The sequence below is a fragment of the Teleopsis dalmanni genome, chromosome X (assembly GCF_002237135.1).
Source record: "Teleopsis dalmanni isolate 2A chromosome X, ASM223713v2, whole genome shotgun sequence".
In the NCBI taxonomy this organism is placed as follows: domain Eukaryota; kingdom Metazoa; phylum Arthropoda; class Insecta; order Diptera; family Diopsidae; genus Teleopsis; species Teleopsis dalmanni.
The window spans coordinates 36,556,724-36,668,573 of NC_051848.1; the positions used below are offsets into that span (position 1 = coordinate 36,556,724).

The window sequence follows — 111,850 nt, forward strand, 5'->3', positions numbered from 1 at the left end:
TAATCCTTTTGTTTCCACAACTAGTCAAGGCTACACAAACTTTCAGTGCTCTAGTTCCAGGTTTTTTGTCACTTTTCTTATTTAATTAGTGACATTAACCAAAATTAATTTGTGGGAAAAACCCGTGTAGGTAAAATAAATACATAAAAATTTCAATATATAAAATTTGTTATAATAATTTTATAATAATAATAATAATATTATTATTATTTATAATAATAATTTATTATAATAATAATTTTATTAAAGTATATTCGAAAAACTAATAAAAAATAAATTAAATATATTAAATTTATTATAATAATTTTGCTATAGTAATAATTTTATTAAAATATATACAAAAATCTGATTATTATTAGTTACATACTTACATTAAATTAAATTCTTTTTAACACTTTTTTAACTTATCTCCCACACAATTTGTTTGGGAGAAATTTTGTGCAAAATTGGGAAAAAAACTCCCATTCCTATTCCATTCCTTAATTCAGAATAAGGAAATTGAGAATAGGGAAAACAACTCCTATTATCATTTGATTCAGGGAAGCTGAACTGGAAACAGTAAGGGAAAAGGAAAAGGACGGTTTAGAAAAACACTGTACGCAGACGAAATGTCTACTGCACATTTGTGTGAAATGATGATTTTAAGCGCACAATATATTATGATGTATATCACAACTACGCGAATGACATCCGTTTGCTAACACATAATTTTACCCATCTGCAAGTAACGCTAAACAATATCGCAATATTCAATATTTTTTTCAATTTAATCCAAGCGTTTTGTATGTTCTATTTACTAAATTATTTAATTATAATATAAATTACAATACTTTTTCCAATCTTCTACTTGACTTTATTCTCACTACTCAGTTGCTGACAACACCTGTGGGACTCGTTTTCCGGTTAACAAATTCAACTAATTTCCTCTGTCACCACCATTTCCGCAGCTCATTTATTTTGTGACCATTTTAAATATGTCCAACGTTCCGTTAGAGGAACACAAAATAAAAATTATTCCATTTAAAGAAATGTATCCAACCCTTTTCACAAACCGTTAAGCATTTATTCTTGTAATTATTGGACAACCCAACGACGCATATCCTTTAAGAGTTCTAAAAGAATGACATTGAGTCACTGCAACTTCTGTATTTCAGTGAAAATTTTTTTGAGAGAAAAGTTTTCCTTATTATGTCGTAATGCTTTTGTTTTTATTTTAACTACTTTTCTATGTAAATTTTTTTAGAATTAAACAAAATTTACTTATTTCATTAACATTGGCGACAGCTTGGTTGGAGGGCTTAGTGGGCGCGAACATATTTTTCTGTTATTTAATAGCAAAATTGCAAACATTTGGAAGGTAAAATCATAGACAGAAAGGGCAAGAAAGATAATATATTATTGCCCTTAAAAACGTTGTTAAATTTCTAAATGTACGGATATATAAAATCTGGAGAGGAACAGACAGAACAGCTTGTGTGAGACAACCAGCACCTATTTGTGCACAATTCCAAAACTAACTCTAAAATAGTGTCAGTATTTTTTGGCCTCAATAACAGTTTCTTATTAAATATTACAATCTAGTTGTTAAATCTAGTGCTAAAAGTTGAAGAATTGATGTAAAACCTATTTTTATGTTGGAAGGGTAAGATTCGGGAAGAGTAAATAAATGGATTTGGTGTTCTGATATTTGTAAGGAAGCAAGGACGAATTATATTGTTCGATGTTATATCAATATGAGCGAAATACTCTTATGCTTAAGTATTTATAGGTTGTGGGTAGTAATTGCTTATGGAATTTTAACTACAGGTATTGGTATCTGAGGTATTGGTGTAATAAATAAGCGAAAAAGAATCACAGAGATATTTTTCTTCTTCCAGTCTTTTGCTGTTGAAAGAGCATGACATCATTTTGTTCGTTTTTAAATTATCGCTTTACTTATCGGTTTTCCTATAAGTTTTAGGTTTCCATCTTCTTTCTTCCTATATTTTTATAGATAAGGTTTAAGCATTAGCTATTGCAAACACCAATATATTTTTTTATCAAACGACTTAAGATTTACTTATTTACGTTTACGTTTAATTTTTTATAAACTTCTATTTATGATTATTATGACGAAATCTGAGTAGTTGATTTTGACAACTACTATATATAGTAGTCTTCAATCGTTGTTATATCTTGTCAATTGTTGCTACGATTTTCATTTTGAAATTTTTGATTTGGTTAACATTGAGTAAAGAGCAGTACAATCTCTTTCATTTAAAAATACCAATTTCAAAATTAAGTTCTCATTTACTAAAGTATTTAAATTTAATAAATTGTTCTATTAAATTGATTTCATATGATAACTATCTAATGAATAACGAAACATTGCTCAGTTTAGTTGATGTAAATATGTAAAAATAGCAGCTAATAGCATCAAAAAAGGAAAAAATATAAAATGAGAAACACCAACTAATAAGCTATCCCAGATATACTTTAACGATGAATAAATTGTGATATGATCGCTGGAACTATTCATGACTATGTAATGGCAAATAATCTTGAATGAAAAATTTTTTGGTAGAATAAATACAGCTCTGAATACCAACAGTTGAAATTTTAGCGATAATAGAGGCATGTCGACTAAGTGCAAGTCTCGTCAAGGACATATGTTGTGTTGCCATTTTCATTGACACCCAAACGGCAATTTAATCCTTTCAAACCTACATTATAAAATAAAAGTTTGGTAAAGAATGTAAAGCGGAAATCATCAACTGAGTCTTTGGATATAGAAACATTTAACCGATTTAAAAAGCAAATGGCTTGTTCCATTTTAGTGCTTCGCTAGATGTATTCCTAGGGTTACGGATTTATGTTCCACTGAAAATCATTAAAACAAATACTTACTTCTATTATTTTCAGTATGCACATGACATAAAATTTTGTCACGTGTAACTTACCGATTAACTTGACCCTCAAATAACAAGAGTAGATCTTGGGAACTTGTTAAAAGGGACGCGCTGGTATATTCGTATAATTTTATTTTCAAACGTAGTGTTTCTACAACAGTTCCTCCATTCATTTCTATTAAATCAATGCTACTTAAACTGTCACAGTTTTAAGTGCACTAAAGTAAATTCCATAGCATATTATTCTATTGTGAATGTAAGAATGTGAGAAAAGTTATAACAATTTTATAACACAAGAGTTGGATTGTCAAATATATTTAAATAAAAACTATATTTTCCCAACAAAAATTCTACTTTCACTTATAGTATTGTTAATAAATGTTTATTATTAAGAATTATTAACTGTAACATAACTTATTATTTTTATAAAATGATAAAAAAAATATGCTAAAAACTTCAAAATGTAGCACAACATTTTTAAAAACGTTTTGTGGACGAATATCCACATCAAATAATAATTATCTTTTATTATATGTCTTAAGTTATCTATACTATCAAATAAAACCTCAAATCTGCATAATAAATTGTAGATGTATAAATGTTTGCGCCACTTTCATTTTTAAGTAAATCACTTATAAGCAACAAATAAAATAAATTATAATTCTCTAGGCATTTATATATTTTTCATTACAAAATCCTACATTTGACTATTCATAGTTGTTCTAAAAGATTTCGTTTAATGTATTTTAATGTCGTTTAATATTGTAATAATTGAAAATGAATAAATATTTTCTTCATATAAATACGGGATGACGGGATTGATCCCATCTATATACATATATTTGAAAATACTATCAAACTGTAGATTTCAACAACATCCAAAAGAGTAGAATGAGAAGAGAGTTTAATGTCTTAATTAAATTCAATTCCAAACATTATTTTTTTAATTTTATTTCGGCGTGTATTAAGAATAAAAACAACAACCTGAAGCCCAGTTAAAATTATTTTATAAAATAAAAAGATCAACATTTATAGTCATTATAGTCGTTATAGTCATTGTACTAATTGATGGGGGAGGGGAGGCATGGAGTCAATTTTCATTCCTTTACAGGAATAGTGTCAGTGTCAAAGAAAATTCTAAATTATTATTATTATGCTTAGCTTATTCGAATTTTATATTAAATTTACAATTTTTATTTTATTTACACTAGTTAAAACAAAAAAAAAACAAAAAATAAGCTACTAATGACTATAGCCTATTTGGTCGTCTCCCTAAAGTTTGGAAATGTATAAAATAATTAAAAATATAAAATCATTTGAACTGGACGTTCTTCAATCAATCTTTCTGGACGTTAGTGCAGAACGCTGATCATTTTTGTTGTCATCCTCATCATTAAGAAAATTTATGATTGTTTTTCGCTAGGATCTGCTGTCTCAAAAATAAAGCATTTTCTGCTTTCTTCGGGACATCTAACCAAGTAATGTCCTAAGTTTTCGATATTTCCCATATAACACAATGATCATAAGCATGTTTGATGTTGACCTTAATTATTACCATTTATTCAAATGAGATCCAGTTAAATTGAAATATTAATAGTGTAAAATTAATTATTTTTGTTTAATTTCTTCTTAAAATAATAAAAAAAACACAAAGTTAAAAATTTTTTTTGTTTGTTTAGTTGTTTTATTTATTTTTATGTATTTTTAAATTTTTTTACATTTTGTTTATGCTATTGAAAATTTGAAATAATTAAAAATATATTATTAATGCTGCTTAAAATATTTAAAGAACTAAAAGGAAATATATTGAAATTGAATTAAAAATCCATATACATAAACTTTAAAATATAATTAAAATATTTGCAAAAATTGAATAAAATAATTTTTTATATTTAATAAATTTAATTTTTTATCAACGAAAGAAATCATTACAATTTCCTTTAAAATTATTTATAAATAACTGCTCATACCTATTAATGTAATAGAAAATAAATTAAATGTTTTTTATTTAATAATTTTTAAAATTGTATAATTATTCATCGTTAAGTAAATAATTGCTTTAAATTTCAGTACTTAATTTTTAACTGTTAATGCATTTAAGTAATGTGTCAAATTTATTAAAATATAGTACATATTTCATAAAAAAATATAAATATTTAATTATAAAAAAAATTTTACGTTGGGCAGTTAATTCTTGGCCATAGCTTCTTTAATGCTTTGTCGCCATAATTATTGTTACCTTTTAGAATTCTCTTCTTTATGTAATTGTAAATAATTAATTTACAATTTTTCTAATTATAATTTATTTTAATAAAGTTTTTCGTTTTTTTTATATAAACATACATTTTATTCAGGCACTTTTTTATTCGTAACTTTCCGTGCAAATAATTTATTTTACTTTTGTATAAAAATAGTTCGTTTTATTTTAATTAAAAAATATTTTTTCAAAATTAATAATATATATCTATTTATATATACTTTATGTAGTTTTTATTTAGATAAATTAACTTATTTACTTCGTCAAAATTTCTTCATAACTTATATAAAGCCCTACGATAAATATTATTTCATTGTTCAGTTAGGAAGCCGTCTAATAAAAAAGCTAGGTTCCTCTTGGTGTTGTAACTAACAACAATATTGGTGGCTTATAATTTTTAAAGTTGTATAGTTTTAATTCGTTTTTGGGATATTCCTCAAACAATTATAAAAACTATAGTACTTAACTCTTTGCCATATTTTTATTTTAATTTTGTATTTGTAACATTTTTGTTTCTTTTTTATCATTAGGGTATACGCAATCTCGAAATCTCGACCAATATGTTTTCCGAGTATTGCAGTAACCATTAAATAGCATCTTACAATGTTATTCGGTTGCCTAACTAGTTATTTGATATGGTAAATACCATTATTGAAGTTTTTATATTAATAGCTCTTCCATTCAGTAAGATTTAAAGGGATTCTTCCACTTTCAAAAAATTTTAATAATCGTATATAGTAAGGACAAAGTAATCATCCACTTTAAAATGTTATAAATTAAATCATTAATAATTTTTGATATCGAAACGGTAGACTAACAAGACAGTATGTTTAGTTATACGTAATGCTTTCAAAATCCATTATTTCATTCTGATATGTTATAGTTTATTTCTCATATATCTTCACTTCAGCTGAAGTTCCTTTAATGTGTATCAACACTAATCATACTTCAAAATAAATTTTTTTTCCCGTACTACACCTCATTAAAATATCTATTAAGATAAATTAACTTCTTAAGTAATTTACTTTATTCAATTCTTTTATAATAACTGAAAAATAACTAATTTTATCTTTTATTTTATCATTATGATTTTCAAATTAATCTGAAAATATACATTTTTTTCATCATCAAAAGGGTACTCACAATGTAATTGTTAATTTGCCATTTGGTATGTTCACAATATTGAAATTTGTTACTAGTAAGATGATGTACTACTACATCCTCGGCCTTATTAGAGTTTCGGAACAGTTTTTAAATAAAACCAGTGAAAGTTCATTGTTAGGCGTCAATATCACAATGATATCATGTTATTTAAGTGAGTTGGTTAATTATGCCCCCTGCTCCAAGAACTTAACCTGACCGAATCTATATTCCCATATTTTTAAAAGACATACTTAACTGAATTTATTAACGCAAATGCTGTTCTCATAACTCAAATGTGAACAACAATAAAAACTTATGCCCTGTGGTAAGTTATAATAAAATCACTCCATCCTATGATTATTAAATCCAATAGGACACAATTGTGAATACCCCTGATAACCCATAAGTTCTTTCACTTCTATCTTTATTTTTGGCCACTAATTGACAATTTCTGCCCTATAAGTGACCAGTTTATATGCAAGTGATCTTTCACTAATTGCAACAAAAAATTTTTTTTATTCAGCATTTGTTAGTTTCTTTCAAATTGATATTCAATTTTCTTAAATTTCTTATTCCTTTTCAATAACTCTTTTCTTAATTTATGCGATTTTCTTATTTATATTCATTAATTTTATTAATTTTTTAATAATTAAAAAATAATTTTATAGCTCAAGGTTGAGAGAAATCTTAAAATATATAGCGCAAAAATTAGCAAAAAAAAATTCAAAATTAGTTCAATTCACTAAAAGTATAGAATAAGTATAATAAAAATAAAAATAAAATAAGTAAATCTCACTTAACCTCACTTTTTAATACTAAACTCAAATTACAAAACAAATATCGGCATTTCCGCACTGCCATTGAACTCTAGCAGTTAGCTGGTCTGTTTCGATCGAGTTGACCGAATTGATGTGACGTAAAACGCTTCAGCAGCGCCAACCGAGCTGTGAATTTTCATAATTCGCTTTCATGATGAATGCGTGGGGCTCCAATTGTATTGTCCCCTTGCTGTATTACTGCTAAGTTAACAATAAACCTTAACATATAAACTTAATTTGTTATTTATTTATGTTAACTTAAAACATTTATTCCCTGGCTGTTTTTAACTCTGCTTAATAAGACAATATTTCCCTACTTAAAATACAGCTATACAGGCTTACTGCCGCTCATATTGGCGGTGGACCACGTATGTACCGCAACTGTGGTGCAAAACTCATAGAAAAGTTATTGAGGTTGTCACAACAGTTTGGCTGCATAAGACAAGCGGCGCAGAAAACGGTGAATAATGCCAATTGTACTGGTACCGCTGCTCTAGCTATACGACGTGCCCAACTATTTTTGGGCGTTTTGTTGTGTTCATCATCGGAAGAGTCCATATCAAATTCCAATGCTGGATCGTCATCTGATGGATCACCGCTATCAGGTGCGCCCGTTAAAGCTAAAGCTTTAGTTTTATGCTCTGTTGCTTTCTTGTTCGAAGTACCGCCTTTGTTCGCTGCGTTTTGTTCACCATTTGGAGGTCGTTGCTTGCGTTTGTTTTTGCGTTTGGAAGCTGCATTTTGTTGTTGTGCATTTTGTTTACCATTCGGTACATGACCATTACATTTGTGCTGTTGTGTGTTTATTTGTTGCTCCAGCTGCTGTTGCTGTTGCTCCACTGTGCTTTCATTGTTCGGTTTTGTAATTTTTTGTTGTTGAGCTTCCAATTGTTGTTGTTTCATATTTTGATGCGATGTTGCGGTGCGTACGATTAAGTCACGACAAGTGTTTTGTAAATTTTTCAAATCTGCTTCAGCTGATTCCATGCGTGCTGCAATTGATTTGACAGCATTACTACCTGGTGCTAATGATGATTCCAGTTTCTTTGCTAAGCGTCGTAATGCGCTCAAACGTCGTTCACGTTCTGATAACCCACCATCAGAAGTAGCACCACCATCGGATATACCTGAATCTGATAGCGAACCATTGGATGCTGTAAATTTTGCTATGTGCAGCATATGGTTTGGATCCAAATGTTCATGTACAGCGGTGAGCTAAAAATAAAAATATATTAAGCATTATAAAAGGAGAGCCAGAGACAGAGAGTAATCAGTAGCAACTAACCTGTTCAGGACTAACATGCACATTCTCTGACAATAATTTTGCCACCAATCTTACATTTTGTGCCAATTCAACAGGTGTGGTTTGACCTTTATCCAAAGCACCTTCCAAACCTTTCAATGTGCCACGATCCTGACCGAGAACAGCATGGAATTCCATAAGCCCGGTTTCCAACAAACGCCAAGCTATTATAGATTCTTCCAGCTCGCTAATCATGCCGTTTACTCTAAGATTAAAAATATAAGAAAAAATATATTTTGGATTCGAATATACCTAAACTGTTTAAACTCTATAATGCTTTAACACTTGAAGAAGACCATTAAATGTTCGCAAACGATCGAACATCTGCAAACGATCGAACATCTGCAAACGTTGTTCAAACTACTTTATTCACTGTGCTCAAGTAAAATGTTCGAGCACAAACATATTTGAACATGACAAAGCTTTATAAAGTTCTAATAATATAATATATATAACATATACATATATACATATACACATTTACGTCATAACTTATATCTCTATTTTAGCACAAAACGTACCTTTCACTGGCTTCATCCCAAGCGCGATACATATCAGCAACTTCATCCTTCAAATGTTTGTAGAACTCATTCTCTGAATTCATTAGTGAAGGTAGATCCCATTGCTTATCCAAGTTAGTAGTTGTAGTTGCTATTGCAACTGTAGATGTAGCTACTGTGCTGGCATTTGAAGTAGTTGATAGTGTTTCCAATTGATTACCATTACTATCCGTGACTGTGATTCTCATTGTAGTTGAGTCTGGTGATGCAAGCGGTGTTGCTTCATCTTGTTCCATTTCCTGCCTTAATGCTACTTCCATTTGTTCGGACTCTGCTTCTTCTTTTTCTTCTACTAAAATTTTATTCTCTGCAGCTACTTTAACTGAAGCCTCTTTCAACTCTTGGTCAATCAAAGCTGCCTGTAATTTCCGTTCCTGTCTTGTTAACCAACTGTGCACGGATGCATTCAAACGTAGCATGCTGATGCGATAGTTTTGCAATTGCGATTTTTCATTCTAAAAAAAATAAATTTTTTTAATTATTTTTAATTGTTTTTAAAATTTTTAATTGATTAAATATTAATTGCAGAGAGTATGTTTAAAACAAAAATAATTATTTATAGTTTACTTTAACAATAAAGAGAAAGTTTTTTTAAATATATGTTATTAAAAAGAAAATATAAACATAAAGCATATAACTTTACAGTAAACGGTTTAAGGAAATGTCAAGGAAATGTTTGCAAAATAACTTATTTATTATTAAAACTATTTTATTAACAAAAATAAGTGATTTTATGAAGTCATAGTTTTGACCATTAAAAAAGTAAAGTTTAAAAATGTATAATAAGTAGTATATTAATTTAATTTTTATTTATTAAAAAATTGAATCTGTAACCTCACATGAATTGGTTCAGTCATATAATTTTATGGAAGAAGTTTTTGATCTATAATCAGAAACATTATCAGTTGTCATAAACTTCATAGTAAGATTATCTGTCAAGACTATATGTGCAGTTTTGATTTTCACGATGTATCTAAAGCATAGTAAAGGTAATCGTACTATTTAAAAGCTGATTTGTCCTTATGACTAGAAAGAGACATCCTGCACAAGTAGGATAGATCTAAGCTTCCAGATATAAAATACAATTGTGGTAATATTTAATAAAAAAAAAACCTTCATTATAAGTGTTTTATTCATTTAGAATATTTATTGAGTGAACTTTGTACATTCTTTTTTATTAATTTCCTTCAGATATTTACGAAGGGTTTCTGGTTTTGATTCTAAGAGTGTGAAGCTCTTAAGAATATTTTAAAATTGAACTGTTTATAAGAAAGTGAAAAGCATTTTTGTAAATACAGAAATATTTAGGAAATATGGAAATATTTATAATTTTTCCAATTACTACTACATAACAAATGTCTATTTCTGTTTTTTATACGTTTATAAGATCACTTTTATTTTAGCATTTGCTTATTATTTTCGTTTTGAAAATTGGTTTTTAAAAGTTCGTGGTTCGTGAAAAAATGATGATCAGTAACATCGTTGTTGCCGTTATAGTCTTCAAAGTACTATCAAACAATAGCCTTCCATTATTGTCAATTTTTGAATATTGGTTCCAATGGGTAGTATTAACGTTAAATAAGTGGAAGTGGTACCATTCTTCGTTCGTATGATATTTATTTTAGGTATTTTTAAATGTAAAAAAATCACACTTTCAGTATTTTGTTGATAAAGTAAGTTAGTAAAGTACCAACCTTTGAATTAATTTGAATTGAGTGTTATGGGTTTCGCACTTTTTACTGGGCCAAGTATACTATCTTCTTTTATAAAAAACTACTACTCGGTATTTTAATTATTAAAATTTTAATAATTAATTATTAAATTAATCAATGTTTGAATAAAGTATTAGTGTTGCTGTTAAGCTAGACTTACTTTGTATAGTGACAAAGAAGCTTTATTAAATTTTTAGAAGGGTTTTCGAATAACAAAGAAAGAAATAAAGGACAAACACAAAAATTTATTTTTAACTTTATTGAAATTTGGCTGACCATACAACGCTGTTTCGAGTATTGCCAAGTACTCTTCATCAGTGGTCTTTGGGAATAATCGAATTTTTTATTTAATTAGTTTATAGTCCGTATATAATTTGTTTGGACTGCAAGTGCCAGGCTTAGAACTCGTGCCTGTCAAATTAGAAGCGATGACTAATCGTGTTTATCCACAAGAAGCCAAGGCTGCACAAACTTTCAATGCTCAAGTTCCAGGTTTTATTGTCACTTACTTTTATTTAATTAGTGACAACAACCAAAGCACTTACCATGCTTTAAATTAGAACGAGCTTATAAACTACAGCTTTATTTTTGGAAACACAAGTTCAACGAATTGAAAGTTTAACTTTTTGGGTTTTGTTTATTCTTTATTTCTTTTCAAAGCTACTCTTTTTGTAGAGACATTTTATAATGCATATTTTTTACTTACTATATGTAAAGCGACCATTCTGGTGCTTTTTACAAAGAAGCTATGCTATGTTATTCTACAAATCCGCTTATTGCGGTTAGGAAAAGCTGAACAATATTATATTTTAACATATTGTTCTTTACTTTTCACAAGTCTGATATTTGAATAAAGTATTAGTGTTGCTATAAAGCTACACTTCCTTTGTATAGGGACAAAGAAGCTTTATTAAAATTTAGAGAGGTTTCGAATAACAAAGAAAGAAATAAAGGACAAACACAAAAATTTATTTTAATTTTATTGAAGTTTGGCTGACCATACAACGCTGTTTCGAGTATTGCCAAGTACTCTTCATCAGTGGTCTTTCGAAATAATCGATTTTGTTTAATTAGTTTATAGTCCGTATATAATTTGTTTTGACTGCAAGTGCCAGGCTTAGAACTCATGCCTGTCAAATTAAAAGCGATGACTAATCGTGTTTATCCACAAGAAGCCAAGGCTGCACAAACTTTCAATGCTCAAGTTCCAGGTTTTATTGTCACTTATTTTTATTTAATTAGTGACACCAACCAAAGCACTTGCCAAAGTGCTTTACAGCAACACGAATACTTTATTCAAATATTAGACTTGTGAAAAGTAAAGAACAATATGTTAAAATATAATATTGTTCAGCTTTTCCTAACCGCGAAAGCGGATTTGTAGAATAACATAGCATAGCTTCTTTGTAAAAGCACCAGAATGGTCGCTTTACATATAGTAAGTAAAACAATATGCATTACAAAATGTCTCTACAAAAAGAGTAGCTTTGAAAAAAATAAAGAATAGGCGAACTCAAAAGTTAACTTTTAATTCGTTGAACTTGTGTTTCCAAAATAAAGCTGTAGTTTATAAGCTCGTTCTATTTTAAAGCACGGCAAGTGCTTTGGTTAGTGTCACTAATTAAATAAAAATAAGTGACAATAAAAAACCTGGAATTTGAGCATTGAAAGTTTGTGCAGCCTTGGCTTGTTGTGGATAAACACGATTAGTCATCGCTTCTAATTTGACAGGCACGAGTTCTAAGCCTGGCACTTGCAGTCCAAACAAATTATATACGGACTATAAACTAATTAAATAAAATTCGATTATTTCGAAAGACCACTGATGAAGAGTACTTGGCAATACTCGAAGCAGCGTTGTATGGTCAGCCAAACTTCAATAAAATTAAAATAAATTTTTGTGTTTGTCCTTTATTTCTTTCTTTGTTATTCGAAAACTCTCTAAATTTTAATAAAGCTTCTTTGTCACCATACAAAGAAAGCGTAGCTTTATAGCAACACTAATACTTTATTCAAATATTAGGCTTGTGAAAAGTAAAGAACAATATGTTAAAATATAATATTGTTCAACTTTTCCTAACCGCGAAAGCGGATTTGTAGAATAACATAGCATAGCTTCTTTGTAAAAAGCACCAGAATGGTCGCTTTACATATAGTAAGTAAAACAATATGCATTACAAAATGTCTCTACAAAAAGAGTAGCTTTGAAAAGAAATAAAGAAATAGGCAAAACCCAAAAGTTAAACTTTCAATTCGTTGAACTTGTGTTTCCAAAAATAAAGCTGTAGTTTATAAGCTCGTTCTAATTTAAAAAGCACGGCAAGTGCGTTGGTTGTTGTCACTAATTAAATAAAAATAAGTGACAATAAAACCTGGAACTTGAGCATTGAAAGTTTGTGCAGCCTTGGCTTCTTGTGGATAAACACGATTAGTCATCGCTTCTAATTTGACAGGCACGAGTTCTAAGCCTGGCACTTGCAGTCCAAACAAATTGTATACGGACTATAAACTAATTAAATAATATTCGATTATTCCCAAAGACCACTGATGAAGAGTACTTGGCAATACTCGAAACAGCGTTGTGTGGTCAGCCAAACTTCAATAAAATTAAAAATAAATTTTTGTGTTTGTCCTTTATTTCTTTCTTTGTTATTCGAAAACTCTCTAAATTTTAATAAAGCTTCTTTGTCACCATACAAAGAAAGCGTAGCTTTATAGCAACACTAATACTTTATTCAAATATTAGGCTTGTGAAAAGTAAAGAACAATATGTTAAAATATAATATTGTTCAACTTTTCCTAACCGCGAAAGCGGATTTGTAGAATAACATAGCATAGCTTCTTTGTAAAAAGCACCAAAATGGTCGCTTTACATATAGTAAGTAAAACAATATGCATTACAAAATGTCTCTACAAAAAGAGTAGCTTTGAAAAGAAATAAAGAAATAGGCAAAACCCAAAAGTTAAACTTTCAATTCGCTGAACTTGTGTTTCTAAAAATAAAGCTGAAGTTTATAAGCTCGTTCTTATTTAAAAAGCACGGCAAGTGCGTTGGTTGTTGTCACTAATTAAATAAAAATAAGTGACAATAAAACCTGGAACTTGAGCATTGAAAGTTTGTGCAGCCTTGGCTTCTTGTGGATAAACACGATTAGTCATCGCTTCTAATTTGACAGGCACGAGTTCTAAGCCTGGCACTTGCAGTCCAAACAAATTGTATACGGACTATAAACTAATTAAATAAAATTCGATTATTCCCAAAGACCACTGATGAAGAGTACTTGGCAATACTCGAAACAGCGTTGTATGGTCAGCCAAATTTCAATAAAATTAAAAAAAAAAAATAAATTTTTGTGTTTGTCCTTTATTTCTTTCTTTGTTATTCGAAAACCCTTCTAAAAATTATATTTAATAATATAATGTTAATAATGAAAAGATGCTACTTTTTATTGGATATTATATTAAATTAAATTATAAAATTTTTAATTTCTTTATCGACTTGTTTTTTAATAATAGTTTTTATATATTATTTTTATCTGGCTATAGGTTATTTTTTTATTAAACAATGCAACATTTGTTTAATATTATTTAACATATTCTATATTTCGACTCCTTGAAATATTTTATTTTTTGATATGATATATCATTATATAATTTAAACATTATATTTAAAAATATAATGTTAATAACGAAGAGATGCTACTTTTAATTAGATATTATATTAATATTATATTAATATATATTAGATATTATATTATTTATCGACCTGTTTTTTAATAATAGTTTATATATATTATTTTTATCTGGCTATAGGTCATTTTTTTATTAAACAATGCAACGTTTGTTTAATATTTTTTAATATATTCTATATTTCGACTCTCCTTGAGAGTCATGCTCTTTATTCTATTGTCTATATTGCAGTGCAGTTTATAATTAGGTCTACATTGCACTGCAATATAGACGATAGAATAAAGAGGATGACATAGATATAGTTTTATTAATATTAATTTAAGTTAGATCGTGATCCTTATGATGACTCTCAAGGAGAGACGAAATATAGAATATACTAAAATATATTAAATATGTTGAATTATTTAATAAAAAGTAATCTATAGCCGAAAAAAAAATATATAAAAAGCATTATTAAATTAAATTGTAAATTTAAGCATTTTTAGTAACATTATATACTAGTTTTTATGTATGTAACAATTTTTTTAATGCAGTGTTAAGAACGAAAGCAAATAAGCACCTTACAACAGTTACAATAAATTAACAGGCATAATTCTAATTATTTACAGTAACATAATTCAAACGCTGTTAATGACTCTGTTAATTTTAATTAGTGTTTCGATAGTGTAATACATCAGAAGGTAATCTATAGTTAAAACATTTACAGGTTTGTAGTTATGTTTTAAGTGCTTGTCTTAATTTAATGTTTTACTAATTGAATGATTAAAATTTAGTCAATTATAAATTTAAATATTGTCGATCAACGGAATGAGTTAAATTCAAACTCATTACATATTCAATACAATTATATATTATTTAATATATTATAACAATTTATTATATTTTGCATATGTAACGCCCACCTAATAATATGAAATATTATTAATTTTGATTTTTTAACCAATTTTGCCATATTATATTCACAAAATCATTATTGATTGTATCTGCTAGCTGGTTTTTAAGCATAATAGCCATTTCTGCGTTTCGAAAAATTAACAAAATTAAAACAAAAATTGTTAACAAATGTTTTAAACACTTTAATTTTTTTAATAAATATATTCTTAATTTTATAAACTATAATTAAGTTGTTTACCGGTGAGCATCATTTGAAATGTTAGCTAATTTGTTGTTTGATGTTTTTTTTAAAATGTAAATAACATTTTTTTTTTTCAATTACAAAATACTGTAAAATATTAGAAAATATATATTTTTCTTGGAATATTTTTAAAATTAACACATATTTCTTATTAATATTTAAACATTTTCTGTGTTTTGTTTAAAAGTTTTGAATGAAATTACATTTTCAAGTAGTAACAAAATATTATCATTAATTTGCTATTTTTAAAAGTAGCAAATTGCAATATCTCAAGTCATTGCAATATAGAAATGGAATTGCAATAATACGTGTGAATTGTGTAAATTTATTTCATAATGAAGTTTCGTGTTCTTTTTGTTATTGGTTTTTTTTTAATTGAAATTTTAACAATTAAATTTTTACGGTTTCGTTTTTCACATATTTTACTACATATTTTACTACTTAACTACTTGAGCAAATTGCTAATTAAATATGTACAATTGTAAGTAAAAATGAATACCTAATTAACTATTGTTTAAACAAACTTATGACATTGCCTCAGATTAACAAATACATTTAACATTTTTATTTACATTCTGTAATTGCTCTGTAATGTTTACTGTACCATTTTCAGTTTTAACACACTCAAGCTTTGCTTAATTTTTCACACCTATAAAATTTTAGTTGCTCTCAAGTAGCAAGACTTCAAAATATCCACACACATACATATATAGTGATGATGAATAGTTAGTTCCATTTTACTAAATGTACACATAAAATAAAACTATATATGTATACATATATATTATAACAAGATATCTATCTTTAAATATTTTAAGACAAAGTGTTGACAGGAAATTTTTAAATCGAAATGTATGATTTTTACTGTAGTGAATACTTGTGCTGACCATATATCTGTTTTATATACCGCCAGATATTTAAGATCAGTGTTCTTTAGTAATATTTATTGGTTTAATTGTTCCTATAAAATTGTAAGACTGTTAGTGTCAGGAATTAAGAAATCTGTTATTTGGAATGCCTCAAAATATAATAAAAAATTTCTAGCATAATATTAAATTTGAATAGTCATGTTGATTTAAAGTCTCTCCAATCTTAAATCATCAAATTTAAGTTGTTAATTCGAAACTATAAAAAGTATCTTAGTTGGCTTATATGAATAAAGTACAATTGTATAATTAGGTAACAGCTAATAACTCGTTTGAATACCTATACAGCTTAAACTCTTTATAGGTCTTTCTGCGACATTTCCACTTAGCAGACTATCAAAGGCCAATATCAATAGCCAAGAGAAATCCAGAAAAGATTTCTGAGATGAGCATAAAATATTGCAAACACTTTCTCTGTCTAGATCACCATCACCATTAAGTTAACTTACAAGTTTTTTAAATGACCCCATTCCTGTTACCTATCGGTTTTTGGTAAATGTACAGTCTAATCCATCTTTTCTGCTTTTTAGACTGTATTAGTACTTATATACAACGAATATAAATACTTTGCTGAGAGAAAAGCCAATACCAATATCCTTATGTATTCTCATTTCAGTAAACAATCAATATATTGTCATGTTTTTTTGTTTAAATATATCAGAGAACACAGTTTAATCACTATTTATCTTATCTGTTTGTATTCAATTATTATCAGAAAATGTTTCTAACTGCTTTTCAAATAAACAAAACAGGTCAAGATATTACCTATACCTAATCCATTCTAACTCCTGTATCATCTTCTTCTAATCTCACACTATCACCACCTATTCATATTCTAGCCTAGATATACGTCTTTGTAATTCATTTAATGTTATCTATTTTATAGATATCTGAGGACTACAATGACCACACACAAATGTAGGTGCAGATATTTTAATGAAGAGATATTAAATGTTGTAGTTTATCACTAACTTACATTTCTTAGATTCTAAGTTACTAGATTCTTAAACCAATATTGTTGCGTAAAACTTCCACAACATCGATGGGTAGATATGTTGGTAATTTAGCGCTTTCAGAAGCCGTTCATGGCATGTTGGCTAAGCCGGTATGCTCGCCGATTTTGGGGTAGGGTTCTTGGCAATTGTGGAATCGCTGAATTAAGTTGAAGTGCATGAAATCAGTCTACACTAATTTTACGATTAATTGGCTTTTAAAAAAGTGCTTTTTTCACCTAGCAATTGAAAATTTATTTAGAAAAAATATAAAAATTTTTTAAACAAATATTAAATGTTAAAATAAGAAATATTTTCTAATTATATATGTTTTATTGAGTACATGTTAAAAGTATATTTACATGGACAAAAAATGTTTTAATTTGCCAAATTAAAGTACAAAATCAGATAAGATAACTAAATGTCTTGTGAAATGTCTGTATACTTCGTCTATAAACGCATTTGTACCTAACTGCTTGACTTGAATTGCTTGACTTGTTAACAGTTTCAGACAGTTTTAACTTCCTGAACGAATCTCCGGCAGTTGCAGTTGTGCTATTGGAGCGTTGTCTTGAAACGGCATCGAACTGTACTTCAAAGCCTCGAGGCCGCAAAGCTGCGCACTAGTGTGTCACAGTTTATAATTAATTTCATTAACGTGATGTATGCTATATTAACTTGTTCGGCCTTAAGTATTTTTAATTGCAGCCTTAATTGTTTAATAATTCCGTGCTAAAAACCTTTTATCAAACAAAGTATCAATACCTACTTTGCTAGCATGTTGAAACTTTTTATAGTGTGTTTGTTGCCAATATTTTTATTTTTATTTTCATTTTACTTAAATTAAATTTCATTAATTTATTTATTATTATTATTATTATTACTATTATTTGTGTGCATTGTATATTTTGATCAGTTTTTTCGTTTGCTTATTGTTTGCATTTTTGCGCTTTTTTTCTTTATCTTGCAGATACAAACAGCATGAGTCGTGAAAGCGATGACAACTTGAGTTCAATAAATTCAACGTACACAGGTAAAATTTAATAATTTTTCTTTTATGTATTTATTTATTTATTTATATTTTAACGTTTTTTTTTTTTTTTGCTATTTTAAGTCTCTCTTTTCTTATATACACATATTTATACGATTTTTCTAATTTTTATTATCACTTAAATTTTATTTTGTACTTTACTTTAACATGCTTAAATATGATTTAATTCTGTTTTTATTGTTAACACATTTTAGCGTAGAATTTTAAACAATTTATTGCTAAATAACAATTTAATTTTAACTTAATTGTACTTATAGTACTTATAGTACATTGTCATCGCCGCAACAGCCGTCGTGATTTTGTATCTTTCCTAACGGCAAATTTCATTTAACACCAAATCATACAATTTAATTATGTTACTTTCAAAGCAAATTATCTTCTTGAAAATAAAATCTGTTTTTTTCTCCTAAAACTTTAGTATTGTGTAACAATTTTAGGTGGGAAAATTCGGTTTTTTTGCCACTTATTCCACTTTGCACGTAATTTTTGGCTAATTTTCACTTAAAAACATTTAACTAATCACCTTAAAAATCCTATTATTTCTACGCAACAACAATATTTCATTTTCATTAGAAAGATTAAAAAATATCAACGAAAATAATTTAAAATAATTATAAAGTTAGTTAAAAATGTTTAATTTTTTTTTTTTTGAGTGCGTATCTATTTTTTTAATAATGGAAATAAATCACAGATAACAAGTTTAGTAATTGGAATAATCACTTTGTGAAATTTCAGCAAATAAAAGTTAATACAAATATAAACATTTTAGCATATGTTTTATGCAAATTCTTTACAAAAAAAAATGTATCTTTAAATTTCACTTAAAAGTTTTTCTGACAATTTTGTAAATTTTTGTGAAAGCATTAAGTAAAGAATTTGACATAAGCGTTTATTTGTTTCACCAACTCATCTCTTTTATTAAGTTGTACTATTAAAAAGGCTATACGTTAAAAGCTTAACGTATCGGTTTTTAGTCGAACTTCTACACCGGCTTCTAGACCGGTAAAATACTTTATTATAGAGTAGTTCTACTCTTTATTAAAATGATACACTCACTAAAATAGATTGCAACACTTCCTGTTGCTGTATTAGGCTATTATTTGCTGGACAATATGTCTCAAGAGCTTCAGGTATCGGTTTATAGTCGAACTTCTACATAAAGAAGTTTGCGAGATCAGTAAAACACTTTATCATAGAGAAGTTCTTTCTATATTAAAATGATACACTCACTAAAATAGATTGCAACACTTCCTGTGGTTGTGTTATAGAAAAGTTCTACTGTATATTAAAATGTTACACTTAATGAAATTTAGTAGAACACTTCCTATTGTTGTGTAGGGGTATTAATATTAATAATAATATTAATAATAATAATATCAATAATAATATTAATAATAATAATAATATTAATAAAAATAATAATAATATTAATACTAATAATATTAATAATAATAATATTAATAATAATATTAATAATAATTATATTAATAAAAATAATATTAATAATAATAGTATTAATAATAATAGTATTAATAATAATAATATAAATAATAATAGTGTTAATAATAATAATATTAATAATAATAGTATTAATAATAATAATATTAATAATAATAATATTAATTATAATATTAATAATAATATTAATAATAATATTCAGAATAATATTCATAATAATATTCATAATAATAATAATAATAATAATAATAATAATAATAATTATAATAATAATAATTATTATAATAATAATAATAATATTTTCCACTTTATATATTGATAAAATATAATAAAGTTAATTAACGTAAAATTATACCCCGTTTATACGATACTTTAACACGCATTAATGCGAAGTGTTTTAGTTGCACATGCATTTATAAATGCGTACTTAAACCGTCTCATATATTTTAAAAGTGCTAATTAAGCCCTGCAAAATTCTGTTAAGTGTGCTTATAAACATCAACTTTATTCAATTTTTTATTAAAAAAAATTTTAAAAATATTTTAAATCACTTTTTTTTTGTTTTAATGACTAAATAGTTTTAATAATAATTTTGTTTTTTAAAGGGCTAATTAGTTAGTAATTAAATAATAAATTTTTTGTTTTTAAAAGATTTTATTTTAACCGATATTTCGATTATAAACTATAATCATCATCAGGGTACTTAATAATATTAATAAAATGATACAATATTTTAGTATATAACACAAAGAAACAATTATAGAATACATTAACATTTAAATATGAATTATATATATATATAGAAAATAATTATACAATACTATAATAATATATATAAAAAATATATAATGTGTATATATAATGCATATATAGAGGAATGATATATTTATCCTCTTCCGGATTTGTTGAAGGTTTTTTTCATACACCTGAGTGTATGTCAGTTTTGTAATTGAGTCTAATGTCACTAGGAGTTTGTAGAACAAGCTGTGTTTATTTCCGGCTATACGAGTCTTTAACTTGTTTTTTGTTATACCAACATATACTTGGTTGCTTATGTTGGATCCATCACCTTTGCATTTGATTTGATAAACCATATTATGTTTATCTAAAGTGTCTATTTTCGATTAAGTGTTAGAGAATAGCGTTTTCATTGTGTTTTGTCTCTTGTATGTATATGTATATATGTATCATTAGTGTTGTTAAAGGTTTTTCCGAAATATTGGCAATGTTTGTATACATAATATCTATATCAAAAAATATATATCTCTTGTAATTTTGGCTTTATCTATGTTTAACAACGCTCATGCAGGTATTGATGTAATGTAGTATATTATTCTATTATATTTACTCACTATATATTTTGTTCACCAAATACAACTATTATATTTATTTAAATATTGATTGTTTCATAAAACAATTTCATGACTAACTTAAATGCTTTCCTATATTTAAAGAATAGACACAAGAGCAAACTGAATTCATCCACATCATATTGATATACCATATTATTATGTTGAGGCTAGTTGAGTCAGTGCACTTGAGCACTTTTACTCTCTATTAATAGCGAGGTTGCTTCATAATCCCTCTCTTCGCCTTAACTGGATTATTGTTTATCACTTCATCAGACTAAATAATAACTGACCTCAAATCTGTATACCTCCGTGATGAGCCTGTAACCATTCTAAGATTCGATAACGCGGTGTTGGTAAGCCTGTTAGTTTTCGGAAATAATTTCAGAGCTCTTTCCTTTATGTATTTTTTAATTGGAGCAATTTTGAGCTCCTTGAGGATGTCATTTGTCCTTATGTACCATGATACCTTGAAAAGTCTTCTTTGATCTTGGTTTTGTGCAATTTCTAGCTGGCGAATAGTAGTGTTTGAGTTTTTGCTTAACGCTACACATCCATATAGAAGTGACGGTTGAATTATTTGGTTATATACCAGTTTCCTGTTCTTAGCATTGAGATTTTCATTTTTGAATACCGGTGGGAGATACCGGTTTAAGCGAATATAGTCTACTTTTTCATTGTAAGTTGTGATCGGATATCCATTTTCTTTATTTTTTTACTTGTTTTTTGGTTACTTAATAATGTGAATCAATACCCATTCACATTTATGTTTAAATAACTACACATCATAGTATATTGACATTTACATTAGAAAATTATTAATGCGTAACTGAAAGTAGTTAAAATTCGATCTTTCTTAGCTTTTCAAATCTTGAACCAACCGATCAATATAAACCGCTCTCGTTTTACTGCCTTCACGCAAGCGCACGTATGAGCTAAGAAATTAACGCTTCATGTAATAAACAAATTTCAAAATAGTGTCAAATTACACTTACTTGAGGTCAAGAAATATTAGTATGAATTGCAAAAAAAAAAATATATAAATAAATAATATGACTTTTACATCAAATAAGCCGCTAAATAAATTATTTACATTAAACGCATAGAAAATTAATGTAAAAGTCAAAACGAACGTTGGTCTTGCTTTTTTTGCAACAAGGTGTGGCCCTATATACTAGTTATACTATATAGAAGCGTAAAAAGAAATGTGAAAGTAGCTAACTTAGTTTGTTTATTTATCTGCTAAGTAATATAAATATGCTGAAAATACAGAGTGACTAAGGAAATTTAAGTTTTAACACTAAATGTAAGACTAAATGTGAGATGTGAGGTCATAACTGCAAGTTTTTACTAACTCGTCAACTGCAACATCTTGTATGTAATATTAATCAAGGCCTTTATGCATTATCTCAGATATAAGCTTATCTATATCGGAGAACCAGTTAAGTGAGTTTGCTAATCAGTTTAAAATTTCAGTAAAATTACCTCAGCTCTCTATTTAACAATACGATGCGGACTATTGACACAAATTTGTATTCTAGCGACTAAAATCAAGTTCTTCTAGATCTTCCTATTATCGTTGTATTATCGTTGCTACTCACGCTTTTAACAATTTATTATATTCATAATGATTATGTTAGTTAAATATTATATGCCAACGTAAATGACATCAGTAGTGTATTAATCAGTAAAGTTCACAAATAAATGCGAGTATCTATTTTAATATATTCTCTTCTCCTATTGCCTAATTTTGCTTGCCTATTTAATTTACGAATTACTAAAAAAAGAAAACGAATTAATTAGTTTTATAAATGATCATTGATTATGAGTTAAATGATGTTTAATTTAAATAGTTTAAATAATTTTACACAATTCTATTTCTTCAGTTCTTTCAGTTTACTTATAGTAGAAGTTTTGAAAGATTTATACAAATTCATAAAAATTTATAAAAGAAATAATAAGTTATATCAAGCAGATTACGATGTTTTCACAAAATTTATAAATAAAAATAATTATGTCAAGATTTCTCAATCCCTAAGCCACACCATTAAAAGCACTAACGATCCGAAAAATATTGTAGTTTCATCTTTAATGATATTATTTATTTAAGAAAGAAGATATTGATTCGCGATACTGGCAAAAAAACATTGAGCATTTTTAGATAAATATAAATTTGGCATAAATATTTAAAAAAAAAAAGATTCTTTTTTTTACCGATTACCACCGAACTATTGTTTGAGTAAAGTGGACTTTAGTGTATTAGATCCGCCACTTCCACCTAAACTAACCTAGAATAATCGTGTCTCTTATTTTGAATTTTCTTACATTAGAGAAAAAATTGCTTAAAGTTTTGGATCTTAATTTGTATATATAATTAAAATTAAAACACAATAAAAAATTAATTATATATAAGATTTCATACTCAATTTGGAATTGACATTACTCTCACAATAGAAGACGACGTTTAGGAATTTGACACAGTCTTGTAAGCGCAATAGCTACTTTGCTCCGTTTAGCCTAGTTTTTTTTTTAACATCAGAATTTTTATAGATTTTAAATTTGTAACGTTCCATTTATACGATCTCATTTATAATTCTTTTTACTACAGATATTGTTTATTAAGTATGATAACGTTGAAAATGTTGACTTTTTGCAATTTATGGAATTGTCTGGCAACTCTGTAACTCTGGAAAAAAGCTTTTGCATTTAATTTATTGATTTATTTAGATACTGATCCTAATTGCTTTCACCACATTCTTTAAAAATATAGTACTGATAGATATGTACTTGATCAGTTTTTATCAAAAATTAATTTATAGTAGTTTTATATACTTCTACAGATTTATAATAAATACAAGCTCTTGTATTATTTTATATGAAAAAATTTTCAGTTGGCATCCTTTGAGGATTATTGTGCATTGCCCACTTTATTTCCATAGACAAGTAGCAGGTTCAGAGCGCCATTATGTCCTTTGAAGTGATGTTGCCCGATTCCGTTATAAGTAGATAGGCAGTGAATAAGTACCGAAAACTGAGTCTGGCGAGATTAACACAGTGACACAAAATGTGTTCTGCTGTAACCTCTTATTCGCAACGAAGCCTGTAGCTATCATCTCTAGTAATATCTAGGTTCGATAGATGCTTTTTAACTCCGCAATACCCAGTGAGAAAACCCGTGATAAGTCGGATGCAACTTCTGTTCAGCATAAGTAGTCCCTAGTTTTTGAATTCTTTAGCTTGTCTGCAGGCAATTGTATTATCCCAATTAATTTGAGCTGCTCTTTCCAGCCAGTTATTAATTTTAAATTTGACAAAGCTCCATTAGTGACCGCAGAATGATTGTAGCCCAATATAATATGAGGACGCCCCTTATCTGGTTAGTTCATTTGCTTTTTCGTTTCCCTCAAATCCGCTGTGCCCTGTGAACCCTGTTCCTTTCAGCAAGGTCTTTGAGAAGTAGAAGGCATTTCCACACTAGTTTTGAGGTCACTCAAGGTGTGCCCAGTGCTAGAAGTACTAATTTACTGTCAGCGAAAATTTATATGTTTTTCCCCGTGACGAGTTTCCCTTTATATACCCTTAGACATAGTTCAATTGCGTGTACTTCGGCCTGAAAAACTGATTTTTCTTGACTTATACATGCAAATATTTCCTCTTTTGGTTTAACTCCATATACTTCCGCCACTTCGTTTTGGAGCCATCCGTGTACCACAGATAGTAGTCCGCAACAAATAGAGTAATGCTCCGTTCCCAGTTATTTCTGTCTGGTGATTGTATATATAATATTATTTTTTAAAAACTGTTTTTATTATACAAGGTATTTTTGGTAATTAATATGAATTAGTTTTTTGATCTCTTTCGTCCCTCGTTCTGACAATTTCATTTCCATCCTTTGAAAATTGAAGTTCATATGTAGTTGCCTTATTACATATTAATATCTTGTTTTTAAACTCTATTTATTTTATTTTAGTAAATTACAAAGTTAATATTAAATGCTGAGCACAGCTGCTTTGAGGGGTTCATTTTGTCATATTGTCATATTGTCACGTCGTCTTTATTAATCCGCAAATAATCATAATTAAGCAGATTTGTAGTGCTTAAACATCGATCACGTTTACAAATGGCTTTTTTGTTTTTTTCGGATTAAAGCTGTTTTGTTATTGATCCGATCAGTGAATTAATTCCTACCAATTCGGTAGCGCCGTTGTTGATTTTTTGCTCTTGAATTTGTTGACCGTAGTTGTGCAAAATTAAACTGAAATTCATTCATTTAATAATTAATATGTCTAAAATAAGTTTTCTCAAACCAATTATTTGCTATGCCAAACACGTTCACTGCATATAAAAATGTAATTTTTTTCTTTTTGTATTTTATATTTTCATTTTTAATTTTTAAATTAAAATTTTTTATACCATATATAAGTTTTTTATTTATTACAATTTATTTTTTGCGCTCTTAGTAATCTTGTAATAATTTTGAAATTGATTGATGGTTTAATTACAGCTGGAAGTAAACATATATCTTTATCTGAAATTGAATTTTATTTAAGTATTTTATTATAGTAATTTTGTTCTTTGCGCTTTGTTATTTAAAAACCAGAAATCACTTAAATTTAATGTTTTTGGTAATATTTTTAAATAGCATCTAGTTGAGCATTTCACACCTTTTTGTCTTTAAGTTTTTAACAAAATATTTCTCTTTAACACTTGATAATATATAATTTTATTCCCCAATTATAAAACATTTTTGGCACTCCTTAAGTTTATTTTAACATTTTTTTATTTGGTTTTTTGGCGAATAAATATTGAACTACCTTACCTACCCCCCTGCTTGCTATCAATGTCGATAATAATAAATTCTGCAATTATTTTCCTGAGTATTTAATTATTTAAATTTCGTGTAACTTATCTGTCCTTTGCTCAATTGTTAGTTTGTCTTTAAATTTTTTAATAATTATTATTGTAATCATATATAAAATTTTAAAAGTATTCAAAAGTAAATAGTAAAAGTTTAAAGCTTTAATTGATTTTTTATTCAATTACAAATCAAAAGCCTTTTACGAGTAAATTAGGAAGTAAACGTTGTGCAGACTAGCTAAATTTTCAAAACTAAATACTTATATACATAAATTTATAAATAAACAATAAACAATAAACAATTGTTAAAGTATGAAAAAAATGAAATTATATTAATTAAATTCCAATTTTATTTTTATTTTTGCCTCTGGCACGCAACATGCAATCAAATCCTATGATTGACACATATGAAAAATTACTCCATAATAAACAATCAAGTGGAGTGAAGTTAAGTATATAGACGTATAAATTGGCCATAACCAATTATCGAACACCTACACATATTAGCAAATTTGTTTTGAAATGGTATGGAAATAATTATTTGAAACAAGTTTCCGTTGTGTTGCATTTATTTGCATTCATTCGGAACGAATATTTTCGTTACTAACCTACTCCCAACGGTGCAACCATAATTAAATTATATATTCCCCTAAATATGGACATGCAACTATATTTGCATATGAAACCACTCTTTGTTTAATAGTTTCTGACAGTTTTTTTGACAGGGAAAAGTTTTAAAAACTTAAATATTAGCACGCAAACCTAACTCGCATGGAATAACATGTATATATCATCTAATTATATTGGCGTTTAAACATTATATAGTTCCAAACACAAACCACATTAATGATTTATGTACGTAAGAGTTATATACCATATATATATAATATGCTTTTTGTTATTCTAGCTTGAAAAAAATATTGACTTTTATAACAACTTTTCACTATACCTTACAATTATTGGCAACTTATTTCCAAATGTCCACTAATCAGCATTAATATAATCGATTTTTTTAATCATAATCAATTAATCATCTATCACCTGTTGTATAAAAAAAAAATTTTAACTTTTTTTCCATTGGCTTTAATACAAGTCCGAAACGTCTTGAATTGATACTAGATTTCAACAAATTTCGCTATTCTGAGCAATTTATTTCAGTGCCATACTATAGCTTGAATATCTAGATATCTAGTTTTAAAAGTTTAAATATTCAAATTATTACACGAATAAAAAGTATTAACGACATCTCATCATTATCATCGTCCGTGACTATGGAGTCCATGTAGGACCTAAGTCTGTTTAAAAACAATCTTCCATTCTTCTCTGTTTTTTTGCTTTTGTTTTCCAATTTCTTATGTTAATTTCTTCCAAATCCTGCTGTACACTGTCTTTCCATCGTTTTCTTTCTTCATCGCCCTTTTCTTCTGCTCGTTCCTACATCGTTATTATAAATCTTAAGCGGTATTTTCATATCCGGCATTCTTATCACATGTTCAACCCATCTTAATCGCTGCTTTTTCATAAATTTATTGATTGTATCACCTTCAGCTAGCCGAGTAACAAACGATAGCGATTAACAATTACCAGTAAATTAAAACATATTATTTCCAGAACCGAATCGAAAAAATTGCTCAGTTTATCAAAATGCGTAGTCAACTTCTGGCGCCTCTGATATCATAACCATACCAATTTATTTTTATTTATCTTCATCACATTGTCTTCTCATCACATTGTCATATAACGAGTACTCATCTAAGCATATAAATTTATCAAATGTATAATTTTATGCGTTTATGTACACGGTTATATGAACGCACTTAGTGAAATATTTGTGTAAATTTATCAATGTGCTGTATAATAGCACTAGTTATATCAACAATAATAATGATAGCACAAAATGCAATGCTCAGAAGCTCAATTTTTTTAGCCAATGGACAGATCTTAGATGAATTCGTGACGCTCAAATGTGTACTTATACATATTTGAATATTGTTCTGGAATCTCGGAGACCACTAAGATGTCTTATTTTTATTCTTTTCTTTAAAATAATTAAAAGGTGATAAAATTGACTTTTAATCAATTTAGTTAATTTTATTTTAGATACCGCCAACTATCTATCATCAGTGGTCGTTGGTAACATAGGTTGGTTAATTTATGCGTATATTCTGTTTAGACATCAAATATCAATAATCACACCTTGTTAAATTTTAACACCGAACTGGCACCTAATCCGTATACTTATTGTGTTAGTAATTAGCATTAACGCATAAACTACAGCTATATAAGTTAACTTAATCAGTATAAATTGTTGCTTTTTTTTTGTTTTTAACATTTCTGCATATTTATTCCAGAATGTTTGTATTCTCTTTGAAATATGTTTAAAGAGTTCTGCATAAAAATCGAATAAAAATATATTTTTTATTTTTTAACTGTTACTTAGATACTTGAGGTATACTATTACAATCAAATTATATTTCTCTATTGTAGGGAAAGTATATATGTTGAGCCTTTTCCGAGTTAGTGCATCTGAGCACTTTTACTCTGTTTGATAACTGGGGGTTTCTGCAGAGTCCCACCTATCTCTTTGACTAATTTGAGTATTCCTCATAATCTTTGAGATTATTCAATAATTGATCTAAGATCTGCGTACTGCCCCGTGAAAAATTTTTTGAAAAATTTTTTTTCGGTTAATTAAGAAAAAATGATAGAATTTTCATTTTTAAAAAAGCAATAATTTTAAACAAAAAGTTGGAAAGTCTATGCTTTTCAATTTAGTAGGGCACTGTGTAAACTTTGTCGTGCATGACTTATGCATGACTACTCACTCGTACAGTTTGCAAAATAAAATTCCATGTAATAGCTATATTTATGTTTAAAGAATAAATCTATTATCTGCGATTCGATCTAGTTTTGTTATTTCTTTCGTTTTTATGGGTTTATCGTGTGCATGAATAACTCCAACAAATTGCATGTTGACAATTTCGTGCGGTAGCGTAGGCATAAAAACGCATGTGCAACTACCGTCATGCGCCCAAATTTGTGGTATTGCCATTTTTATTTTTTGTAAACATTTAATTTGTTTTATTTTTTTTTTTTTTTTGTTTTTAGTCATTCTTTGATTTATTAGAAATGTTTAAACTCCCACTTGTATTGCATATTATTGCTCCCAATGGAATTCATAGCAAGGCACACATAACAAGTATGAAACATGTACCGCCAAAAGTATTCGTACAACAACAAAAAAAATAGTAAACAAAACATTAACGTGGTTAATGTTGATTAAATTAAATGTCATTGCAATTTTTTTTTATATCTTTTTTTGTTTTGTTTTATCTTCTTTTTTTTTAATTTTTTTTTTTTTTTGATTTTATTTTATTTATTTTTAGTTTATTTATTTTGTTTTTTTAATTCAATTTTATTTTTTTTTTATATTTTTTTATTTAATTTTTTATTTTTTTTTATTATTTTTACTTTTTTTATTATTTTTTTTTATTTGTTTTTATTTTTATTTTTGTAAATTATTTTTAGCAACATTTTGACGTTAATGCAACGTTTGATTAGCAATTTTCAACCGTTTTAGCAGTCAATTGCGCTAAACAATTTGTGTTGGACAAATGCATATCAATGCGCTTGTTTACTTGTCGCATACTTGTCGGTCTGTTCATATGACTGCTGTTTTCGAGTTGTATGAACCTTAAATGGCTTGTCACATAATCATGTCTATTTAAACACAATTATTATGCGTTGCTTAGGCTTTACTTATTATGTATGGTATATGTAGTGTGTTTGTGAATGCGACCCCCCTTTGCGCCTTCAACACCTCTACATGAATTGGGTCGTAATGCATAAAAAGTTAATTACGTTTTTCTGCTGTTAATTACTGATTGATCAGTAACAATATTTTTTGTCGTTTTTTAAAGCTATGCGTCATACCCAATGTTGCTTCTTTATTCTATATAAACAATTTTTTTTTTGTTATTTCTTTAGTATTTTTGTACATTTTTGTTTTATTTATAGTATTTTATATTTTTGGCATAGTGTTCACTTAAATATGAAATAAGTAAATATTATTTTGTCATATTTCCTACACCTGAAAGCATACGATTTTCTGTGTAGAACAAATCTTATGTTAGCATACAAATTTCTATTTACATTCTAAAAACAAAAAAAAAATATGTACATATATTCTAAATATTATATATCTAAAGAATATATCTGCAATTTTTGACTCTTATATGTTGAGACGTACTGAAACTTGCAATTACAATGCCATTAGTTAGTACTGACTATACAACTACCTAATAAATTACAACCCTTTTTCAAAGCCTTTTCCATCTTACCATATTTTGTCTTGCATACACTGCCCAACACTAGCTTAAATGCAAAGCTATGCTAATAAACGCGCAGAGTAAATCATATCAGTAGCATCGTTAATTTTGCTTTGATGACTCATCAACCATCAGCCAATGGTGATCACGATGTTGTTTACATAGGCAGGCTATTTTGGTTATTGCCGTATTGGTGTATTGGCGTATTGAGCACGTCACATTGATTCGTATGTTGCAAAAGCTATAATGACGAACATTATCGTTGCTGTGAGTGCAGTGTTGTTAATATGCAAAAACGGCGTACTTTATTCATTTGTTAATTTAAATGTCAATAATAAATTTTAATGCAAGGAAATTGCATTTTAATATTCATTCAAATTGATTTTTAAACACCTTCGCTATTTAATTTTTTTTTATTGTTCTTTTTTTTTTTATTTATCTTTAATTTTTAATTTAATTTATCTTTAATTTCTTATTATTATTAATCATCTAATAATGAAATAATAATGAATTAAAAGCTTTAGAATAGTAGTGAATTACAACAACAAAAATTCATTTTATATTATTTTAATTAATTAAATTTTTGGCTGACCATACAGTTCTTTCGAGTATTGCCAAATACCCATCATCAGTGGTCTTGGAATTATTTTTTATATTTAATTATTCGTAAATAACTTTTTAAATAACTTTTTAAGTACCAGAAATCGAACTCGTGCCCTGCCAAATTTGAAGCTCAGAGTCAGCGCAGTTTAACCAACTAACCTAAAACCGTACTTGACTTCAATGTTCGTTCATTTTTCTAGAGTTTTGGTACTTTGATGTGAACATTTTTAATTAATAATCTTGCTGTGTTTATATTAGTACGAAATCATTAGACTGCTGTAGAATAATTTAAATAATTAATCGTATTTTTATTTTTAATTGTTAAATTTCAATATAGGTATTCTGTTTTATATTTTTATTTTTTAATATTTTTAATATTTTTATTTTTTAATTTTATTTTCTTATGGTATTGATGGAAAAATATTCGTTGGTAATATAATTTCAATATTCACTATTACACAGAGCTTCAAAAATATATAAAATGCATTGCTCATTTTATCCTTTCAGTCATTTTATATTAAAGAAAAGTTATTAATTTTTATTTAATGTTATATTACTAAATTGATCAATCAATTAATACTATCTATACTGGGTTCGATTTTCTTAAGATATTAAAAATTAAAAAAATGAAATGAAATACTCTTTAAAAATCTTTATTAATGCTCGTGCTTCCAAATATTTTTAATCACTTTTAAATTTCGTTTTCTCAAAAGTAGAAATACTTTACGTAATCCTCACCGATTTCCTAAAATATAAATTTATTACATTGAAATAGTAAAATATATAAAATAATAATTATGAAAATGTGAAGTTATTAATACCAATATGTAGTCCAGATTATTCGTCCTTTGTCGTCCTTTATCGTCCTTTATAGTCTATACGAATAATAAATTAAATATGTTAACATATATTATTTATGCATATATAAAATTAAAAAAAAACAAGAGTGGATTTTAAAATTAGTAACTACCTTAACACCAAATTGCTTGTATCAAAGCAAATTTAAACCAGGGTAAATAAGAAATTTACTTATGCCCTTCAGGTTGTGGATATATTAGGTACTACTGATACCGTAAAACCTTTATAGATGGTTTACAAAATGTTCTAAGAAAAAAATATGTAAAAAAATATTTTAAAATTGTCAATTATAAAAATATTATTTTATTTAAAAATTGTTTAGTATATTGGAACTCATCTTACCATTAATCGGTATCGAAAAATTTTTTCTTATTGTTTTTGATCGTTCCTACACGTCGGGGAACCAGTTGACTTTTTTTTGGCCACCATTTCTTTGCGCCACCCCTCCTAGTAGGTTTGCGTTTTTTTTTACCTCTACAGGTTTTGGGCTTTGCAATAGGAAGAAGTATTTCAGTAGAGTCACCCTTCAATATAGAGTAACTAAATGGTAAAAATTCTTCTTTTTCACTTTCTTGAAAACACTTCCATAAAATTCCACCGCAGGTAATTGCTTCCATCGGTGTTAATTCAGGACTCTTTTGTTGGAAATGCTTGAGAAAATTGAAAAAACGATTATTGTCCATTTTACAGAAATTTTTAAATAAAATCAGGAAACCGAAAATATGATGTTAATAGTAGTAAATAAATATTTTGAATAATAATTTTTTATTTTAGTTTATGAACGTAATTTTTAAAAAGGCAAATGCAACTGTGATTAAAAAATAAAATAAAAACTATAAGAAAACAAAGTACAGTTTATATTAATTAATATAAATCATTTTTATAATAAAGCTTAAATCAATATTGGAGTAAAATCCTAGTATGCAAAAATATATTGCACATTTATTTATATTTATATTTATTTTATATTTTATATTTTATATTTTATATTTTATATTTATTCATAAAAATATTGTTCTTCCATGATGCAATTTGTCATTGAGAAGATATTTAATTCTTATATATTTTTAATATTAGTTATATATTAATTGTAAAAGACATCCTATATTAATTTGATAGTAATTATTTGGTATCAAATTTCTACGTATTTCTAGGTATAGATTTAGGATCTATAAATATATTTGTTTCTTTGTCATTTTTATTTAGCAATTTCAGTATTTCAGTCATTGATGATGGTCACATCCTCAGTATTTTTGAAGTACTATAATCTATAGAACTGTCACAGATCACAGAAGAACTATATATAGAACTGTCACAGATAAAATACTAAAAACTTTTTTACTTTACATATAGCATGTGTTAATTTTTATAAAAACAAATTATATATGTGAGTTTCTTTCATCAAAACCTCATATCTACTTTTACTTGATGACAAATTTTACAATTTGTGGTTTTGAGCAACAATTAAAAAAAAAAGCTGCATATTTTCGCACCCATTATTTCGGAGAGAAAGCATTATATTAAAAGTGACATTTATTGTGCATTTAAACATTTAATTTATTGCTTAGTTTACCCGATAAAATTTATTTAAAAGAGACAATAAAACAAAAAAAGATTTTATAGACTTTAACATATATATGAGTACGTTTTCTTTATAGATAAAATAAAATAAATAATAAGTACATATGTAAATATCAATTGTTTCTATTAGGTTAGCTAACTTTAATAAGTTTAACTATAAGTACTAAAAATATAAAATTTACTATAAAAAAAAGTACAACAGAAACTTTTATTTTAATACCATTTAATACATTTTTAAGGTACTTAGCTGAGATGCTGTATATTTAAAAAGTCGAATTGTTTTTTTATAAACAAACCATTTATTCTGTGAGCTACCGAACTATAAAAAGCTTTATTAATGAACTACTTCGATGAATCTTTTAAGTAAAATTAATCATTGAATCAGTTTTCAAACAACAAAACACTAAGATTTTCATTTTAAGTCAAATAAAACGAAAAAAGTTTTATTGTGGCATCTATTGTGCCCCTTAGTCGGATTAGAGTGTTTCTCCAATTCCAATTTCTTTAATGACAAACAGTATAGAGCCTATTTTTTCTAGTCTTGGATCCTAATAATCCATGAAATATCCTCCTAGGTGTTTCTTTTGTTTGTGCATCAGTACTGGGCGCTTCCAAACACATGGTATGCAATTTCTTTCTCTTCTCTACAGTATCTACAACCTGAGTTGGATTGAATTCCTGACTTCGATAGATGATTATTCAATCTGCAGTAATCGGTCAATAATCTCGCAATAATTCTAAGATTATATTTTGATTATGCTATGCAATCTTTGATGCGTTTTAGGTTGTAAGTCTCTAAAAGCATTTTAGATTGTGATAGTCTTGAAAGCCTTCACCAACAGAGCTCTCTTTTTCTTTTTTCTCTGCGCCGTTCATAAGAATGGATGGAGTTCCTTTGCCTAGATCACAGAATGAGTTTAAGCCTATCATTTTTGAAGCCGCTTCTCTTCTTGCAAGTTTGTCTGCCATTTCATTGCCTTGGATGCCAGCATGTCCCTCACACATATTCAGTGAAAAGAGTACTTAAATAGCTAAAATGTTTGCTAAGCGGAAATGTCGGATGACGTTTAGTTATAATTTAACATTAAACGAATTTTATATGTTATAAACTAAAAAAGAAAAACCCGTAGTTTAAATACTTAAATTTTAGTTTTTTTATATGGGCGTGAAGGTTGGGTCATTCCTAAAACTCACAATTTGGTTCGAAAATGTTAAATGCATAAAGTCAACCTTATGCGATACGTGCTGGCTTCTAAAATGTTGAAAAGTCAAAGGTTTTGCTATCCGTGATTAAAAGGTTATCGTTTGCATTAACATTTTTTTGTTAAAAACTAGTGCCATTGTAACATTATACTTAACGACTTCTCAGCTTCACAGCTTCAACTATTCATTTCGACACAATAAACTTTAAAAACAATTTTTTTTCTCATATAACAAAAAAAAAACAAAATCTTTTGATATATTGCAGAACATATTGCCTTATGTGTTTAATGTGGCACCAAAAAAATAATCTCTTTTTTTTAAAGCAACAAAAATAAAAAAATAAATCGAATTAAATATTTTGTATTATGAATTCGTGATACTTCATTCATTTTGAAATTGATAGAGAATTGTTTAAAAATAATTAAATGAAAATAGAAGATATGATAGTAAATAGTCTTCACATCCATAAATATATTGTAAGTGTACTATATCTGTATTTACTATAAAAATGAACACAGCTATGTAAATAAAGTATTCTACTTTTATTAGAAATCTCAACATGATCAAATTTAAATCTTCAAAATAGATGAGGCTACCTTTAATAGAACAATTAACTTTCTTTCATGATCATATTTTAATAATTTTAATTATAATTACTATTTTACTAGGCTATTATTTTTAATTAAATAAATTTTAAAATTCAATCTAAAATAAAAGCATCTCAAACAAATCTAAATCGACGCTTTCATTGAACTTTAAAATTTGTTTAAAAAATCATAGTCTCTTCTCTCTCTCTCTCTCGTTTCTTTGAAGAAGGAAGTAAAATCTAAAAGATTCGTACTTAAAATTTAAATACAAGCCCAAGTATGTATATATCTAATTCATATACGATGAAGAGATTTGAACCCACTAAAACCACCCTTTAGGATGGAGAATGGGGAAGGTTTCTACAGCATTGAGGAAACTTCATTTCAGTGATCAGGGGAAAGAGATGTAAATATATAGGCTTAATACTATACGATGAAGTAATATTCGAGAATATTTTTATACCTGTTTACTTTTTGTTATAAACAAATAACGCAGTATAGAGTTTCCAATCAATAATTTAGAAATTGAATGAGTCGATTTTTTTAAATAGGTTGGCAAGCTCTTAAAATGTTATCGATATATTTTTCTATGCGTTACAAATAGCATAATTAAATTTAAAGGTGCAAATAATATACTTTTATTGGATTTAAAATTTTTTTTCAGCTAATTTAGAAATTGAAAGAGCCGTTTTTTTTTAAATAGGTTGGCAAGCTTTTAAAATGTTATCGATATATTTTTCTATGCGTTACAAATAGCATAATTAAATTTAAAGGTGCAAATAATATATTTTTATTGGATTTAAAATTTTTTTTCAGCCAATTTAGAAATTGAAAGAGTCGTTTTTTTTAAATAGGTTGGCAAGCTCTTAAAATGTTATCGATATATTTTTCCATGCGTTACAAATAGCATAATTAAATTTAAAGGTGCAAATAATATACTTTTATTTGTTTAAAAAATTTTTTCCAGCTAATTCAGAAATTGGAAGAGTCGTTTTTTTTTAAATAGGTTGGGAAGCTATTAAAATGTTATCGATATATTTTTCTATGCGTTACAAATAGCATAATTAAACTTAAAGGGGCAAATATACTTTTATGCTTTTATATTATGTTACAGTGAAGCGTGTAAAAAATAAATATGAAAATATTGGATTTATAATTTTTTTTTTCAGCTAAGGCAATGTAATTTTTTAGTATTGTATCTCACTCTCTTGTAGTTTCCGCATAATCTTTTTAATGCGGTCATATTGGTTTCTTCGTGCAACGTTCACAGTTAGTGAAAGTAGAAAAAGCCTCAAAACACAAAAAAGTCAAAGTAGTTCAACTCAAACACATTAAGAAAGAATAATTTTTGCTTTTAATTTTGTTTAATATTGTATTTCATATATTTGGATTAGTTTATTATATATTTTTTATGATATTATTTTGATTAACAATAAAGCTATTTCCCGGTTTGAGGACTTTTTTTATTTTTTAAATTAAATTTGGTTATTTGAAGTAACTTTGATTTTATTAAGCATACATAGTTAAAATGAATTCAAATTAATATATTTTTTTTCCCCGATAGGCCATAACTTTTAATCAGGGTCTTGTTGTCAGGGAAATTGTTGTTCTTCAGAGAAACTTTCAATTAAATGTAAATGATATAGGGCTAATGCGAAGGACAAACAATATTACGTATTGCACACATGAGAGTTTGTGAAAACTTAATTCATTCTTCACTCGATAATGAGTACAGTCAGTCGGCGCATTATAATACCGATTTTGCCAAATAAAATGCTTAATACCAAAAAGTAATTGAAATAACTGTAAAACATTGTTTCTAAATTGTTGTTCCTAAGCGCAAAGTCTTGCGATGGTATAAATGTTGAAAAATCCAACGGATATGGGTATTTGTAAACAATGGTTCTGGACTTTTTGTAACCATTCGAATTGCTCAAGACATAACGTTATTTGGTATTTAGCCATGTTCAAGCAAGCGCAACAGCTTCTCTTTGAGCAGCGGTAGATGTGTACTAGATAAGAGATGACAGAGCAGGCCAAGTCTTGCTTCATGCCTTTCAATAGTCTAGTGATCCACTAGAACCGATATTATCTTAGATATTTCCAATTTACTACTATGTACTGATTCAGAAGATCTACGTATGAAGTATAAAGACTATATCGTTCTTAAACTAGTTGTTAAAGAAATATTAACGCATGCTTTTCAATAGTCCCGCGGTCCACTAGAGCCGATATTATCTGAGATACTTCCGATTTACTACTATGTACTGATTTAAACGTTCTACATATTTAATATAAAGGCCATGTCGTTCTTAACCTGGTTGTTAAAGAAATATTAACACAATTTTTATTGACTTTTCGCAAAAAATTGTCGTTGTCCAATTTCTTTATGTTGTGATCAGGTCTGTCTCCTAATTGCTTTTATAAGGAAATTCTATTAACGAAGCCTGTTTGTTAAAGAAATATTAACTCAATTTTTATTGACTTGTCGCAAAAAATTGTTGTTGTCAAATTTCTTTATGTTGCGATCCGTAGTGTCTCCTAATTCCTTTTTTAAGGAAATTCTATTAACGAAGTTTTTATCAAAGTATAAGCGAGAACTCGTACTTCTTAATGCTTCCGGCGGAATTTAACATGATCTCATTTTTCTACTTAATATAACGAGAAATTATGGAATTGATACAGCTTTAATAGCTATTTGAGAAGGGTTTGTACCGCCTTCCCTCTACTGGTCCTTTTAACATCAAGTTCGACATGCCATTAATTTATATATACTAAAAGCGCAGGTTATTTTAAGTTTATCTAAGATTCCATATCTAGGATTATAGGCTATAGTCCTATAAGGTCTATAATACTAACCTAACCTATAAACAAAACTATAAGTAATGATATTAGTATAATGTTTTTGTGCAAACTATAATAATTAAATCAGAATTCGCATAATGTCTTAGTATGCTATTTTTTTATAATATTTGCAATAGGTCTAACAAGATCTTTATGAATACTAAGGTCATAAGATCTAAGTGCGCCTCGATTCCCTTGACATATGTTGCCATTGATATCTAATATGCTTAATTATAAAATTATATTTTATTTTATTTAAGTTTTAATCACAATATATATTGTATTTAATTTAGCCTGATTTTATTTCAATTGTATAAATTTAAAAAAGTAATAAAACAATAAAACGATGCAAGAAGTCGTGAAAAACAATATGAAGCAAATTATTGAGCGCTTCCAACTGTTACTAACTATGAGGAGGCTACTGCTGTGCAAAATATACTATAAACCTTGAATAGCAAAAATTTTGCTAAAATGCTAAAGTACAACATTGGCTGATTTTGTTTATAAAATTTTATGATAAATAATTAATAATAAAATTTGAAAAACAAAAACTAAAAATTATTAAAAATCGCAATATCACAATAGGTCAGCAAAAAGGTCAGCCCGCCATATAGCGGGAAGCGTACATTTGTACAAACCAACTTCAACTTCTACTTCAACTTCAAGTTGAAATTGAAATTAAAATTTTGTATCTTTTGTTGTATGATTTGTAATCATCGTACCTCAATAGCTACGCATGTGTAACTCAAATATATTTAATAAAAATTTTTATGATAAAAAAAATTGATTTTTTTTTTTGATTTTGCTTTTTTTATGCCGCTACTGTAAACAGCTACTGTGTGCGGTTAATTTTTGTATCTCTTAATTTTATTTATGACTTATAAGCACTCGCACTCGCACTCGCACTTAACTTCTTTTGTTAATTCATCAAATTTGTTACAACAAAAGAGTGGAAACTAATCACAAAGCGCTTTTTACAAAAGAAATAATAAAAAAGTAACATTGTAACAATTGGAAACTAAACGTACGGACAGACAGCACGACAGGCAGTCACAGTTACCTCCCATTTTTAAGAGGCGCAACATTGTTATAATAGATAGATGGATAGATAATTTAAAAGTGAGCGGCGGTTGTGCTGTGCGTCTGACAAAGTCAGTGAAGTCTACGACTTGAAGTCTGCGAATTGAAATTCGATTTAATTCCCAAATCTTGAAATGGAAAATGCTCGGAGTTTTGTTGCATTGTTGAAAAATCATAAACAAAACCGTGATTTGGTGTCAAGGGGCTAATTGATTTATGGGATTTTCATATATACATTAGCAATTGTATCTTATTATTGTATTGTTTGTTGTATATATGTGATATATATATTTTTTTCTTTTACAACTTTTTCCCAGAAACTCTATTTATACGGATTGTTAGTGATTTGAAAAAAAAAAAAAAAAAAAACAATAAAAATCACTACCAATCTTAGACAAATTATCTATAAAATTTTACACTGAATTATTAAGATAATAACACAAAATGGCAAATACGTGCCCAATTTAAATTAACTTGAATTAGGTTTATAATTAAATCTTTTAAATTAAATATGTTATGTTTTCATTATATAAAAAGCAAATAAATTATAAAAAAAAAATAAGTATATGTATATTGCTGCAGCTATGTTTACTTATCTTTCATTACTTTCACTTTCATTTTAAGCTATCGGAAATAAATTAATCGATCGCAAATTAGTAATTGGTTACATATTATTTATTATTATACATTTTTGGTTCGTAACATATAACACATAACATATAGATAATTAATAATAAATATATATAATGAGAAATACACTCTAATATAGTATATAATCTTCTTATTAATATTTAACAATGCCATTTTCAATATATTATTATTAAGTAGGAAGAAGTAGAAGTAGGAAGAGATTAAAAAAATTTAGGGGGTAGAGCACTTTGGCCAAAACTGTTGTCTTGTGCCTCTTAGGCCCATGCTATATAGAGTGTCACGGATACATCAAAATATGCTTTATCGAGCTATCATAAAAATGCATGTTTACTTTTGTACTTTATGGTTGTGCCTAAACATGGCTTTGATTGAATGGCTTGGACTGGCACTCATGGCCGAAATTAATGACCGGCATTTGTTTTTCTCTCTCATTTTCTGTTTTCAGTGCTCGCGATACTTTACATAACATGGACCTTATCGATCCTAACTGAACAGAATACCTTCTATCCTTTGCATAAAAGCTAGCATATCAGCTGTTGACTACTAACATCAAATGATTAAACAACTAAGCTTATTTAAATTAATTATTTAAATTTATATTTAATATCAATCACAATGGTATCACAATGGGCCTATGGGCCTAAGTGGATCCCCCTGGGATCGCCGGTTTAACCTAACCTAACCTAATATCAAAAAAATTCTTATATAAACTCTTTTTTTAAATATACAATTACAATCTCAATTTTTCAACAAAGTCATGTATTTTCATATAAAACAACATAATCTATAAATATCGCTTAGATTCAATTGATCATTCTATGAATCAAGCACAGGGTTACTCTTCTTTAGCGATTCCAAATGGAGCTAGACCGCGAACTGTAATGTGATATTAATGCTAATTTTTTGTATTGGCATTAAGTTTTGCACTGCTGCCAATATATATATATATAAATCCTTTAACTCCTAAGAGGAGCATAGGACCGCAACAAAGATCTTCCACTCGGTACGATTGTTGCCTAGTAGCTTCAACTCTCCCCAGCTTTTCCCAGCATGTGTGATATTTCCATATCAATTTGCCTTCTCCAAGTGTGAGCAGTTCTGATATTAAACTTTTAATGCAGTCCGACCATCACTAAACTCTTGTTGCAGTACTATCACATATAAATTTGTAATAGACATTATATAGGATGTTAACTCTTCAAGCGAATCAAAAAAGTTGCTTAAACTTCCATTCTAATAGAAACATCTTTCAAATTGTGGTGCCTGCTAAATATTTTAACCGTGTTCATGTTAATGCAGGACAGTATCGTAAAATATGTTTCAGACAATACTTCGTTCTCAACCCTATCTGTATTTCATGTATACAACGTTATTGGTAATTACTATCTTGTATCTACTTCTGGTATGAATTAATTGTAGCTAGTGGAATATCTGTAATAGTTCTATAGTCCTACCGTGACAGCGCCGTAACAGTGGATGTATATTGTAGACCTACTTAATTAGCTAATAAAGTCGTTTTGATTTCATATTCTCAGAAAATTTCTATAAAGGGTTGGTTAAAAGTTTTAGAACAAATCAAACGTATTAATAAGTGTAAATATTTGGCCAATATCAGTGTTGGATCGTTGAGTAAATTAAAGATTAGAGCCCAGATAAGCTTAAGCTAAAACAAGTACTGCACTCTCCAGAAAACACCGGAAAACACAATCTACAACAGTTTCGAAAGGGTAGTTTCAACTTGATTTCATGTCGTCCTATAATCCAATATCCCTTAAGAACAGATATTAAGATTATTTCAATTTATTATATATTAGTCATGTTTTTTTATCAGACCCCTGCTGATAATATTAAACCAATTTCTAGTATTAGACCAATTCTAATTTGTTATGATTTAATATAGGAATTAACTTAAACTTTGCTAGAACTAAATTATTGCTGTTGTTGTGACATGGGTACTTTTACTAATTTTTTCGATGACAAGAGTTACCGTGACAGTCACTTCTGCAATCAGAACAAAATTGTAGTCTGGTTCAGTACAAATTCGAAGAAAAAAATCAATATCTTTTATATAGTGCAATAATAATCTGTAAACTATCAATTTAAAAAATGTGGATGGGATAAAATATTTAACATATTTCTAGTTCATTATATCTCTAAACTTGTTACCATTATCATTTATGTATAATCTCTCATTTCAATTAACTTAACTTAAAGCACGTGTAAATAACTGTAGAATAGATACATATATAATATATATGTGCATATATGCATTTATACTTATATATGTAAGTTTAATAACTTAAATTCCGTTATAACTTCCTGTATAATTTATTTACTGAAATAAGATTTCTTAAATAAGATTTGATTTCATCATTCTTTTGGTATGATTATCTATATTTGTTTGTATTAAAGTCTTTCAAAATAGCTTCACAATTCTCGGTTAAAATCTCGTAGGTTCATAAAATTTATTAATAAAAGATTAACATTTTCTCTTTCTGTGCATTTTTGCTGTTTATATGCAAAACAAATTTAACCGTTCATTTTACAAAAATCGTAAAAAAAATTAAATAAAAACAAATCATTAAAAATAATTAATTTTATAGCCTTTGGCTTAACAAGAACAAGAAAACATGTTTTAATATTTTTAACAAAACCTCTAAACTAAACAGAATAACGCAGAAACTATCAACTTTATTAATAATTTTTGCAAATTTATTTTCTTTGGCACTTTTTTTTTAACCCTAAATCCTCCAAAGCGGCTTAAACCACACAATTAAACCCAAACAATTAACCAAGTTTTAAATGAATTTAAAATGTGGTCAGTCAGAAGAGTTTTATTTATTTTTTGTATATATTATTTTTAATTTGTTTTTCATATATTTTATTTGTTTTTCTTGTTTTTTATGTTAACTATAAATGCTTGAAATGAACTTCCTCTTTGCATATATCAACCTTAAATGTGTAATAAATTGTACATGTAAATGAACTTCACAATGCGCTTCTACTGCAAATTTTTATATACATTTGCGTACTGAAACATTTACTGCCACACCTCAACCACAACCACAACCTCAACCACAACCACAACCACAACTTACTCTTAAGTAGATTTGTACCAAGAAACAGTGAAACGTTTTACACGTTCCTCGCTATCACCAGAGATGGATCGATTCTCGCCGTCGCGTATGTCTACGAAATCAGCATCTACATCCCAGAAATCTTGTAAGTTTTGTCATTGTACGTCATGTGCCATTTGTCTCATTGCAGTTGCATGTCATTCATATCCTTTGTTATTACAATTTTTTCTTATTTTGTTTTTTGTTTTTTGTTTGTATTTGTATTTGTATTTTTTATTAATAAACTTTGTGTTTTTTATGTTTGTTTTTTGTCTTTTAATTTTTTTTATATATTATGTTTATATCACAAAAGACGATCTGTATCTCGAAGCCACCGGTCGCAGACGCAGCTCAGGTAAGCAGCACAATAACAGACCGTACAAATTCTGCAGATGATTCTCTGTAGAAGCCAAGCTACTACTCTAACTTTTTGCATAACCCAGTCAAATAATCTCTATAAGCGCAGATATTAATTCCAAAATAATATATAGAATAAATCTCAAATATTATATAAAATATATATGTCAAATGTATATAAGAAATATATGATATATATAATATTTGTTACCAATATACAATATTATTTTTGCGCTATTTGACTAACATATTAACAATTTGAATTATAATTTTTATTTTATATTTAACTCAAACCACTTGCGCAGGTGGGTTCATTCCACACCACACAACTTTCAATATAATTTAACATTTTTGTGCCATAGACACTGTGTCATTGATATTGGCTGATTTACATTGGCATAAGAAACTATGCCACTTGCCATTGCCTTAATTGGTCAGAATGCATAAACTCAGCACAATATTTCTCAAAAGTCAGCTTGGCAAAAGTTATCTACTATATATTATATTGAATAACTTAAAAAATATCATGTGGGTGTTGTGGTAACACTTTTTATGCAGTTTACACCCTCAACTATGCAACTACTCCAATATTTATGTTAACAGGCTACTGACTTTTGACAGACAATTTTTAATCAATTGCATATTAATTATCTTGTAAAAATATTTAAAATCACTTAAAGAATAAAAATACTTATTACTTAAGTTTATCACAATACAAGTAATCACACTATTTTGATTTCCCCGGATATGTTTTATTACTAACGGATATTAGCTCGAGTCCACTGCTCGATATATCGAAGTTTAAAGTAGTAAACTATTTATTGTACAAACAATCCTAGATCCTTAGTATTGCCTGTATAACCTTACCTAAACTACACTAACAAAAAACTATTGTATTTACTCGGTTTGAGAACGGCATATCATGGTTCACCCATGATATAAGGCACCGAGTCAAGTACACTATTTTATGGAAGTCCATTATTGGTGCGATAAAGATGTGAAGCTTCGCGTTGATATTGCACAAAAAAGTATAGATTACTAAGTTATAAATTTAGAATCAAAAAATTTAGCATTGGAAGTAACTTCTTAATTTTGTAAATAATACTAAGATGTCAAACCCTCACAAAACATTGAAGTGAGGAATTTCTCTATTTTAATCTATATAAATATATTTTTTATATATATTGATTTTATCACATTAAGATTAATTTCGTTGTTATTGCATTGATCCTGGATAGAAAAAAAGCATTTAAGTTATTTAAATGATCGGAACTGGTGGAGAAGAAGGATAATATAAAATAAGAAATAAAATGCAATATGAAAAGTGAGCAGTTAGTTTAAATAGGTTCAAGCCTGAGTTCGAGTATACTTGAATTGTTTAGTTTCATAAAGCTCAATTACGTTGAGATATTATCCATTACAATCCTGTGTAAACTTAATTTTTCTTTGATATTTGTTCTAAGATAATCTATTTACTAGCTATTCCTCTGTAGTTTCTTATATTTATATTTTTAATAATATTTTTAAACGCATTAATCCATTGCTTTCTTGGTCTTTCTTACAATTTGATTTTTAATTTTTTAGTCAAGAGGTTTTTCGAAAAATAGTGAACAACAACAACAAAAATTCTTTTTTATATTATTTTAATAAATTGAATTTTTGGCTGACCACACAGTTCTTTCGAGTATTGCCAAATACCCTTTATCAGTGGTTTTGGAATTATTTCTTATATTTAATTATTCGTAAGTAATTTTTTGAGACTGGAAGTACCAGGGATTGAACTCGTGCCCTGCCAAATTTGAAGCTCAGAGTCAGCGTGCCTTAACCAACTGAACCAAAGACATACTTGACTTGTATGTTCGCACTTTTTTCTGAAGTTTTGTTAATTTGCTGTAAAAGTATTTTATTAACAAATTCACTTGCTGTGTTTATTAGAACGAAATCATAAACCAGCTGTAGAATAATTGAATTAATAAATTATATTTTTATTTTAATTATTAAATTTCAATACTATTCTATTTGTAGAGGCATTATTTGTTGCATGATTTATATATTCTATCTTATGTATAGAACCTAATCTAGGTACGTAATACTGAGAAAGTCATGCTAATGTTACTCTACAAGTTTTTAGTTAATAAATAGATTTTATTTTACTTTTTCCTTTTCTAAGTGCTATCGTCGCCGTTAGCTTAATTTGCACCAGTCAACGTCCAATGCTGCAAATAATATTTTTTCAATAGTCATAATCATTCTTTTTCTACTACTCAAAACATACTGATAGAGAAATCGGTACCAATATTTTCACAAAAAAATAGCATTGTAAAACACAAAAATAAAATATTTTACCGGTAGTGCTAAATCCATGGACCGGCAGCGGTTTGACTAATGCATAAATTCTTAATTAATTTAACGTCGTCTTCATGTGCATAAATTGGGTCTGTGTGATATATTCGTAAAATCTAATCAAAAAAGTTGTATTAAAAATATAACTACAAATGTCAAAGCTTGAAAAAATTAATAAAAATAAAATATATAATTTTAAGCATTAGTAATAACGCGTGACATTAAAAGGTAGAAAGTAAACGAACTCGTTCGAAGTTTAAAATTCATAACTACTTATTCGTTAAGATAGAATTCGATAAGTGCATTTAAACATATTGTGGTTTAGATTTATTCATAAATACTTAAATTATAATTAAATTTTCTATCTCGTGTTTATTAATTTTAATTGTTTTTAATTATTACAACCATAAAATGGAATGCCTATCGTGCAAATTGATTGCATGCAAACTTATCATTATTTTATTAAATTTTACTTTTATTTTATTTATTCATTTACATATCTGCAACTTGTATCTCAGCATTTTATCTGCTTTGGAGCGTGAATGAATAAAAGTGTCAATAAAGCGCTTAATGTTGTCAAATTAATGAAGCCATTTCACATATTCAAGCCTACGACAACTTCACTAATGAAGCTTTTAATTATAATTTGAATGAATCTGAAATAAAATTTCAAAAATCAAATCATCAAATAAATTTTTAAGCTGTGGGCGTAATTAACCTTTTTTGCATTATTTAATAGAAGAAGTCATCAGGTTTTGTTGTTTTTTTTTTTATTTTAAGAGTTGTAATAATTTGCAAAAAAAAATGTTTTTTTTTGCATTTATTAATAAAGAAATCAGATATTATTTTTTTAATATTTAATACTGAAAAAGTGCATTACATTTACGTATTGCGGTGGTAATTAAAACTTAAAGATCATTCAATAAATAAATAAATGTCAATAAAAATGTAAATGTACACTGCATATGTGGGTTTTTGTTATAGTTTTATGTCAAAACAAATTTATAAAACTATTTATTTTATAAATTTTTAATGTCAATAAATATGAATAATATACATATGTAGGCTTCTAACTTTCAGCAATTTATATTATTAAATTCTTATCTATTTTACTACTCTGCACATATCGTTGCCTATTGTTACTCATACGCACTGAGGTTATAATGTTTCAAATAAACATTTATTATTATTTTACATATAAAGGAATAACAAAAATTTGATTCTTAAAGAATACACTGAACGTTTTGTTAACCCATTTGTGTAACTTAATGAAGTTCAGTGGTGTAATAATAATTTTCTTAGGTATAGTACTCAGTACACAATAGTAAAAATATCTCTTCATTTCATTTTTATTAGTACTTGAAGACTTATTTGTAATATATGAATATATAACGATGTTCTAAATTCTACTTACACAGAGCAATAATAGCATAATGACCTGATATCATTATATTTTATCTGTAATATGCATCACCCATATCCTTGAAACTAGGAGATATTCAAGAAATGGGGTCAGTTATTTTTTAATATAAATAGCTGCATCTATCTGTACAGCTATATGGTATAATAAAGTATATAATAATAAAGTATATATATAGTATATAGTATATAGAATTTTAAATGTATCTTCACATTCATTCTTGGAAGGCTGAAGAAAAATTTCATCCACCGAGCCCTACCACTTTCCGTTGAGCTAAGAATCGCATACACTTATTCAGAGCTATATATAATGCGCAATAATATCGTCATCTATAGCAAAACTTGATATACAAACTTCATTGTCAAGCTCAATATAATCATTAAGAATAGCATTGGTCCAGGCCTTGTTGAGTTATGCGCTTATCAACACATTTTTTGATTCATTTTTATATATAAGAAGACAAGAACATAAGCAGAATAGATGAGTTCGTGTGTTGTAATAAATTGTTGATAATTGTAAGTATGTTTATTAAATCCCCATGTCTTCCTTTGCAGATCATTATCTCCACTAACCAAGCGAACCACCCACTTTTTATATATTTGTCACCTTTAGGTTTCCACTGTCCCTTTAGATTATTTTTCAATCAAGTTTAAGAGTTTGAAACTCTCTGCCAAATATCGCAATCGGAGTTTTTTTTAGTGGATCCCAGAAGGGTGGCCAAAGTTCTTTGAAGGGGAGATACTTTGGTCACCCTAGCTGAACCCAACACAACAGGGTGACTGTTCTGTTCAGGAGATTATTTTGCTCACACTATAAAATAGGTAGGAACATAAAACTGTCACATTCAAAATTTTTTGACAGAACGAAGTCTGTCGGGTCCGCTAGTATATTATATTTATTCGAGTTATAGAGAAATTCGAGTAATAGAAGTTCGAGTTATGGAAGTCAAATTGTATGTAATTGTCTTCTAAAACTCTGTTGCTCTCTTTTTAGTTCGAGTTATAGAAGTTCAAGTTATGGAAGCTTGACTGTATTTTTTTTTTAAAAAGTTCAATTGTGAAAAATTTTAACTTGATCTTGCTCAATTGACTTTTTGGTTACGTGAAATTGAAACAAATTAAGTGAGGAATAACGAATAAAATTAAGCATTCCTCAGTTAAGAGTTAAAGCCTAAGATACATTTTAATAACCCTGTATAAAACAACTGAGAATACTGTATTTATTATAACAATTATAAAGCTTCAGATTCAGGGTTTGAGGAGGAGCGGTAATTGAAGAACATTAAATTATTTGTTGATTGAATTTAAAGTCAATGAAGTCAATTTCAAATATTAAGCTTTACTTTCATGGGAATATTAAGTTTCTTATGAATATTCATAAATATTATTTTATATTTTTATTTATGCAATTTGTAAGCTGACTGACGTTGGTGTAGATTTTAAGTAAATTGACTTAGCTTCGGCGTTTCCAAGCAATGCCGTGATTTTAGTTTCGCAAATTTGTGAATTGGCCATTGTTTAAAATGATTTTAGTTTTTGTAATATTATTAAAGTTTTTTATTTAATAATTTTTTTTTAAATTTTATTTTTATTTTAAAATGTGTGCACTCATTTCATGACAATTTACGCGTTTTGTTATAGTCTTCATGCTCGTTAAGCATTTTTGTTTTTTAAGTTTTTCTTTAAAAATTATAAATTATTAATGTCATAGATAATTTTTTTTTTTTTGCTGTTAATTTTCTGCATTAAAAATTCATTTTTCCAGTTGAGTTATCTGATGCATGCCTTCAGCAGTTATGTTGATGGCGAAATATGACATCACTTCATTTAAAATATAATTTTAAAATTTTTACTCTGTACATTTTAATGATTTCATATTTTTTTTATGACATACACTGTATAAACTGCATTTATTTATTTACTGACATTTTAGCGACTCAGCGATTGAATGTCAACTTTTAAGCTCTATCACTATGTGCTGTGTAGAACTGCCTTATATTTCTTGTTATTATGTTCTTATTATTTTAATTTGTTTTTACATAAACATTGAAAATATATATTATACACAGGCTTTATTTAGATTTTTCATTATACTCGTATAATGCTATTTTAGTTAATTAATTATTTTATTCATTCTATCTTCCCTACTTACTGGTCAATGAGATTTACTGAATTTACTCATGATTTACTGATCAGATTTACTATGGGATTACTAAACTTAATGAGATTTAGACGCTGTTAACTAGCACTTTTACTTTTGTTTACTTCACCATAGGTATGTGAGGTAAGTTGGCAGCGTGTAGTGTTTATTGCCTTTTTATTCTTTTTTTTTGCGAGGTGAACATGTAGGGAATCCAGTAACAAAGTAACAAAAGCTGCATTGATTTCTGAAAATGAGTTATTCAGGTGAAGTATAGTTAGAAGCCCAGCATCTCTTCTTGACACAATATATATTGTATTTTAATTAAAAGATTGCAAAATCAAATAATTTTAACGCACTGTTTTTGATATACTTTTTCACATTCTCGACTCTCAAGAGTTTGTGTATATCTTCTTTTCTAATCTATCAAGGAGCTTTTAAGTTACGTCTTAGTACAATATTTCAATAAGTTAAAAGTTTTCCAATAGTGGATAAAGCAATGTTAACAAAAGTAACATAGTCATAAAATAAAAAAAAAATAAAATAGGTCTAAAAACTTGCTGATAAAGCTCAGTTTTATTTTTTACACTTAACTTTCCTTATTTTAGTAGTTTTAGAGTATTCAGAATTATATTACAAAAGCCAGTTTTTTGATCCCTATATTCTCTAGCCTATTTATTGTTAACTGAACAATTACAATTACAAATGAAACAATATATGGTACACATGCAGTATGACATTTTTAATATATAACTTCATTTTAAATACCGCCGGCGCTCAAAAATCAGAAAAGTGTCTGAAACTGCCATTTTTGTCGTCCAAAAATTAATTATTTAATTTTTAATTAGTTTAATTATGTCATGATTCTATTCTACTTTTTTGGTCTTAATAACCCGAATTTTGGTCACGTCAGCAATTTTATTTAATTTACATTTACATAACATTTAATATATATTTATGTTTGTTAGACTCTAGACCCTAGAGTAGATAGTCAGTGCTACATCAATATTGTTGTAAGTTCTATAATTTTTTTAAAGAGTAACAGCAAATTCTATTAGTCAATATCTTATTTATCGTTACAGTTCCTATATGGATTTAACGTGCTTAAGTTAGAATCTTTGAGTAACTACCAAGACAGTAGTTTTAGTAATTATATCTAAATTTGATTTTTATGCAGATTCCCACAGTTGTATATCATATTGATTTAATAAAAACGTATAGTAGTTGTATGCAAAAATATTTTCCAATTTTCTAGAGAAATTAATTTTTTTTTAAATCAAAATATTAGCTATCGATTTCTACACATTTTACTACCCACCTTTCAGATAATTAATGAATATCAACCCAGAAAAACTATTTGTCTTATTCGTGTATTGGTATATTAGGTTATTTTAATTAAATAGTAACTATTTAATAACATAATATTAATACTTAATATGGTTTTGATAATATGGATGAAAAAGGTGTGTTTAACTATATATATATTATACTATATATTATAATATTTTAATTGTATATACACAACCTTTTTGAAGTAGTCATTTAATATATTATATTAATAATATGTGTAATATTAAGTTTGTTATAATGTTATTTTTAATGTATAATATATTAATAATTTCTTTATATATTTTTTTTAATTTCAGATCACGGCGCTATCTTAACAGCTGATACCGAACAATTTATAATCGGTCAGAAGGTTTGGGTCGGTGGCATACGTCCAGGACAAATAGCATATATTGGTGAAACACATTTCGCACCTGGTGATTGGGCAGGTGTTGTTTTGGATGAACCAAATGGTTAGTTATTGAGTTTTAAAATTAATTACAAAATTTCAATATAATATTTTTTTTGTAAAAAAATAAAAATAAAAAAAAAAAATTACAAAAATGAAGGTAAAAATGATGGCTGCGTTGCTGGTAAACGCTATTTCCAATGTGAACCGAAACGTGGTATATTTTCACGTTTAACACGTCTCACACTTGTACCATTAGCTAGCGCTTGCGTTACCCCAACTTCGCCTTTGTCCAAAAACTCACCAGAACGTTCACGTACAGTTTCACCAACTGCTAGCATTCGCAGCTCACTTCTGCGTAGCCCAAGCAGTAAGTATTAGATATTAAAAATTTTTTATAAGCATTTAATAATTTATTAAAATTCTAAATGCAACCATTAAATAACAAAAACAAAAAAACAAAAGAAAACGGACTTACCGTTGGTGATCGTGTAATAGTCTCATCTGGATTTGGTAGTCGCCCTGGTATTCTACGTTACTTGGGTGAAACTCAATTTGCTCAAGGAAACTGGTGCGGTATTGAATTAGATGAACCCACTGGCAAAAATGATGGCTCCGTTGATGGTATCAGGTTTGTTATAACAAATTGCAAATTGTCTTTCAATTTATATAGTTTTGTCATATTTTTAATAAATTTTCATTTGAAACTTTCTAGATACTTTGAATGTAAACCTAAATATGGTATTTTTGTGACAATAGCAAAGGTTTCATTATCGCCTTCATCGAAAAAAACGCGTCTTTCTAGAGCTGGCTCTCGCGAATCTCTAACATCCATTGGAACAATGAATAGCATTGCCACAACGAATACTTCGCGTATGCGAATGAATGCTCAGGTATAAAGCAAATTATCCACTCCAACAGCTTTGCTACAGTTTTACAGAATTTGCGATTTTGCATTCAAATATTTAATTTTTCAATTAATTTCAATTAAATTTAATATTTTTATTATGAAATGTATATGTTTCAAAAAATCAATTATTTTGAAAAAAAAAAAAAAACAAAAAAAAAAATGTTAGTTCAAAAATTATTCCTATTAACATTAACTAAACTAACCGCCGATTAACCTATTAAACCTTGATTATTATTTTCTCTCCAAATGCAGCGCAAATCGCCGTCAATTAAGCCAATTTCAACGCCAAAAAGTCAATTTTCCATGCAGGTATGCTAAAACTACTAGCAACAACCCTATTAACTTATAATCTATTTAAGCTTCTCCTAATTATTTTTTGTACTGTATTAAATGTCCTCCTTAATTAATCTATGTATAAAAATGTTATTGGTTATGCGATTATTAACGTCTAGGAAACAACTAAACTAATATAAGTTATATACTATATACTGTGCTCTTCCATTTAATATCTCTACTGCACACACACATGCACTAGGCTTGTGGTGTTCTCTTAATTTTTCTACTTAAATATTATCTATTATCTATATTTTATGGTTTAACATACCAATTCCAAACTGTAAAACATGTAAATACATATATATACAATATATATACAATATATATACAATATATATACAATATATATATATATATATATATATATATATACGTGTGTATTTTGTTTTGTTTCGTTAATTAACATTAATTTTAAGCTCAATATTTTACTACTAAAACTTGAAATAAGAATGCACTAACAACACTTTTTGTACAATAAAATTAAAATTATTATAGTCAAAAAATGTTTTTGGAATAATTATACCTTTTTTGGATTTAAAAATAAAGCAATTTTGCATTATCTAAAATATATTTTTGTGCACGCTTCTTTTATTTGTTTTTCTGATAATTAAATTTGCTTTTTGTTTTTATTTTATTTTATTATTAATTTTTTTTTTTCTATAGCTAAATTTTTCAAAATTAAAAAAATGCATGTATAATAATTTTTTTACTCCCAATAATAGATTCCTACCCCAAAATTTTATAAAACCTATCGGTTGATGAAGAAGTTATCTATCCATAATATCTATCCATAATAATAGAATTATTTAAACCATAAATCTTATTTTTATTTTGAATATAAGTGTTGTGGCATGAATTCACTTCCCCGCGCACCCTTATTTGACAATGCATTTTAATGCTGCCAGTCTTTCGTCTATGGTATATAAAAATATTGTATATATTTCGAGATATCCTCTAAAATTGTGAATTATACACATTGATAACGATAACAAAGTCTACATGCTCTATTAGGTCACAAAAACGACCGGATCTTGGTCTCGGAGTTACACATAGAGTTCGGCAATCTCTGCGCTTTAAAACAATAACAACGTCATACTCCATTTAGTTTATACAAGTTAAATTTGTAATATAATTGTTGCACCCCGAGAGCTCTTGACTTATAGGGTAATCAGTAACATAAACACAAAGCGTAATGTAAAAAGTTCCTAAATACAAAAGCCTCTACTAAAATCCATTGTCAAGTGACCATGCCTAGAATACTGTGTCAATGTTTCATATACTTTTTAATATATTTAATATATTATTATTAATATAAAAATTAATAATATTGATATATATACTTTTTTATTTACATATATATATATAAATATATATTTATATATATATACTATAGTAAATATCAGATTTGCAATACAAAATAAACACAAAATCTTTACTGGTATTCATTTTTAAAGATACCATAAATATAATTAGAATTACATTTAAACATTTAATTATAAATATATTATATTTAATAAAGTCCGTTTTATTAAAAAAGTCAACTGAACCACAACAAAGTATATATTAAAAAAACTTTTTGAAACCAATTTTATAAAGTACTTTCTTGTTGTATCTTAGCGCTTCTTTACTGAAATTCATTATGTAAATGTAGTTTGTTTTTAGTGTATGACCAACACTAAAGATATACGAACTTCTTCCTCATACCGATATATCTTAAATCCTGATCTTATCTTTTATCCTAATCCACTTATCCTTAAAAGATTTTATCCTCACTTATTCTCAAAAAATTTTATTCATATAAAAATTGTAAATACTCAATTTTCTTTCTCTGGGATTCATTTTTTCGTTTAAGCATATTTAGTTACTTAAAATTTAGTGAGAAATATCTATATTTACACTGGTCTGAAGTAATTATTATAAAATGTGAAGAAAACTTATAAAATACTTCATCTAGTAATATGTAATTATGTAGATACGTTATGAAAATTGAGGTTTATTTTATAGTATATATTTATTAATTTTATAGTAAATAATTTTTGCCTATCTAGGTATACTACATATATTTTAAGGTATATATAGTTTCATAAAATTGATTTAATTAATTATAGATGTCTCCCACATTCGTTGAGAGTGGTCCCAAACATATATTATTTTGATTTTATTTTTGTTTATTTAAAATAGTTTCCTACCGAGTCAACATCACACTAAAAATGTTTAACGAAGTTTTTATAACATAAATTGCCTTTAGTATGTTGGTCCACTCGTTTTCGACGCCCGAAATTATACCGAAATGATTTCTTTTGATATCCGAAATAATCGAAATTATACCGAAATGATTTCTTTTGATATCCTTTCCTTTTATGGTATAGTAAATGTCCAAATTAAGTACGCATGCTGGATGATCAATAATCATAATCATATGACCGTAATTATACCGAAATGATTTCTTTTAATATCCTTTACATTTATGATATAGTCAAAAAAAAACCAAATTAAGTGCGCACGCTGGATGATCCATACCAATAATACCCGACTCTCAACATCTTGGTCGAACTAATTAAATTCTAGCTAAAAATTGTTATAAAATTCCTAAATGGAATTTGGCGTTCCACGTCTGACCTTCTAGAATGAATACATTGTTAACAATTCCTTTTGAATCGGAGAAAACTGTCAACATCGTCTTGATTTTGATCCTTTGTATGCGTTATTTTCTTTTCTTCTTTAGTTCTTCTGATTACTTCCATATCACCAATATGGAGCTCTTATTAGAAACACTACGTTTCGGTTATATTGATTAATACAGATCTTGTGCAAATTTTCAATAAAAAATCTATAATCTATGCTTTTTATTTCTCTTTGATGAACGATTGTGCTTGATGAAAATGCCATCGAAACAAATGAAGTCAGTTAATCTAACGAAGAACCTGCTCCGCGGGATATGCATTTGATCCATTTATATATGTTTGGGTCACATTTAGACTATTTACAATGGAATTTTATATTCGCTCTTTGTTGCATATTATTTTTTCGAGCGATGTACAAGAATTGGTATTACATATTGTCGTATATTAAAAAAAATTTGCCTTCCTTTTGATAATATATATATATAAAATGTACATCATTCATCTTCCATTATATATTTATATATGCTGTTTTTCTAAGAACCAGTCTCATCGGGTATTGATCAATCTCTGTATATAAAATTATAAATTTTGAAATCGTATTAAGTTTCCTGGTATTAAGACTAACCATAATTGTTTAAACTGCACACATTATTCAACTACTATTATATACTTAAAGATGTTGTTCTGCTAAAAACTTTTATGGAATCAGTCCCTATCGGATATTGGACATAACATTGAGATTAATTTATGTCACCCTAGATATTTTGCCAGAGCAGCAGGGTTATCCTGAAATTAATAGCTGGATAGATAACTGGATAGATAAAGCATGATTTGATTTGACATTAGTTAAGACAATTTGAAAAATTTTAGATTACGCTAAAAACGTTCGGTGGGGCTATAAAATTTGACAAAATTTACGTTGAATCCAAATTCACCATTTGAAAACCCGATTAAAATAGTGTCTAAATTCATCATTGAAACAAATACAGATATTTTAATGACCTAGGAATAAACAAAGAGTTAAACAGATTTCTACGTTTTTAAAAGCTTTGTATAGTCTTTATATTTTATGAAGAGTTCTTCAAAATACTCTGGAGTACTTAGAGAACTCTGAAGTATAAGAGTTATTATATCAACTTTAAGTTTATATTATTTGCATTGATTCACACATTATATTTCGTATATTTCTTTTTAATTTATTTATTTTATTATACATATATAATTTTTAAATGTATGTATTATTATAGATATATATGCTATAAATACATTTATATAGATATGGTAATTTAGACAAATATAAATAATTATATACCACTGTAATGAAAAAAACTTTTGTAAATATATGCGTAGGAACTTGTAAATGTCTATTTCTGTTTTATCCAATAACATGTTGATATATGTTTTTATAGATATTTTTTGGGTTAACGTTTATATGTATATATCGAAAACAATATATATGCATTTATTGGCTTTCCGAATCGTAAACAAATATTTTTATTTTTTTTTTTCACTAGGATTTGCTACGCGAAAAACATAATCACATTGAGCAATTGCTGATCGAACGAGAATTAGATCGAGAAGAGGCACAGAATCAGGCGCTTCAATTTCAAAAGAATATAAACGAGGTAATTATCTTCAGCGATACTATATATGCGCCAGTTGTGTATACCAAACGACGACCTTATCGCCGTTTCTCACACCAACGGGTTGTAACACAAATGCCAATACTACGTTCCACTGTGTCCACGACAACTGCCACTAAAATCGCTCCAGCAGTAACATCAGCTGCTAAGCGATCTTCATTGACCACACAACAGTTAAAAACGAAACCGACAGCTAAAAAAGTTTGGTTTTCCGATAGAAAATTATTTCCAGTTGGTTGGTGAGGAAGTGTGAAGAATGGAATAGTTTATATATCCGGTTAAAAAATGTATCTGCGGTTTTCTAACATTTTTTTTTCTATTGGTGCTAAATTTTTTTATGTATGAATGACATATGTATGTAGTGACATTTGGTGCATGGCGGGGTTTAGTTGGGATTTGGAATTGTTTGTTCAAAAATTAGCGAAGGAACGAAAGCAAAAATTGTGTATCTTCTTAATTACTATTCTACTTTATCACAGTTGCATGTTATTTGTTTTGCTTCGTTGCGAATTGTATTTAACACAAAATGTTTTTATTTAACAATTTATCTAAAAGTTGTTTCAAAAGCTAATTACTTTTCTTCTAATTCGTTCGAGAACGGTTTTTCGTTTGCTGTTCCATTTCACAATTTTCACCAGTTTAACATAGGTTTTATGGATTTATGGATTTTATTTTATGGACTTCCTTAGGTGGCAATTATTTTTCATGTTTAGGTGGCAAAAATTTTCCATGTTAATTAACAATTTTTTTTTTTTTTATATTTTAGTCGTTTGTTATTAAATTATTTTATTATATATATTTACTTTTTATTTTTACACAAATATGCACACGATTTTTCATACAACCACAGAATATATACGTTGTTACGTTTATCAATTTAAAGCAAACTGTTAAATAAATATAAAAAAAATAAAAAAAAATATCTATTTTAAAAGTAAATTTATACAATGTTTATTTATAATACTACTAATAATTCCATTAGAAAATCAAAGTAACATGTGCAATATTATTGACTTCAAAATTATTGACTTCTCATTTATTAATTATGTTATAAATAAATAACTATATTATTTATAGATTATAAGATAATCAATGCAATCATTGAAGATATAATATCTGCAGATTTAAATAAAAATATAATTTAATTTGTATAATTAAATCTATAAATGCAAAACAAAATTATACCAAATTTAGCAATAATTATAACTATACATACTTTACATACTTACATAGTTTACAGCGGTTAGAATGTTAACAGACTAAAAAACAACATCTATCTTAAACCTCATTTGCTACACCGAAAGTTGTTGGCACTCCACTTATATTTTATATATAATACCACTAAAGACGTCTTTAATGTCAAAAAATATTTTGTCTATGTAAAAACTTTGGGTTTTATTGTAATATTTTACGTTATATAAAGACATTCATGTAAGTTTATGTTAATAAACTATGTTACCGATTTTAGACAGACTCTATTAAAAAATTTATGATTAAATTTAAATTTTCAGTAAATTCTACTTTTAATATTGATATGATCTAGATCGAGCAAATGTTTAAAATGAAAGAAAAATTTAAAAAAAAAAAATATCTTTGTTCTATTATATATATTCCATAAATAATAATCGCGAGCAGGTATTAGAGTATTAGAGTACATTAAAAGGTAGCGCCTAATATTTGAAAACAAAGCAAATTATCATTATATGTTATATTTTATTATTTTTTTAAATAATTAATGCTTAAAATATCTGGTGTTTTAAATACAAAAAAAAATTTATTAAAACAAATTATTTTTATTATTATTTATATACCATAGATTGTGTATTTCGTAATTATTATTTACTCACTATCTCCTTTTGTTTCCAAACTTACAAATAAATGATGAGTATTTGGCAATACTCGAAACAGCTATATGTTCAACCAAAAATTCAATTAATTAAAATAATATAAAATGATTTTTTGTTGTTGTAGTTCACTACTATTCTAAAAAACCCTCTTTAAAAAAAAAAATAAGAAAATAAAATTTTATGTGTGTAGATCATAATGATAATAAGTTCTTTTAAAAATTGAAATAATATGTATTAATTTTTTTATTCAAAAGAACTGTACAATCAACCCAAGTATACACTTTTATTATTCTTTCTTTATTTTTTATTTTTATTTTTTGAGATTACCCTTTTTCTATATAAAATATATCTTTTTTCGTAGATCATACAGTTTTTGATTATTCATTTTTTTTTATAAAATATTAATAATTGTAGGCAGCTTTAATATATTAATTCAATTAAAATACATTTTTTTCTTATATTTTTTTATATTTATAATATTTAATATTTTATTAAAATTTTAGTATTTATAATTTAATTTTTTCTTTCCAATAAGTTAAAAACAAATTTACAAAAATAAATGAATAGGCTTAATTAAAAAAATAAAAAATTTAAAAATAAAAATATACTGTTTAATTGCAAAAACGTTAATATGTTTTAATTAATATGTTTATTAGTTTTCGAGCAGAAAGTAAAAAAATTATAAGAAGAAAATCTTAAACTCAAAAATTAATATTTAATTATATATATTCTTTTAATAACTACTCTATTTTTCGTTGGTTTTTCCCAAAATCTTAACTGTTACATATATGTATTTATTTCTGTAACTATAACAAACCAACAAAAATTAAATAAAACATTAATATATACTAATTTATTTTAACAATTTAAAAATATTCATAATATTGTTTTTATAATTAAAAATATTAAAATTAATTATTTATCTAAAGTATTATCTTCTTAATTGTAGTTAACAGTTTGTACTTTCTACTGCTAATTTAGATTTATTTATGTTTATATAATACAAATTAATAGAAATTAATTAATTAATAATAATTTATTACTTAAAATTAGTAGTTTAATTATTTAATAAATTAACATAAATTTTTAAACGTGATCGTATTTTGATTTTAATTAACTAGTAATTGTCATTAATATAATATTAATATATCAAATTTTTTCCTCTTTAACTTTAAAAAATCAATTCAAAAAAATAAGAAACTTAAAAAATGATAAAAATATTGATTCATTCGGTATAAATATCGAAACATAAAAAAATATATGGTTCTCCCTAGTAATTATAAAGAGATAAAAAAATTATCTATCAGTTTTATCTTCAAATATTTTTATTAATTTTGAATTTTTTTTAAATATACAGTATAGGTTGAATATAATAAACATTTACTTATATGTTTACCATTACAAATATATTAAAATATAAATTTAATTTTTTGTTATTGTAATAAAAAAAAACAATGTAAAAAAAATTACAGCTTTTAATTTAATAAAAATATAAAACTAATTAAAATATTTTATAATTTTATATGTACTTGTTGATGTATGCTTGTATAAAATAAAAAATTTGTATTTCTTAAGTATTAATTAATTATATAATTTCAATTTTTTTTATAATATTGTATTTTGTTGCTTATATATACTTAATTGGTTTTGAATATTTAAATTCAAATATTTATTTTTATTTTAATATTTTTAATATATAATGTGAAAACCTTAGTTTTTAGTTAAGTATTAATCTATAATTTTATTTTATTTTTTTTATATAGTTTTGGGTTTTTTGTTATTCTTTTTTTTTAAATATTAAAAAAAAAAAATTTAAATATTTCTTTTTTAGCTTACATGTTCCATATTGTTATGAATGCTTATTAATAATTTCGATTCTTTTTATAATTTTTTATTTTATTTAAGCTTTAAATTTAAAAATATTTTATTTAAAGATTAACTTTCTCAATATATAATGGAAAACATTTTAAAACATTTTTTTAATTTAAATATATTTTATTTAAAGATTAACTTTCTTAATATATAATGGAAAAGATTTTATTCTAATTAAATTTTAATTTGTCATTTAATTTTTTTTTGTTTTTTGTAATTTCAAATTTTATGGTACATACATACATATATACGTATTTTATTTCGAGTATTAAAAATAAGCTTTAAATTCAAATATATTTTTGTTTTTATTATTTTATATACCTAATATATAATGTAAATAATATTTCTATTAGAAATATTAATTTGTGGTCTTATTATTTTTATAAAATAGAAAAATGCTTCAATTAAAATGTATTTAAATATTTGCAGTAGTAGTTATTATTTATTTGTTAAAAAAAAATTAGTTCGTAGTTAATATTTAAATATAAACTAAATGATTTCTGTATAATGTATTATAAACATAACCATAAATGAAAAATTGTGTGCATAAAAAAAGCTTGGTTTAAAATGAAAAATAATATTATACTAGATTATTTTATATTTTATGGATATATGTGATTTTAAGTAATATACATACTCTCCTCAAACGATGTGATTAAAATTATTTCAATGAAATATCTTACACTTCAAAAACTTTCATTTAGCACCAAATCAATCGTTCTTAGTTTTTATTATTATTTGTACTTTGTTTTTATTTGTATAGGGAAATCAAATATTTCTTTGAGGTTTCTCTTCTCATTAAATATATATATTTATAATATTATATGATAAGTTAATTAAAATTTTCAAATTGAATATACATATGAGTCATGTTAACAACTATCTTACATTATGTTAGTAATATCATTGAATCTTAAAGCAAAGAATTAAACTATAATTTTCAGTAAGGTTATACCGGTGATCCCTAGTGGATCCACTTAGGCCTATTGGCCCATTGTGATGTAATTTTCAGTTACTCTATGTTAATAGGACTTATTTGCATAGAAAGTATGCTTCTGTAATTCACAAAAAAAAAATAGTTCATTAAACATTTTATAATGAATTATTGAATTAAATCATTCATCTGCTTCAATATATCGAAGAAATTGAGCAACTGAATAGTTTAACAATTCATATAACGTTGGATGTTCTTTTGAAATCGTGTGCTTAGCTTTAGTCAAATAACTCATTAAGTCACAAGGGACTTACTTACAATTTTTATAAGACAGTAAATATTCAAATTACAATAAAAAAACGTTTTCTTTTCGACTTTTTATATCCTACAAAGCAAGTCTTTATATGTTATTATTTAAGTAAATTAATCAATGAACTATTGACCGATCTAGTTCATTAAAATGAACTACAATATGTAACTGTGACAAAAACAGATTTTAAAAATTATAACATTAATTCTCTACAGACTTATATGATGCAAGTATGATACCATTTATAAGAAAAACTAGGAGTGTTCAGGAAACTAAGCTTTTGTTTAAAAAAATTTGATCTAAAAAAATTAAAATAAATTAAAAATATTGCAAATTAAAAATTATACTCAATAAAACTTATTTATTGATTGCTGAAAAAAAAAACAAAAGTAAATTATAAAAATATTAAAAAGTATAAATTACTTCATCTCTCTACATGTCGAATAGTCCTCTTAATGACTCCATCGTAAGTTTAATATCACCGCTTGTCTTTACACCAGTAAGCACAGGTTTTTAGAAAAAGTCATGTCAAATAGTATATAAATAAATAAAAAAAAAACTAAGAACGATTGTCATATAATACAAATCGAAAATGTAGGAGCTTCTCTTATGGTTAACCATATCTTTCATTTCAAGGCGATACCATAATTGATTATTAGAATCTGATTCTTTTGAGTTTATATGTTAACATTTCATTTTGTTTCTTTATTTCTGTATTGCATTTATTTACTTATTTTTATATTTTGAATAATTTATAAAATTAATAACTTTGTAAAAAATTTTAAAATTTGCAATGAATGCAAAACGAATTGAAAACGGTATTGGCTTTCCTTATGTACTCTCATAAAGCGGTATATTCTCAAAACTCGAAGGTTCAGTTCTGAATATAAAATTGGCACTTACCATGAAAAGTAATTAGCATTGAGTTCCTATTCTTGACTAGGGACACCAATATCACTACAAAAAAATATTTTTTTTTTTTCAACGTATTAAATAATTATGTGTATTAATAATAAAAAAAAAAATTATATATATTTTTATCACATTACTAACATTTTTTTTTTATCACATTTACCTCTATTTCTCCTTTACGACAACAAAAAAATTTCTTTAAATATGAACCAACCAACCATCCATCCAAAAAAAAAACTATCAACTATATAGAAAAAACTCAGTGATTCTGATCGCTGGGCTCGTCTCATCGAACGACGCAGTTTTCGTTTAGCCGATCTTCGCCGTGAATTCCGTGGTTGGTACGGTAACCACGAACGACATTGCATACTACACAGCGTTTTGACACCGTTGCGCATCAAATAGGCGGCCAACCCAACACGCCCATATAATATAGAATATAGAATATAGGCGTACGTGTTTGTTCTCATTATTGATGTCGCTTCCACTTAGTGTCGCAGTTTAAGTGCTCAAACTATACGGATGTCTTCTATGCAGACTTCCTCTTACCAAAAACTGAATTGAAAAAATATCGCAGGCAAAACAAAAAAAAAAAAAAATTACTTCGAAAAATGAAAACAAAAACGTTTTTTTTTAATTTTTGATAAAATAAAAATTTAAAATTAATTTTTCTAATAAGTAAATTTTTATATTACGGCGTTAAGATAATTAAAAAAATTTGTCACTAGCGATCTTTTTCTTTTTGCTGCTGTTATATATTTTTTATATAAGATTGGAAATACATTTTATATACACATACGTAAACTTGAATAATATATATATATATACATAAACAAAACGATACTTATTAAAAGTTATTTTATAAATATATTGTAATAAATGAAATATTAAAAAACTTTTATTATTGTTGTTTGTTTTTAATTTTTTTCTTGATTAGTTAAACTTAAAAATAAACCAACTGCAACTCCAATTGGAAGATGAACGTAAGAAAAGTGAAGAATTGCAATTCTCTATACATGAAGCACAATGCTATGGAGATGAGTTAAATGTAAGATATATTCTCTAATTAATACCATTGTCGCAGAAAATCAAAAAAAAATTGAAATTTATTTTGAACCTATAGTAAAATCGCTTTTATCAAGTACAGAACATTTATATTGTTCTTGCAACCTCAAGTACAGTTCACACCTGTGTCGTCTAAAAAGACGACTGGCTCCGGGACAGAGATTCTACAACTTTTAGAACCACTAATTTTGCTACTGTTTGTTGTATATAAAATATTAGTGAAATTTCAGTTATGTTCATAGCCATGTCATTACAACTTACCTATAACGAGTGTTTGATGAAGAAATATTAAATGAAGGCGATCTTATATTTATGTAGTATATATAATAGTATACCATAGTATACCAGCTGGTATAGTAGTATATAGTACACCAGCTGGTATAGTAGTATAGTATAGTATACCAGCTATTATAGTAGTATAGTATACCAGCTGGTATTGTAGTATAGTCTACCAGCTAGTATTATAGTATAGTATACCAGCTAGTATAGTAATATCCTGGTATAGTAATATAGTATACCAGTGTGAAGTATACCAGCTGGTATATAATACTATATATGCTATAAATGTATAAGATCGCATTTATGTAATATATCTTTATCAACAACTGCTTACTCCTCCTCAATAAAGTTTACCTCCTAGTAAACTTTTAGCTGATATACCTATTACACTAAAACCCCTTTTCGAATGTAATAATAGAATATTATAAAATATTTCGAGTTAAGATTCGTACAAATAAATAAGGCTTTTGAGTAAAGATACTCTAATTGAGCGTTTTAAAACGCAGTCTAGAAGTTAAAATTTACATTAAAAAAATAGTTATTAAATAATATAACAATATAGGCTAAATTTTTTTTTGTCCTAATTTACATATTTCTTCTATTTTATGCAGCTTTTTTTATTAGGAGCAAATGCAATAAGCCATATAAACTTGCATTTATACTATAGTGTACATACCTGTACACTCAAGTCCATCCCAGCGCAGCTAGTCTGCACTCTGTTACCAATATGCCCGGATATCTCCATAGTCAGAACCTTATTTGTAAACTGGTTTCTGACATAGAGATCTGTGATAGCACAAATCGTATGAATATTGAATTTCATTTCCGCAAAATTTTCAATGCGGTTATTCTTAATCATTTCAATTCAGAAAGGATTTCTGGTTTCACACCAAAAATTATCTTGTGTTACAGTACGTTAAAAAAACTATATGAGAAGGGGTCTTTGGCTATAACACCTGAATTGGCGCGGTGCGAAGGTTAACGCTATTGAGGCTGGCGCGCAAGTCCTCGTTACCGAACGGTTAAATGGCGTACATATATGCACCTACGCAGACAGTAAAGCAGTAATTGTTTTCTTGAAAGTTCTCTTTGAAAAGTTTGGTACTTTATTATGACATTTTGCAGCAACTGATGAGCAAAAATAGGGCGGTGCTTTGCTAGGTGCCTAATCACACAAAAATCAATAGCAATTAGTCGGCAAATTATTGTGCTAGAACTGTATCAACAATACAATTCTATTGATCGATGCCATATGACGCAATAAATTTGTCCCCATTATAATCTCTTATAGAAAAATAGTTGGTATCTGAAAAAAGTCACTATTAGTGCGATACTTTAGGTAACCGCTAGGTTTAAGAGTTGATTTATCACAATAACTACATTATGGCATCCATCCTGACAAGAACATAACTTATATCACCATTCTAACATGATGGACTTGTTTGAGGGTAAGACACCTTATGACATGTTTGTAACAATCGTTTTTGATCTGGGTCAGGGGTTCCGATACCCATTTCATCTTAGAATATACTCAACAGTTAACATTTTAGCTTGCATTTAAATAGCAGAATATATTTTGTTCCACTAGGGTCGATAAGCAGCATAAAAGAGAAATTGTTGTTTTAATGCTGCCCTGCTCTGAAAATCAATATCACTTCTATTCTATTCTAATTCGGAGTAAGAAATTATTTCGTTTTTTAAAGATCTGTTGAAACTTTAATTTTTTACGTAAACTTAGGTCAGATACCAGACAAAATGTATTGTATCGGCCGCTTATAGAACAAAGCGATAGATTAAGATAGATTGAGATCGCCTATCATTATTTATAAATATAAAAATAAAGACGGAAGTAGATGAAATTAAAGATAGAAGATAGATAAATAGAATTAAAGATAGAAACTGAAATATAGATAGAAAAGATAGATTTTCAATGGACAACCGATATATGTCCTGTTTTCTGTTTTAAAATTTGAAAGATAATGTTTAGACAAAAATGTTTCCTAGACTTCTTAGCATTCGAATGAATATATATATAATGTAATGTGGACTTGAGGTCTACTCTAATAATATAAAGTTAATCTTTGAAATATTTTTTGCTTTAAAAAATTCAATTTTTGTCTAGTATGATTATAGATGTTTGTCTTTTGTGTTATAGTTTTACACAATTTATCTTTTAGATTCTAGTTTAACAGAGTTTGTGATCTGAAGACTCGGTTATGTTATTGAATCTACACATATAGCTTGACACAAAATCTGTATTGCTTAGATATCCATTACGCCTATAGCATCCAATCAATATTCTTAATCTGTTCTCGGTAAACTGATATAGAAATGTTTTGCTATTATAATTGCAAACTGTAGCACTCCTTCATATACTACTTTGCTTATTCTGTAATACCATTGATGTTCTATCATTGCATTGAAGTCTCTTTTTTTGACGAGCTAAGCAGCTTGCTCATTTCCATAGTTCTTTACATTGCGAAGAACGTAGTGAAGGTTCACTTTGTTATTCCTACCTAACTGATTTGATTTCTGTATACAGCTCCACACTTACATCTAGTCGGCTTCGTACCAGCTTATTACTTGAAAGGTAGTTTGACCATCCAAAGTATGGTTACGTCTCCTATTTATAGAGTATATATGTATATATAGAGTATATATGTATGTATAGAGTATATATGTATGTATAGAGTATACTGCTTGCAGATTTAATAGCGTTGTTTGTGCTTCAAAAATAATTGAAACTTTTTTCATTAATTTCACGTACACTAATACCTCGTCATTAATTGGGACCAACAAAATCGGACGCAAATCAAATCACATTTCTCCACATATTTAATTTCCAAAAATATTCTGCTTTTTGATGAGCACTTGTTGATAGAGAATTGCTTTTTAATTCATTGAATATCGACAGAGCCTTATTTTGAATTAACATTTGACTCAATGACATTCTTCTTTGATTCTGATTTTCTATCCGAACGGAAAGAAGGGGCTTCATTTTTACAAGTAATGGACTTTCAGTTTTTGTAACTTGTTTGGCCTGCAAATGTGTGACAAGTTTTCTATAGTACTTTATCTTTTCCGCATCACCATAAAAAATTATTTTTACAGTAGTTGGAACTATATCCAGAATTCTCCCAATGTTAGGGTTTTGTCCAAGTTTAAAACGTTATAAACGTTTAACTTTTATTCCAAAATAATTGTTTTCGCTTTTGACTCATTTTTATAATTTATAAAGCAGAAATTTGCCTTTCCACTTCATCTCACAAATGTAAACTAACTGACTAACTAACATGTAATTAATGAAGTTATTAATTAATGAAGTTATCCTCTTTTAAAAAATGTGACCTACAAGGAATGGGAATCCCCCCTGAAGGTATATTTTAAAAAACGATGCAAATCGAAACACTAGCGACCCAATTCGAAGCTAAAAATTTTTTTTTTTGGCGACGCAAATTTTAATATTAGTGCATTTGATTCTTGACCCAAACATTCCTACCCTTCGATTAAAGAACTTTAAATAATATGTTATCGATATTTTTTGAGTTAGATGTCAAAAGTTTAAAGTTTACTGCAAGTCTTTATTAAATAGTTTTTTTATAATATCAGAAGATTCTTATGATCTGAAGTAATATTAGTTATTAATAAAACTGAAAGCTCTATAAAAATTTAGATAAATGGATAGGTTGTACTGAAAAAGAAAGGTTTTTGATCACATTAAGGGGACAATGCTTAATGTTGAACTCGACTAGAAATTAGAAATTCAATGCGAATGCTTGCTGAGAATTCTGATTGGCATAAAGAATCCTCAGTAGTTATTATAGTTAACGGATAGTAATTTCCGATCTAGTATACTCCTCTTAGCGCACATTAGAACTGGACAGAAATAAATTATATGATTATATGATTTGAAATTGCATTTACCTATAAACAACACCAACCATCTTATTCCTGAAGCAAACCCATTTTATTGAGAAGGCAATGTAGGCTGTAATGACCCCTCAAATAATTTGTCAAGATCGGATGTTTTGTCATAGTTGTACGAACAAATAAGTTGTTAAGCCTAATAGTCACCTAAAGTATCGTGTGCATAATGACTTTTTTAGGTTCAAATCTTGTTTTCTATTAAAGGATTAATAGTTCACTAATTTATGGAAATAAGGTTCCGCTCTACAGAACTGAGTTTCTTAGTCAATCAAACATTTTTTTAAGTAAAGATAGGCTACAAGGTTAATAAACCTAAATTATATCTAAAAATAAATATGTTTAGAAAAAAATTTTCTAATCACCACTGATGATCGGTATGTTTTGATAACCATACAGCTGGTATGATCGGCCAAAGAATTCACTTTATTCAAATTTTTTTGTTCTTACCAAGTAATCAAATTCCCCCAAAAAAAAATTTATATCTGACATCTAAATTAATAGATTTTTATTAGGATTATCTATTATATATTTTTAATAAATTTAAAAATTTAAAGATCTATAAACGATTCGTGGAATGTATTTTATTCCATGTTTCATATTTGTGATAAAGGATTAGAACAACTGTTGCCTATGTCGACCTGGTTGACGACTATCTTGCGGGCTCAACTGAAAATCCATTTTCTCAATGTGATCATCCACTTTTAGTGAGATGTGACCTATTCACGTCCACTTCTGATTTTTTTGTTTGATACAAATTGTTAGTAAAAACTACGTGAGCTAAAAGACGAAATAGACGATTTTGATTTACTTGTTTAAAAACTTTGATAGATGTTTTTGATAGATATATGCTTTATATGATCACGTAAGCGTCTAAGTGGCTATTCAAACCACTTCGCATTTTTTTAAAAAAATTGATTATGGTTAGACGGGATGGTTCATGTTTGCAATACAATTGTGAACATCGCTAATTATTTTAGACCAGCTTAAAGGCTATATTATATAATTGAATAATTTTAATCTCTTAATTAATGATCTGGATTAATTTTCAATTCGATTTCTATGATTTTCTGCGACATTTTTCATATCTATTGTATAAAAAAATTACAAGTTTTATATTTTTAGGCTGAAACTCAAGTTTACAAAGAAAAAATTTCTACACTGGAAAATAAACTGGGAACATTGAAATCTGGTAAGTCTTAAAATAAGTTTTTATCTAAGATTAATTAATGATTCAGTGCAAATTTACTGATGAGTTGTGAACGAAATTGTTTTGATAATATAAATATAACTAGATATAATTTAAAAAAAAACGTACGGAATTTCTTTAAAATAGTCATAATACTGTCAACAATCTCTGTAACTAGCAAAGCGAAACATCACACCGTCTATTCTGTATTGTCAAAAATTAAATCGAATACCTTGATCTGGGTATAATTGAAAAGGACGATAATAGGTATTTATATATGGCTATTCTGCATGTATTTGGCTTATCCGATATCTTCTTCTAATTCTTATCGAATAAAAACGCGTATGCAAACATTCATTATGTACTCTTAAGTATTTACTCGGAGGGATAGACATTTTCATAAAGTGCTTACCAACCCAAAAATGTCTGGAAATATCTCTTCATTTGTTCTGTTAATGTTTTGTGATTTTCAGAAATCTAATCTGATTTTTATCGAGATTAAAACGAATCCCTTATTTTTATCGAGGTCTCCTCGAAACAAAAGAAGTCTTTAAGCGTTAACTCATCTATTATACTGTTGTTCGACCCTATATAAAAAATCAATCCAATATCTTTATTTGATTCTTAACAAACGAAAAGAGAGTATACTAGAAATGTATTAAAGTATATTAAGCTGATTTTTTTGTCATAACAAAATATGCCTAGGAACTTCAATGAAATGATCAAATATCGTTTAAAGCATTTCCGCACGATAGCAAAACACTATATAATAATAATCCATAATAATAATAAAAAGTATCTAGAAAACTTGAAATCTCTTACGATTTGAATATTTAAATTTTGAGAATTTTAAATAAATAAAAAAAAAACATTTATTTTTTTTTACAGATGTTGAAAAGACAGATGAGAGCAAAGATTTGGATCAAGAAAGTGCTGCAAATGAAAAACGAAATGAAGAAACACGTTTATTAGAGAAACTCAAGTACCTCGAAAATGAAATTCAAACTTTACAAAATGAGCTTTTGGCAAAAGATGAAAGTTTAGAGAAATTTTCGCTTTCGCAATGTGGTATCGAAAATCTACGACAAGAACTGACTTTACTTAAAGAAGAAAATGAGAAAGAACGACAATCCGCCTCCTTAGACCTCGCAAAGAAAATGGAAGAAAAGAACACAGAGCTGCAACAATTACGAGAAGAGCTATCCACATACGTTAATAAATGTAACCAACTTGAGAGTAATCGTGCACTCATTGATGATGAACGTGAAGACTCGATGGCCAAATATAATACTCAGCAAATCGAATTGCAAGAGATGAAGGAAGAATTGCTGAAACTAAGAGCTGATTTGAGTATTAAAACCGCAGAGAGCGCTACGCTAGATGAACTACTTAAAGTAGAACAAGAAAATTATACTGAAGTCAATGCCAAACTGTTGCAGCAAACAGAGGAGCATGCGAAATTACAAGCAGTGACCGATGAACTTCAAAATGCAAAGTGTGGTTTTGAGGAAAAACTTGAACATGCCAGAATTGAAATGCAGAAGCTTTCTTTAATGCAAGAAAGTGCCGGAGCTGCTGCATCAAGTATTGAGAGTGAGAAACTGGAGCTGTCAAAACAACTTCAAGCTGCACTGAAAGAGCTAGATATGAAAAATCTTGAATATAATAAATTAAGCGAAGAATGCAGTGACTTAAAAGAAGCAAATGAAAATCAAAAATCGAATGAAATTGCTTTACGGGGTGAATTGACAACAAAAAATGAACAAAATGCTGAAATAAGTAAGGAGTTACATTCAGCTACAGAATTGGTTTCCAAGTTACAAGTTGATATTGTAGAGTTAAAAAAACAAAATGAAATATCAATCGAAACAAAAGCGCAAGTGATTGAAAGCATTAAATCTGCAAAAAATGATTTGGAACGTCAAGTCAAGGAGTTAGAAAACACCGCGAGTACAAATGAAAATGCTTTGACAACCACAAACAAGGACTTATCAAGTCAAATAGAAAAATTGCAGAAGGCATTGCATAATTGCCAGATTGAACTTGAAGCAGAACGCGATAAAAACGTCAAACAAGAAGCAATCACAGCTGCTAAAATTGATGAACTAAAATCCACAGTTGCCACCTTAGACACAACGAATAGTTGGCTTCAAAAACTCACACAGGAACATGAAAACACTGTTGAACGCTCTCAAGAACTGGAGGTGCAACTAAAGAATAGCGAACAGAAGTGTGGACAACAGGAACTCAATATAGGTGATCTTTCACGTAAGTTGGAAGCACTGAATACGAAATGTGACAGCCTCACCTCTCAGAATGAAATCCTGCAGAATGATATATTATCAGCACGAACAATAGGTTCAGAAACACAAACTGCGATGCAAAAACTGATCGATGAGTTAAATGCGCTCAAACAGACACACGCAGATTTGCAAGCTGCCAACCAAACTGAAAGTTTGCAAGCAGCAAATCAAATTGAAGAACTACTGCAAAAACTTAAAAACTCTGCGAAAGATATAGAAGAGCTTAAATCCCAAAATCAGAAGACGAAAGAAGAACTAACTAAAAAACATGAACAGTCTACAGCGTTTGAAGAACAAGTGATAAAACACGAACTTTCATTAAGTGAAGCCAGTAGGCAGCACGAAAACCTACAACAAAAACTTAATACAGCTGTAGCACAAAACGAATCATTACAGAATGACTTGATGGCTCTACGTAGTTCCTCCACTGACTCTAATGCCGAGCTGCTGAAACTCACACAAACTGCAGCCGAAAAGCAAAGTGCATACGAAATGCTTGTCGATAAAACCAACAATGAACGTTCCACGCTAGAGGGTCAACTTCAGTCTAGTCAGCATCGTATAGACACACTCTGTAATCAAATTGAGGCTCTAACACTAGAGTTAAAATCGACAGCGGAAGAAAATTTCAAACGTACAGAATCACTCAAAACCGTACAAGAGAAACACGAGGCCCTTGCATTGGAATTTAGTGCTTCGACTAGAGAATTAGATATGGTAAAGTCTAAATGCGAAAGCTTGACAAATCAAAACTCATTACTGCAAAAGGACTTAGAAGCATTACGCTTAACCTCTACAGATGCGAATGGAGAGGTACTTAAACTTACTGAAGAATTAAACAGCAAACAAAAAGCTATACAAATACTCAACGATGATACTAGTGCTACACAATTAAAACTCCAGAATCAGATACAGGAACTTACACAATCCCTTGATACTAACCAGGGTGAAACACAAAACCTGCGTAATGAACTAGAAACAGCTTTAGAACTGAGTAAAAAACAAGAAGCAGAATATTTAAGTTTGAAAGCGGCAATCCAGGAATTGGAGACTGTAAGCACAAATAGTGCTACCGAAAAGACACAAGTTATTATAGACTTGGAGCAACAACTCAAACAAGCAGAGCAAACCAAGCTAACGTTAAATGATGCAATTTCCAGCTTACAAAACCAAATTAAGCTGCTGCAAGATGAGATTCTGAAATCACAATTAGCGTTCAAGTCCAGGGAAGAGGAGCTATTAGGAAAAGTTAATTCCACCAATAATGATAGTAATCAATTACAAAAGAAATTATCTCAATTAGAAACTGAATCTGATAGCAAATTAACAATATTGCAAAATGAACAACAGGAACTTTTGCAGAAGGTGGAACAACTGACAACGCAGTTGAAAGAAAAAGACGATCAAGTACAACAACATAATACCGAGTCCGCCCAACTTAAGATTTCCCAATCAAACAACACAGAAGAACTGAGAAAACTTGAATCCGAAATCGAGTCATTAACAGAAAAATTGACTCTAGCAAACGATGAAGTTGTTTATCGCACAGAGATAACTGAAGCAGATAAGCTTAAAATTGAAGAATTGAAAGGCATGGTAGAAGCGATTCAAGAAGCCAATGCCGGCATATCAGCTACCAATCGAGACCTCTGCAACGCTCTACAACTTATGGAAATGGAAAAGTGTGAAATAGCTAATATATTTGAAATTTTTGAAATTGAGACAGATAAAACCAATGAGCATTTGAGTGGCAAAGTTTCAGGTCTGTTGCAGCAATTAACCGAAGCGCAAAAACAAGTAACTGATCGAGATGAGATTTTAGAGAACAATAAAAAAATGTTCCAAGCCACTGAACTTGAAAGGAAAGCTTTAATACTTTCCGTAAGTGAAAGTCAAGCCAAAATCCTAGAACATGAAACTACAGTTAAAGAAAAAGAACAACTTATATCGACATTAAAAGCGCAAATATTAGAACAAACCGAAAAGCTAATAAAGCATGAAGAGGTCGAACAGCAATTGGAAGAATATAAGAAAGTCATGGACGAACTCGACGACGAAAGTACGAATTCCACCGCGAAGATAACAGAAATGCAAACTCAATTGAAAAATCTTCAAGCGGAAAAAATTGCTTTCACTGAACGCGAAAAGAACCTAAACATGGAATATAAAACTCTCGAACGTAAAATCGATGTTATAGAAGCAGAGAAAGTTAAAGAAATAAATGCTCTGAAGGTACGCATTAATGACTTGCAATCGATTCGGCAGTTGAAGCAAAATGGCGACATGGAAAATATGACAACAGAGGTTAGTTAAGCTCTTGAATATTACATTTTTACACTTATTAATATCAATTATTTTATAAAAAATAATTTCAGAGTGATAACCTTGAAGGCAGCACTGCCCAAATTAACTTCCTAAATTCTATAATTGCAGACATGCAGAAGAAAAACGATACCTTAAAGGCCAAAATTGAAGCTCTAGAAAAATTGCCAACAGATTTTATGCAGTATGTATATAATATATTTCCAGAATATTCTGCTCTTCATATAAATTATTATTCTCTTACACATTTTTCAACTTTGTCGATTTTCAATATGTTGGGACTCGCCCAGAAATATTTAAATATTAGAACAATTTTTTTGATTGATCGTAAAGACTCTCTTAATACAAATGTTTTGAATGGCTAAGCATAAAAATCGAATAAAAATTTCAAAAGTTATATGCCATTTTCCAAATTTGTTCGAAATGGTTTTGATTAACAAGTGAAACCAAAATAGAAAAAGGTCTTCAACTAATTGCAAATAGGACGTGAGCTTAGCGAATCGGATCTTTTTATGGACAGTTCAAAATTATGTTTGAAAGCTGCTCTTGTTCACAACGGCAACTGAAATGAGGTCCATGTACTGTGTAATATTCTTTGACATGCATATTAGGTGCAAATTCTGTATTTCGACCGCTCCTCTATATTAAACTTTGACATCAGCTCTAGATTTAATACAAAGCCGTTTAAAGTATGTAACGCCCCAAGCGTTGACAGCGGAAATGTCTCCTCGAAATGACAGAAAAATTATTCGCATATGTAAAAAATTTTAGAGGTTTGAATTCAAACTGAAGGAAAACTCTGTTAATCACTACAAACCAAAGAGAAGTGATAGACCAACTCTTTAAAGAGTTTTTTATACGTTTTACTTGTTAATACGGAGACATTTCATTTAGCTCTCATCGAAGTAGAGTATAAATGGCTTATAATGTCTATAGTCAGTTAAAATAACCTTCGTTCCATTGTTAAATGCTTTAGCTATTTTTAAAATACCTCTGGGCATATTTTTTTCATTTCTTATAAAAAGTTTTGAGAAGGCAGAAATCAAACTTACTGGTTTATAGTCCTTCGAATAAAGGTGACTGTTTTCGTTACAAACTTCGCCATTCTTTAGTTTATTAGGATCAAAAATTAATTGTCTTAAGTAACCATAGTTTACACGTTTCTTGAAAGCTCTCAATTCGGAATTCCCATAACAAATTGAAGCAGTGTCTTTCCTCATTATTTACCTATTAATTGTTAGTTAATTGTTAGACAACAACAGATAAGTTTCTCTAGCCGCATGATGGCTAAAAATTATTGCTAGACTGCATAATACAAATTAAGAGGTTTAAGTTAGAAAGAACAATTAAATAAGTATTAGTTAAGTATAAAAAATAATAATCTCTTTCCATAATATCAATAAATTCTCATCCCTCTGTCTCAAAACGTACAATAGTATATCCAACAAATTTTGTTTAAGTCATGCAAAATTATATACAAAAGCATATATGTCCAATCTATAACTTCTACGAAATTAAATTGATAAAAGGACCATGGTCTTAAAGAAAAGTGATAAATTAATTAAAGCTTTAAAACAGTGATATAAGAGAGTTTAAATGTGATTTTTTTAGGCACTTTTATAGTGTGTTTATTGGGACTATAAACACACTATAGTATATATATTCCATATTTTGTAATAACATCAGTGATTTGTATTCGAATGTTTCTTTAATATAAAATAATTGTTTGGATGTGATTTGTGTTGACATCATCTTCCACATCTTGAATTGAACTTAGTCATTGAGAAATAGGCGTTCATAATACTCACTGAACGTATAAACATATACTATATACATAATTAAATTTTCGCTATTGACTCTTTTGGACAGAAATTGTTATAAATTGCTTCTAGAAGCCACAAATGTTGACATTTATGGTATTACTGAATAATACTGCTTTGCTTAAGTGATGAGGCACAGATAGCGTCGGATTTCATGACCAAATTTGAACCGACATATTGTTTTTTCTCTCACTGTCAATTTTTTAATTTACGGTGAAAACAATAACAATTTTGCTCATGATGAGCCCATGACGCTCTATACAAAATGGCACTACGACTTTATTGGATTCATATTAACTCAAACTCTTTTTGTTCTTCCATCAAAAATGTTCCCCATTTTCTGGTCCCAATGCTTATTTGTCGAAATGTCACAGCTATTCCAGTGCTTGATCGTTCAGCACAACTTCAAATGATTATCTTTTTCAGGTTCTTAGATTCTTTCAGTGGTCGTACGATGCCGGTAATTAAATTTTTTGATTTCGTATTTTTCCATAATTGCCAGCACTTAAGTAATTATCGATATCCAAATCAAAGTCAACATCGGTAAAGAATATAAAATATGAGTTTTAATCTAAAATTATATAACTCCGAAACGCTTGAAATCATATTGTGCGACTACTTATCTTTTCCTCTTTCCTCTTTGCGTTTCGTACTCGTAACGTTTTCGATGGTTTCTTCTTAGGTTTTTTGGTGTTTTTGTGTTTTAAAATTATTGACTTGTTTTTGAGTATTTTTAATAATAAATTTCATTTCCGCTGACCCGATATTATATAACTAAAGAAGCGATACCAATATATAACCTGAGCATTTTGCCATTAAATTAGAAATGGAAAATAGTTGATCTTACTTCGAAGTCGGTCGATCGTTCGATCGTTCGATAGCATGATCGGATTGGTTTTGAATCTAAATTTGAAGAATGGAATAGAAGTTGAGATTGCAGTTACAGCTACAACTCTTTAACAAAATTATTATTTTTAGTGTTAAATGTATCACACTTGGACTCAGGAATTGATAGTTAAAAAGTTAGAACTACAAGAGGATAGGTTTCATTCTAACTTTTGTAAAGGTTACGATAAACTGTAATACATGAATTATGAATATTATTTTATTATTAAAACTATTTTGTAATATTTAAAAACTTTAAATTAGTTGAGTGGAATTGAAGAACAATATTAAACAATGCATAATTGAAATTAAGATACAAATACTAAATAATTTGAAATATTTCACTAATTGCGTAATTATATAAAATTATACAATATATTTTAATTAACTCATAATTAGTTTAATAGGTTTTATAATAAAAGCTTGAGTTCTTCAACAAGTCGAATAATAATATTTACTGAAACATTCCTTTATATTATATACGATTTTAAAAGTTTCGCTTATACATATTCACACATTATATTTGTAAGTAATTATAATATTATTTTGTTTATCTTTTCTCTAGACCTAATGCCTTCGATTTGTTTACTAAACGCAAGCCGACACCACGTAAATTTTGTGACATTTGCGATGAGTTCGATAAACATGAAACGGAAGACTGTCCAATGCAAGCAGATGAACGTGATTCGCCTACGCCTATTTCGGAAGCAAATAATAATGATCCTGCGAAAAAGGAACGAAAATTACCAGAGCCACGAAAATATTGTGATGCTTGTGAAGGTAAGCCTTTAAATTGACCTAATAGTATTAACCTAATAGTATGCTCTGTAAGAACAAAAATCTTCCATTACTTATTAAGATTTTTGACTCTCTCTGAAATGAAAATGTGTAGGTAGTTCTTTTTAAAACAGGATAACAAAGACGCAACAACACTGTACATAGTAAAACCGGTTTCTCCAAACTTTTTTGTGTGTAATTTATTGTTGATGATGGATCTGTCTTAATAAAATTGACTATATTGTTAAATTTACCCATCTTCACATTATCCACATTTGAAAATAAAATATGTGACTCTTTAAGGTATCGGAATAACATATTCAATGTGCTTTACCTACTGTTCTTGAGACAATGCTTAATATGCAACGTATTACGATGATCTATTGCAGCCTCAGTATAGCTTTTACGAGGCGTACTGGATTAACATATAGTTTTGTCAAAATGATTATTTATTTCTTGTTTGTAATAGGATGTGATTTAAAATTTAAACAGTTTCATCTTGAGTTTCATAGAACTCCATACATCAGTGGAATATAAAGAATATATACCACACTTTTTATTTGTCAACTCATACCTTATTATCACGAATATATTCATACCTATTGCAACGAGAAAACTATTTATCGCGATTGTATCTTCATTATTGAAGATACTATTGAGATTGTATGAAGATATTATTGAGATGGTATCTCCATTGTAATTTGATTATCAATAATAGCCTTTAGCCCTCCACTATTATCTACCATCTTACAGGTAGAAAGATAAAAGTCGAGAATAGCCAAATTTTTTTTGGTTCAACTAATGTTAGGATATAGTTTTTACAGACTATACCATAACGTGGCCGACTAGACTATGTTTTTATACTGAAAACTAATAAACGTAATCGACTAGGCTATGTTAGTATACTGGGAATTAATCGATGTTACCGACTAGACCACATTGGTATACTGATATAAATACCTTGTTGAACCCGTACCTAATCGGTGCTGTCTTCTTCTTATAGTGCTCTGTCGAAAGGGCTCCCATGAAGTGACCCATCGCAAGTGCTGCACCAAGTACCCTGTCGCAAGGGCTGCTACGAACAGTTACTTACTATGAATAAGTTTGTTTATCATATAACTGTTCACTTGTTTCACAACATACAACGTTCTTATGCCATGTATTTGATGTCTCTATCCCTCTCTCTCTCTCTCTTCCATACAACCTCTTCCATTCTTATTATCTTAATTCATTTAGGATTAAGTGATCAACAATTCATACCACATTTCTCACTCTAACCTGTTTTGCTTGGTAGTAACCACGGAACTGACAACCGCTTACTACTATTGGAAATATATTTTTGATATATAATTTTTAATTATAATTTGTTTAAATATTTTCCTAATATTTTTTTTTTCTGTTTTTTACAGTTTTTGGACACGAAACTGGTGAATGCGTTGATGATGAATGTTACTAAACTACTTGAAATTTTTGTTTGATAGCGTTCAAATTTGTTATTTGTTATTAATTTTATATAAACTTAACTTTATTTCATAGTAACTTGCCGCGTATGTGATCAGGTCTAAGGAACTTTGTTATATGTTATTATCGAATTCCCTATTTTTTTGAACTTATATTTAAGCATAAATACATAAATACATAATGTAAATTCACTTCAGCTATTAAAGTGAAGTTAGGCGAAATTTTATTTATTAATTTTAAATTGTAATTAAATTGCGTTGTGAACTTTATTCTTATGTATTATTGAAATAAAATTGAATTTAACTATTTTGAGATGTACTTTACCTAAATATAATTCAAAACCTATTATATCTAATAAATAATATGTACATTCAAAAATCAAACATATTTGTTTTTATATATATAAGTATTATGAATGGTTAAGAATCAGTTCTCTCTTTAAAAATGCTTCAATCAATCAAAATAAATGAGATTATTAAAATAATTTCAAATATTATATGAGCTGAAGTTGGAAAATTATGCTCATAAAATACTATGTGAATCAGTTTTGTCGTAAGCAAATAATTGATCGCTTCTTCCTTGAACTGAAAGCAACAACATATTTGATGATCGACGCTCATTTGATCACCTTTCATAAACAATGCATTCAATTATTCACAGCGAAACACAAATTGAGAGAAATCAACTTAGATATTCTTCTTCTAACGGAGAGATTCTGTTTAAACGAGAGTTTCTGACAAATTGAGAGAAATCAACTTAGATATTCCTTTTCATTCCATTGCCATGTGGTTACAGTTGTACCTAACGAAGAGATTCTGTTTAAACGAGAGTTTCACACCTCCAAATCCGTTGTGCGTACTGCCAAAGTGATTGGATTCGTCGTATATGTACGGGTACCACTTGGAGACTGTAATTCCATCGGGTTTAGACTCATGTTTTATTTCCAGAAAAATAGTTAAAGAAGAGAGCAAAACCCTGACGATGGATTACAAGCGCAATGGCAGTCCTATAAGCTTTGCACACAGTCACAGGTCACTTCAAATAGGCAGCTTTTAACGTGGAGAACAGACGTCTTTGCAGCCAGTCATTATGAGGCCCTACCAGTAGCATGCTACCGCCGGCATCGCTCGAAGATTCTATGTAACTACTGGGCCTCTTTACCACGTCAAGGTGGCAGTCTCCTAGGAGGCAACTGAGCTATTGGCTTAGAAGAAATGTTCAGCTATTACAAACTGAGTATTTCTTTGATGTGTATGTTTCCTACGTTTTTAATAACTTAGAAAATGCAAATGTCTGAACGTAAAAAAAGTATTTAGTTAGGATGGACTACACATAATGAAAAATAACGTTAAAATTCTTCTAATAGTTAATAATTTTACATAAAGAAATGCAAAGTATTTGCTCAATAGAAGGATTCCAACAATAATGAATAAATAACAGCTACAAAAATTTTATTAATTTATTGAAATTTATTCATTATTTCTTCTAGTATTCTTTTCGTCATAAGACGCATAATATTGGACCAAAAAAAAATCGACCACAGTAATTGCTCTATGTTTGTATCAGTTGGGACAAGATTTTTGTTACGTTTATGTAGTAAACCAAAGTTTAATTAATTTCTGCATTGTACATCGGCATGAATCATCTAATGTAGTTTTTCCATGAGGTAGAATAGTTCAATTGAGTGCTTCCTGTAAAACTAAAAAGGCAGATTTACTGTCCGAACTGGAATCATATATCAAATTTACAATATTCCCCTCCATTCCTAACAAAACCAGTTGCCCAAAAAAATAAGGAGTAGTGCGAGCAATTCAATCTTCTTATATTCATATATGTTATAATATACAGTTATCCCATTATATTAGGATATCAAAAATACAAATATTAAATGAAGTATAAAAACGATTTTAAAAAAATTATTTTATTGTTTTAAAAAGTGAAATATCTGATGGAGAGCTATCGCAAAAAGAATTCGCCATTGGCAGGTTACTTGAAATATTTTATTGATCGCATCTAAGGCCTTAATATGGAAGTTTCATTGGATGTTCATTTTTTTCATATAATCTAGGAAGCTTCTATAAAAAAGATAATCATCATTGTATACAACGTTTTGTAACTCTGAGATATCGGACTCCATGATTTTTTTTTCTTTTCATATCTACTATATCTACGTTATCACGTTTACTGAACGCGAAAAGGACCTAAACATGGTATATAAAACTCTCGAACGTAAAATCGATGTTATAGAAGCAGAGAAAATTAAAGAAATAAATGCTCTGAAGGTACGCATTAATGACTTGCAATCGATTCGGCAGTTAAAGCAAAATGGCGACATGGAAAATATGACAACAGAGGTTAGTTAAGCTCTTGAATATTACATTTTTACACCTATTAATATCAATTATATTATAAAAATAATTTTGTTCAAGTCATACAAAAGTATATGCAAAAGCATATATGTCCAATGTATACCTTCTACGGAATTAAACTAATAAAAGGACCATGGTCTTAAAGAAAAATGATAAATTAATCAAAGCTTTAAAACAATGAAATAAGAGAGTTTAAATGTGATTTTTTTAGGCACTTTTATAGTGTGTTTATAGTCCCATATAGTATATATATTCCATATTTTGTAATAATATCAGTGATTTCTATTCGTATGTTTCTTTAATATAAAATAATTGTTTGGATGTGATTTGTGTTGACATCATCTTCCACATCTTGAATTGAACTTAGTCATTGAGAAATAGGCGTTCATTATACTCACTGAACGTATAAACATATAGTATATACATAATTAAATTTTTGCTATTGACTCTTTTGGGCTTTGTCGGAAATGTACGTATGTATGTAGAGTGTCACAGAAATTGTAATAAATTGCTTCTAAAATCCAAAATGTTGACATTTATTACTGAATAATACTGCTTTGCTTAAGTGATGAGGCACAGATAGCGTCGGATTTCACGACCAAATTTGAACCGACATATTGTTTTTTCTTTCACTGTCAATTTTTTAATTTACGGTGAAAATAATAACAATTTTGCTTATGATGAGCTTATGACGCTCTACATAAAATGGCACTACGACTTTATTGGATTCATATTAACTCAAACTCTTTTTGTTCTTCCATCAAAAGTGATCCCCATTTTCTGGTCCCAATGCTTATTTGTCGAAATGCACAGCTATTCCAGTGCTTGATCGTTCAGAACAACTTCAAATGAATCTAAGAATCTTTTTCAGATTCTTAGATTCTTTCAGTGGTCGTACGATGCCGGTAATCAAATTTTTTGAAGAGATACTAAAGAAGAAGAGATACCAATATGTAACCTGAGCATTTTGCCATTAAATTAGAAATGGAAAATAGCTGATCTTACTTCGAAGTCGGTCGATCGTTCGATCGTTCGACAGCATGATCGGATTGGTTTTGAATCTAAATTTGAAGAATGGAATAGAAGTTGAGATTGCAGTTACAGCTGAAACCGAAACTGAAGCTGAAGCTGGAATTGAGGATGAAACTAAGGTTAAAGGTAGGGGAATAGGAGAACATGTTTAGAACCACAAGTACGAGGACCTCGGCAACAAATTACATGTTGTTTTTTACGTAGAGATTCAAATCTTATCCACTCGTAAAGAATACAAAACTGACTGTTCCGAGCGCGTTCCGAGCGCGTGTTCCGAGATGCACCATACATAATTTAAAGAACCATTTATTAAAAGATTTATTGTGGGCATCTGTTATGTCTATCGAAGTTAGGAAATCCAACTCAGATTGCAGATACTGTTGAAAAGATTATGAAACTGCATATCATGTGCTTGGAGAGTGCCCAGCGCTGATTCACAAATAGAAAAAACACCTAGGAGGGTATTTTAAAAGGTTATTTTAATTAAATCTTACATTGTAAGATTAAGAGAACGAGATTAAGTTAATCTGCATTTTTAATCTCCACTGTTTACATTATGTATTGGAGATTAATTTTGACGTTCCCCTGTTGTTTTGGTTCGTTTATTTGACAAATTTCTGTAAAGAAAGCATTTAATTACAATTTTGTATAAAAAAATTGTAATATATATTTAATAAATAGTTTTATAACAATAATTTACAAATTTCAGTTATAATTATGTATAAAACTACTATTAAACAAATTTAATAGAAATTTTACTCCGGAATTTTTAAATTTTGAATGCTTGTTTGGAATAGATTTTGACATTTCTCTTTAAGATCGTAAAAAAATCTACGACATTACGACATTTCTTCAGAGATCGTAAAAAAATCTACGCTATTAAGCCAATTGCAGGGTTGCACAGAGAAATAATCAATAATAATAATAAAGGAGATTTAAAACTAATCTCAACTATATGGAGATTAAATTTTTTATGAGAAATCTTAGATTAACAACTAGGTTAGTAATTTAATCTCGACTTTTGCTTTAATCTACTTCTATTCACACAATGTAAACGCCGTATTAATGTTAAAAATTGCATACTCAAAATTGGTATAATATTAAGCGTATTTAGAGGCTATAATGTTGAAATATGAAATTTTTGCCAAATATTTTATATAAAATCTTCAAATTTAACACTTTCATAAATTACAGGATATGTTTTTTTTGATAAATGCTTAATTCGAACAGCTAAATCATCTGTTGTCCTTTTATTTACTTCTTTGTATTACTATTTAAAACTTTACCATTTACCATTTTTTATTTTAGCGTTTTAAATGATTATTGGGTGTTAAATAAAAAGCGTTAAAATCGAATATTTTATTTATTACTCTTAATTTCGACGACATATTGCATGTATTTCATGCACTGAATTACTGTGTAGATGATATTTACTAATACTTAAATAATAATTATAAGTTAAATAATAAGTGATATTGGGCCCTTAAGTAATACTTAAAATTTATTTACATGTTTTAGTATCAAGCACCTCACGAAATTTATCCTAAGGATGCTCACAAAAACATAAATGCAGCTTAAACTGCTTAAAATTCGTACATCTCTAAATAATAACTCTGTTGATTTCGCATTATTGTATAATCCTTATAGATTTTATATATTACAACAATATAATTTATTATTAATTTTATTTAGTTTATTATTTATTTATAAATTTTATGTCAAAGAAACGTTGACTTAAACTGTAAAAACACATATATATCATTCGCAAAATTTCTTATTGAAATTAAAGCAAATTTAATTAGATTTAATCAATTTTATAATGACAATATTTTAGTAAAATATTTCAAGATATAAATATTTTATAATACAAATATAAGATTCTTACTCAGGTAAGTTAAACCAGCCAACCACAACTGGGGACGGATACTACTAAATTATTACTTTCAAATAATTTCTTGTCACTGTAAATATTAAAGCAATTTATAATCTTCTCCATTATATCTCAATTACTAAGTTAAATTGGTTAAGTAAAATCGATTTTAAATTAACAATTATGAATTTATTCACTGCGCGTTTATATTTAGATTTGAAACTGTTGTCAAAAATTCAGGATGCTTTTTTCTGGGTATCTGATATCTGGATATCTTATAGTCCTTCCTATATTTTTTGGTTAACAAGTTCAGCTTTTTTCGACCGCAATGTAATAACATTTACATTAGCCGTAGTTTCTTCTTTCAGAGCTGTAAAAAACAACATAAGGTCTGGTTAAAACAAATTGGCATCACTTCTATAACATAATAATGCATATTCATGTAAGTACTATAGTTGTATTGCCAATTTCTAATTTCACTGTTCCATTTCTGTTGGATCTTTTAAACAGCTGAATGCTTATTTTCATTTGAAAACGAAAACGTATACGATGATAATTTTATTAGTACTGTCATCTCTATCTGTCAACGTGCAAATTCAAATGTTTTCTAAAATTTTCAAAATGCAACCCTGTGCTGGTGTAATATTTTTGACATAACAAATTTGTTTTATTGCTTTTGTTGAAATTTGCGCTCAGTTTCGGCGGCTTCTTTGTAAAATAAAGATTTTTAGTTGGTAAATAAATTTTTGGTTGGGATAGATTTAATTAAAGATCCGTAAATACATTTATAAATAACGTATTTTACAAAATTAAGTTTGTAAAAAATCTTTCCAATTGCTGCAATATGTCTGAAACTCAAAATTTAGAAGTTGCTCCCGAAGAGGACTCTGTCACCATGATGGATATCTTGCAGGAACAGCAGAATCTTGAAGAAGCGTGTGCCGCAGTTTTAGGAGCATCTGATGCTAAGCGTTGTACCTATGAAAACGGTCCTGTAAAAAGACAGGCATTGTATTCGTGCCTTACATGCAATCCTGTTGTGGGTGACAATTATGAAAACGCTGCTGCCGTATGTTTGGCATGTTCCATTAGTTGTCATGAAAATCATCAATTGGTAGAACTATATACCAAGCGTTTTTATCAGTGTGATTGCCCAACTGAACGGTTAGGTAGCAACCGTTGTGTTCTTAATCCTTCATTGAAACTGCCAATGCCCAATACGAAGAATAAGTATAATCAAAATTTTGCTGGTTTATATTGTAATTGCAAGCGCCCGTATCCAGATCCGGAGAATGAAAATGAGAGATCTATGATTCAGTGTGCGTTATGTGAAGATTGGTATCATTTAAATCACATTGATTATTCAACTGAGTCTGAAAAGGTGTGTGACTTAAATGCTGAAATGGTTTGCAATAACTGTATGAAGAAATACAGTTTTCTGCAGGATTATATTGGTTTATCGTTGCAATTTGTGGAAAACGCAAATAAGACTATTGATTTAAACACTACAGTAGAAGTCGGTGAAACTACAATAGGTTCTGATTTAGATGAAAGTATTATAAAAGCTTCGGAAGGCTTTGATAAAGCAGTTGAAGATGTGAAAGAAATGGCTACTTCCAAAATGAATGGTGAAAATGCCGACAAAAAACTAATTGAAAAGAGTATTCATGTTTCAGACATGGTTGAAATTAATAGTGATGAAATCGCGACTTCAAGTAAAATTGATAAACTTGACGAAGGGCATTTAAAAAGGAGTTTTGTTAATTGTGATCCAAAAAAGCCTACTTATGTACAGGATAATATTTCATCTGACGGAGCTTTGGAACCCATTACCAAAAAAAGGAAGTTAGCAGAAGAAGCAGGAACTGTGGGTGATAAAATCGATGGCGGTGAACAGTGTACTCGTCCAAAACAGTCTGACTATGTACAAGGTATGTAATGATAAATATGCTTTATATCTTATAACTTAAAGTTTATATTGACTAGATTTTGGATTTTTAATTTAATCATGTTGTGAAATTATTTGCAACATTTTTCCATACATTCTTATTTTTAACCACATACACATTTTCGTTTGCACAATATTATTAAACGCAGATATATAAGATTTTAGAGACCGATGGTGATATGGCGCGGACTGGTAGTTGTCCACAGACAGGTGAATAGGAAATTCTTATCTAGATTATTGACTCCTTTATTATTTGTAACCTATGCTGCGATTGGTAATCCCTAGTGGTAGAGTGGACATAAATCTATATGTAACATAATTCTGTACCAACAAGTGAAGCATAGAGTCTTTGTTATTCGTTTAAATCAAACTCTGTGTTCGATTCTGATTAACAGCTTTATCAGGTTGTCTGTAAATGAAATTATAATTAATCTTGTTCTTAATTCTTACAGTTCTGACATGTATAGATCAAACAAGTTGAGGCATAAATAATCGCTTTGAGAGATTTCCAGTGTAATTTTCCCAAACTTTAATTTAGTTTTTGTGAAATCTATGAAGTCCCCTTGACAGTTTAGATATGATAAAAGTTCGAGATATGATAATCACTTGATGATAACAAATATTGCAATTAATAATAGAGAATCAGGACACTTTCTTAATTTCCGTAGTATAAACATAATTCAAGTTTGACAATGCATTACTAGCTTAATTTTTAGAACTGTTGTATTTTACATTCCTAATTATTAATATAGACTAAATATTTTATAGGGATATGATTGGAAATATCTTTCCTTGTGGAAGAAGAAAGTAAGTAGAATGTATTTTAGCTGTAGTCCGTCTTGAATAGGTTCTAGCAGTACACATCTTTGGTTAGTAGCACATAAAAAGTCTTTAAATCCCTTTTTGTTACCAAGCTGATAGAGTTATACACTTTAAAATTGTCTGTGCGCTGACTCAAAGAGTAGTCCTTTTCTTCTGGCATATGAATACCGCATCCGTGGTGTTACAACAACCCATTATATGTGACCAAACTGGTTTTAGTGTACTTAAAAGATCTCCACTCTAACCTAACCAATAAAAAAAAACTAAATAGTTGCTTTTTATTGTTTTTGTTATGTTACGGAATTCTAAAATTGAAACAATAATGTACTAGAATAAATAGTCATAAGGTTGAATGAAATGAAAGAGTTTAGATTAAAATGTAATACAGGGTAAGAGAAGATAAGAGAGAGAATATGGTGACGTTGATTGAAAACTAGTCCTGATTGCAGTGCAAAAATCTTATTACAAGTACCTAAATAAGACAAAACCTTAGGCCAATGAAGCACAAATTTGTATGTAAATGGTGCGAGAGAATAGTTTTATAGGAACTTGCAGCTCTGCTAATATCTGTAGGCGATGCTTGCTTTAACATATGTTTATGGTACATAATATAAATGACACGGATTACGTAGCCAGGTCAAATTGTTTATTTTTGGAATAAAAAATTGTTTGCCTAATTTAAAATTGTTTAACATTAGAAGGATTTATTTTAAAATGTAAAACAAAAATAAATGGTCAATACGATGATAATAAATCCAAGTTTTTTTTGCCGTTGCCAAAGTAAGCAAAGCCGTGCTTGCGTGAATTTAATTTATGAAAGAATGTCATACCTGGCCATATCAGGGAACGTATTATAATTAGGCGATTTCGATGGTGTTTACTTAAGGTGAACGACTTTCCAAGTGGTATAACACTGTCAACAGCATCAAGAAAATCGGTTGGGTAATTGTAATCGGGTTTGCGGCATACATTACCTTTCATGGAATTGCGCGGTAAACGATACAATTGATAATATGATATATCGCCTAATTGGTTATCATCAAGGCCATGAAATAATGCATTGGGCGCACAACGGCCATCAATTAATTTATAAACACTACCACGTGGACATATACCCGCCTCTTCAGATATAACAAAAACCAATGCTGCTAAACGATCTTCTTCCTTAAGACGTACTAGCTCTGCAGGCCGTGCATCAACGACTTCATTCTGCTCAATTTTAAACACAGGATCCTAATAACAAGCAATAATTTAATTAAAAAATTAGAAAAAGCAAATATATATTTTAGTCACATACCATTTTGACTGGCATATATATTGTGGGATCACCTATGAATGGATCATGTGACAGCATAGTTGCTTGGAATATTTTCGGTGTGTGTATGAAAGGTAACAGCTGCCATATGTAACAATCATTACTGTAAAAATATTTGCGATCCTTTAGACAATCGTAAGTGTAACCAAAAGCAATAAAATAGTCATTAGCAATCCCATCAATGCGTCCCCAAAAGTAAATTCCAGTCATACGATTCTCAGTTTGTAAAATCAGTAATGAATGTTCGATCAGCATTTTTTCTTCCGGTGTAAGTTTTTTGCCTATGAATAAGAGACTATCAAGACCTTCCTGGAAGTAGTTCAGATTCATTTTGAAATTGTAATTTTAAAAAAATATAAACGGTTTTTTTTGTTTTTTTTTCGAATATTATTAACGAAATGATTTTTATTAAATAAACATTTTTATATGCTAAATTACAAATGTTCAAAGCACTCTATTCTAAAAATTAAAAAATATTGTTTTTTTTTATTGTCACTAGGTGCATTATTCTTTGAAGGTGCTACATTGCGCGAAATGATTTGTAGATGTGCCAAGTGCTTGGAATTATACAAATCATTGAATGTTGAATTTATAACTGACAAAACTGATACCACTGATTCGTATGAGGAGCAGGGTAAACAACGTGCGCCAGAGTCATCCACTTATGAACAAGGAATTAAAGCATTGGGAACAATGGGTCATGTACAACAAATTGAGGTTATAAGTGAATACAACGGAATGATGGCTAAGCTAAAGGAATACTTACAGGAATTTGCCGTTTCAAATCGTGTCGTCACCAAAAGTGATGTCAATGAATTTTTTGAAAATATGCGTAAGAAGAAGAGCGAGAACGGTGCTCCATCATATTTTTGTCGTTAAATGCAAAATTACTCTGATTTAAATTTATGTAGGTTTTACATTTTTATTTAATAATCAATAAAAAATTAAGTTTAAGTATAAGCAATAATTATTTGTCTTATTTTCATCTTCATTTTCTTTTCGATTTACTTTTATTTAAGCAAAATCATTTCAAACAAATTAAAATTATTTAAATTTAAAAGTATATGTTTATATATTATACACATTTTTAAAAATATATAATTATTTATATAAATATATGTTATATATCACTGTTTAAAGTAACATATTTAAGTATTGCTTGATCTTACCAGAACACTAAAAGCAAAATGTTTAAATATCAATTTACTCTTACATTTATTTTTTAGTTGTTAAATAATTAGAATATAAATAAAATTGATTATGGTTTGATAAACCCACAACGAATATAATAATTGGAAAAGGGATCAATTATTCATATATCTGTATATTTATATAAAAATCATTATATTTATATAAGAACCAATATTTACACTAAATCACATCCAACACATTCTCATGGCACATAACCCATTCCAATAAAACAAATAATATTATAGAGTTAGTTATTGTTATACTCCAATGTACACAAAACTTATTATAAAAAGACTAAAATTATAATAAAAACAAGTAAGGTATATCTGCTGTTATATTATCTTGATATTAAACTGTTATAACAAATAAAAGCAAAATTAAAAATGTAATAAATATGTTTTGAATTCAAACATATGGATAATATATTCCTGGGAGATGTTCGACATTATTGTGAGATTTCAATCGACTGCACATTGCAGAAGCATGTGCAGAAAAAGTCAACATACGGTCAAGTACGATACCCAGGATTTTAGGATTGGTGGTAGCAAGGAGCCTGCATTTACTGAGTCAAAGAAACTTCTTTAGTCCGGGAAGTAAAGAAAGGTGATAGGTGGCGGAGGATAAGTGAAGATTTCTATTATTTAAAAACGATGCCACAATGGTCATCTGCATACGTTATGATTCTGACTCCCCAGTATATCAAGTATAAGATGTAATTAAGATTTTCGCTTATTATGGAAATATTTTAATATCTTAAGTTCTGTTAGAGTTTTTTCGACTAAATAAAGGCAGAACAGATGTCTATTCTTGAATATTTTTAATTACCAACGACGTTGTTGATATTTATAATACTAATGGTTTTGTTTCTTTATTTCTAAGAATAATTATTGAATGGCTTGAAAAGTGTTTTTAATAATTAAGACAAAGATATAGTTTACAAAATGCCTCAATTTATATGCAACAATTACAAATAATTTTTATATTTTTTAATATTGCACCTGTGATTGTCCTTAAAAGTTTTGTCTAAGCTCTTTATAGAATTTCTGTTTATGATAAACTAATTGCAAATAGAGGTGCTGTGTCATTTCAAAGAAACACTGATCAGTTTTAGCTAACGAATATTACAACGGATTAAATGATCAAGTAGTTTTGGTGCATAAGACTGTCACTTCAACCCCTTACGGAACACTTAGTGTAATTTGTAGATTGGTTTAAATTAAAAGGCTACAGAAGCACCAATGCCTACTAATTAGAAAGTTGATGTAGAATTGTTATTAATGATAATTATTATCGTTTGACAAAATTATTATTCATTACGAATTGATTATTACTCATTATAGTTACGAATTGACATAATCCATGTCAAAGAAAATTAGAACTTTAAGAAATAAATTGGTTTTATATACGAGTACTATCTGTGCCAATATTTATATTATTTGATATTTATGAATATTTATAGTTGTAATAAAGACCTGGATGCAATGAATTTGTATACTTAATATGTAATTGTATAGAAAGCTACATCACCGGCTTTATGCCTAGCTAGTTATTTTAATAAGCCTTTCTTTTCAAAATTTGAAAAGTTGATTAATTTAAATTTTCTTAAACTTAATGTATAAGTAAGACATGTTTGTGGTGATCAAAATTCATTTATTAATTTTATATATATATATATATATCGATAATAATTATGTCGTTATCGATAAATTGGATATTCGTAAATTGTCTGATTGTGCACAAAATTTTCTCCATTTACACAGTTTAAAATTCCATTATGAGTGGAGTCCTCTGGTAAAAATTCCATTGTGTTTTGCAATACTTGGCGTTGTTGATATTGGTGTTGTTGATGTTGCTGTTGGTGTTGTTGATGTTGGTGTTGTTGATGTTGGTGTTGTTGATATTGGTGTTGTTGATGTTGGTGTTGTTGATGTGGTGTCTGTTTTTGTGTAACTGGTGTCACCAAATTCTTGAAGAGTGGTATATTTTGTATATTGGTACTATCATTTGGTGGCCACAGTGATGTTATGTTATTGTCATAAGCGATTGGAATATTGGGCAAATGATTTATGATATTATTAACAATATGAGAACTACCATGTTCATTATCGGTATTATTTTTATTGCTAACAATGCTGTTGTTATTGATGTTACTCATAGAATTTTGTGTATTCATTTCCTGGGTTGTTAACTTCATCTTATCACAGGTATCATCACTCATTTCAAGAGAATTTTCATTGACGTGTTGTTGTTGTTTTATGGCTACTTGTTGCTGTTGTTGCATATAATCTATGGAACTTGTTTGTTCTTTTATAGCTCCTACGTTCAATATTTCTCTCATTTTTACTTTACTATTGTCATTAAATCTGTTCATTAGGACTGCTGAGGAAGTTAATTTTCTCTTTATGGGAGAAACTAATTGTGAAGATGGTGACATTGTATAAGTAATGCACATTTGCTGTGAAAATGCAGCTGTAAAATAAACGAAAATATTAAATTAAATACTTTTTTTTAATAAAAATTGATTTTTTTTTAATTTATTGAAATAAAGTTGAAAATTAATTATAGTACATTATATAATATTTTGAAAAGTAAATATAATCACATTAGCTATATATATGATGATATATATGATTATATATATATGAGTATATATATGATTATATACATGATATATAGTACATTATACAATATTTTGAAAAGTTGATATAATAACTTATGAGTGGATCAAAATATAACAAGAGCTAATCATAAATGTTATGTATAAAATATATGAAAAACAAACAATGATTCTTAAATATAAGCTACCAGGATACATGAAGGGATAAGTATATCCCTACATATTCTAAAAGCGTACGAATACGAGAAACAATGGTTCAAATGTTCTTGTAGCTTTTGGTATAATCATAATAAAGGTGTAATATAGCTATCGTTTTGCTGTAAAAAAATCAAACAAACTGAGTTTTGTCTTCCGGAAGTGACTATATTTTTTTCCTAAGAGTTGTAGTTTGTTAAATACTTTCATTAATGATTAATAACGATGATGCTAATACATTATTGTGAATGTTAGAAGCCAATGTTTATATATATAGCATATATATAGCATATATATATAGCATATATATATATATAGCATATATAGCATATAGCATAATATATATAGCAATTTGATGAGATATTCGTTAACTTTAATGCAGAATACATTTTACTGTCACATGTTCTGATTTTTTACTGAGTTGCTATGATCCACCCCGATCAGAACTAAAACTATTTGGATACAATTTAAGATTACAAATAGGCTTTACAAGCTATATCTACCCGATTACTAAAAAACTATTTGGATACAATTTAAGTTTCCAAATAGCTTTTACAAGCTATATCTACCCGATTACATCCTTTGAAAAAAATGCAACTACTAAGGTTATTATGCTACTATGAAACGAATATATATATATGGTCATAAGACAATCGCTTTTTGCATAAACAATCAAGTCGAGTAAAATACTTTTAGAGAGATTCATTGAACACTGTCACGATGTTCTCCCAAGACGCAAGGTTTTAGGAATTTTTCTTAGCAAGCCCGTATTATTTTATGTACTACTGTTAATGAGATTGTATGTATGATATTTGTGATTGATTTCATAATTATTCCATAAAAACCGAAAATCAAAAAAAGTGATAAAAATAGAAACTTACATATATCTTCGATATCATTTTGAAATTGAGCATTTTGTTGTTTCTCATACTTTTGTGATTCTATTCTGAGTATATTCATTTGTGGTCCCCCAGTCTTAAGACGTTTACGTTTCATTTCATCTAAAAATGTTAGTGAAATTAAAACAACAATATTATCAGTAGTAAATACTTTAAATGATATAAAAAATTATAATTAATACAAAAACAACTTTAATTGCAATCGCTTACTATTTGGCAATTGGAAAGATGTCTTTTATTTTTTCACTTCTATTGCCGCCAATACTTTCACTTTCAAGTCGACCCTATGCAGTTTCTTCATATTCGTTCAAGGAGTCCGAACTATTTATCTTGTGGTACTATTATTAGTAGATACAGAATCGCTACATTCACTGTTAGCGTTTGGATCCGATAATAGTTAAGAATATTTAGTGTAAGTATTTACTAAAATTTCCGACCTATTTACTTATCTAACTTTTCATTACAGTTGAATTAAATTACGAGCTATCAAAGTTTCCTACATGGTTAAATTAAATAACGCTTACCTGAATCCGGATAGTACTCGAACGGCAAAGAATCGCTCTGAACTCCATCAGACGGTCGCACCAATTGAATAAAAACCTAAACATAGAATTTATGTTATGAAAATAATAAGTTATTACGTTTAAATTAGCTATAGTAAATAGTTACCTTTGCCTTCTCCAAAATATCTTGATTATGATAACGCGGAGCTTTAAATGCGATAGCTGTCTGCTTGTGTATATCCGTTGGCTGAAATTCAGCATAATCTTCCCAAATAAGTTCATTATCATTGCCCAGTTCATAAAATCGTATCTTAATTAACTTAACATCATCTTTGGCAATCTTTTCGCATAACAAAATAATTTCATTACCACCACCAACTTTTGCTGAACGACAACAAAGTCTTATTACGAGATCTGACATAGCTTTTTTATCATAAATTGGTTCCGATACAACAGGTTGTAATGGTTTCACACCTGATTCAGTTTTTAAGAATGCTTGGAAACATAAACGTACCACATTCAAATCAATACTGGATGGTTGATCTTTGTGTCCAAATCTTGCTAAAATATATTTAAACACGTTAATAAAGAAAATTTGTTAATTTAGAAAAAGTTACTTACTTCTGAATGGATCTACTTGCAGTCGCTCACGTACTTCCAAAGCAGATTTAATCTCACTCTTCTTCACACATTGTACACCTAAATTAGAGAAGACTGCACGCCGTGTTTCCCCAGTCAGAACAAGTGTACATATACCATCTTTACAACCATCTTTCCCAACTAAATAATGTGGATGTTGCCTATATGGTGGATCCTTTGTCACACATGATGCCACTATGACCACATCACCTTCATAACCCACAATCTCAATGGTGGGATATGTCTTATTTTCAGGTGTCGAATTTACACCTGGTATAGAACCAGCTGAACGTCCTTCGCATTTATAACGAAATCTTAGTGCTTTTGTAGCTGGTTGTTCCACAATATTAATGAATGGTTTTGGTATTGCGGATGTATTCTGTAGACTTTGTTGTGATCCTTGTGGTAACACCTGCGACTTTGAATTTATCGAGGTAGTTGGGAAGGATGTGTGCATTATAGATGTTTGTTCTGTGTTCATTTGTGGTTCTATTTATGTTTAGTTAATATATAACTTTGGTTATTATTACGAATATTTTAAACATCAACTCTCAAGAATATTATATATATTATTTTAGCTTTCAGCACTGGTGGAAGAAATTAAAGAGCACCTGAATAGTTACACCTACTATATCTTAAGTATATGTATGTACTAAAATTTACTTAAAAATGCTTTCCTATTTATACTATTTTTCTTAATACTAATTGATTATATTTCGTAGACATAGGTTTGAAATAAAACAAGTGGACAGTTTTAAAAAGGTAACCATAAAACAATTACACCTCTGAGAATCCCGTGCGTTTTGTTACTTATACAGGTAACACATTTGACCGTAATCACCATTTTCCGGTTATTTGGAAAATGTTTTAGTTTAATTATTTTAAATACGACTACAATGTACCTGTTTTATTCAATACTAACAAACAATTATTTATGTATATTATATATAAGTATTTATGCATATATATATATAATACTATAATAAGAACATAGTATTTGGAAACTATATTGAATCTATTATTAGAACTCCTTTAAAAACCAATGTGCAGCCTTATACAGTTTTCGAGATCAATTTCATAGTACAAGATGTTTAGTTGGATATAGTTCAAATATTTAGTTGATAGCTTTAGGACATCTATAGTTTACCCTCTATTAATAACGTTTTATATTCAAATCTATAAAATCCGAGCTTCATAAATGTTCAAATAATAAATATTAACAGTTTTTTCGAAAACATTTTTAAAAACATATTTAATTATTCTTAAACATAAACACATTTATAATTTCTCAATAGCATTATTTAAGGAAAAATCAAACTAAAATCCTTACACCTTCAATCTAACTATACTGATAGTTACTTTATTCTCGTACGCATTATTGACCTGCCTTACTTAGACACTTGGATAATAATAGCAAAGCAGTGATACATATACTACATTCACTATAAGTCAGTCACTATAAGTAATTTTATTTTTTTTTCGATAAGCTATTCGTCGATGGATAGTAAAACATTGTTACACCTTATAATATATCTCTGAAACGGCATATCTACGTCGTATGTATATGAAGGTCATTGTGATCACTTGTAAACAACAGTATCAACATCACGTACATATCAAAAATTTAACTTGAAACTAAAATTAATAAATATGGTATATAAAATATGATCTGAATGATCTGAAATAAATAATTTAAACCTTTCTAAGAAATGATATATTATCCGCATGATAATTTTCTATCTATCCCTATGAAACTTACCTACCTGATTAGAATTTTCCAGTTTATGCGCTTACTATGTACTGCCTATTTTGGATACGGTCTTGACATTTTTTTTATATTCTTCAAGATTCAAAAAACGTTTCGTTAGAAATAAATTGATCCAAAAGAGTTGCAAAGTACCTGAATCAGTTAACTTAGATTTTTCTTAGTAAAAAAAATAAATTTTAGCAAAAAATTTAATAATATCAAAAAAATGTTGGCAGTATTTTGTTTTAAAATTTTATTAAAAATAAAGAAAGTAGGTAAAAAGTATATGTATAATATATACTATAATATAGCCTTCGATAGCATTTGTTGAGATTCATTGTTCTTTAGACTAAACCTCTAAGTTCTTTCAGGATAAGGAAAGAACTATAAGAAAGAATGATAAGGATTATGTTGTTATCGATAAGTTGGATAATCGCAAATCATCTGAAGTGAAATTTATGAAATTTTCACCATCTACAAAGGCTAATAATCCACTAAGAGTGGTGCCCTCCTCTCCTGAGACATTTGGTAAAAAGTTCATTGTATTTTGTGATGGTTGGTGTTGATGTTGTTGGTGATGGTGATGGTGTTGTTGCTGCTGTTGGCATTCGTTATTGTGTTGATATTGGTATTGCTGTTGGCGTTGATGCTCTTTATTCTCTTCATAAACTAAAGGTTGTTGTTGTTGCTGATCTTGTTGATGTGATGGCTGTTGTTGTATTACTGGCATCATTAAATTCCGGAACTGTGACATATTTTGTAAATTGGCATTATCATTAACTGGTGAAAGTTCTGATTCGACTTCGGTCGCAGGTAACGTTGGTATGTTCCAGAAATTATTATTCTTCATATTTGCTAAAAATAGTTATTATTATTTTACATATTATTTTTATAGTAATAAGGAACTAATACGCCGAAGTATAGATGAATTTTATAAAAAAAATCAGAGTTAATAGCTTGCAAATATATCATATATATCATATATATACGATATATCATATCGTCTTTCTCTACTGTTTCTATATATGTATGTATGTATGAAGTATGGATAATCACTAAGTGCAAAATGAAGTACCAAGCACTGTGAATTATAGTACCTAGGACGAATGATGAAAGAACCTCAACCAAAATAGAAGAAGAAAAAGATAAACTTACAAGTATCTTCAATATCATTTTGAAAATGGTAATGTTGTCGATTAGCATATTTTTGTGATTCTGTTCTGAGTATATTCTTTGGATGTCCGCCAGTCTTAAGACGTTTACGCTTTGTTTGATCTAAAAACATTAAAGAAGCATTACATAATGTTACATATAGTTATATAATATTAAACATAAAATTATGTTAGAATATATAAATAAAATTACAAAAAAAAAGTAAATAAATATGTAAACAACTTAAAAAAAATCATGATATGAGGAGGGGGAAGTGCTATGAATTTCGTTCGCTTTATTGATAAAACGTTTTGAATTTAAGAACCGTATTTGTATTGTATTCTGTTATTTATAATTTTTCAATATATGGTATATCTTTTATATAACGGTAAACTATTCATTGAACAGCAAGACTTCTGACGCGATTAATTATTTCTTTTTAAAACGATATTTTGCGTCTTAGCTGATCAGATCATTTCTTGTCAAAACTTAGCTAGTCAGTTACAATAGCATCTGAGTATGTTGGTGTTATTTGACTATTTATTAAATATTTTTACTGAAATGTCTCGATATTCTATTTACGTTTTCGGCATAAATAATTAAAAGTATACACACCTAGATCCGAATAGTACTCGAACGGTAAAGGTTTGCTCTGAACTCCATCAGATGATCGCACCAATTGAATAAAAATCTAAAAATAAACCATCAAAATAAACGTCAAAATTTCAAAAAAGTACAAATGTTGTGATTCATTAGCCACTTTTACTCTAAAGTTACCTTGGCTTTCTCTGAAACGTCTTCATTATAATAACGAGGAGTTTTAAATGCGATAGCTGTCTGCTTGTGTACATCCGTTGGCTGAAATTCAGCATAATCCTCCCAAATGAGTTGATTATCATTGTCCAGTTCATAAAATCGTATCTTAATAAACTTAATATCATCTTTGGCAATCTTTTCGCATAGCAAAATAATTCTATCACCACCATCCACTTTTGCTGAACAGCAACAAAGTCTATAAATTACAAGGTCCAATATAGCTTTTTTATCGTGAATTGGTTCCGATACAACAGGTTGTAATGGTTTCACACCTGATTCAGTTTTTAAGAATGCTTGGAAACATAAACGTACCACATTCAAATCAATACTGGATGGTTGATCTTTGTGTCCAAATCTTGCTAAAATATATTTAAACACGTTAATAAAGAAAATTTGTTAATTTAGAAAAAGTTACTTACTTCTGAATGGATCTACTTGCAGTCGCTCACGTACTTCCAAAGCAGATTTAATCTCACTCTTCTTCACACATTGTACACCTAAATTAGAGAAGACTGCACGCCGTGTTTCCCCAGTCAGAACAAGTGTACATATACCATCTTTACAACCATCTTTCCCAACTAAATAATGTGGATGTTGCCTATATGGTGGATCCTTTGTCACACATGATGCCACTATGACAACATCACCTTCATAACCCACAATCTCAATGGTGGGATATGTCTTATTTTCAGGTGTCGAATTTACACCTGGTATAGAACCAGCTGAACGTCCTTCGCATTTATAACGAAATCTTAGTGCTTTTGTAGCTGGTTGTTCCACAATATTAATGAATGGTTTTGGTATTGCGGATGTATTCTGTAGACTTTGTTGTGATCCTTGTGGTAACACCTGCGACTTTGAATTTATCGAGGTAGTTGGGAAGGATGTGTCCATTATAGATGTTTGTTCTGCGTTTATTTGTGGTTCTATTTGTGTTTAGTTAATATATAACTTTGGTTATTATGACGAATATTTTAAACATCAACTCTCAAGAATATTATATATATTATTTTAGCTTTCAGCACTGGTGGAAGAAATTAAAGAGCACCTGAATAGTTACACCTACTATATCTTAAGTATATGTATGTACTAAAATTTACTTAAAAATGCTTTCCTATTTATACAATTTTTCTTAATACTAATTGATTATATTTCGTAGACATAGGTTTAAAATAAAACAAGTGGACAGTTTTAAAAAGGTAACCATAAAACAATTACACCTCTGAGAATCCCGTGCGTTTTGTTACTTATACAGGTCACACATTTGACCTTAATCACCATTTTCCGGTTATTTGGAAAATGTTTTAGTTTAATTATTTTAAATACGACTACAATGTACCTGTTTTATTCAATACTAACAAACAATTATTTGTGGGTATGTATTTATGTATATGTATTTTTATATGTATATAATGCTATAATAATATAGTATTTGAAAACCATTAATACAACTTTTTTAAAACCGAATGCACAACCTATTACAATCTTTGAGATATATATGGAATGAATGGAATTTTCGACATTATATGGAATACGCCTACTATGCACTGTCTTTTTTGGATACGGTCTTTATATTTTTTTTTCATGTTCGCCAGCATTCAAACATTAACCTAAATCTAATCCAGGACAAAGTACCAAAATCAGATAACATTATTTCGTAAAAAAATGAAGTTTAGTTGAAATTGGTAAAAATGGCAATACTCGTGCTTAGGGCGTTGTTTCGGAACGTAGGTAGTGGCTTAGTTGTAGACCTTGTAATCAGGGTGACTATTGTAGATGTGTTGGATATGATTTAATTACTATTCCTATTTGAATAACATGCTTTTAAATTCAGGCAACTTCATTTTGTATTTTTTCATGACATGCTTCGTATTGGGTATTAGCTAAGGTCATAAAAACTTTCTAAAGTTTTTATTATTTCAAAACAGCTAAAGATTAATCCGTAGTTAACTCATACAGGCACATTTTTGAGAGACTATAACTATATAATATTATGGATGCGCTATTGTCAGCTGTTTATTGACAAATTATAGAAAAGTATCTTAAAATTATATAGAGTAAGTGTACAGTAATATGAAATTGAAAACATTTAAATATTATTATGAACTGTAAATTTGATATACTATATTATATTATAAATGTGCTTTGTTTACGTTGACTTCCGCATCCACAAAATAGATTACTCTCTATAAATTTTCTCTGATAAATTTTCTTTAATGTTTATAATAGAATGGTTAACCACTGCTGAGCATATTATTCAATTATCGACTAGTATGTAATCACGTAGTAAAGTAGTAACCGATTACTATACGTAGCCAAGTATTGTTGTATCTTCGGCTAAATTACCAGATGCGAGTATAACAACCGAGTTGATGTTTTTGCGCGCACTCGCTTGTAAAAGAACGGGCTTATAATAATATTTGCTAATCTCTTTTAGGACTTGTCACCTATCTCAATCCTTACTTGAAATTAAATAAAAGTTGATACTTCAATTTGTCCAATTTTATTTTGCCAAGAGTTTAACTTATAAAATAAAGATTCTCTATGTATTATTGTACATACAAAAGATTTTTTGCTGTTTTTTTTTTGTGTCCTTAATTCTAATAAAATTATTTGTGCTTAAATAATAATTAACGATATTGTAAACATTTTTGATGCAACTGAGATTCTAGTTTTGAAATATAAAAAGTATTAAAGTAAAAAATGTTATAAAACAATTCCACATTGATAACAACATTTATATATATTATAACATTCATATATTATGTTGTTATCGATAAATTGGATAGTGGCAAATCGTCTGAAGTGAAATTCACGAAATTTTCACCATCTACAAAGGCTAATAATCCACTAAGAGTGGTGCCCTCCTCTCCTGAGACATTTGGTAAAAAGTTCATTGTACTTTGTGATGGTTGATGTTGGTGTTGGTGTTGATGTTGGTGTTGGTGTTGTTGATTTTGTTCATGAACTGGTGATTGATGTAATTGCTGATTTTGTTGTTGCTGTGGTTGCTGTTGTTGCATTACTGGCATCACCAAATTCTGGAAGAGTGGCACATTATGCATATTGGCATTATCATCGACTGACCAAAGTGGTGTGATACTACCGCCACAGGTGGTTGGAGCATTGGCTAAATGATTTATAAAGCTATTTATAATTTGGGAATCACCATTTCCATTAGTGGTAAGATTTCTATTGGCAGTAATACTTCCATTGCCATTGGTGTTATTCATAAAGTTTTGTGTACTCGTTCCCAGAGTTGTAAATTTATTCATATCACAGGTATCGCCATTCATTTTAAGAGAATTAAGTGAATTGTCATTGAGGTAGAGTTGCTGTTGTTGTGTGGCTAGTTGTTGTTGTTGCTGTGCGGCTAGTTGTTGTTGTTGCACATATCCGGTAGGACTTGTTTGTTCTCTCATAGTTCCCATGTTAAAAATATCACTCATTTGTGTTTGACTATTGCCACTAAATGTTTTCATAAGACCTGGTGAAGGGGTTGAGTTCCGATTCATCGGAGAAACTGGTTGCGGGGATGGTGACATTTGATAAGGACTACGATATGATCCAAAATGTTGTGCGAACGTAACTGTAGAAATAATGAATACATTAATTTTAAAAATTTAATAACTTTTGTTTCATAAATAAAATATGAGAAATAAATATGTGAAATAAAATAGCAAATTAATTATTAAACAATTGATGGCAGTAAGTTTTATGTTCATATTAACATACCTATGACTGATAATGTCTTCTCATTCAGTGAGAATCACAATCAGGATTATAGTGTAATATTGGTGTATGTACGAAAATGTCTATATTTAACATATAACTGATGAAGACTTAATTTTTCAGGGCATATAACCCATAAAACTTATCATATTACTATTTTGCTAACTCTTCAATTAATTAATGTGTAATAAAGTTTTTCAAAAAGTGTCATATGTATGTTGGATCAAACATTTCTCTGCCAATCACTTATTTAATAATTTATTCAAGAAATGTCATATATACGTAAAGTTCCTTAGATGTGAAAATATAATATAATATGATATTGATTAGTTCTGTAAACTAAGGTATATGGATCAGTTATAAGGATGGAATTATTACTATTTAATAATAATATAATTAAATGTAATTACCTGGTTCGGCTTTGATGTCAGGCATCATTGGTGTATTGCAGAAATAATTATTGTTAATATTTGCTGAAAATATAGATTATTATATTACACATTTAATAAAATTGTGAACATTTTATTAATTAAGCACGAATGAGAATAATATGAAGCAAGTAACATTATCATCAACCCATTTTTGCATAAATCTTAATTAAATTAATTTTTATTAAAACAAATTTAAAATTAATATAATTAAATCAAATCATGTTTAAATAAATTAATTTAAAGTCATTTATTTTTGTGAAATCGCTATCTTATTTATATACTCGCATAGTATGGTATTTATGGTTGGGGAAACTATACGATGACTAGATAATGACTAGAATCCGATATGTATGCTAGACATAATAAATTTCATAAATAATTTTAATAAAATATATGCGGTACATAAAAGGATATATATTCAAAAACATAATTATTATTTTACTCGTACAAAATTGATATCGATTTCCGTACCGATAATTATTTATATTGGATATACCTATAGAAAAATCACTTGTGTGGATATAATTTGTGTTTGAGTTAACGACCTTGCAAATAAATGAGAACCCAGATCCTTGTATATGGGAGCCCATATACTGTATATGGTTTTATATGTACGTAACTGTATTGTATTATATATACTATGTTCCAATGGATAGTAGTGAAGTGTAAAATGCAGTTCCCATCATTAAAATGTTTATAATTCATAGAGCGAATGTGAATTAAATGAAATTCAAATGATCTACTTGTTTGGTAGGATGTAGGGTACAAAAGTAAATGAAAGAAAAATAAAAAGGGAAAAACTTACAAATATCTTTAATATCATTTTGAAATTGAGCATTTTGCTGTTTCTCATATTTCTGTAATTCTCTTCTAAGAATATTCATTGGGTTTCCGCCAGTCTTAAGACGTTTACGCTTGATCTGATCTAAAAATGTTAAAGAAGCATAAAATAAAAATTCGCAAAATTTAAAATAAAAAACAATTGCTATATCAAATAACATAAATAAGAATATTGAAAACATATGTAGGTAAAAAAAGATATATAAACATAATTTAATATAAAATAAATCTATAAAAGGAGAAATTTTCAGAATTTCGTTCGCTTGTTTAATGACAGTTTAACAGTTTTTAAAAGCAGGAAAGAGTCGTAGTTATTATTGCCTGTAGCTATTATTAATGATTTTTCTATATGTATTTTTTATATGTCGATCAACTCTTCACTGCAGACCATTAGCTTCCGCCAACCGTCGCGCTATCTCATTTACCGACAACAGTTGACCACTTTCGATTTGTTCTTGATAGTTTAAATGATCGATACAATCACTTGCATTTGAGGGAACGGGCGGCACGCTTGTATATAATGCGAAATGTTCTGCCTCTGACAAATCAACATCAGGATCAAGGACAACCCCATAAGCGCCCTCGCACAGATTCTTAATGCTCTGGCGATCAGCAATGGCTACCAATTCAATGTTTCCATCATTAATTGGTATGTCTGCCAATTGTAGTGCACTTATTGTTTTACGATCAAGTTGATGACCAAACGTTATGGTACTAGCATTAGAGTAGGCTTCCTGCTGTGGCAAGCTACTTGCGCTATCGCCTTTGAGTGGTATATGTATGACATCAGCATTAAGATGTGCCGGTCGTTTCCCAGATACGCTGCTCACACTTCGTCCCACCGGCTTGCTACCTTTATTGGCGTTTGTACTATTCTGTGGACTAAGTCCAGGAGTATTTGAAAATATCTGCTGAAAAATTAAGTTTACGGCGCAGACGCGTAAAAGTACGCATACCTGGATCTGGGTGGTACTCGAATGGTATAGATTCACTTTGAACTCCATCAGACGGCCGCACCAATTGAATAAAAACCTAAAAATAAAATATATAGTTAATGCAAAGAGTACAAAATATTAACGTTTTCAGTTACCTTTGCTTTCTCTAATACGTCTTGATTGTGATAAGGTGGAGTTTTAAATGTAATAGCTGTCTGTTTGTGTATATCTGCTGGCCGAAATTTAGCAAAATCTTCCCATACAAGTTGATTGTCATTATTGAGCTCATAAAATCTTATTTTAATAGTCTTAATATCATTTTTGGCAATCTTCTCGCATAACAAAATAATTTCATCACCGCCACCTACTTTTGCTGAACAGCAACAAAGTCTACAAATGACGAGGTCTGACATAGCTTTCTTATCAAAAACTGGTTCCGATACAACAGGTTGTAATGGTTTCACACCTGACTCAGTTTTTAAAAAAGCCTGAAAACACAAACGTACCACATTTAAATCTATGCTCGCCGGTTGATCTTTGTGTCCGAATTTCGCTAAAGAATGTGAGACGTTAATATACCATAGATAGCTTATAATTCTTTAAAATTACTCACTTTTAAATGGATCCACTTGTAGACGCTCACGTACTTCCAATGCAGCTTTGATGTCATTTTTCTTCACACATTGTATACCTAAATTAGAGAAAACTGCTTGCAGAGGTTCGCCGCTTAAGACAAGGGTACATATACCATCTTTGCAACCATCTTTGCCCACCAAATAATGTGGATGTTGTCTATATGGCGGATCCTTTGTAACACATGATACAACTATGACAACATCACCTTTATATCCCACTATTTCAATAGTGGGATACGTTTTATTTTCGGGTGTAGAATTCAGGCCAGGTATAGAACCGGCCGAACGTCCCTCACATTCACTTTTATAACGAAATTTAAGTGGCTTTGTAGCTGGTTGTTCCACAATATTAATGAATGGTTTTGGTGCGGATTTGTATTGTAGATTTTGTTGTGATCCTTGTGTAAACACCGGTGACTGCATATGGGTTGGGGAACTTGGAGATGATGCGTTCATTAAAGCTGTTAACACTGCGTTTATTTGTGGTTCTGTTTGTGCTGTGGATGCTCCATTAATATCTATGCTTTGGTTATCAAGAGTGTTTAAAATATCAACTGTGAAATAGAAAGAGAATATATATTGAATATATATTGATATATTGATTAATATATTGATTTTGGTTATTGATTATATAATATATTGATTAAAAAGCAAGTTCAATTTTTGAAATTGAATTTATAATCTTTGTATTCAAAAGTCTTTTATTTTTCCTAATATCAACTTCAAATGACACTCTTTACCATTAAGGAGCCGTCATTAAGAGAAGTAAGAGAGTAAATCATTAACAGAGTAAATTCTTTGCAATTGTACTATAGTTCATTTACTAGAACATGATTATATTAGGTATATCACACATAAGATATTAGATGCTTCACACATATCCAAGCAGCATTAATCTCCACATTCTATAATATACTTCATTGCAGAACCTGCTATCTGAATATAGGGCTCTTTCATGAGAAAAACACAAATTAGGTGACATAACGAGCCATTAATGCCAGAAATTAACACTGCACTCTTCTATAATACATTCACAAGATTATATCCTTTATAACCTTTATATCCTTTCTAATAACTAAGTATGCCTAACAAGTTTCCACCTATTGTACGGACATAATCTTAAGGAAAGCTGCTGTATAATTCTTATAAATACTTTTTTCGAGAACTTAGAAGAACTGAAAAAGCCTCATATTGAAAGCCTCAAACATTCTAAGTGAAAATAAATAACAGAACTTCTTTAATCAAGACAGTATACACGTATCTTAAAAACATATATAAAAACAACAGCCATAAGGCAGTGGCACAGATATATACATAGCCTATGTGGAGTACGTCACTCGGCCTTAAACTTAAACATAGAGCTAAGTATAAACATTTAACACATTTGCTATTATCCATTCAATCAGTGTGAAGTACACTAAGCTGAGAATATGTCGGACATGCGAGTCTGATCCTATTTTAAAAGATGATCTTAACAAATAGTAATGTGTATAGCTAAACGCAGATAGTAGTAAAAATAGATTACTTACGCTTATTAATTATTTCTGTTTTTATATATATTAGTTGAATTTTTATGTTGTATCATCTTTGAGACTAGAAGGCAGTTCCACAACAATGCCTTTTGATTATTGATTATGATTATTGATTATGAAAGACTTTCTATCCTATATAACATTGTAGTGTGACTAACGCATTACTATAGTTTTCTTATACGGGAACCTATCATATATTTGAAATATTTATAAGGAAACTCGAATATAATAGTTTTCCCGTTCTGGTTCTCAAGGTTTTAATAGTTTTTCGATAGTTTTTTTGTAAGGAAAACTATTGCAAAATCGATTGTTTAGATATTTGGGAGGAATAACGAAGATAAAATTTATGCTTTTATTAGTTTAATTAAATTTACAACTTTCCTAAAGATTGTCTAATCTTAGTGAAAAGTTAATTAAATTGACTAGTTCCCCCGATTATAACTAGAATCAGAGAAACTAGTCTTACACCTATGTCTAGGAATATTGACTTTGTAGGAATATTTTTCATTCACAGTATAACAGAAATGACATACATTATAAGTGTTCTAAGAGCGTCTGTCACTGGTCTGTCACTGATAGAGTAAGTATATGCGCAGCAGACCTCGAACAGCTAAAGCAAGAAGTACTTAAGATGTTTATACGATCCAAGTGTATTTATCGGCTGGTAACTGAGCTAATTGCGACCATTTCGGATTCAATTCAACTTTTGTAATTGAAAGGAATTTCGTCTTCAAAAATTGCGGTTTCTTCGGTGCCAGATGCGAAGTCCGACGTCATCAGAATTCAGTTTTTCAGTTTTTCAGTTTTTCTTCATTTAATATTTATTTTAGGAAATTATTTTAAAATTATTTTAAAATAATTTTGAAATTATTTTTGTTTAAAATACATTTTAACTTACTCGTATGTCGATTGTTTATAACGAAATTTACGTAAAACTATTTTCATTAATTTTTTTGCCTTCATTGTGGCTAAGACTTTTGGATTTAGTGTTCTCTTTTGTGGGTTGGTAAATGGACAGAAAATGTTCGAATTTTATTTTTAGGGCCGTAATTAACCCGGCGAATGATTGACTTATAGCACCAATTTTTTTATTATAATTTGCTTTGCTTTCTTTTATTGTTGGTTTTATTGTTAATTGCTTAATTGCTTAAATAATTAAATTTTTTTCTTGGACCTTCGATTTGTTTAAATGAAAGATTTTGTATGAAAGGCAATGAGAGAGAGATATTACTGATAAGACTTATTGAAATTTTTTTAAATATTTTTGCAATAAATTAATTTATAATTACAATTTTCTTAATCGTTTTCGTTTTTTTTTGTTGTTTGATTTTTAATTAATTCAATTTAAATAATTGAAAATGAGAAAAGTTTATTAAATTTACTTCTGTTAAACATTTTAACATTTTATGTCAGACGTATTCTTACGTCACTTTTTTATGTGATCCAATTTGTTTTAAAAAGTATTGTAACTGCTAATATACAATATAATAATATATTAGTAAACAATAAAATATATCATATTATTATTTAGTAAAAAATAAAAACAAACTTTTTATATTGGTCAGCTAGGAAATTGTGGAGAAAAGAAAATGTTCAAAAATCTTTTGATGTTTAGAAGGTCTAGATTTTATATATAGAACTTCTACGTATTTTTTTCTCATATATTATTTTATTTATTATTAATTTATTAAATAAGTTTTTTTTTTTTTTGAAGAACTTCTTACCTAAGCTGTAATTTGGTATATAATAAGGATCCCTCGGGATCTCCACTATATGGTTAATGTGTACAGAACGTTTTTTTACCATTATGTCTTCACTATTAAAGCATTAATAGTTTAAATTCAATTTATAATTATGTTTCATATATGTTTAAATTTTATATTAAACAATACTGAAAGAATTTTTGAATATTTTAAGTCTTAAAGTTGCTAACGTTAAGCTTTGTTCAGTTAAAAACTTTATGCCACTAAACACTTGACATGCACTGTAAATTCCGATTTATTGGCGAGTGTTAGGTCCACATATAAATATATTATTATTTAATACTTGTGTATTATGAGATATTAAATTTGAATGCTTTCAAGTGATTGTCTATTTAATTGGCTGACTTTTTAATACTTTGAAGTATGTTTAATTATTGTTAGTTTAGTATATTATTATTTTTTTGTAGTTGTTAGCATTTTTGATATATTTTTATTAATTTTATTTTTATTGAAGGCACTTAGTCATATTTATATCAGACAATTCCATAAAAATATCTTCCCAACAATGTTTATTTTCACGTTTTTAATATATTTTGTTTCGAACTGAGCTATAGTAATCCGATATTGCATGGGTACTTTCCCAAGTGTCTTTGTTTATATTATTTTTAGGTTCACAATTTCTAATTAATTTCAAAATTTCAGTCAGAAATTAAGTGCAAAATTAATATGAAAATTTCTTGAGTTCATTCTTCTTGTTTGCTCTTCGACACTAACTAACGCTGAAGCCTCTAAGCAAGCTCAATTTATGTTGCCTACCACATATATTATATATATGTTTGCTTTAATTTAAATATTTATTATTATTGTCAAAATATATATTTTTTATTTTCATTTAAAATGATAACACGAATTAATGTTTCATATTGCCAAGCATCATTTCTGGACCTATCTAATGTTGAGTTCAAGCGATAACAGCGACTTTAGGACTGAAGTGATTTAACAGTACTTAACTTCTGTGGCACTTTCTTATATTCAAAAACTCTCTGAGTTGTAGCCCTCACATCATTAGAACTGCAAGTAGTAAAACACGTTTAACAGTCGTTTGAAATTATAAATAATTGTGTTGTATTACATACATTTTTTTTTTACTTCTCAAATTTTTTTTAATTTTTTTTTAATTTTTTTTTTCATCAGAGGTAAAGTAATAATTTGCGGTTATCTATATTTTATATATAAATTTCTGCCTGAGCAGCTGCTACTTTCTGCTACTTTACTACGAATGTTAATTTTTTTCTCGGGTTTGAGTGTGAAAAAAATCAAAAATGGAAAAACCCAGATTAGTTGAATGAATCAAAGTTGTCCAGTCCAGCAGCAAATTAAAATTCTAAATGGATGAGAGCGTTGGGGGCAGGGCTCGGGACAATGTATGTGACGTAGTGGGTTGTGGGGAATTCCAGATCTTAAAAATTAGTGGGTTTTTTTCTACAATTTCTCCCAGTCAAGCGTTTCAAGTTTTGATATTTGTTCTCAGAGTTAATAATATGCGATAATTATCATAAAATTAATGTTCGCATTGAATCATTTAATTAGGGATTGGAATTAGAAACGCTGCTTCTCAAATTAACGATAAGAAAAGTAATGTTTGATATTTTTATTTTTTATTTACACAAATTTATAAGTGATCATTACAAGTTTTTATATACATTTTTTCAAATCTTAATTTTTAAAATGATAAATTTGAAAATAATAAATACAAAAATAATTTCTTTTAAATTTGCAATTTTTTTCTTAAAAAAATCTAGAAATTATAGACATATACATATTAAAGATAATGACAATGGTGGAAGGTTATTCCTTAGTATAATATGCTAATATGCTCACAAGGGATGCTATAACGTATGCAAGAGAGGTTAAGGTTTCCAAGCTATATATACTAACCCGAATTTGGAAAAATGAAAGAATTAAAAAGCTAGTATGAATTAAAAAACTAGTATGAATAAAAAAACTAGTATTAGATGCAGCACCAAAGACCAGGAGAAGAAGTTTGGAGATCAAACCAAACAGATCACCTTCAATATATATAAAATCATTACACAGTATTTTTGAATTACTTTTCGTAAACCCTTTTCAATAAGTCTTAGTAAAAAATTTTATTGCTTATCTCTAATATATCAATTTTTTTTATTTTAAGAATTGATTTAATAGAGAGATATTGGTCCTTCACATGTACTGTTTTTCAACAATTGTCCTGTTAAGTGAACTACCATAGTTGGGTTTTCCAAACTTATCTATGTCCAATAAGGTTGCACCAACTTCACCAATATTCTTTTTTGCTCAGTTGGCTTCAAGTATATGGTAATTACTTAAATTTTCCTTTTTATCCTATTATCCCATTTTATTTTCTATTTATTCGTGAAAAATATTTGTTCTTATTGCATTCCACATAATTTCATAAAAGCTTCATAGAGCGATCTTGTCAATTGATCATATCGTTGTAAGAGATATGTTTCTGATTCCGAAAGATGATAGATGGCGAATCATGGATCTATGTATATAAGCAAATTAGTGAACCGTAGTCGACTGTAAGTGTGTTTTTTTTTTGGAAGATTTGTTTACGTCGCACTTACTTTATTACATCAACAAAGAACTATGACGCCGAAATAATGAACTAAACATCACAAAAATACGAGTTCTCATAAACTTGAATGAGTTACTTCTTGACTATTCCAAACATCAAATGAATATGTCATCCACTTTACTGGTTTCATCTCAAATCTAATGCTTCTTAGTAATGCTTCCCGTAAATCTAAGTCAGATCAAAGATTTTATGGATCCAAAAATCATGTTTTGGTGATGTCCCAAATGGAATGGGAACAGGGTTTTGACTAATGGTACGACAGTTTGCAGAAAAGTGTGGATCATAAAAAAAAATATTTTCAAAAATAATTAATTTATTTTCAATGACAAACTACTTTTTATTTTATACTATATAAATATTGACTTGTTTATTGTTGAAATTCAAAAATATATTATCTCTTCTTATGATACATTTTATATGATACATTATATATATGATAACTATAATCAGTTACCTCTTTTAAGATTTGGCGTTCTTGGATGAGATTTATGTGCAGTTCCACAAATTAACCAAAAAAAAAAAAAAATGAAAGAACATATTTTAGTTTAATATTTAATTTAATATTAATAATATATACAATAATATACATATACAATTTAATATATATTAAGTTTGTAGTGATGCATAAAGCACAAATTTTTCAAATACACTATAATAATTAGCCAATATTTTTAACTAACTCTATATGAAGAGATTGCGAACATATACAGATATTTTCGAAGACCAAGTATTAGCAATTATGTGCATTTATTAGGTTAACAGTTCTATGTATTTACCAGTTTAGTACCGTTCGGTTTTCGTAATTTCCAAAAAAGCATTCGATTTGGCAGCACAGCATATATATTTAAAGAAACTGTCATCCAAGGCGTCATATATTTAGTTTGCCAGTTTACAACATAAATTCTTTAACAACCGCTGAACATGTACGTACATATTGTGTAAATTTACTAGAAAAACTGTGACGATTGCTTGCAATGAAGGTTACACGATAAGTCAGCAGTAGACATTTTATATGCGGTAATCTCAAAGATCAAGTTTAAACAGTCAATTCCCAACTCTTGACAATTTGAAAATGGTCATTTGTCAAGCTATGGTTGAACTTCTCCCAGCTATGTGCCTACAAGCCATCAGTAACTATTATTAAGATTATTAAAAGTATGCATATCTGGAGCCGGATAGTAATCGAACGGTAAAGATTTGCAGTGAACTCCATAAGATAGCCGTACCAATTAAATAAAAACCTAAAAATAAACTATGTTTTTAACGCTCAAAAGAAAAACGAATAATTGCGATATTTGCCTGCTGACCAAAAATCTCTAAAGGGGCCTTGCAGCCTCTAAAACTCTATATAGCATTTGGACGAATTTCATCATCATTATAATCATATGGTCTTTGTTGTCTATACTAAAAATGCCATATAAGAGAAATAATCTTAAGCTTTTATATATATAGATATATATATATATATATTTAATTTTAAACCACATGATATAAAACGTTCTGATATATATATATCATTATACTCTAAGCAATTAATGTGGTTGAAATGTTATTCGCATTTCAAAGCTCGTTTGTCGAAATTTCTTTTATTATTTTTTTTTAAAATCCACTAGGTTTTCTATCAATTAAAATTTTTTTAGAACACAAATCAAGTGCTTTTTGCAGTCCATTAATTCTCAATTCAATTAAAAATCATTTCTGTCTCAGTGAGGTTTAAAAATGTCAATGCGGCTAAACTCCATTATTTTGCTAGAGGCAAAGGGATAACATGTAAAATATTGTCATATTTATGTCATGCCGTAGGGGTATGGGTAATTTCAGTAATTTCTATCATGGATATGAGAGTATATGGCTATAGATGCTCATTACTTATTATCTCTAGTCTAAAAAAT

At 28.3% G+C, this 111,850-nt stretch overlaps 8 protein-coding genes and 1 long non-coding RNA gene across 14 annotated transcripts; 2 read left to right on the plus strand and 7 right to left on the minus strand.

Annotated features, from left to right (window-relative positions):
* Positions 1-6,962: 6,962 nt before the first annotated feature.
* On the minus strand, positions 6,963-9,423 carry LOC119687743. Its single transcript, XM_038102188.1, has 3 exons — positions 8,931-9,423; positions 8,392-8,614; positions 6,963-8,321 (listed from the first exon to the last, which is right to left on the minus strand). Exons 1-3 carry the CDS (start codon positions 9,386-9,388, stop codon positions 7,455-7,457), a joined length of 1,548 nt encoding a protein of 515 aa, XP_037958116.1. The 5' UTR covers positions 9,389-9,423; the 3' UTR covers positions 6,963-7,454.
* An 8,973-nt stretch (positions 9,424-18,396) lies between these two features.
* Positions 18,397-78,747, plus strand: LOC119687741 (restin homolog). Of its 5 annotated transcripts, XM_038102181.1 has the most exons (15): positions 18,399-18,457; positions 42,983-43,096; positions 43,304-43,345; positions 50,896-51,048; positions 51,145-51,354; positions 51,450-51,615; positions 51,700-51,877; positions 52,147-52,203; positions 56,369-56,479; positions 63,310-63,420; positions 68,766-68,832; positions 69,718-73,436; positions 73,508-73,638; positions 76,725-76,939; positions 78,346-78,747. In XM_038102181.1, exons 1-15 carry the CDS (start codon positions 18,406-18,408, stop codon positions 78,390-78,392), a joined length of 5,373 nt encoding a protein of 1,790 aa, XP_037958109.1. In that variant the 5' UTR covers positions 18,399-18,405; the 3' UTR covers positions 78,393-78,747. The 5 variants fall into 5 exon arrangements, with proteins under 5 accessions (XP_037958111.1, XP_037958109.1, XP_037958110.1 ...); XM_038102182.1 differs by lacking the exon at positions 43,304-43,345; XM_038102183.1 differs by lacking the exons at positions 42,983-43,096; positions 43,304-43,345 and having other exon boundaries at positions 18,397-18,457.
* Positions 31,708-32,666, minus strand: LOC119687747. The gene is made up of 4 exons (XR_005253257.1): positions 32,271-32,666; positions 32,041-32,174; positions 31,892-31,945; positions 31,708-31,815 (listed from the first exon to the last, which is right to left on the minus strand). It is a non-coding gene; the product is annotated as an uncharacterized LOC119687747 (long non-coding RNA).
* A 5,566-nt stretch (positions 78,748-84,313) lies between the features above and the next one.
* On the plus strand, positions 84,314-88,720 carry LOC119687744 (putative E3 ubiquitin-protein ligase UBR7). The gene is made up of 2 exons (XM_038102189.1): positions 84,314-85,599; positions 88,253-88,720. The coding sequence occupies exons 1-2, from the start codon at positions 84,513-84,515 to the stop codon at positions 88,630-88,632; spliced, it is 1,467 nt and encodes a 488-aa protein (XP_037958117.1). The 5' UTR covers positions 84,314-84,512; the 3' UTR covers positions 88,633-88,720.
* On the minus strand, positions 87,116-88,136 carry LOC119687745 (radial spoke head protein 9 homolog). Its single transcript, XM_038102190.1, has 2 exons — positions 87,736-88,136; positions 87,116-87,671 (listed from the first exon to the last, which is right to left on the minus strand). The coding sequence occupies exons 1-2, from the start codon at positions 88,081-88,083 to the stop codon at positions 87,174-87,176; spliced, it is 846 nt and encodes a 281-aa protein (XP_037958118.1). The 5' UTR covers positions 88,084-88,136; the 3' UTR covers positions 87,116-87,173.
* A 1,920-nt stretch (positions 88,721-90,640) lies between the features above and the next one.
* On the minus strand, positions 90,641-92,752 carry LOC119688309 (myb-like protein AA). The gene is made up of 2 exons (XM_038102988.1): positions 92,638-92,752; positions 90,641-91,413 (listed from the first exon to the last, which is right to left on the minus strand). The coding sequence occupies exons 1-2, from the start codon at positions 92,750-92,752 to the stop codon at positions 90,641-90,643; spliced, it is 888 nt and encodes a 295-aa protein (XP_037958916.1).
* A 407-nt stretch (positions 92,753-93,159) lies between these two features.
* Positions 93,160-94,278, minus strand: LOC119688310 (embryonic polarity protein dorsal-like). The gene is made up of 3 exons (XM_038102989.1): positions 93,780-94,278; positions 93,325-93,719; positions 93,160-93,255 (listed from the first exon to the last, which is right to left on the minus strand). Exons 1-3 carry the CDS (start codon positions 94,276-94,278, stop codon positions 93,160-93,162), a joined length of 990 nt encoding a protein of 329 aa, XP_037958917.1.
* Positions 94,279-95,950: 1,672 nt separating this feature from the next.
* Positions 95,951-98,406, minus strand: LOC119688311 (embryonic polarity protein dorsal-like). The gene is made up of 5 exons (XM_038102990.1): positions 97,932-98,406; positions 97,474-97,871; positions 97,312-97,387; positions 96,700-96,819; positions 95,951-96,399 (listed from the first exon to the last, which is right to left on the minus strand). Exons 1-5 carry the CDS (start codon positions 98,404-98,406, stop codon positions 95,951-95,953), a joined length of 1,518 nt encoding a protein of 505 aa, XP_037958918.1.
* Positions 98,407-100,259: 1,853 nt separating this feature from the next.
* On the minus strand, positions 100,260-107,447 carry LOC119687742 (dorsal-related immunity factor Dif-like). 2 transcript variants are annotated; one of them, XM_038102186.1, is made up of 7 exons: positions 107,342-107,447; positions 104,064-104,639; positions 103,606-104,003; positions 103,472-103,547; positions 102,481-102,600; positions 101,655-101,717; positions 100,260-101,101 (listed from the first exon to the last, which is right to left on the minus strand). In XM_038102186.1, exons 1-7 carry the CDS (start codon positions 107,421-107,423, stop codon positions 100,275-100,277), a joined length of 2,142 nt encoding a protein of 713 aa, XP_037958114.1. In that variant the 5' UTR covers positions 107,424-107,447; the 3' UTR covers positions 100,260-100,274. The 2 variants fall into 2 exon arrangements, with proteins under 2 accessions (XP_037958114.1, XP_037958115.1); XM_038102187.1 differs by lacking the exon at positions 101,655-101,717.
* Positions 107,448-111,850: the final 4,403 nt, after the last annotated feature.

What these genes read in the sequence shown, in the direction of transcription:
- LOC119687743 (XM_038102188.1), bottom strand. Translation starts at nt 9,388, where the DNA reads ATGCTACGTTTGAATGCATCCGTGCACAGTTGGTTAACAAGACAGGAA. An exon ending in TGGGATGAAGCCAGTGAAAG is followed by an intron (nt 8,615 to 8,930) that starts GTACGTTTTGTG and finishes TTTTAATCTTAG; the next exon opens with AGTAAACGGCATGATTAGCG. An exon ending in TGCATGTTAGTCCTGAACAG is followed by an intron (nt 8,322 to 8,391) that starts GTTAGTTGCTAC and finishes TTTTATTTTTAG; the next exon opens with CTCACCGCTGTACATGAACA.
- LOC119687741 (XM_038102181.1), top strand. Translation starts at nt 18,406, where the DNA reads ATGAGTCGTGAAAGCGATGACAACTTGAGTTCAATAAATTCAACGTAC. An exon ending in AATAAATTCAACGTACACAG is followed by an intron (nt 18,458 to 42,982) that starts GTAAAATTTAAT and finishes ACTCTTAAGTAG; the next exon opens with ATTTGTACCAAGAAACAGTG. An exon ending in GTATGCGAATGAATGCTCAG is followed by an intron (nt 51,878 to 52,146) that starts GTATAAAGCAAA and finishes CTCCAAATGCAG; the next exon opens with CGCAAATCGCCGTCAATTAA.
- LOC119687744 (XM_038102189.1), top strand. Translation starts at nt 84,513, where the DNA reads ATGTCTGAAACTCAAAATTTAGAAGTTGCTCCCGAAGAGGACTCTGTC. An exon ending in ACAGTCTGACTATGTACAAG is followed by an intron (nt 85,600 to 88,252) that starts GTATGTAATGAT and finishes TATTGTCACTAG; the next exon opens with GTGCATTATTCTTTGAAGGT.
- LOC119687745 (XM_038102190.1), bottom strand. Translation starts at nt 88,083, where the DNA reads ATGAATCTGAACTACTTCCAGGAAGGTCTTGATAGTCTCTTATTCATA. An exon ending in TATATATGCCAGTCAAAATG is followed by an intron (nt 87,672 to 87,735) that starts GTATGTGACTAA and finishes GCTTGTTATTAG; the next exon opens with GATCCTGTGTTTAAAATTGA.
- LOC119688309 (XM_038102988.1), bottom strand. Translation starts at nt 92,752, where the DNA reads ATGAAACGTAAACGTCTTAAGACTGGGGGACCACAAATGAATATACTC. An exon ending in AAATGATATCGAAGATATAT is followed by an intron (nt 91,414 to 92,637) that starts GTAAGTTTCTAT and finishes TTTATTTTACAG; the next exon opens with CTGCATTTTCACAGCAAATG.
- LOC119688310 (XM_038102989.1), bottom strand. Translation starts at nt 94,278, where the DNA reads ATGAACACAGAACAAACATCTATAATGCACACATCCTTCCCAACTACC. An exon ending in GCAAGTAGATCCATTCAGAA is followed by an intron (nt 93,720 to 93,779) that starts GTAAGTAACTTT and finishes AATATATTTTAG; the next exon opens with CAAGATTTGGACACAAAGAT. An exon ending in ATATTTTGGAGAAGGCAAAG is followed by an intron (nt 93,256 to 93,324) that starts GTAACTATTTAC and finishes TTCTATGTTTAG; the next exon opens with GTTTTTATTCAATTGGTGCG.
- LOC119688311 (XM_038102990.1), bottom strand. Translation starts at nt 98,406, where the DNA reads ATGGACACATCCTTCCCAACTACCTCGATAAATTCAAAGTCGCAGGTG. An exon ending in GCAAGTAGATCCATTCAGAA is followed by an intron (nt 97,872 to 97,931) that starts GTAAGTAACTTT and finishes AATATATTTTAG; the next exon opens with CAAGATTTGGACACAAAGAT. An exon ending in AAATGATATTGAAGATACTT is followed by an intron (nt 96,400 to 96,699) that starts GTAAGTTTATCT and finishes AACTATTTTTAG; the next exon opens with CAAATATGAAGAATAATAAT.
- LOC119687742 (XM_038102186.1), bottom strand. Translation starts at nt 107,423, where the DNA reads ATGGTAAAAAAACGTTCTGTACACATTAACCATATAGTGGAGATCCCG. An exon ending in TATACCAAATTACAGCTTAG is followed by an intron (nt 104,640 to 107,341) that starts GTAAGAAGTTCT and finishes TCTATTTCACAG; the next exon opens with TTGATATTTTAAACACTCTT. An exon ending in ACGTATTAGAGAAAGCAAAG is followed by an intron (nt 103,548 to 103,605) that starts GTAACTGAAAAC and finishes TTTTATTTTTAG; the next exon opens with GTTTTTATTCAATTGGTGCG.